This window comes from Phalangium opilio, unplaced genomic scaffold (assembly GCF_054372755.1).
Source record: "Phalangium opilio isolate 3A_F unplaced genomic scaffold, DU_Popi_V2 ptg000056l_1, whole genome shotgun sequence".
In the NCBI taxonomy this organism is placed as follows: Eukaryota; Metazoa; Arthropoda; class Arachnida; order Opiliones; family Phalangiidae; genus Phalangium; species Phalangium opilio.
In genome coordinates, this window is record NW_028324175.1 from 5,318,995 (window position 1) to 5,443,986 (window position 124,992).

Genomic DNA, 124,992 nt, shown 5'->3' on the forward strand with positions numbered 1-124,992 from the left:
ACAAAATTGGGAGCTTTCAGTTGGAGGAGGAGCCGAGTCTCGTGACAAAATTTACGCTGCCATATTGGTGGGTTTAAAGCGAGAACGAAGCTGAGATCACCCAATATGGCTACCAGAACAGCGGTAAGACTTGGGAGTGTGTGACGTACTACCAACGCCTACGTTATCAGGGTAAAAACGGCTAAATTTTAGCTCGCACATTCAAAATACAGTTTTATCAATAAATATCATTTATTCAAGGTTAATTATAGGATAATTTGTTAAAGTTATGATGCGTAAATTAATTAAAATTTAAAATATATATTTTCCATGTTTTTCTATATTTTACCCTTCATATTATAGGTTAGGTTAGGTTGGGTTATGTTATATTTTTAGATATATAGTGGCTAGGAAGAAGGAACTGGTGGGGTTTTTATGGCTATGAAAATATCGATTAAAATAGTTTCCGCGACTTAAATGTAATTAATTATCATATAATTAACATCAAGAAATTAATTGGAAAAACTGTATTTTGATTGTGCGAGCTAAAAGTAATGTTTTCCCGTGAAAACATACCCAATTTAGTAATATTTTGAAAAAGGGGGAATTTATTCAGTTGATAAAACCTCAGACCACTTATATATATATATATATATTTATATATATTATATATATATATATATATATATATATATATATATTTATATATTATATATATATATATATTTATATATTATATATATATATATATTTATATATTATATATATTATATATATATATATATATTTATATATTATATATATATATATATTTATATATTATATATATTATATATATATATATATATATATTAGTGGTCTGAGGTTTTATCAACTGAATATATATATATATATATATATATATATATATATATATATATATTATATATATATATATATATATTAGTGGTCTGAGGTTTTATCAACTGAATATATATATATATATATATATATATATATATTATATATATATATATATATATATTAGTGGTCTGAGGTTTTATCAACTGAATATATATATATATATATATATATATATATATATATAACAAAAACAGGCGCGCATTTAGCAGAACATCATAAAACCTTTCTGAATTTAGTGCGCGTTGTATTGAACACGAAGAACACTAACTTACCTTTCTATTACCAAGACAGGATTGCGGTCGTCCTTCTACCAAGGCTTCTACTCGCTATTAAATTCATGCAGAGCACCCACAATAGATCTTCGCTTTGACGACGCCATAATTAAACTTAACTTTATTACTTAAATTTCATATTCGGCAAAAATATTTTTGTAGTAAGTTTCACAAGTCAAATCGGTAACTAAACTGAATCACGACCGGTTAGGCGTTTTTATATTCAACCCCCTCCGAATGCGCGTGGCTTTCGCGAATCTTATTGGTCAAAAAATTTTCAAACTTCATAAATGCAGGGATGGAAATAACCAGCGAGGGAAATAAGGCCGTGGTGCAGGGCAAATGATCAGTGGATAATGTCCCGTGTATTGTGCTTATTTCCGGTCCGGAAAATAATTTTTTGCCGGGATCAGCGTGATCGAGTACACCGTGCCGGTGGAGTGTCTGCTTCTGTCAAACTGTCAGTGACAGTCACCAGCGCAACTTTATTTTTCAGCGAATTATCCTTTGGCATTACTTCTTTTTTGCGTGTGTATTTATTAATTTTCAGAAACAATTTTAGTAGCCATCGGTTTCTTTAAAAATTTAAATCAAGAATAAAATCTTGATCAGAATTTTCAAAACTTTTTACACTAAGCCTTGGATTTCTTGAAGTTCTTTAAACTTAGTTCTAGTTACAGTTTGTACGCCAGTGTTTCCGACTTTGAAAACATGGCAGTTAAAGGCGCTACCCTTCGTGGATTCTATGGAGATTTTGGATTTTGTTGGCTGCAAACGTCATAAAGTAAAAACCAGACCTTTTTTGCGAAACTGAACTCAATCTCATAGCGCTTTTAATATTTGCAGACGATACATGATTTTAGAACAGCTTATTCTATTAAATTTGCTCCTGGTTTGTTCAAAATTCGAGCTCAGCTATATTTAATATTTTTTTTTACTGAAATTAAACGTGTAATTTAGATTATTACGTTTATCGAGGGAAAGTTTTGGAGCCACTTTTATTTGAAAATCCTAACCCAAACCACCCCATGTATAAAGAATGGGTCAAGTCTGCGGCTATAAAGTAAGAAAATAATCCTTTTACTATTGAAAATAAACGTAATAACTCGTCTTATTTGTAAAATTCTTTGATTTAGCGACAGTTTAAATTTTGATGACCTAATTAGTTTTGTAAACTTCTTCAAACTAGTGGCAAAAGCGATTGGTCCAATTTTATTGGTAAGAAGGGAAAATTTTTATAATTTAATATTAATTGCAAATCTGGGGAAATTCTATTTAAGTTGTTTAAATGCGCGTCCACCGAGTGCGAGAAAGTAGAGACTCGGTGGGTCGAGCTTATTTCGAAATGCCAAAGCGTAAAGAAGTTTCATTTGGACAAAGCCTCGCAATTAATTAGAGATGACGCTTTATATGGGATCACAAGGTAAGGCGCAAAGTATAATAATTATAAATAATTGTGATTAAAGCTAAGGTTTTAAAGGAAATATTCAACAATATCCCGTGAAAAAGAGATTGAAACAGCCTATATCATCTGCACTCGCGTTTGTAAGTTCATTTCTCCCAATGTTTCGTTTAATTTTTTATATATCATGAACATTTTTCAGTTTTTGATGAAAATTAGGACTGGCCCATGACATTAACATCATTTGGTGTATCACGGGAAAGTACAGGGAAATGTCTGGGAAAAAGCAGATAGGAATTTGGAAGTGGAATTTTCAGGAAACCCTCTTATCTAATTTTTAACGCGTATTTTTAATTTCTCAGTTTTGACGTATCGCTTCTACCTCCAAAACATTGCCAGGAACTGATTAAAAACGTTTCAGTCTTAAAGCAATACGATTGGCCAGGAACGGAAAAAGTTATTGACGAAACTTCAATCAAGGAGAGACTCGAGGTTAGTTCTCATTTCTATAAATATATTTATACGCTTGCTTGGAATAGTTATAATGGTATTTGTCACGCTTTAGGAAAAAACTAATCAATAAATAAACCATTATAGTATTCTAGCGTAAAAATAAACACGGGGAAAAGTTAAATAGAAAGTCCAATAAACAAACATTTTATAGCTTCGTTTTCAAATATGGCCACAGGAATGAGTAAAGGCGTGTTTTCAATCAAGATTTTTTGAACAAAAATTAAGCTTTTGCTTCAAAAGTAGCAGCGGAAAGCCGAAGCAAAAAATCTTGGTGTTTTCAAACAAGCTTCAAATTCAGCTTTTCGTCTTTTCAGGCTTTAAACCTTAGAGAAGCAGATATCTAAATGAGTTTGATATTTGCTTCTCATTTTGTTTAAGAGCTAGAAGTGTCGTCAATCTTGATTCACCAATTAGATTAAAGCATACAGTCTCCATGGTTACAACTATCTGCATGTTTTTTACATTAAAGGCAGCTAGTGTTTCGGCGCATTCAGTTTTGCTACGGGTTTAGGACTTTTTTCGAAAAGAAAATGACGTCTACACACATGAAAATGTAATTTATAAATAAGTCACGCCCACTTGTAATTTTTTATTCATTTGAAGCTTGTTTGAAAACGATACGAGTTTCAGCTTTTCCATTTCAATTTTTTGGAAGATTTTTTATCTTCGAAAGCCCGTCAAAAGTTCCCAAAAAAGCCAAGTTGATTGAAAACGGGCCTTAAGACTTTAACATTAGCCAGGGTTAGTTTCAATTTAATTATTTATTATCATTTTAATTAGGGTTTTAGGTAGTGCACGTCGCATCTTAGGGGAAGGGGAAATTGCTGCACTTACCAAGTAAAAGGCGCAATTAGGTTATTCTAAATTTAGTTTCACAAATCATTGTACGTTGGGGGAGTTAATTAGTGCTTGAATTCTAGTTTATCAAAGTCACTTGAAATATCAATTTGAAGCACTGTTTTAATTAGAGTTGCTACGGGTCAGGGAATTTGAAAATTGACCCAAAGGTCGGGGAATATTAAGAATTTCAACAAAGTCAGGGAATTTGATTAAAGTTTGTTAAAATCTCCGCGTTTATGTGACGTTTTAAACGCCGTTTTAGCGAGATCACACGTGACCAGGCACTGAAATCGAGGAGTGTGAAATCTGCTGTGTTTTACGTCAAATTTTAATATTCGATTTAATCGAATTTGTTCTCTTTTTCTTATATTTAGAGCAATAACAATTTGGCCTAAAAATATCAGGGAAAATCTTATAAAAGGGTCAGGGAAAAGCTGGAAAGTCAGGGAATTTGAATCTGAAAATATCAATTCAAAGTGCTGTTTAATGGTAGGGTCGAGTGCGTTGGGGACGATGAATAGAGTCTGTATTTTTTCTGGTATATCAAGGTCTTTTGGAACATCAATTTGAAGTACTTTTTAAACTGGACTTTGTATCTGGTAATATTTAGATACGCAAAGGCCACAATCGAGATACGTTAGATTAGGTTTCATTTAATGTGTAATTTCATTGCGGTCATAATGCCTTAATTTTTATAAATTCGATTTGTGGTGAGCCCTAATTTGTGTAATTTAGCGGCTAATGTAACTTAATCTGAAACTGTCAATACTATCAAAAGTATATAGATATAAAAACGAAAAGTACACTTCGTTAATTGAAATTTGCTCGCGCCATGTAATATGAGAAGCCCTCCTTTTTCCCAGAATAGTGTTGACCCCCTCAGCTGCGTATGATTACCTTCCCGACCTACCATAGGGAAAAAGCAGTGAATAGGCTCATAAAATAGCATAGCTATAGTACCAAAAATTAACGTTCGGATCGCTAGCTTCATGTACTACTTTCTATAAATCTATGACATAAAGGTCTTCCCTAATTGGTTAATTCCTGTAGGCGGTTGAGCGGAGGGTAGCTTGCTTCTCAGGTTACATATCGTCTACAGCCAAAGGCAGGGAATTGTTAGTGAAGTGTACTTTTTGTTTTTATATCTATATACTTTTGATACTATTGGGCCAGGCAATCTGGTTTCCGTTTTAACCCAAAACATATCTTTTTGTCGCGTCGACTCGATTGCCATTCAATAATCCTAAATAATTTCTTTACAGGAAGAGCTTTCCGAGCTAATATATAAGTGTCGTTTCGCTCCGAAACCAGACGCAGTTTGTCGTTTAAATTCTTGTCCCTACACTAGAAACATCTATTACACTGACCCCAATATCAGAGGTTGCTACCAATTGTTTTGCACTGGAAATTGCCACGTGGAATATCATTTTCAATGTTGGAGGCGTGTTCGAACTTCGAGACGAAATGGGCAAAACTGAAAAAGTAAGGGAAACGTCTGACGAGGTCGACCAACATCAAACTTTTCTCTTTAAAAAAAAAAATATTATTTTTCGCATGATTTTTTGGATAATTCTTGCCCTACACCCGGCTGCGAAAACGTAGTTTATCTAATCCAAATTATTTCCAAAAATTGCGAAATTCAAAATACCGTAAGTAATCGTATCTAACCACAAACTTCACCAAGGCTTAACTGGCAAGGCCTAGTGACGTTTCATTTAAAATATGATCTCTAACGAGATATTTGTATATATAAAAGGTCTAACCACTAACTTCACCAAGGCTTAACTGGCAAGGCCTAGTGACGTTTAAGATAAAACGTTTCATTTAAAATATGATCTCTACCGAGCTAGTCTAACCTCAGACCACCAAACTCATGGACTGGAGACAGGGGCGTCGATCATGTGGGGGCAGTGGGGGCCTGAGCCCCCACGGGGAAAAATGAGAGGGGGCTTAGCCTCCTCTGGGAAGCTGCGTTTAATTTGGGTGCCACTGTGACTGTGAGTCGGCCGAGACTGGTCCCCCACGCTCACTCTTTTTACCCTATAAGGAAAATATAAATGGCCTTTTGTTGTTGAAATAATAGAGTTATTCTAGTCTATTTCACTATTTACGATTAGGTCTGTATTTATATCGATATAGAATATATATCCTAAATTCCTCATAAACATTTTCTACTATATATGGATGTAGCAAGATTATATTCAGAACGGAGGTGCGCAAATGTTTCCAAGCTGGATTTTTTAATACCAACCACTTGGCATCGCTTAGAAACGCCAATCAGTGACTGCAAAAAGGAGGTTGGAGCGACCGAATTCTCCAGGAGTCTTGTGCTGAACCAAACGGACTCTTTTTATATTGCAGGGAGCCCAGCGGTCCAATTTTCTGTATAAAATACTATATAATTGAACCTGTCCCATATTATGTTATAATTTTATGAAAGGTCCTATTATATCCTATACTCTTGACATAGTCAAAGTTTTCGTATAGTTAAATGCCAAATTTGTCAAAATCTAGCTCTTTCATCGAGATAAAATTTAAAGACAGCGAAATTGCGAAGCTCGCTTCGCTCGCTCTGGAATTTTTACACATAGTAACTTCATTAAGATTTTTTTCAAAGTAAAATCTGATTATTTTTCTGTTGAGACTTTTCTACACAGTTTAGAACTAAAATAGGTTTACATATGAGAATTTTTAGTACTATATTTCCCATAAAACGCCCTTTTTCTACTACAAAATCCTATATTTCATATTTTCCTATAAGGAATAAAACATTTTGGCTTAGCTCCCTGGTGTTGCCTTGGGCCCCAGCCCCCCCCCCCTGGGAAAAATTATGATCGACGCCCCTGACTGGAGACAGCTACTCCTCAAAAAAACAAAATCGCGAATTTTCCTTGGGTTTGGTGAAAACTTCCAACATCCGCCGCCACAGCGCTAGTGTCAGGCGTTGATCTAAGCAAATCTAGCTTCAGTTGCCTGTTCATGGGTCAGGTGGTCTGAGGACCGTCTAACCACTAACTTCACCAAGGCTTAACTGGCAAGGCCTAGTGACGTTTCATTTAAAATATGATCTCTAACGAGATATTTATATATATAAATGGTCTAACCACTAACTTCACCAAGGCTTAAGCGGCAAGGCCTAGTGACGTTTAAAATAAAACGGCTAAACTTTACTTTAGCTCGCGCATTTTAAATACAGTTTTTTCAATAAATATCTTTTCTGGGAGGTTAATTATATGATAATTTATTAAATTTAAGTTGCGGAAACTAACTTACATCAATATTTTCCAGGTTTTTTGTAATTTATTCCCTCTTATTCCCTTATCCATGAGCGGCGTGCGCCTGTTTTTGTGCTAAATGTGCGCCTGTTTTTGTTATTATCAAGTTTTATCAACTGAATAAATTTCCCCTTTTCCAAAATTTTACTAAATAGAATATGTTTTTACCCCTTTCCAATTAGCTTGTTTATTGCCACCTTTTCCAAAAAATTATTATTTTTAGTTTCTTTCTACCCTAAAAAGAGGAGCACTTTTAGCCATTCGTGTTTTTGTTACTGCATAAATATCCCCTTTTCCAAAATATTACTAAATTTTGTATGCTTTTTTACCTCAAAATATTGGTCTTTTTCCAAATCATTAGACCCAACCATAACGTTTTTTAAAATGGCTGGGGAACTTTATAATCCGCTTAACACTAACACAGAAATCCTTCCGATAAACTGTTGATATGGATGATGAAAGCCATGAAAACATTGATTAAAATAGTTTCCGCACCTCCAAGAAATGATATTTGTTGAAAAAACTGTATTTAAAATGCGCGAGCTAAAGTAAAGTTTTTCCAATAAAACGTTTCATTTAAAATATGATCTCTACCGAGCTAGTCTAACCTCAGACCACCAAACTCATGGACTGGAGACAGCTACTCCTCAAAAAAACAAAATGGCGCGAATTTTACTTGGGTTTGGTGAGAAACTTCCAACATCCGCCGCCACAGCGCTAGTGTCAGGCGTTGATCTAAGCAAATCTAGCTTCAGTTGCCTATTCATGGGTCAGGTGGTCTGAGGACCGTCTAACCACTAACTTCACCAAGGCTTAACTGGCAAGGCCTAGTGACGTTTAATTTAAAATATGATCTGTCTAACCACTATATTAACTATGGGTGTGCGAGCGCTGGATTTTCAGTTTCGAGCCTTGAAATTTTTTTCTTATCGAGCTTCGAGCCGCGCTTTGATTTTCTTATCGAGCTCTCGATCTTTCAGGTTTAGTCAAAAATCGGGTTTCGAGCCTTATCGAGCTTTCAAGTTGGTGAAAATCAGATTTCGAGCCTAAAGAAAGTTCTTCTTTTTAGATAAGACGGCTTTTGATTATTCTAGCAAGTTTCAGAAGGAACTAATTGCCTTTAACCTTATGCTAAGTTTGCTAAGACACAATCACGAAAATAAATAAAAACAAGTATCAAACAGCCTTTAGTTTTTTGTCGGCGGGAAAAATGGCGCCGATTTCCTCCAACAACGCTGCTAACGTAGGATGATTGAATAATTTCTTTGCCTTGCATCATGCGCATCATGCGTGCTTCGAATAACTCAAACTAAGAGCCAATCAAAAGTCGTCTTATATATCGGACCTGGTTCTGTGTCACACCATTTCAAGAGCTAATAAGAATTAAGCTTACTTAAACCCCTTGCAGATCGAAAAGGTAGGATTTCGCGCATCCAGGGTTTTTGAGAGATGGTTGGGAACTCAATTTAGGCTACTCGGCTCGATCGAGTACTCGAACCTTTTCGAGCACTCGCACATGCCTAATATTAACTAAGGCTAAGTGACATATTTGTTTTTTTTTTTTTAGTTTGAAAGCGCTATTCATGGAGAGGAAGACAGAGACTCGAAGTATTAAGAAGCGTAAAAAACTCGAGAAAGTAAAAAAGCCGTTGAAGGATGGTGAGAAAGAAGCTGAATATGATCCCGAAGATGAGGATGAAGATGATCAATATAACCCTAACGACACTGAGTGGAAAGATGTTCCAACGGAGACCACTGCTGAAAAGGAAAATATTCCCCTTAACATCGAACATTAACCAAATCAAATCATTTATGATTGTAAGTTTACTATTTTTTGTTCTGACCTTACTCCCACTGATGAAATATGTAAATTAAGTCCTGAAATTAGAGCCCAATTTAGATGCATTAGTATTACTATTAGTTTAAAAGTAGAGGCGTGCGGTTAACCGTTTCAATCGAATAATTCGATCGAATACCGAACCGAATTATTCGATAAGCCCATTTTCACTATTCGATACGAATGTCGAATGCCGACCTGACTTTTCGGTTAAAGTTCGACTACCATAAATTTAGGTCCTAGGCACAAGAGAGACCCACCTTATTTTAAAAATTATCATTCCAATTTAATTTGTCTCCAATCAAAAACTACCCTCATGTGCCTAGGAAAATTTTAAGAAACACTTGGCCACCAATGAGGAGAGGTATTTTGAAATTTAGGAGCTTCTAAATGTTTTTCTCCTTGCTTTGTATTGACTATTGGCGAATATTAGGGTTACTACCCGATTAACCGCGAATAGTTAAGCCTAGTATTCGCGAGATGAACTGATATATTTAAAAAGAGTGGTTATAAAGAATCTAGATTTCTATTAGAGAGCCCGATTTATCTGGGCCATAGCCGACTTGTATTAATAAAGGCCTATAGGTAGGAAGATAACCATGGGGCGGCATACCGATTTTTTAGCGACCGCTAGATGTCGTTCTTAGGGGGAAAATTTTGTGGCGGGAACTTCAAAACGAATGAAAATGCCAATAGGAGAAAGCTTACTTTTTGTCTTGAGGTTAGGTTTTTTTTTCTGAATAAAGTAGGGCAGTTTTTTTTAGAAGTAATACATTTACTTGATAACAATATATTTGTCTTTATCTCATTTTAAGTGCGTTAAGTAAAGTATGTTTTCTACTTTGCTATCACAGTACAATGTAATATTTTCAAAATTAGAGTTTTGATTAGCACCTAACATATGAAATTTTTTGAATCACATTACAAATTTGCATATTTTCGGGGTAAGGGTTTTTATTTGTACGTTTTGACTGTTTCTTCAAAGTCACTTATATCTTTGGCATAGTTGATCATTAGGGGTTTGACAAGCTTATCTAACATAATATCACATAAATTAATATATACCTATTCCTCCCCCATTTTCGGCGTACCTATTCCTCCCCCATTTTCAGCGTACCTATTCCTCCCCCATTTTCAGCGTACCTATTCCTCCCCCATTTTCGGCGTACCTATTCCTCCTCCATTTTCGGCGTACCTATTCCTCCCCCATTTTCGGCGTACCTATTCCTCCCCCATTTTCAGCGTACCTATTCCTCCCCCATTTTCGGCGTACCTATTCCTCCCCCATTTTCGGCGTACCTATTCCTCCCCCATTTTCAGCGTACCTATTCCTCCCCCATTTTCAGCGTACCTATTCCTCCCCCATTTTCAGCGTACCTATTCCTCCCCCATTTTCGGCGTACCTATTCCTCCCCCATTTTCGGCGTACCTATTCCTCCCCCATTTTCAGCGTACCTATTCCTCCCCCATTTTCGGCGTACCTATTCCTCCCCCATTTTCGGCGTACCTATTCCTCCCCCATTTTCGGCGTACCTATTCCTCCCCCATTTTCAGCGTACCTATTCCTCCCCCATTTTCAGCGTACCTATTCCTCCCCCATTTTCGGCGTACCTATTCCTCCCCCATTTTCGGCGTACCTATTCCTCCCCCATTTTCGGCGTACCTATTCCTCCCCCATTTTCGGCGTACCTATTCCTCCCCCATTTTCGGCGTACCTATTCCTCCCCCATTTTCGGCGTACCTATTCCTCCCCCATTTTCAGCGTACCTATTCCTCCCCCATTTTCGGCGTACCTATTCCTCCCCCATTTTCGGCGTACCTATTCCTCCCCCATTTTCAGCGTACCTATTCCTCACCCATTTTCAGCGTACCTATTCCTCCCCCATTTTCAGCGTACCTATTCCTCCCCCATTTTCAGCGTACCTATTCCTCCCCCATTTTCGGCGTACCTATTCCTCCCCCATTTTCGGCGTACCTATTCCTCCCCCATTTTCAGCGTACCTATTCCTCACCCATTTTCAGCGTACCTATTCCTCCCCCATTTTCAGCGTACCTATTCCTCCCCCATTTTCGGCGTACCTATTCCTCCCCCATTTTCGGCGTACCTATTCCTCCCCCATTTTCGGCGTACCTATTCCTCACCCATTTTCAGCGTACCTATTCCTCACCCATTTTCAGCGTACCTATTCCTCACCCATTTTCAGCGTACCTATTCCTCCCCCATTTTCAGCGTACCTATTCCTCCCCCATTTTCAGCGTACCTATTCCTCCCCCATTTTCAGCGTACAAATTCCTCCCCCATTTTCAGCGTACAAATTCCTCCCCCATTTTCAGCGTACCTATTCCTCCCCCATTTTCAGCGTACCTATTCCTCCCCCATTTTCAGCGTCCCACCAGACCCAATTGTTTCCGCAGTTAAGGCGCGTATTTCCCTCAGATTTCGTATCCACCCCCATAAAATACGCCAGTAATGTTTTGGTAAATGTAGACATATTCACAGGGTTGGCCAAATTACATGAACCTCAAATAAAAAATTATAATTACAAATCAAAACTATAATAAATTGCAAATTATAAATCATCGTAGGATTCGTATCTGACTTTGTTAAAGAACCCTTAATGTTTCTACCTCGCCAAAATACTTTAGGTATTTTAAAGTATGCAACAACGCATTAAGTTACTAAACTTTTTCAATCCTACTGTATATATTCATTTATGTGATATTATGTTAGATAAGCTTGTCAAACCCTAATGATCCCCCGAAAATACGCAAAGTTGTAATGTGATTCAAAAAATTTCATATGTTAGGTACTAATCAAAACACTTATTTTGAAAGTATTACATTGTACTGTGATAGAAAAGTAGAAAAAATACTTTACTAAACGCACTATAAATGAGATAAAGACAACTTTATTGTTATCAAGTAAATGTATTACTTCTAAAACAAACTGCCTTACTTTATTTAAAAAAAAACCCAACCTCAAGGCAAAAAGTAAGCTTTCTCCACTGCTTTCTCCTATTGGCATTTTCATTCATTTTGAAGTTCCCGCCACAATATTTTCCCCCTAAGAACGACATCTAGCGGCGGCAGATCACTACGGCCATTGCCAATATCAGAAAAAAAACCGAGGATCACCTATAGGCCTTTATTAATACAAGTCGGCTATGGTATGGATGAATAATTTTGACTAGTGAAAAGGCTAGAGACAATCAAGACTCGGCTAGACACTCCAAGCCGAAATTTTTTAAAAGCTCGGCTTACTCGGCTCGCACCCCCTATCATTCTACTCTTGGAAAAGTTCGCGTCGCCCAGTTGTTGAAATGTCTTAGGCCAGGAAAACAAATTAAATAGCGTAATTACCGAAAGATCCTTTAACTTCTCAATCTTCGGAGGTTCTGGCGTATAGTTAAACGTGTAAACATCTGACATTAGGTAAACGCAATCGCCCACCCTGTATTCAATGTTCTCCCATTTAATACTTTCGAAGTAGGAGACATCAGATTTCGGCCCAGACGTCCTAGCTCCCCATCGTGGAACAAAAAACTAAAAAATAAAAAAAAAAAGTCGTGAACCTCTTCTACAAAAGCAGGGATAGATTTAATTTTAGAAGTAGGAATGGATAACGGTTAGTATTTACTTCACTCCGACTCATAGCCCGGTAAAGAGCCCCTCCCTCCAACATGTAAAGAAAAGATTAAATTATCTTATTGGCTCACTTAAACAGGGTTCATACAACTTTCCCTGATATTTCCAGGTTTTTCCCCATATACTTCCCAGAGTTTTCCCGTATATGGAGTATCCTATGGAGCAAATGTTAACGAACGAGGTGGGGGGGGGACAAATAGGACTATTACATAATCAAAGGACATCCCCGTATCTCTAGTAGAACCAGAGTTATGAGCCTCCAAATATAGTGCAATGTTAATCCTATGGAGGGGATGTTTACGAACATTTTGCTTAATTACTCGGCCCCTGATTGACGCAACTTTCCCTGAATTTTACTTAAAAATTCGAAATTTCCCTGAGGTTTTTGTCAACTATTTATTTCCCTGATTTTTCCAGGTTTGAATGAAGCATGTTAAACCACGTTTAGATGACGTTGCTGACGGGTACGGCGAAAAATACGTAATTCCTTTTTACCTCTGTCGCTATGCGCTATGACCCGCCTCTTCTTTCATACCCCCCCCCCCTTTCCCGTGGACTTTGACGCCGCGTCCAGATTACTCTGTTCTCCATTCCTACTTCTAAAATTAAATCTATCCCTGGGAAAAGCTTTTGGTTCTTATACTGGTTTACGGGAGAAAAAAAAAATGGCCAAAGAACATTTTGTTAAATCAATATGGCTTAATAAAACAAGACGAAAATCATTTACAATTTTCAACAAAGGCGCTATCTGTTAAAGGGACTGCGAAGAAGCTATCGGCGGGCGGGTAAAAATTATTTGAAATACGTCACAGGCATCACGTGACAACAAGATACAAAGACTCCACATAGGGTGGGACTGGACACCTAGTCCTTGTTTTTCGCGAGATTACAGCGCAAATTCCCCGAAGTGCTTGTTTCCGAAATAAAACGAACTAAGCTTCTTTGAACCACGCCTCTCCTCGGTCACGTGACTCTGACGTATTTCAAATCATTTTTACCCAGCCGCCGATGCCTTCTTTACAGTCCCTTTAATTTATAAATTTTCACAGTTCCCATCTGGACACGTACTCAAGTGTTTTTCGCGAGATATCAGCGCCAAATCCCTGCAGCGCAAGTTTTAAAATGAAACAAACTAAGTTTCTTTGAACCACGTGTCTCATCTCGGACACTTTCACCCGCCTGATGATTCCTTCTGTACAGTCCATTTTAAAAAAAGTTCTTACTTGAACAAAATTATATAGATATAAAAACAAAAAGCACACTTTATTAATAATTCCCTGCCTTTGGTTGTTGACGGCATGTAAACTAAACTGAGACACAAAGTACCACCTACAGGAACTAATCAATCAGGGAAGAGCTTTTTGATGTCACAGAAGGTGTGAATGTTTACAGCACGTTTTAAGCGCTTATAATTAAATAAACTCGATCGGTACGCGACAATTTGGTCTCGCCGTTATGGTCTTGCCGATTTGGTCTCGCTGTTTTGGTCTCGCTGTTTTGGTCTCGCTGTTTTGGTCTCGCCGTTTTGGTCTCGGGACAATTGGGTCTCGGTACTATTGGGTCTCGGGACAAATGGGTCTCGGGACAAATGGGTCTCGGGACAAATGGGTCTCGGGACAAATGGGTCTCGGGACAATTGGGTCTCGGGACAATTGGGTCTCGGGACAATTGGGTCTCGGAACAATTGGGTCTCGGGACAATTGGGTCTCGGGACAAATGGGTCTCGGGACCTAACCCAACCCAACTTTGTTTGAAGGTAAGAAGATTATTTATATGAGTATTAAAAGCCCGCCTCTTACAACGAACAATTTATTAGCAATAATTGAAATATTTTGGAAGGTGTCAGACAATTAATAGGAGAATATTTGGAAAAGGTGGCAGCTAATTAATTGGAGAATATTTTGGAAAGGGTGGCAGCTAATTAATTGGAGAATATTTTGGAAAAGGTGGCAGCTAATTAATTGGAGAATGTTTTGGAAAAGGTGGCAGCTAACTATTAGGAGAACATTTTGGGAAAGGTGGCAGCTAATTAGTAGGAGAATGTTTTGGAAAAGGTGTCAGATAATTAATAGGAGAATGTTTTCGAAAAGGTGTCAGATAATTAATAGGAGAATATTTGGAAAAGGTGGCAGCTAATTAATTGGAGAATATTTTGGAAAAGGTGGCAGCTAATTAATTGGAGAATATTTTGGAAAAGGTGGCAGCTAATTAATTGGAGAATATTTTGGAAAAGGTGGCAGCTAATTAATTGGAGAATATTTTGGAAAAGGTGGCAGCTAATTAATTGGAGAATGTTTTGGAAAAGGTGGCAGCTAACTATTAGGAGAACATTTTGGAAAAGGTGGCAGCTAATTAGTAGGAGAATGTTTTGGAAAAGGTGTCAGATAATTAATAGGAGAATGTTTTCGAAAAGGTGTCAGATAATTAATAGGAGAATATTTTGGAAATGGTGGCAGCCAATTAATTATAGAATATTTTGGAAAAGGTGGCAGCTAACTATTAGGAGAATATTTTGGAAAAGGTGGCAACTAATTAGTAGGAGAATGTTTTGGAAAAGGTGTCAGATAATTAATAGGATAATATTTTGGAAAAGGTGGCAGCTAATTAATTGGAGAATATTTGGAAAAGGTGGCAGCTAATTAATTGGAGAATATTTTGGAAAGGGTGGCAGCTAATTAATTGGAGAATATTTTGGAAAGGGTGGCAGCTAATTAATTGGAGAATATTTTGGAAAAGGTGGCAGCTAATTAATTGGAGAATGTTTTGGAAAAGGTGGCAGCTAACTATTAGGAGAACATTTTGGGAAAGGTGGCAGCTAATTAGTAGGAGAATGTTTTGGAAAAGGTGTCAGATAATTAATAGGAGAATGTTTTCGAAAAGGTGTCAGATAATTAATAGGAGAATATTTGGAAAAGGTGGCAGCTAATTAATTGGAGAATATTTTGGAAAAGGTGGCAGCTAATTAATTGGAGAATATTTTGGAAAAGGTGGCAGCTAATTAATTGGAGAATATTTTGGAAAAGGTGGCAGCTAATTAATTGGAGAATGTTTTGGAAAAGTTGGCAGCTAACTATTAGGAGAATATTTTGGAAAAGGTGGCAACTAATTAGTAGGAGAATGTTTTGGAAAAGGTGTCAGATAATTAATAGGATAATATTTTGGAAAAGGTGGCAGCTAATTAATTGGAGAATATTTGGAAAAGGTGGCAGCTAATTAATTGGAGAATATTTTGGAAAGGGTGGCAGCTAATTAATTGGAGAATATTTTGGAAAGGGTGGCAGCTAATTAATTGGAGAATATTTTGGAAAAGGTGGCAGCTAATTAATTGGAGAATGTTTTGGAAAAGGTGGCAGCTAACTATTAGGAGAACATTTTGGGAAAGGTGGCAGCTAATTAGTAGGAGAATGTTTTGGAAAAGGTGTCAGATAATTAATAGGAGAATGTTTTCGAAAAGGTGTCAGATAATTAATAGGAGAATATTTGGAAAAGGTGGCAGCTAATTAATTGGAGAATATTTTGGAAAAGGTGGCAGCTAATTAATTGGAGAATATTTTGGAAAAGGTGGCAGCTAATTAATTGGAGAATATTTTGGAAAAGGTGGCAGCTAATTAATTGGAGAATATTTTGGAAAAGGTGGCAGCTAATTAATTGGAGAATGTTTTGGAAAAGGTGGCAGCTAACTATTAGGAGAACATTTTGGAAAAGGTGGCAGCTAATTAGTAGGAGAATGTTTTGGAAAAGGTGTCAGATAATTAATAGGAGAATGTTTTCGAAAAGGTGTCAGATAATTAATAGGAGAATATTTTGGAAATGGTGGCAGCCAATTAATTATAGAATATTTTGGAAAAGGTGGCAGCTAACTATTAGGAGAATATTTTGGAAAAGGTGGCAACTAATTAGTAGGAGAATGTTTTGGAAAAGGTGTCAGATAATTAATAGGATAATATTTTGGAAAAGGTGGCAGCTAATTAATTGGAGAATATTTTGGAAAAGGTGGCAGCTAATTAATAGGAGAATATTTTGGAAAAGGTGGTAGCTAATTAGTAGAAGAATGTTTTGGAAAAGGTGGCAGCTAATTAATTGGAGAATATTTTGGAAAAGGTGGTAGCTAATTAGTAGGAGAATGTTTTGGATAAGGTGGCAGCTAATTAATTGGAGAATATTTTGGAAAAGGTGGCAGCTAGTTAATAGGAGAATATTTTGGAAAAGGTGGCAGCTAATTGGTAGGAGAATGTTTTGGAAAAGGTGGCAACGAATTATTGGAACCATTGTTTTGGAAAAGGTAGCAACGAATTATTTGGACCATTGCTTTGGAAAAGGTAGCAACGAATTATTTGGACCATTGCTTTGGAAAAGGTAGCAACGAATTAATTGGACCATTGCTTTGGAAAAGGAGGTAACTAATTAGGTAACCAAATAATCATGAGACCAAATAATCACGATACCAAATAGTCCCGAGACCAAATAATCACGATACCAAATAGTCCCGAGACCAAATAATCACGATACCAAATAGTCCCGAGACCATATAATCACGATACCAAATAGTCCCGAGACCAAATAATCACGATACCAAATAGTCCCGAGACCAAATAATCACGATACCAAATAGTCCCGAGACCAAATAGTCCCGAGACCAAAGAGTCCCGAGACCAAATAGTACCGAGACCAAATCGGTGAGACCAATTAGTCTCGCGACCAAATCGGCAAGACCAAAATGGCGAGACCAATTCGGCGAGACCAAATTTTCCTGTTCCGAAACTCGATCTACCGGCCCTGTAGAATATTAAAATTGGAACTAACTGAAATTATAAGTGCCGAGAGGGGCTTGGGAGCAATCTGACGATCACGTAGCCACTCGCGTACCAAGTCGCCAAAGAAAGTACCGGCGATCTGACTGATTCTGGAGGATTACTCGGTTCTATGAAAATAATGGAATGTGGTTTTCCATTACACCAGTCAATTTGAAGCTGTTTATTGTTGGGACACCGATTTTACCCGAAACGTACCACTCCTCTACCCGTCTCCCATTGTTAGCCCGTCTTAATTTTTCCAAGGTTGGCAATTTCTCGCGAGACCCGCTCTCTATCGCGTATCCGATCCCTCGCTTTGAAAAAAAAAAAAGAAATGTTTTGAGAAGAGATTGCAATCTAGTTTAGTCAAAGGTCTTTGTGAAGGGTAAAACCCGAGGGGCTCGTCACTACGCCTCCGTGGTGGTCATCCCCAGACGGGCCCCTCCTCCCATCATACGCAAAATGGATAATTTAAACCTCCCCCGGGTTTTTCAGGGGCGAACTCCCAGCAGAATCAGCCAGCGCGTGGCGCCGAAAACAAGATAGAGAGAGACTGAATGTAATAAGTCAGTCAAGGTCCGGGATAAGATTAAAATAGGGGTGGCGGTATTCCCTTTACTGCATGGTTGTTTACCAGGTATATTTTTGAAAAGACGCTTTACAAGTGGAAAAGTACCCCGCTCCCTCTATACAGAATGTAGCCCGAAATCTTATGTCGCAATGAAATATAAACTGCGAAAGTTGAGGGGTTTGGGGGGGAACTACTTCTCATCGACTATTCATTTGTGATTTTCTCTCGTGTTAGGAAATTCTTCCACGAGACGTGACAGTCATTTCAAAAAGGCGGAAGATTCCTAATTGGAATGCAAATTATATCCTGGATACCTTGAATTAATTAAATAGTAATAATTAGGCTAGGGAATTTAAATATGGACTAAAACGTTAGGAAGTTTGATTTCTCGGGTTGACGAAAACTGCAATCATGCAACTGGTTAAAGCGCGGTGTTCCGCTTTACGAGAAATACCAGGAATACGTATTTCTTGAAGAATCGACTTTGTTCATGACAAATCATATCCTTAAAATCGTTGCCATTTATAACGTTCTTTTGTTATAGGCTTAAAATATTATGGGAAAATGTAAGGAAATCATCTGAAAATATATAGTTTTAAAAGTAAGCCGCGGGAACTTGAAGATCTGAAAATTGATTTAAGATTTAATTCATCATTGAGTCGCTTTCAATGTTCGCCTATTTATCAAAAAACACACTGTTTTTTTACAATCTTTCTGGAGCAAAGCCGACTTAACGTGACGCAATACTCTAATTCCGAGTACATCCCTTGATGGGAAACTTCCGTTTTCCACCTCCCGGATGTGTCATCCATATCACTCGTACACGAGACGCGAACATTTGTCAGGCTGACGCGATCTATCTAGTTTAAAAGCGGTTGTCTTTCTTAATTTCAACTCATTTTAGACAGTACAATGTTGCATTCCATCATTTGCGTCTTGTTCCTTAGCTCCTTTCAACTCTTAAACGCCTTGAATCAGACGGATAATTATTTCGTAGGTTTCGTTTAGTACACGTTGACGTTGGCGTTTAAATTTAAAGGTACATTTCAGGATGAATCGAAATACGTCGAAGAAGTTCGACGTCACATGCAAGAGGTCAGAGACCAAGTTGGTGACGAACTGAAGGACACCTACGAGCGGGACATTACCGATTATATTCGTCGACGCAAAAGATCGAGTAGTACGAGCACTTCGCTTTCCCACGCATTTAATCACGCATAGTTTATCGGTACCAATACCTCAAAGTAGCTATAGTTACCATTTTGAAAAGAATCTACTTCTATGGATTGGGACCGATCAACGAGTCGTTGTTGCGCGACATAATAATAATCTGGCTAAAGACGAATTTCTTTTGTCAGTTGGCAAAGGTTGCGATTTGCCTAAGCAAATCGGTATTAACGACGCTTGCATGTGTCAATCGGGACCTCACAAAACCATGGTCGAGTTGGAAATGATCAACGCAGATATATCCGGCAACACCGTAAATCAAACGAAAGATAAACTCGGGAAACATATTTTAAATCATTTCATTCATTGGTATATAGTTGCAAATACCGTGGTGCATTTCCATCGACAGATGCAGCAGTTCTTGCTCTTCACCCACGCACAAATGCGTCGCCGTCGACAAAGAGATGGTCAAAGTACCGGTAAGTACGCGTCTTCGAGTCGCGACCTTAAAAGGCCCGGAAGGTTTCCATTCTAAGTCCCACCCGAAACTTAGATGGAAGTCAATTAGAGACAAATATGTCCGAGGAAAGAAAATTATGCACGGACAGAAATTGAGCGGCAGTGGTTGTTCGAGCAGAGAGGTATGGGACCTCTACGAAAGCCTTCATTTCCTTAAAGATTCGATTAGCCACAGAAAGTACGTGAATACAAGAAAAATAAACAGCTAGATTTAACGATTCTTGTTTCCACGCAGAACAATTAACAATATGTCTCAAGCAAATAAAGACGAGGCGGCCGATAAGAATCCTGATAAGCCAGAAGATAGTCATGAGGAAATGGTTTTTGAACATGAAGATGAGGACTTCATTATCGAGGAGCCAATTAATGAGGCGGCAAATGCGCTGTCCGATGCTGACCAAGGAAATAACAGTTTGCCTATTAGCCAAGAAAAACTAGCTCTACGTCTAGCTTGAGTGCAAGTGACAGTCGGCCCAGTACGTCTTCAAGCAAACGTGAAAGTGAAGAAACATTTATGAAATCAGCCAAATATAAAAAGCCAAAACAAAAGGTTGATGCCTATGAACAAACGCTCCTAAATATTTGGAAAGAAAATACAGGTAAAATCAATGCTAGCTCCTGCAATGCCATCCCAGAGGATCCGGATCGTTTATTTCTGTTGAGCCTAGAAAAGGATTTTAAATCTTTAAATGATAAAAACAAAAGAAAAGCAAAACATGCACTCATGCAAGTGCTCGATGATTTGCTTGAAGAGGAAGAACGTGACAAATTGGCAGAGCAAATTAATTAATAATCTGTATTTTCATAATAAAATCATTTTTATTAAACGAGTAATCTTTAACGTCCTTGGTATTCCATTTTACCATTAATAGTAAAATATTCCTTATAAGAATCTCTTATCTGTATGGCTCCTCTTCTACATGCTCTACCTCCTTGCCGAGGAAGCCCGGTCATATTACTGTTATGGTTAAGTCTCCATTCCCCTTTGACCAAATTTCCATGTTCATCAATATGGTCACCGTACTTGATTGGACAATACAAACGCCTATCAGTTTGTTCTTCCTTCGTCATCAAGAAGTTGTGCAAACATACTGCAGCTTTTACAACAGCCTCAGCATTCACTGGGTCAAGAGGTATAGGGCTTTGCAAACATCTAAATCTAGAACTGAGAATCCCAAATGAATTCTCAATGGTCATCCTAGCACGAGACAATCTATAGTTGAAAGTGTCTTGATCAGCTGGGAGATTTCTGCCAGCATAAGGGCGCATTAAATTGGGTTTAAGAGGAAAGGCAGCATCACCAACAAAACAAAACGGAAGTTCAGGCCCATTTTCTTCAATTTTTCTTGGTTGCGGAAAGAAATTTTCATCTTCAATTGCTTTCCCCAACTCTGAACCACCAAAAACACCTCCATCACTTATTCCACCGAAATTTCCAATGTCTACAAATGTAAATTTATAATATGCGTCGCACACCGCCATCAACACAATACTGTAGGTTCCTTTGTAGTTGAACAAGATGGCCCAAGGGCTGGGCCTTAATAGTAATTTTACACGGCTCACGTGACCCCCCGTATAGTTGATCTCCAATAAATCGTACAACTAAAAACATTTCTGAAACGCAATCGTGTATCCCCTTAATTTCTAATAACGTCACATTTCAAATAATATTAATGAAACTAAATTGTGCACCCCACTAAAGTATAATTTTTAAAAACCATACGAATCAAATAATGTATCTAAAACAAAATCCTGGATCCCCTAAACCAGAAATCACTATGACCGTAAACCGTCCCCTCTATTTTACGAAACCTAACCTAACCATTCAGCATAATCTCTGATGTATCACGCGCACAAAGTGCAGCAGTGCACGAAAATTATCAACTTGTTTCTTTCACTCAAAAAAGCCCGCGAGATTTAAACTACCTTTCTTTCCTCTCTCTCCTCTCCGAGCGGGATGCCCCCTCTCCCTCTTTCCCCTCTCACTAATATACCAGGCAGGCAGCGGAGCTTCGTTTCCCTCCGATCTGGGTTCCATCTCTCTTCGTATCGCCATCGCGTACGCTAGCGATCTCTCTCTCCCCGCACCGTTTTCCCTCTCTCTCTCCCATCGTAAGCGTACGCGAAACCGGTTTCGCGGACGCGTCCGGCACAGGGGATTGGTGCCCTTTCTTAAATTTTAACGGAATAAAATTCCGTGTAAAATTAAAAACATAGAGCCAGAATTAGGAGGTGCGACCAATTCAATATGTTTTCCGTCCAAGGAGCCAACACAATTAGGGAAATTCCACTTTTGAAAATAATTTAACGCGGATGTCATCATTGCTTTTTTAGTCATTGGTGGAAGATATATTGGCTGAACTGCATTCCATATGACGTTACAAGTCTTTGGTACAATTTTAGCAACGGTTGATTTACCAATTCGATACGCTAATGACAAAGTTCGATAGCTATCTCTAGTTGTCAAATACCTATAGAAAAGCTAGTAAATTTACAACCAATTCAAATAATTAAACATAATACAAATATTACCTCAATGTGATGTAAAGTCTTTCTTTAGCAGATATGGCTTTTCGGTAATGGGTGTCTTGTTTAGTTAAATTATCTTTAACGAGACTCAATAAATAATCAAATTGGCTGGGTGTGACTCGAAACACTTCTCTGTACATATTGTCATTATGATATTCATAGCAAATTCTCATTTTCGGTATTAAATTGTGGAAGTCACCATCTACAGGTCGGTCCTGAAACACTTCTCGTACCCATATTCTTCTCTTTTTTTTATTCGATTACGGTGATTTAATATCAGAAGAGAAGCTATTACATTATTATTGAAACTTAAAATATTCTTCTGTTTGGAACACACAGATGCCATGTTTAATTCCTACAGGAAAGAAGCAACCTCGATGACGAAATCATTTATGACGTCAAAATATAAGCGTACGTTATTGGTTGATCCTTTGCGAACAACGCAAAACTTGCAAAAATCTTTGGCACGCCAAAGAATTTTGCTCTCTTCGCAAGCCTCGCTTAGTAGACGTTTTTTCTGGTGTGAACGAAACGCGACGGATGAAAGCGAACAATGCGAATGCGGCGAACGTGGCGAAAGACGCGAAAACGGTTGGTGTGGACGGGCTATTCCCACCCAAAACATGCAAGACGAATGCAGAGTCATCGAAGTTGAAAAACACAAGAAATGCGATTGCGTTTGCGCTCTCAGCGAAGCCAACTGTAAAGAGTTCGAAGTAATTGGTCTAGTCCTAACCTTTTCTCGCGAGTATTTTAGCTAATTAGTTCCCGGTGTCGTCTCTCTCAGATTTTTAACAAGAACACTTGTAAATGCGCCTGCAAGATTAATCCTAGCATGTGCGGACCGAAAATGAGACCGAATTACCGAGAATGCAGATGCGACTGCAAAAACAACAAAGAATGTTCCAGCGGTTCCCTATTCAACACCGATACTTGCGAGTAAGTTAATTTTAATATCGGGCACGCCCATAAATAGACCGAACAACTTAAGCGTGGATTTATATCATGGCAGATGCGAAGAAGAAACTTACGAAGACTATAACAGCGTTTAAATTGCAGCCTTCTTAATAAAAGGAGGCTTTCGTATTTGTTTGCCTCAAAATTCCTATGGGGGGGGGGAAGGGTCCTTTTCCGATAAAAATATTTTGGGACAAAACTTGCGCGAGAATCGCGTGTTGTAAATGCTGGAAAACATCTCGAAAAGAATAAAAAATTGATTGGAAAATTTAATAGAAATGTATTTTTCTGTTTACTACGCTGCATCCCACGGGAAAAAGGCAAGGTGCGCTCCTCTAGATCCGCCTACAAATACAAAGTTCGCCCTCCTTTAAACTAGAGTTTATATCTAGAAACGTTAATCCTCTGGCAAACGACTAAAAGCTTTTTGACGATTCAGGTTATTTTTAATCGCTTATTGTTTCTGTGAGTGCTTTAAGTGGCACGTCATGCTACTTAACGCGTGCCTACAGAGTAAACCTTATTCCGATAATAAAGCAGTAGCTCCGATTGTCGAATCAAACTTAGGTTTTAACAAATGAAGGGTCGATGTCACAATCTGACTCTGTCGGTAGCCGCTGTCGATGTAAGTCAATTAAGTAATCGAATCTGTCCAATTTCTCGCAAGGTAAGACTAATAATTAGGTACTGTAGCCGTGCGCGTAGTTAACTGTCGCGGACATGGGCGTTATAGGTACTAACTACAAAAATGAGTCCTCGTTTGTAAAATAAAACAAAACTTAAGTTTATTGGCAAAAGATTGAATTTAAAGTATCTCCATTGAGGAGTTAAAGAAGAAGCGAACTGCACTGCTTCTTTACTAAACAAGAACTGCCTTTCTCAAGCGAGAAAAACTAGCCCCTCTACTTTAAGGGGATTTCCCTTTTTACAAACAGGTTTTGGGGTCTCTTGGCCACCAACAGCGCCAGCCCGCCTTATATAGAGGCAAAGAGAAGGGAAATAGGGAGAGATAATCGCATAGGCAGCCGTGATCCATCTAGAGGGGAAAATTTGTGATACGCGGCGGCTCTTAACGCGCACCTTATTCGCGCACAGTTGACGTTATTGGTTCTCCTCTTTCTGGCTACTACGCCACCAAAATTGCTCGGAAAGGTTTAAACGTTAAACGTACGCTTTAAAAATAAAAAGCCGAGGCTTAAGTGAAATGATCAGCCAAGTGGGCTTTTTTAAGCAGAGTTATTTATTTATCAGAGGTAATTTAAAATGGTTTACCACAAAAAATGCTGCTACTTGAATTGTAGTAGCAATACGCGGTATTCAAGTAATCCAAAAATGAACGGTATAACTTTTAAACCATTTCGAAAACCTATAACCAAACATCAACAATGTGTAATTAAAAAACATCATTTCGTGGGTTCGTGTGCTCAAGCCATTTTTCTAATGGTGATAGTGATCCATTAGCAGGATTTGGTGTTATATGTTTACAAGTAAGATATTTTGAATATTTTCCTGAAACATTACACGGCTCTAATCTTATACTATCTATCTAAATTACCTCTGATAAATAAATAACTCTTTGCTTAAAAAAGCCCACTTGGCTGAACATTTCACTTAAGCCTCGGCTTTTTATTTTTAAAGCGTACGTTTTAACAACGTTTAAACCTTTCCGAGCAATTTTGGTGACGTAGTAGTAGCCCGAAAGAGGAGAACCAATAACGTCAACTGTGCGCGAATAAGTTGCGCGTTAAGAGCCGCCGCGTATCACACATTTTCCTCTCTTCTCAATACGGATGGATCACGGCTGCCTATGCGATTATCTCTCCCTATTTCCCTCCTCTTTGATAGAGGCTTGGTCGAAAAGTAAAAAGGGGTACAACAAGGATACATATGTGATAAATATGTTGACAGAGAATGGACAAAATCTGGCCGTTACAGTACTATCCCCGAATGAAGCACAACGCCTTCAAACTGCGCCACGTCCTTTCAACGGAAGGCAATTCGACGGTAGTCGGCCTGAAAGGGAGAGATTTTCAAATCCTCGAAGCTCTGTCGCGAAAATTGCGATTCCAGTGAGGATATAAGCTCCGTTATCCGAGGGACTAGTCATTCCGCGTAATAGGTGGACGGACGCAATTTCAGAGCATTTGACTAGTCGCTCACTCGCTAACTTTGAACACTTAACGAAAACTTATGTTTATAACGCAGGTACCGGCTTTCAACGTCGTCCAAAGGACAGTGTGGTTTCTGCGACCAAAACATGCCGGGAAACCAGTGCTCGGGACTGATAGGAATGGTGGCCCGAAACGTAAGATGACTTAGATAGATGTCCCCCCACCCCCCTTTATGACCACGCATATCGCTTTAAACGCTGAATAGGAGGTTGACGTGGGCATTTCAACGGTGACCCCGACTCCGGAACGCGGTCGCTTCGTGGACTTTTCCTTCCCGTACGCCTACGACGAAATTACCTTCGTCACCAAAGAACCGGAGTCGCGCGATTTGGTCGACGACCTCCTTTTCACCAAACCCTTTCAAGTTCAAGTACAGACTGTTAAAGAAGTCTTTGCGCGTTGCGTTTTTCGCACATATTTTACTATATTTCAAAAACTATTAGAGCTAGCGCTCTGGAATAAAGTGCGTTATAAAAGTTTTGCATTCCTCTTTCATATTTTACCCGTTCCACAGTTGTCCTTTGCGTACTTATACCGGAAACCGGAAATGTCAAAATTATCAATATTGGATTCTCGAGGATATAAATGCGATTTTCGGATTCCTTGGGGTCGATTCATATTTGAAAAGTTTTCACCAAATTCAATTCGGATCAATAGGTCACGAGTAATCAGCCTTTATTCAAAATCTGGCAACTTTGGTTAGAGTGGCGATAATTCATAATCGAGTATCGAATCTTTGTCGTAATAATGCTTGTTAGATGTTATGGCACCTTATGCGTATACAGGGTGTTTGTGAAAAGTCCATCAATAATAAAAAAACGTATTTATTGGGCCATTGTGAGTCGAAAATGTTCTATGACATTTTGCCGTCCGAGCCACGGTTTTCGAGTTATGATTAGAATATTTTAGGGATGACCCCTTAATTAAATTAACGCTGTCTTTCAATTTCTTAATTAAATTCAAGGGGGTCATCCGTAAATTACTCCAATCATAACTTGAAAACAGTGGCCCGGACGGAAAAATGTCATAGAACATTTTCGACTCAAAATGGCCCAATAAATACGCCCTTTCATTATTGATGGACCTTTCACAAACACCCTGTATATATGATTGGTCTTGTGGCGCAATACTTCCAAACAAATCAGACGTTGATTAAAGGGATGGTGAAGTGGAAAATAAAGTAATTTTTTATTGATTTTTCCATAAGACAGTGAAACATCCAAGAAATAACACCGAACGATTTTTAAACTACGATTAGTTTGAAATTTCATGAATAATTTTAAATAAGGACCTCCGACCAATCGCGTAGCGCCCTGCCTTTTTATGAACAATTTTCTCTTGGCACGCTGCGTGTTGAATAAATTTATCGCGAGACTTGAAAAAATTTGCGCGATGTGACAATTGTGGCGCGAGACATGGAGCGTGCCACGAGAATTTTGTTAACAAAAAGGCACGGCGTTACGCGATTGGTCGGTGTTCCTTTTTTGAAACTATTCTTAAAATCTTAGCCTAATTTGAATATTAAAATAAATGGGAGGTATTTCCTGAATTTTTCATTATGCATACTGGTCTCAGGATTAGTAGAAGAATCAATAAAAAATCACTTTAATTTCCTTTTCCCCTCCCTTTAAGAGAAAACCTGCGTCTTTTGAAGGAGAGAAGCGATTTGAAAATATTGTTATTTGGGCCATGATATCATAATATTAAGAACTCACATTAATTACGTTTGGGCCTTCAGCCCGACTCATTGCAGCCCAGTGAAAAACTCATTCATGATGGCATATGCGCTTCACGAGATCCCTTCAAATAGACATATTCGACTATTCCATATAAGAAACAACTTCAGAGGAGATGGCTTCTATGCTAGGAATTTTCGCTACGCGATTGAGCTTCTCTAAACGGAGCCTGAGGTTGGGCTATAGCCTCCCGCGTTTACTGCAAATGTGAGACCAGGGATAGATTTAGTTTTAGAAGTGGGAATAGAGAATAGAGTAATCTAGGGGCGCGTCAAATTCCACGGAAAGGAAGGGTACGAAAGGAGAGGCGTGTCAAAGCTACAAAGGTAAAAAGGAATAACGTATTTTTCGCCGATCCCGTCAACAACGTCAGCAAAACGTAGCTTAAGTGAGCAATCAGAAAATTTTAACTTTTCATCACTCGTTAGAGGGAGGGCTCTATACTGGGCTATGAGTCGGACTGAATTAAACACTAACCGTTCTCCAATCCTACTACTAAAATTAAATCTATCTCTGTTGAGGCTTAATAATAAAGCCGACCGCAACCAAAGCATGGGCAAAGGCGTATTTCACAACTGACGTTCAAAGTTACCGATGGAAAACCCTTACAAATAAATGAGGAAAAAAAATTAATGCCGGTAACAATGATCACAACTGAAAATAACAGCTAACAGCTAAAACGAACCCGAACGGTAAACACTTGAAGTTGGTCTCTCTGCGCTGCTGGTCTGCTACTCCTTTCGTTTATTTTCTATGGTAAAAATACTAACTTTGGGAGGTATTGGGATATTAGGCCATTTTGTGTTTTAAGACTTTTCATAAGTGAATCATATTACAGCTCCCCATAAGTACTGGACGTAGGTTATGCTTTTGTAAGCAGCGTTTTCTTCCAAGACATCCAAGCCCGCCATCTATAGCTCAGTTTTACAAGTATAGTTTTCCCATTAACCCGGATCTTGAGATAGGTTAACCTACGGAAGTTCCGGTTGATGATAAAGGCTGTCAGACCGCCGTCAGTGTCATGATTAGTGTGAAGCTTGTTATCGCGTTATAATTTTGATTTAGAATGGCTTATGTTTCTTTGCTAATTAGGAAAAACGCCTAGGATCAATGTAACTAATTGCAATGCCCAAATTAAAGAGACATCTGAACACGATCTATGTGATATTAAAAGCACTTAACCGTAAGCGACCAAAACGTTTTGTAAAACCAGCATCTTTCGCAAACGGAAAACGTTAAAGCATTGAAAAAATTTGTCACACTTTAAAAAGGAAAACAAATTTCTATGTCGACGCATATAACCTTTAATTAGTAATAAATCGGTCCAACTATCCCCGCTAAAAACCTTTAGATCGGTGGAAACTCAGTACTGTACTAAGGATGCATTAAAAATAGTCTAGCATGATGAAGGCTATTTTGATGATTTCCTTTTCAACACAAGCCTTTAAAAAATACCTATAGACCGGCAATTATTTTTTAAAATCGGAAAAATAAAGTGGAGCTCTACTATTATATTCACAACCCAACACTTTGTATGGAACAACTTGTTTCCTTCCGCGCTCTTCTCTCTCAAACCTTTCCTCATTTGCTACCACTTACTTCCGTTAGCTTGCCCCGCTTTTTAAAAATTTCTTTCGCGCCAAAATCATTCCCCTGGTTTAGTTCACAAATTCGCCACTGCGTTTCGCATATACCCTTTTCTCTTCAGTGCTAGGAGACAATGCTGATGCACGGCGATGTTATATCGTCCAGTACTTCTAGGGAGCTGTAATATGATCCACTTCTGGACTTTTATTGTGTAGGAAAGAAAATTATCCTTTTTAAAGAAATTTTGGATAACCATTAATATCATTATTGATAACTAGTTAAAAGTTGAAAAATATTTATAAAATTTGGAGGAAAATTTTCAAATAACAAGACTTCCTTCGAGTTTCAAACTGAAAAATGGTCGTGTGCTTTATTGAACTATTTTATACAAACAAGACTGTCACTTTCAGTTTGAATTGTATTTTACTTAACCTCGCTTAGCCCTTAAACACATTTTTAATCTTTTATTAAATGACAGACAAAGCTTTGGTCCCATTGAACCGAATTCCCATTCGACAGAAGGGGTTTTTTTGGGGTCCCATTCGATCGAACGTAGCCAAAGGTGCGATTTTATTATAGTCCCATTGGACGAAATTCTATTGAACTGGAAGAAGACATACTGTGTGGTTTTGCATTAAATATATTTTTAATTTCAAAACTTATTATTGTTAAAATAAATGTGAGTTGAAAATGTATTACTGCACTCCTCACCTCACCTACCCTAGCCGAACCTAACCTAACCAAACGTAACCTAACCTAACCCAACCCAACCTTGTTTGGAGGTAAAAATTATTTATATGAGTATTAAAACAATTTATTAGCAATAATAGAAATATTTTGGAAAAGATGTCAGATAATTAATTGGAGAATATTTTGGAAAAGGTGGCAGCTAATTAATAGGAGAATATTTTGGAAAAGGTGGCAGCTAATTAATAGGAAAATCATTTGGAAAAGGTGGCAGCTAATTAATAGGAGAATATTTTAGAAAAGGTGGTAGCTAATTAAAAGGAGAATATTTTGGAAAATGTGGCAGCTAATTAGTAGGAGAATGTTTTGGAAAAGGTTGCAGCTAATTAATAGGAGAATGTTTTGGAAAAGGTGGTAGCTAATTAATAGGAGAATATTTTGAAAAAGGTGGGAGCTATTTAATAGGAAAATCTTTTGGAAAAGGTGGCAGCTAATTAATAAGAGAACGTTTTGGAAAAGGTGGTAGCTATTTAATGGGAGAATATTTTGGAAAAGGTGGTAGCTAATTAAAAGGAGCATATTTTGGAAAAGGTGTCAACGTTTTATTGGAACCAAACCTAACCTAACCTAAGCTAACCTAAGCTAACCTAACCTAACCTAACCTAAGCTAAGCTAACCTAACCTAAGCTAACCTAAGCTAACCTAACCTAAGCTAAGCTAAGCTAAGCTAACCTAAGCTAAGCTAACCTAACCTAAGCTAACCTAAGCTAAGCTAACCTAACCTAACCCACCCGAAACCAAAATATTAAAATTTTAATTTAAAATTTAAAGACATTTATGGAACTACCATTAAGACTGCACTTCATTTTAAGCACAATTTGTTTATTAATTCTATATATCTCTTGCCTTGAAAGGAATGAAAGTGAGTGTTTTAATTAGTATCACGAAACATTTACTTTTAATATTATTAACATACCTTTCGGAGATTCGAACCAACAACCTATCGCTTCGCAGTCCAACTTCGTATCCACTACACCACCGAATCGCTGACGGCTACAGTGTTTCAAGTTATATTCATGTATTTTTTAGGGGCATATTCGGACGATTGGGATTTCGGTCCATCGGGAATATAGCCATTGGGCTGGAAATCTAAAATCATTGCGGGATATTCGGTCGAATGGGATTTCGGTCCATTGGGAATTCGGTTGAAAGGAACGATACCCAGACAAAAACGCTAAATCGGGTTCAAGTCGCCCATCAAAAGAAACACATCATGTGGCGGCTGGGTCTCATGGAGGTGTCCAAAAAGGTCGCAAAGCGTAACCAGGTAAGCCAGGGAAGAACTTGGTGGACGATAGACACAACCGACCACAGCCGAACGAAAGCCGCAAGTAAAGGTCACAAATACCGCTTCCCATCGTCAGAGGTTTGGAATGCGCATGGGAGCTCGACAGGAACAGGATGTAATGATTCATGTAACGATAATAAAACACCGCCACCTCTGGTAGGACGATCCTTCCGGAAAGTTATGTATTCCTGGGGTAGTAACTCCGAATCCATAACCGAAGAGTCTAGCCAAGTTTCCTTGTGGCCAATGATATCATAGCGCGAGGAGTTCAAAAGTGCTAGATCGTTCAGCTTGTTACGCAGGCTTCGAACATTGGCATGGAAGAAAGTGATGCAATTCGAACGTCGAGGGGGCTGTGTCGATAAGGCGGAATGATCCGGAGATGTAGGTTCTTGAATAGCAAAAAACGAGTCACTTAAGGCTGGTAGAGAGCAGGTCGGGCACATATAGGGCTCGTCTGAAGATATGATATTTGCACCCGACTTGATTTTTCATTTCACCCTCCCTTTAATAGTATGAAAAGTACAAATAAATATAAAACTCAATATTTACCCGCGACTAAATTTAAACATTCTACTTGAACATTTAAGACACCAGTCGCTGAACTGTTAATTTTATTGTTGAGAAAAATCTCGTTGATTACTTCAAGAAGACCCACTTTCTTAATAGTGGTAAGGATCTCATTGGTGACGCCATTATTCTATTAATTGCAATAAAATAATTAACATCGCATTTAAAGGAAAAGTTCAGGTAACATAACATTATACCTTTAAAAGTACGGCCTTTTTTAAATATAAAATGAAAACTAAATATCTCTCATTGCAAAATAATTAGCATTTAATTAGTCTTAAAAAAATCAAGCATTAAATGCTAATTATTTTGTAATAAGAGATCATATATTTCCTGTTTTTAACTTATTATACTTAATTCCATTTATATTCAGAAAAAGGCCGTTCATTTAAGGTATATTGTTTTGTTACCTGAAATTTTCAATTTAAAGCAAAGCGCGGGCCACCCGTAACTCGATTTTCGCTCACTAGATGGCTCTACCCAAAAATCTTGAAAGGCGGGATTTATATGGGTATCAGCCTGTTATTGGTTAATGCCATAACCAATAGCAACTTCAAATTTAAATTCGTCTGCACAGACTGCATTTCAAACTTCAAAAATATCGCGGTAGCTCTTGTTTTATGTATACCCAATCTAGAATTTGGGTATTAATACGAGGCGGTTTTGTTGTGTTTATACTGATTTAATTAGTAGTATTTTAAGAGATATTGGTATCCTTACGAAGGCAAGTTTGGGCTGTTAGAAAAATTTACAACTGTTTTCAAAGATGTGTGAGTAAACTATACGTATTTAATAATTATCTCGTATCCAAAGTTACTGACAACCACAGAGGCCTATAAAAGGTGGTTAACCAAACAAAGCAATGCATACACATATATAAATAAATATATATATAAATATAAAAAAAAAAATCATTTTATTTCACTACGCCACTTTGTTTTGAAGTTTATTTTGAAAAGAAATAATTATAAATAAATTACTAAGTAGTTTTGATGAATTTATGGTTTTTATTTTTTAATATTCTGAAAATCACATACAAATTATTCTGCCTAAAAAACCCATAGTAATACAAGTTATGCTAGGGAAATGCAAAATCCCTTTCCTCGTTAGTGTTCTCCAATGCGTGAATTCTCTAAAAAAAGAAGCAATATCAACTTGCGAACATTTAAATTAGGGTATCATAAAACTTACGAAATGTAAGCTGATAGATTTTTACAAATAGTATTTTAAAAAAAAACTTATATTGAAAGATGGCCTTATAAGTTGTTCAAATAATGAATTGAATTCTAAACTTATTTCTAAGTGTTTAAAAGTGAAAAATATATCTAAAGTTAATGAGTAATTTGACACATTTCGGGAAATTTTAAAAGCGAAATAAATTCAAATAATCCAAAAAATGAAGAAAATCCAATTTCGCGTTTACTATATTAGTTTCAAGTTAATCTGGGTAAAAACCCCTCCTGAAACCCTTATAAATGCCATTTGGGCTATTTATTTATTTATTTTTAATTTGAGAATGCTATTCTGTATGTTATAAATACCTTAATAACTTCATTAGTAACTTGAATAGCGAGGAGTGGCAACTTGTCATCAAAGGCTTCCGTTAAACCTTTTAGCAGCCACGTTTTTAAGACTTTGAAGTTGGCGTCTCGATAAGTAACATTTAAAAATTGTTCCAAAAACGTACGAGTGCATTTTTTTAAGATGCAAAGAAGGAACTCGCGTGTCTGCAAAATAATTAGAAATACAACAGTATTTCCTAAATTGCTCCTTCTAGGGTACCAATTATTAACAACATAAGTTCATAAGTTACGTTCATTCCATAAGTTTGTAACTGGCTACAAACTGGAGCTTGTCATGAAATGACGTAGGTGATAGATTCAGGGTAAAGCGACGCCTAGTGACGGGCTGTCAAATGCTTAGCACAGACAAAATAATAAGATGGAAGTCTGCAAAATTAACCACCGAGTGTAGTTAATCAATTCTCTCGAATTAGCTCCAGCTGTGACTGTCTCTGTAGCATTACGAACTTGTTTTGTATAGGAAGTGTAATACTTATGGAACATATCTTATAAACTTAGTGTTGAACACCCTCCCTTTAGCATTCTGTAATTAAACTTACAGCAGTTGCATTGCAATCTGATTCATCGAGCTTCGCTGTTAAACTGAATATTTTATCCAATGAGAAACTATAAAATTCAAATTTGTAATTAGCATTAACCAGGCTTTTAAGGGGAATTTGACGAAATGGCCAGACAACCATTTTCGTAATTGATTTAAACTATTAAAATCACACAAGAAAACTTGAAAAATGCATCCGTTAATTATGTATAAAATTTATTAAGTTTAAGACGTGTTAAAGCAAATTTTGGCTGTGGTTTAGTTTAAACAAATGCGACTAGATGCTACCATAGTCAAGGGGTGGAGTTAACTGGCTCGCTATGGTTAGGATAGTTTTAGCTCCGCCCTCGACATTAACGAGTTTTGATTGGTTCCTGCCTTTGGCATGTAGAAGATTAGTTAACGTGTTACGGTTAAGACTATTTAACAATAAACAGAGATGGACTACAATGGAGAACACTCTTATTAAGCTTATATGATACTTCTTTGAGCTTGTTAGCTATAAAACATTCGAAAACCTATGCAATAGACAAAATTTACCTTAAACCCCCCCCCAAAAAGTCAAAAAACCCCCTATGTGTTTAAATAAAAAAATTGAAACCTTCCCCTTGTTTGTTTCATATTGAAACTTTTTCGACTCAAAGCATAGCCATAACATAAGGCTTATGAGTGGAATAGTTTCGGGGCTCTGCCGCTAGGGGCGACGACAGGCGATGCCATTAGAAGAACCTGGGTTTTACCTTATAATTTTTTTTTAATGGTCCTGGGTTACGGGCGCCAAAGGAGGGGACATTTGCTTAAAGCCTAACGCGCATTAAAAGTAGTCGAGGGTTCTGTAGAATTCTCTTTCAGGGTTCGTACGAAATTTTGACATTGAAAATCCCTGATTTTTCCAGCTTCTCCCTGACCATTTTAAGTATGTGTTTACCAGAGCCCACTTCATCACACCTGCCTCATATTGCTCGAAGCATGGATTGATATAGCGAATGAAATCCCTGACTTTTTAGGAAAACATTTTAAACTTTCCCAGGCTCCGTACGAACCCTGTCTTTATAAAGAATAAATTTATCTTATGTTTTGGGTCATTTACAATAAAGGCTAAAGGGAAACTAGATTTGCCACATTGGTGGTGAGAAAGAATTCTATATAGCCATATGAGAGCATCCTGACGTCAGCATGATGTGATTGGGACTAAGGAACTTTTAATAAGTTAACAATCTTGCAAATGAATTAAATATTTTGTATTACTAATCTACTAGCTGTTCCATTTAAAGAGTAATAGCAAAAATGGCCAGCACATTTCATAGTTAATCATAATACTTTAAGTTATACTCACACTTTTTCATCAATTCCATTCCTTAACTCGTTATTTTCAAGGAAATATTTACAGAAAAACAAACGAGCTTCCTTAATCTCAGCATTCCTGACGCCAATTGTTTTTTTCCAGCAATGTTAAACTTGTTTGAAAGTGAACAATATAAACTGTCACGTGGTAATAGTAATACCATAAGATATGTTCCATAAGTATGACCAGAAGTAAGATAAGGGACTAGAAGTATCGAGTTTACTAAAATTCTTCACTTGGCGAAAGTGAATATTCTTGATAACACACCAAGGGTTGTCCCTCTGGTAGCGGTTTCGGAATTTTCCCTCTCCAAAACGTGAGACGCTCGCGCGGCGGAAGACGGCCGAACTAGATTCAAGCACCCGCGTCCGTGTCCGTGTTCGTGTTCCGCGGCTTAAGGTTGAGGGGAAGGGGGTAGGAAATTTTGTTGAAACTCGACCCAATTTCTTTTCTCTCTAATGTAGGCGCTATGAAAGCGGCATAAAATCCTCAAATTTGTTCATTAGTGCTATTACCAATGCTACTTTAGCAATTTACTTCTAGTCCCTTATCTTACTTCTGGTATGACACTACCTATACTTCGTAATGCTACTGAGAGACTTACAGCTCGAGCTAGTTCGAGAATTGATTAACTACAGTGGCTTAATTTTGCAGCCTATCTTATTATTATTGAGTCTGTACTAAGCCTTTGACAGCGCCTCGCCCGGCGGCGCTCTACCCTGAATCTATGACCTACGTCACTCACTTCATGACAAGCTCCAATTAGCCTTATTCCTGATCAGCGCCACTAGGCTAGTGGCGACTTTGAGAACTACTGTAATCGACGAGCCAACCAGATGTCGCTAAAATCTGGTAACGTCACTGACGAGCACTCTCGGGAAACTGACCAAAAATTAGCCCGGTTTGAAGCTCGTTGAAGTTAATTTCAGCATTATTATTTGAATTAAATAATAAAATAGGACTAAATCGGGCTCCAAACTTCTTTATCGACGATATTCAACACTCACCTAAAGGTAAGAACTTATTTTATGGCGTTTTTGGAGCTTTTAATGTAGTGCAACTCGCTAAGCCTTGGCGTGCTGCTTTGGTTAAAATTGAAAATAATCTTTCAGTAAATGATTTTAATTATAAAATTAAAGTATATAAGTATTCTGATTATGAAAATTTTACAACAACGTATTTGTTTACATTTTTAGACATGGGAAAAGGATCTTGCATTATAGAAAATTGTCGAAACCACAATCCGTCGCTTACTTATCATACTTTGCCGAAAGATAAGGAGCTGAAACGAAAATGGTTTCATGCCATAATAACGGCAATGGGAAATAAGCCACCTGATCTGAAAATCTCACTTATATGCTCCAAACACTTTTTAAAAAGCGACTATTTACCCACTGGAGCATTACGCCGCAAGCATCTTAAACCATTTGCAATACCTTCCATATTTCAAAACACGAAAGTGACTGATGAAATGACTGATGAAATAATTGAATCTAACACCAGCCAAACGCTTCCGAAAGGTGCTTTTTCTCAAATGAGCCCAAAAGAGAGAATCGAACTAATGGAAGAAATGGGAGCATTGCATGTTAATCCAGAGGAGCTTAACATTCATCCAGCAGACCTGAATCCCGAAGATCCATTAGTAGCTTTTGTAGAGGAACAGAGCCAATCTGATTTACCCTCGTCATCATCGTCTCACTCTCAAGCAAGCAGTGGGATATCATTGAAATCCTCAAATACTCAAAATACACCACGTAAAGTTGAACTTATAAGAAAAGAAATTGAACTACTTACACTTCGGAGTAAAGAAAAGTTTACATTAACGAAGTTCGTAAATGACGATAAAGCTATCAAATATTTCACTGGATTTCCTTCGTACGAAGTTTTTTGGGCGTTCTATCAACTCCTGCTACCCGAATGTACTAAACTTAATTATGTGGGACAAGAATCATCCCAAATGACTGAAACTTCAGATAAAGAGTTCCTTCAAGTTGTGAAACCTGGACCACCAAGGATACTAAATCCAATGGAGGAATTATTCATGACACTTAACCGTCTGAGACAAGGAACCCCAGAGCAATATTTAGCCTATTTGTATAATCTATCGCAAGGTTATGTTTCTAAAATCGTAAATACGTGGATTTTGTTCCTTTTCGAGTGTGCTCCTCATTTACCCATATGGCCATCGCTGGAAAGAACAAATGAGCTGGCAACTAAGAAAATGACAGAAAAATATCCTGGATTGAGACTTATCGTCGATTGTACAGAATTCGAACTAGAAAAGCCTTCAGCATCTGAAGCTCAAAGAGAATCATTTAGCGCTTATAAACATGCTAATACAGCGAAGGCGCTCATTGGAATGGCCCCCTCTGGTCACATAACTTTCTGTTCCAATCTCTACGCAGGAAGAACTTCTGACAAGAAGCTATTTATGCATTGTGGTATTTTAGACATGCTGGATGAAGGCGACGCTGTAATGGCAGACCGCGGTTTTGATGTGGCTAAAGAACTAGCTTCTAAAAATGTTACACTAATCATTCCCGAGTTTCTGAAACAACAGGATCAGTTTACTTCATCTCAACTTTCTGAGAGCCGTAGTGTTGCCGTGGCACGAATTCACGTTGAAAGGGCTATTGGGAGAGTCAAGGAATTCAAGATTTTAAAGGGACGTATTCCCTTGACCTTGTCACCAATGCTAGAGAAAATCTATATAGTTTGTTGTTATTTATCAAACTTTACCGGAACTTTAGTAACGAAGCTAGACTGATGGGGTGTACTTATGAAAAATAAATGGCTTTTTAATTGATATCTTTGCTTCTAATTTTATTTGAAATATCTATGTTTAAAATTTTACAAACTGTCTACTGGGTGTCTTTTTTATGGAATATATTTAATTTGGGAATAGTACGGGGGTCTTAGGCGGGGGTACCAAGCACCCCTGGAAAAAAGAGAGGTTTAGAGGTCCAAAACCACTTCATTAATTATAGTTGGACTAGTTTTTAAATTCACAAAGTGGGAGGCTCGTAGGCCATAGCCGACCATCCGTTGGAGGTTGAGCTGCCGAAGGTTTCCCAGGAAGTCAGAGCGTGGGGCCGCCCTGACTGGGCAGAAAGTGTCCAAGTCCAGACAGAGGGGACACTGGGGCAAAGGAAACTGGTTAAAGCGATGTAACAAAGCCCGCGTTGCGAGGCGTCAGCATGCGAGCTGGGCCAGCCAGGAGTGCACCTGGCGAGGTAGGTCCAGGGCTCCCAAGTTATCCATGTGTGGAAGGTATTTCGCGGTAAGGAGGGGGGCTTTCGACCCCCTACGTTCTCCACTGGGTGTCTCTTGAAGTAGCATTATTTGTATGAGGCAATATATTTTTAGCTACCTTAGTCCCTAGTAGAGACTCCGTACCGAAAGCGCCGCCGTAAAATTTTGAAAAATATATGCCGAACTCGTGTAATAGAGGGCGCGGTATTTCGAAACTAAAAACAAAGTTTTAAACTTCATAGAAATCAGACTCGTTCGTTTTCTCTGACGTTCTTGATGAAAGAGTCCAGTTACTAATATTTTGACAACTCTGAAAAGTGGTTTTCAAGTGAAAAATGTCGAAAAGAAAAACGGAGGAATCAGTGAGACCCAAAAAAAAACCTGGTCCGTCAGCGAGTTTTTCTGAAGAATCATCAAGAAGGCTCTTTTGCTTATGTAAACAGCCAAAAGGAACAACAGACAGTATGATACAATGCGGTTCTTGTATGGAATGGTACCATCCAAAGTGTGTCGATTTAGAAGAAGACGCGCTAAGCTTCCTAGAGGATGAATGGCTTTGTCAAGCTTGTATTGAAGTAATGACGCTCAATCCAAATATGTCTAAAGAAGGTAAGATTGTAACCACGTTGAAATTGTACACCCAGAAGTATTTAATAATAAATAAAATTTGCTGTGAAGGCCTACTTAGACTTCAAGGACGCGTAACTCCGAAAGAAGGTTGGGGCAATGATGTTGGACTGTCAGATTTGCCGGATAATATAGCTGAAAACCATGCGATGACAAAGCGTGAACGAAACCAAGGTTTTATGCTTTATAGAGAGGAAAAGATTTTGGGTATCGAATCTAATATTCAAGGTAAAAACCAAACTGAAATTTTTGGTTGCGAAATTATTGTCTATCAAATAATCAACATATTTCATTTAGGGAACCTGGTTTTTGTTAGAGCTATTTGTGAGGCAGATAGGAGACCAACATCATACCAAATATTTGCTTGTTTCAATGTTGCTAATGAGCCAAATAAGCTAAAATGGATAACGTGTACCTGCCCAGCGGGAACGAACGGAGACTGTAAACATTCAGTCGCATTATTGTACCAATTATGGAACTGTGTTAGGGCTGGTGAGGAAAAGTTACCCCTACGAGGTTCTTGCACCACCAGGCTACAAATGTGGCATGTAAAGAAACCGCAAACAGATGAGCCCCTTTTATTTAGCGACTTAGAATTCGTTAAACATGACCCAGCCAAACCTACGAAATCACTCTTGGGTACGTCTGTTAGAACGTTCAGCGTGGTGCCTGCTGGTTCGCAGATAATCACCAAAGAAAAATTGTCCAATTTTGTCAAACTATTTGAAAAAATGAACTTGGATCTTCCCGTGATTGGTACCATAAAATCTAACAATTGCACACCAGTTTCACTGCGCATAAAACAAAACACCGATTTAATTGACAAGCTCTGGGAAAAGGTTGCAGAAACTAAAGAAAGGGAACGAAACGATAGTTTTTTAAATCTAACAACAAATGAAATGAATGTTTTAAAAAGTGTGGAGGTGGATTTGGCAGGTTCAAAACATATTGAAATCAAAACCCGTTTGCAGAGTAAGTCCAGTTATTGGCACAAACAAAGAAGCCACAGATTAACAGCCTCAACGTTTGGTACATTTACAAAAATGAGAGATAGCACAGACCCAGTAAAAACATTCATTCAAAAAAGATCATTCGTAACTGCAAAATCAATGGATCATGGACTGAAGCATGAATCGGCAGCTTTTGCTTTGTTTCAGAAAAAAATCACAACGCAGCAACACACATCAGTTGGGTTAATTATAAATCCCAGGTTCTGCTTCCTTGGTGCCAGCCCTGATCGTTTAGTAATGATAGAAGATGAACTTTACATAGTAGAGATCAAATGTCCATATGCCATATTTAAAAACAAACAAAGCATAAGAGAAAAGGCAGCTTCGGGAGATTTTTACCTTTATGTTGATAAAAATAATAATGAACTGGAACTGCACAAAAAATCCGATGTCTATCACCAAATTCAAGGCCAACTATTGGTGTGTAATCTTCCAGTGTGCTTCCTTGCCGTTTATGTACCACCAGATGACATGGAAATTTTACTTGTAATGAAAAACAATGACTTCATCAATACAGTGATGTTTCCGAAACTATCAACCAAATATTATATATGTCTTCTGCCTTATTTTGCCAAGGAAATGTTTGAGCCAAAACCTGGTTCCAGTTCCAGAGCTTTAAAATAACTCCATCTACCAAACTTAACTCTTTTAAATAATATATTTCGAAAGGTCAAGTGTTATAAATCGTTTTTCTTTATTAAGTTAAGAAAGTTAACTTCTAACAACAAAAGCAACAGTGGGTACACTGACATTATTTTCCATTTATAATAGTAATAATTTAATTAACGTTATTAACCAAAAAAACCTAATTATTATTGTTTAATACGATTATTATAAAACCAGGAAGAGTAATGAAGTTTTTGGTCTGGTACTATGGTATGGTCCCAACTTAGTTAAAATTATAAAATCTGAAAACAAGAGCCAAGGCTTAGCGAGTTCCACTACATTAAAAGCTCCAAAAACGCCATAAAATAAGTTCTTACCTTTAGGTGAGTGTTGAATATCGTCGATAAAGAAGTTTGGAGCCCGATTTAGTCTTATTTTATTATTTAATTCAAATAATAATGCTGAAATTAACTTCAACGAGCTTCAAACCGGGCTAATTTTTGGTCAGTTTCCCGAGAGTGCTCGTCAGTGACGTTACCAGATTTTAGCGACATCTGGTTGGCTCGTCGATTACAGTAGTTCTCAAAGTCGCCACTAGCCTAGTGGCGCTGATCAGGAATAAGGCTAATTTCATCAAACGTATTATTTTTCCTACAAAATTTTTTATCTAAATTTAAATTCCTTATAGGATTTTAAAATTTTACTATAATTAAGTAAAAATTATAGGACCTTTCATAAAATTACAGAATAATAGACGACAGGTTCAAAAATATAGAATTTTATGGGAATTATAGGACCGCTACGCTACCCGCGCGATCTAACTGACCTCCAATCCTCGACTATAAAAGAGTGAGAGCCACCTAGTGGCATTTCTTTAAACTAAACCTCAACCGCGACTTGCTTTAATTATATATTTAGCGGCTGATGCCAAAATTAAATTTTTTAATGATTATTTATTTTTCACATTTTCAACTTTTAGGCATATTTAGTATCAGCAAGAAGTGATATCTATTTTATTAGCGCGACGCGATGACGAATATTACGTATTTTCCGACTGAGGAGAGGTTGGCGAAATAGCCCGGCCTCCTTTTACGTATAGCCCCCCCCCCTTGGTATTTTGAAAGTGGGACTGGGACTATGACGCGCGAATACTTAGGCATCTTATACCTTCTCCCTAATAAACTAGATATCACTTCTTGGTATCAGAACCCCCAAGAATCCCTAAGACCAAATCTTCTCATATATATTTACAATAGGGGTAGTAAATTCATAATAGTTGTTTTAACTGTCACGGAGTCCCCCTTCGATTTGCTTAACAGAAATAGAAGTTCTAGGACCTGTAAGAAATGAATAGGATTATATCATAAGTTTATAAGATATGTTCATTCCATAAGTTTGTCACTGGTTTCAAACTGGAGCTTGTCATAAAGTGAGCGAGGTAGGTTATAGATTCAGGGTTAAGCGACGCCTGGTGAGGCGCTGTCAAAGGCTTAGTAATACAGACTAAATAATAGTAAGATCACTACCAACGAGATACACAAGGCCCATCAAGGACAAATCAAGAATGATGAGAAACGCGAGAGAAATAGGTAACTGTGGAACGGCTTAGGTCCGGTGGGACGCGACAAAATGGGGGAGAAATACTCGGAATAAGATTTCAATTTGTCCTTGAAAGGGGAACACGTTTTAGACTCCCGTTAAATGATAAGCCTCTGCCACAGAAGCCTCGGAATATACTACGTGAAAAGGCTTGAGATTCTGATCAATCTTAAAACACCTAACCTAACCAAACCTAACCAAACCAAAGGTAACCTAAGCTAACCTAACCAAACCAAAGGTAACCTAAGCTAACCTAACCAAACCAAAGGTAACCTAAGCTAACCTAACCAAACCAAAGGTAACCTAACCAAACCAAAGGTAACCTAAGCTAACCTAACCAAACCAAAGGTAACCTAAGCTAACCTAACCAAACCAAAGGTAACCTAAGCTAACCTAACCAAACCAAAGGTAACCTAAGCTAACCTAACCAAACCTAAGCTAACCTAACCAAACCTTAGACAACCTAACCAAACCTAAGCCAACCTAACCAAACCTAAGCCAACCAAACTGGTTCTAATAACTTATAGGTAAGAGTTAAAAACTGGGTCCGGAGTCGTTTTGAAACCTTGTGATTGTAAAAATGTGCGCAACATAACATATTTGGTGAACGCATTCGAATGGGAGAAATTGGAATCCGATACTTTGTGTCAAAAATATCCGATCGAGAAATCTAAGATTGGGAGACATGCTTGGGAACACACAACACCACAAGCAGTTTGTCAAAAAAATAAATATATCTGCTTAGAGAAGTTGAACTTATTTGTAGTGGCTTATTATTGACTTAGGTCATAGCTTAAAGTAAAGTCTAGAAAAATTACGTGAACCTCACATGACCATCTGTCTGCTCTAAGATTCGAACCTCGAGCGAAGGAGCGTGCGGCGGGATTTCATGTGAATTGAGCCTAATTAGTAAGTGTATTAAAGAGATTAAGAAGCGCCATCTATCAACCACACGAGTCAAATATACATGGTTGAGTGACTCCCCCTTCGAAGTGAGCGTGCATGGGCCTTGTATATCTCGTTGGTAGTGGTAAGATGGACTGCAAAATTAACCGAGTGTAGTCTGCAATTCTCGCTTGTCGTTCTCGAACTAGCTCGAGCCGAAAGTCTCTAGCATTAAGAGCTTGTATAGGAAATGTCACGCTTATGGATGGAACATATCTTATAAACTTATGTTACATACAATATTCTCGATTACAGAGAAAACAGTAAACATTGACTTAGGAAGTTAGGAACTATATATAGAAAGAAGTTAAAACTAACAGGCACTTCACCAAGGAATCCTCCTTTTTAACATTGGCATTGAAGTAGGCGCAGATTGGTAGAAGAATTTGATACGTTTCAGTCAAATCTTCCAGTAAAAACGGGTTTTGCGCTGAAATGAAACATTCGATCATATCACAAATTGTCTTAAGAGATAGTTTGCAAACAATTTGAAAATAATCGGATTTTAAGAGTCTGTCTAAAATACCAGAAGGAAAATTGCAGCCTGAAAGCCTCATACTAAGAGATAGTCAAATCTGGGACTCTTAAAGGGTCCGTAAACTAGTCGGCGGACCATGGAATTTTTTTTAAGTCGTTATTGACGTCACAACCCCAGGGGCTAAGAAAAACGAAAGCCCTTAAGGCATTTTCCAATTTTGGTGTTATTCAACCTTATCCGGCAGGTGATACAATAAGGGTTCATACAACTTTTGGAAAACAAATTTCCCTGAGATTTCCAGGTTTTTCCCCATATACTTCCCTGAAACTTCCAGGTTTTTCCCGTATATGGAGTATCCTATGGAGCAAATGTTAACGAAGGAGGGGAGGGGGCAAATAGGACTATTACACAGTCAAAGGACATCCCCGTATCTCTAGTAGAACCGGAGTTATGAGCCTACAAAGTATAGTGTAATGTTAATCCTATGGAGGGGATGTTTATGAACATTTTGCTTAATTACTCCAGGGTTCATACAACTTTTGGAAAACAAATTTCCCTGAATTTTCCAGGTTTTTCCAGTATATGGAGTATCCCATGGAGCAAATGTTAACGAAGGAGGGGAGGGGGCAAATAGGACTATTACATAATCAAAGGACATCCCCGTATCTCTTATATAACCAGAGTTATGAGCCTCCAAAAATTAGTGTAATGTTAATCCTATGGAACATTTATTATTCGGCCCCTGTTTGACGCAAATTTCCCTGATTTCCCTGAATTTTTCCAAAAATTGGAAATTTCCCTGAGGTTTTTGTCAACTATTTATTTCCCTGATTTCTCCAGGTTTGTATGAACCCTGACAATTGGGCCTATGATATTGCTACCAACGCCGGTTATAGAGTAATTTCTTTCCCATATACGGCAACGTCATAACCCTCTATCTCTTACCTTAGTGATATCCCCCCCCCTCCCCTTCCCTTCCGGGGGCAAATAGTATTCTCTAGTACAAAGTTGCCCCTAACGTAGGGGATACACAGTTCACTCCCCCTCTCAACCGAAATTACTCTATAGGAACCGCAGCGGGGGTCTCGGACTCTCAGGAGTGGGGAGGGACTGGGAAAACGCCGGGGCTCACAACCAATCGCAAGAGAGATTAGCCGGATGTGAGGAACCCCTTTACAATCAGAAAATCATTCCTGTTTGACATGTTTTACATCAATGATTGTTGAGATTGGGGAAATCATTTGCCTTTTTCCAGTACCAAACATTTCCTATATTAAAATATCCTGACAGGTCTTGGGCTGAATATTATTTATTCAGCATATTAAGAATTAAAATCCTTTATACCCATTTTGTAAAGTACGGAAATAGATTTCTGGGCCGCAAAAGCACCGCCATCCTCTTCGCTTAATGAGAGCAAACCCACTAATGATAACACCAAGTCCTCAGTCAAATTATTTTCGTTTGCAAATTTCGGTTGCGCGAGTAAGACCTGAAAATAAAAAATAAATAAATAAAAAAGTGTTTGTCTAAGTCTAGCCATTTCAATTTCTCTTGGCTCCTGTGGCATCCCAAACAATCTGGATACTCTTCTACCTACAAATAGGGACTTGGCAATTCGGGCTTAACTCCGCCCCCAACGCCATTTTTTTTACCTCCAACGTGCATTGGTGCTTAGCCGTGAGGCCTTGAGCACCAGTAAGAGTGTGCTGGGAGGCAGCGGAATCTCCTCAGCGGGCACAACCTATGCCCAGCGAGGCGAGCGCCGCGCAAGTGACGCGTACCGCGGTGACGTGGCCTGCGGCGGTGAGCGAGATTAGTCCGTCTAGGGGGACCGGGCGGGCCGACGAACGGAGCGGACCGGCGCGGTCGTCGAGAGCGTGTGCGGGCAGTCCAGCAGGAGGCCCCCTCCCGCTCCCTTGGGTGCCCCCCCTTGGGAGTAGAGCTAAAGGCCTTGTCGTGGCGGAGGGGGCCCGAGTTCGGTGTGCCGGTTAGGATGGTTCCTTGGGTTCGCCCTTGGTTCGGACCTTTCCCTGCCTCGTTCCGCGAACGTTTTGCTCGGCCGCTTCGCCCCCGCCCAGGTGTTGCTTTGGCTCATCCCCAGCTCTTGGCAACCCTCTGGGGGTCGCGGATACATTTTTGGACTGTATGGCACTGCTGTGCTCGGAGGGCGATCCCCCGGCCCCTCGAGCCTTCTGCTGCCTTGGTCCGAGCCCTGTCACCGACCACCTCCTGGCTGGGCTCGCCGCCGACGGTGTCCCGCCTCTGTCACCTGCTTAAGGGGCGTTGCCGGGCCCGCTGGCCGATCCCGTGTGCCTTGACGGCGGTTCCGCAGGTACCATTTTGGGCACAGGGATGAATGGCAGGAGGGGGGCGCTGTAGATGCCCTCGCGCGCAGGAGCAGCGCCTAATCAAATGCATTCTGAGAGTCCAGCAGGAGGTGGGCAGCGTCTGCCAGAGTCCGGCAAGTGGGGCAGAGAGCGTCAGCCACGAGCCCAAAACGGTGGAGCACCGCCGGAGTGGGGACGCGGTCACAGTGGAGGCGAGCGAGCAGGGTTTCCCCGTGCCGTCCGAGGCGCAGGGAGTGGACCGCGTGGCTTCCTAGGGACGGGCGATGGCGGAAGAGGAGGCGGCCGCCGGGATCGGCGGACCAGGCCACAGCCCAGGTGCGGAGGGCAGCAGCCCGAAGGACGATGTTGACCTCGGACGCAGTGTATGGGAATGAGGCCGTTATTGCCGGGGGGCGGGCCGCGAGAGTCTGTAGGGCGATACAAAATCTGGAAAATCAATTTCCCTGATATTTCCCGGTTTTCCAGGTTTGTATGAACCCTGCTCTCTGGTATGTTTTAAGCCCTAGTGGAAGGTAGCGTGACGTAGTAGTGCCAAGTCCCTATTTTACCTTGCAAAAAGCGGGAACCAATCAGAACCCTCATCAGGGCGGAGCTAAATAAGCGTTTGCAAAGTTTCGCGGGTAAATCAACTCCACCCCCCCCCCCCCCGATTATGGGACCATCTAGTGGCCTTTGTTCAAACTATACCATAGCCAAGACTCGCTTTAATCTTCATTGCAGTTGAAATGAGGTTCCTCTGGAATTAATTTATTTTTGTTATTATGCAAGGTCAGAAACAACACTTATGGAACCATCGAGACACAATAAAAATATAAAATTAACTTTCTAGAATTCAGGGTTCGGACGATATTTTCATATTGACCTGGGCATGTTCAATGAAGGTTGATCTTCTTGAATTTCGCATAAAATGGTGCGAGGTTTAGCAATCACACATTGATTTTGCGCAATACGTTTCTAAAGTTATCATTTCGAAGGAAAGTAAAAGGAAATTAAGTGAATCTTAACCAACTACCAGAGATAAAAGAAAAATAAAATAATTTACCGGCGAATTGGCGTATTTTCGTGGAGAGGATTTAAGTAGAAGTTTCCGTGGCGAACTTTGAACGGCCGTAGCACTTACACCGGGAAACAAAACAATGGCGGGAGAAGGCGGAGCATTACAGGGTTCGTACGAAATTTTTACATTGAAAATCCCTGACTTTTCCAGGTTATCCCTGACCAAATTTTGGCAATATCCCTGACCATTTTAAGGTGTTTACCAGAGTCCACTTCCCCACACCGGGAACAAATTTATCATTGCTCGAAGCATGGTTTGATATACTAAACGAAATCCCTGACATATCCCTGACTTTTTAGAAAATATTTTTAAATCCCTGACTTATCCCTGACTTTTTCCCCTAATTTTCATATCCCTGACTTATCCAGGTTTTCCAGGTTATCCAGGTTCCGTACGAACCCTGCATTAGAATTAATCGTTTGGTTGTAAACGCGGTGTTTTGACGCTGGCTGGCTGGTGTATTTTTATTAGAAGTCGGTGGTGCTTTGCGTTTCATTGGGGTTACCAGTTTTTTCCCTCCATCTTCAGTTTTCTGTTGCGCCTAGCAAAGAATTAACCTTAGAGAGTTAGTATCACCATAAGTTAATTCGTAAGATATGTTCCATAAGTTTGTAAAGTCTGGTAACTTAGGAACTGGAGCTTGTCATGAAGTGATTGAGGTAGGTCATAGATTAAGGCACTACCGACGCTATATACAAGGCCCATACAGGCTCCCAAAACTAGTAAAAAAACTGGCAGTTTTAATTCGCCACGAATTGCCACTAGAGGCTCTTATTTGCTTAGGCTCCTGAGAGGCCGATTGAGAAAGGATGTTTTTTGGGTTTTTGATTGTTGTATGTGTTATGTGTTGTTTAATTATTGACAAATGCATATAATGTATATAATTTTACAAGGGATTTATTTATGAACTTAGAAATGTGTTTTCGTAGAATTAAAGTTATAGTCAGTCAAATAAATTTCAAATTAGTAGGATAAGTGAAAGTGCTATCCAAGGCTTAGGATTCAATTTCAAATGTTTATACTTTTAAATAATCGACTATTAGCATTATTATCTAAATAATTAATCATTAAACCCTGTCTTTATGGTTTCATTTCCTAGTCAATATGCCGTTCTGTATTGTTCCACAATGTGGGCTCAGGGATAAACAGAAAAATTTGTTAGACCTCTGCTGTAAAACCAGGGAGCACAAATCCAAAGGAGAGTCAAAGATAGAAGGGGGAAGGTACTTTATAACGGCCGGGTACCATGGCTCTCACGCCCACTACCTCAAAATAGAAAAGTTAGCAAAATTTAGAAGATGTTATATTTGTTTAGTGGATTTAGCTACAAAATAGTTAAATTTTTAGGTCTTCAGGTACTTTAAAACTAAACGTGATATTAGCTAAACCTCGATTAAGTGATACCAAACAAACAAAATGTTATTATTTTCTTTTAAAATAAACTGAGTCATTTAAACAATGTGATAATCATTCAAAAATCCTTGATAATTAAAATGAATATTTCTAAAAAATTCCTTGGAAAATATCTTTGGTTGACTAAATAACTTTATTAAATAAAAACCATACCCTAACAACCTTTCTTTAGAAACGACCCCCTTTTTAAAGAGACGAAGAAGCGCCATCTAAGAACCACACAAGTCAAATATATATCAGTGAGGGACCCCCCCCCCCTTCGAAGTGCGCGTGCATGGGCCTTGTATATAGCGTCGGTAGTGATTAAGGATAAAGCGACGCCTGGTAAGGCGCTGCTATCAAAGGCTTAGTAATGCAGACTAAATAATAATAAGATGGAAGTCTGCAAAATTAACCGAGTTAATCAATTCTCGCTAGCTCGAGCTGTAAGTCTCTCTCAGTAGCATTACAAAGTATAGGTAGTGTCATACTTATGGAAAATATCTTATAAACTTATGTTTGGAATTTTATTTTATAATGAAGTAAACATTGCCAGAAATAAAAGTATCTTTAAACTAAAAATATCACTTGTTAAATAATTATTTAGTAACTATTAAAATAATTTAAAAATAAAATGAATATATAAATAAATAAATGAACAAATAAATAAATAAAACAAATAAATAAAAACGTACACTTAAAAGCCCCTATAAGTATTTTTTTTATTAATGTTATTTTCTATTTAGTAAAAAATACTTATTTAAGGCTTAAGTGTAATATTTGGGGTTTATATTTTTTAATTTCTTTTTCAGCGCTTTTTTGGATTACGGCGTCTATTTACCCGCATTCTCTTGATATTTTCCAATTCGTTTTTCAAATTTTGACTTTCAGCCGCGATGTAATCTTGATATTTTTTGCCATTGATTAGAAGGGTTTCCGCATTCTCTTGATTTCTTTCCCATTCAGCAATCATGAATTCGATTTCTAAATCCAACTAGAAACATATTTCACATTAGATTGATTGCGAGTGACTAGTATTTAACATAGTTACGAATTTTTGGAACAATTAACAGTAATTAGGGCCAAGTGTAGAGTGGAAATAAATAGAGCCTTAAAAGGAAAAGTTCAGGTAACGTTGCTTTATACTTTAAAAGAATGGCCTTTTTCTAAATATGAAAGGAATTAAATATTAAACAAAATGAATAAATGATCTCTTATTGCAAAGTAATTTGTATTTAATTAGTCTTAAAAATTATCAAGGACTACTGCGCCATCTGCCTTTGGTTTAGTGGCGTCTGCTAAATCGAACCTTTTACCCCTTATCTCTCTCAGCCTGTGAGAATTCTACCAATGCCCTGGGGGTGAGTGGTTCGATTTAACAGACGCTACTAAACCAAAGGCGGATGGCGCAGAAGTCCTTGATAATTTTTAAGACTAATTAAATGCTAGTTATCATATTGTAATAAGAGATCGCTTATTTTATTTTTAACTTTTTTTTTTTAAAAAATGCCGTTCTTTAAAGTATAATGTACCGTTACCTGAAATTTTCCCTTGAAGGAAAGCGCGGCTCTGTTGGTGCCCCTAAAAGATTGTCTTTCTACTACACAGTGGCTAAGATTGCTAAAGGCTAGTCAAGTCAAAGGCAGGAACCAATGGGAACTAGTGCATTAGGTCTGATTGGTTCCTGCCTTTGGCAAGGTAAAATTCGTGTCCAGAAGATTAGCCAGAATGCTAGGGGTGATCATGGAGCCGCGCTTTCCTTTAAAGTGTTAGACAAACTGAAAGGAAACTTGATAAGTAGGGGTGTGCGAATACCACTTTTTGGGTATCGAACCGGTTATCGAATACTAAAAAATTTTACTTATCAAATACCGAATCGAATAGTTTATTCCAAATCGAATACCGAATAGTTAGGCCTTGGTAAATTATTTTACTAACCGATTAATCGCGAATAGTTAACCCTAATGCTCGCGAATACTAGGCTTAACTATTCGCGATTAATCGGGTGGTAACCCTAATATTCGCGAATATTTAATACAAAGTAATGAGAAAAGCATTTAGAAGCTCCTAAATTTCAAAATACCTCTCCTCATTGGTGGCCAAGAATTTTTTATATTTTTCCTAGGCACTTGATCGTAGTTTTTGATGGAGGACAAATAAAATCGGGATGATATTTTTTAAAATAAGGTGGGTCTCTCTAGTGCCAAGGACCTAAATTTATGGTAGTCGAACTTTAACCGAATAGTCAGTTCGGTATTCGATATTCGTATCGAAAAGTGAAAATGGGCTTATTGAATATCGTATCGAAAAGTGAAAATGGGCTTATTGAATACCGAATCGAATAATTCGGTTCGGTATTTGATCGAATTATTCGATTGAAACGGTTAACCGCACACCTCTATTAATAAGGTATAAATCTACCTTTGGAATTTCATGGTCCAGACGCTTTCGAGCTTTCTCTTCCTGCAATAGATTTCCACCACGGTTTTGAAAACGGCTTGGATCAGTTCCCTTAATCTATAATGATATAGTTATGGAAATTAAAATCGCAATAGCCGCCAACCAAAGTGAAATTATAAAATGGATATTACCTCGTAGGTTTTCTTTTGCTCCCACAGAGAATTTCTTTCAACAATCTTTTCATAAATGCCTTTATTATCTTCATACATTTGAGTCCATTTCGAAATTTCGCGTTCATGGAGCTCTAACAGATCTTCGGAGAAAGTTTCTGAAAATAAAAGAAATTGTTTTAAGTTCCTATATTCCCTCGTACTTAGTTTGATCTAAGACCACTAAGCATAGATGGACTTGAAAAATTATAAGCTAAAACCCCCGTTCTTCTAATGGCATCGCCCCTAGCGGGAGAGGCCCGAAACTTAATAGACTCATAAGCCTTTGCTATGCTTTGAGTCGAAGAAGTTTCAATATTGGTCGCGGTGTGGCGCTAGAGAGCCGCAGCCCTAAAAGAACAACGCCCCTTATCTCCATTCCATCTGCGTTTAATGGTCTTAGGTTTGATACTATACTATAAGATCAATTTCCATAATTTAGGAGAATATCTCCAAATGAAATTTAAAATCATAATAAGCACAGATTTCTTAATCATTCAGAGATATTGTCTTAATTTTTCATTACTAAAATTGGTCTCAAGATTTGAAGAAGAATCCCTTTAAAATAGAGGCGTGCGGTTAACCGTTTCAATAGAGTAATTCAATCCGGTGTTCGATAAGCTCATTTCCACTGTTCGATACGAATATCGATCTAACTATTCGGTTAAAGTTTCACTACCATAAATATTTAGCCTGGCCGCCCTGACACTGCAACTCTCGCTACATAGACCCACCTTACATCAAAAGATATCGTCCCAATTTTATATATCTCCCATCAAAAACTACCAGCAAGTGCCTAGGAAACTTTTAAGAAATATTCGGCGACCAATGAAGAAACGTATTTTAAATGACTCTTAATTGGTCACCTAGTATTAACTATTCGTGAATATTATGGTTTAACTATTCGCAAATACTAGGCTTAACTATTCGCAATTAATCGGGTAGTAAAAACTTACTAAGGCCTAACTATTCGGTATTCGATTTGGAAAAAACTATTAAATTCTGTATTTGATAAGGTAAATTTTTGGTATTCAATTCGGTATTCGAGAATGGTATGGTTAACTATACGCGAATACTAGGCTTAACTATTCGCGATTCACCGATTAGTAAAAATTTACCAAGGCCTAACTATTCGATTCGGTATTTGATAAGGAAAATTTTTTGGTATTTGCTACTATTTGGTAACTGGACTGTGATACCAAAAAAGTGGTATTCGCACACCTCTATGCCCAAGTATTTGTCAAAAGCAAATTATTTGTCAGTTTTTACCATCTTTGAAGGAAACAAAATTTTCCCTTTCTTCAGTGCAGATAAAACACTTATCCCATAATGCAACGAGTTCGACTCTTAACCGAAGAATGAATTTCCCCACATTTTGTTTTCTAATTTCTTGGTATTTAACGATTTCTCGTTGAACCATTTCAATCGTGGGTTGGCCGTGATTAATGCAAGTTAACCAAAACTCCTCCCGGTCCAACACGCTGATTTCTAATCCATCCCATAATTGTCCTAGTTGTCCGTGCAAGGCTTTTAAGACGGCATCATTGGCGCTTTTAAGTTTTTGAAGCTAAAATTTGCAGAAATCAAAGTTACTCAAGTTATGAATAAATTAAGAAGTATTTTTAAGCAAAGGGTTAGCAACTACGAGTAAATAATATTGTAAGTCTATAAGAATAAGATATGTTCCGTAAGTTTGTCACTGTTTACAAACTGGAGCCTGTCATGAAGTGAGCGAGGTAGGTCATAGATTCGAGGTAAACTTCACTGCAAAGGAATTTTTTCCCGTATGTTTTTATATGAAAATATAGGAATAAAAATAATCGTGTATTATAATATTTGGTTTAAATTGTGTAGATAAATCTAAAAAAAAACAAATTGTATTTTACTTAAATTCAGAGGAACTTAATAGGTAAATATATAAAATAGGTAAATATATAAAATAGGAGGAGCTAATTGAAAAATATAACAAATCGTCACGAGTGACGTTTCTAGTGTGGAAAAATGACGCTCGCGCTCAAATTCGTAAGATCATGGAAAGAATAAACGTGAGGAAATTTAAATTAGTTTGAAAAAAAAAATCCTCACGAGCATTCTACATCTAGACTTACGTCACGTGCAAAATCGCGCGCAACTGTGATGACGTTTTCTTACTTTTTGACAAGTTGAGCAAGACCAAATACTTTATATATTCACCTATTAAAATATAATACATGAAAATCCTGAGCTTCACAATTTCATTGTCTAAAGTGATCTCAATAGAAAAAGCTAAATTTAGAAAAAATTTGATGCTTAACTATACGAAAACTTCGACGAAGTCAAAAATATAGGATAATATAGGACAGGTTCAAAATATAGGATATCTTACTTCAAGCAACCAATTTTTTGCATCAGTCATGTACTTTTCTGACAATATATTCGGGATATTATCATCGAAAGAGATGATGGCTTTATGAAAGCGAGTTTCGGGAGTAAGCTCCAAATCCTCAACGAGCCTTACAATTTCTGTACGAGTTCGATCAAATTTTGCCATCCGTCGTTCCTATTGTCAGAATATTATCAAATTATTAACAAGTTTCATGTAATTTTCGATAGATAGATTTCCTTACAAACTCTAGTTTTGCCTTGGTGAAGGCTAGTGGGCGGGATTTAAAAGTAAACTTATAAATCCCGCCCTCAAATGCCTTCGCCAAGGCAAAACTGGAGTTCGTACTGAAATTTAACTTGTAGGGGAACCACGTGACCCGCGCTATTCTTTAAGTGGCAAAATAAAGAATGCAATTTCACTAATTATTACTTTTTGTATTACGAAAATTAATATCTCCCAATATCATATCGAGTTCATTAGCACACAGCTTTCACTAAGGTTTCCTTTTCATTCCCCCCATTGTTGCAGGTTATATTATAGAAAGAAAGGCTAGCACTGTTCAGCTTGAGCGAATGTCTGCTCCACCAAAGACCATTAAACACAGATGGACTGCAAAAATTATAAGCTGAAAAACCCGTTCTTCTAATGGCATCGCCTGTCGGCAGCGCCCCTAGCGGGAGAGTTTCGAAACTTAATTCGACTCATAAGCCTTATATTATGGCTATGGTTGAGTCGAAAAAGTTGTCAATATTGGTCGCGGGGTGGCGCTGGAGACTCTCTAACCTTAAAGAACCACGCGCCATATCTCCATTCCAGTCCACATGCAGTCGCGCCGCCAGCAGTAGGCACGTGCCTACGTTGGAAAATTTTGGCCTACTTGAGAGGCCTCCAAATTTTTAAAAACGTGCCTATAGAGGCCTTCAAATTAAATTGTATTTCTTACTTTAACAGCGTTTAATTACTTTATGTACTATCATAGTTTATATTTCTATCTGTAAAAATCTAACACAACATCTCACACCTGTTTGACATATTCGCTACACTTTGCTTTTGTAATGTACACGAGAGCATTTTCAAAACCCGTTTTCTTTATATTCTGAAGAACAAGATCCCCCGCTAAAGGGTTGACCGTTGACCCCCAGATTACATCTCTCCTGTATAGAAACTAGAAAGGACACGAGTTGGAAACTCCCCTCCCAACCTAAAAACGATAGGCGGCATGCGTCGCGGAGAGGAATAAAATTTTCCAACTGTAAACACACCAAGATTACACTAGAGTAACTTTTTAGGTGCTTCACGGAAACGAAAGATAATCCCTGATAAGAGACTTCAAGACAGTGTAATTATTGACTAAATTTATAAGAAGGGTCGCAAGGACACGGTTGCCAAAAACTTCAAACTTTTAATAATCTCACAAAAAAGGAAATACTGAAATCTAATCGTTAAATCTATTATATTCCTCAAAATCCTGAAATACATTAAAAATTAAGCATGATAAATTTTCAAAAAAAAAGGGAGGGGGCCTGTAGATCATGCTGTGCCTACACGAGAAATAATCCTGGCGGCGCTACTGTCCACATGTGTTTATGGGTCTGGCGCCCCTAAAATACTGGCTAATGCTGCTCCATGCACCAATTTTGGGAAAGGCAGGGAGCAATCAGAACTCGTCAAAAAGGGCGGAGCTAAAACTAGCCATTCCTAAGCTTGGCATGCCATTCCTAAGCTTGGCATGCCATTCCTAAGCTTGGCATGCCATTCCTAAGCTTGGCATGCCATTCCTAAGCTTGGCATGCCATTCCTAAGCTTGGCATGCCATTCCTAAGCTTGGCATGCCATTCCTAAGCTTGGCATGCCATTCCTAAGCTTGGCATGCCATTCCTAAGCTTGGCATGCCATTCCTAAGCTTGGCATGCCATTCCTAAGCTTGGCATGCCATTCCTAAGCTTGGCATGCCATTCCTAAGCTTGGCATGCCATTCCTAAGCTTGGCATGCCATTCCTAAGCTTGGCATGCCATTCCTAAGCTTGGCATGCCATTCCTAAGCTTGGCATGCCATTCCTAAGCTTGGCATGCCATTCCTAAGCTTGGCATGCCATTCCTAAGCTTGGCATGCCATTCCTAAGCTTGGCATGCCATTCCTAAGCTTGGCATGCCATTCCTAAGCTTGGCATGCCATTCCTAAGCTTGGCATGCCATTCCTAAGCTTGGCATGCCATTCCTAAGCTTGGCATGCCATTCCTAAGCTTGGCATGCCATTCCTAAGCTTGGCATGCCATTCCTAAGCTTGGCATGCCATTCCTAAGCTTGGCATGCCATTCCTAAGCTTGGCATGCCATTCCTAAGCTTGGCATGCCATTCCTAAGCTTGGCATGCCATTCCTAAGCTTGGCATGCCATTCCTAAGCTTGGCATGCCATTCCTAAGCTTGGCATGCCATTCCTAAGCTTGGCATGCCATTCCTAAGCTTGGCATGCCATTCCTAAGCTTGGCATGCCATTCCTAAGCTTGGCATGCCATTCCTAAGCTTGGCATGCCATTCCTAAGCTTGGCATGCCATTCCTAAGCTTGGCATGCCATTCCTAAGCTTGGCATGCCATTCCTAAGCTTGGCATGCCATTCCTAAGCTTGGCATGCCATTCCTAAGCTTGGCATGCCATTCCTAAGCTTGGCATGCCATTCCTAAGCTTGGCATGCCATTCCTAAGCTTGGCATGCCATTCCTAAGCTTGGCATGCCATTCCTAAGCTTGGCATGCCATTCCTAAGCTTGGCATGCCATTCCTAAGCTTGGCATGCCATTCCTAAGCTTGGCATGCCATTCCTAAGCTTGGCATGCCATTCCTAAGCTTGGCATGCCATTCCTAAGCTTGGCATGCCATTCCTAAGCTTGGCATGCCATTCCTAAGCTTGGCATGCCATTCCTAAGCTTGGCATGCCATTCCTAAGCTTGGCATGCCATTCCTAAGCTTGGCATGCCATTCCTAAGCTTGGCATGCCATTCCTAAGCTTGGCATGCCATTCCTAAGCTTGGCATGCCATTCCTAAGCTTGGCATGCCATTCCTAAGCTTGGCATGCCATTCCTAAGCTTGGCATGCCATTCCTAAGCTTGGCATGCCATTCCTAAGCTTGGCATGCCATTCCTAAGCTTGGCATGCCATTCCTAAGCTTGGCATGCCATTCCTAAGCTTGGCATGCCATTCCTAAGCTTGGCATGCCATTCCTAAGCTTGGCATGCCATTCCTAAGCTTGGCATGCCATTCCTAAGCTTGGCATGCCATTCCTAAGCTTGGCATGCCATTCCTAAGCTTGGCATGCCATTCCTAAGCTTGGCATGCCATTCCTAAGCTTGGCATGCCATTCCTAAGCTTGGCATGCCATTCCTAAGCTTGGCATGCCATTCCTAAGCTTGGCATGCCATTCCTAAGCTTGGCATGCCATTCCTAAGCTTGGCATGCCATTCCTAAGCTTGGCATGCCATTCCTAAGCTTGGCATGCCATTCCTAAGCTTGGCATGCCATTCCTAAGCTTGGCATGCCATTCCTAAGCTTGGCATGCCATTCCTAAGCTTGGCATGCCATTCCTAAGCTTGGCATGCCATTCCTAAGCTTGGCATGCCATTCCTAAGCTTGGCATGCCATTCCTAAGCTTGGCATGCCATTCCTAAGCTTGGCATGCCATTCCTAAGCTTGGCATGCCATTCCTAAGCTTGGCATGCCATTCCTAAGCTTGGCATGCCATTCCTAAGCTTGGCATGCCATTCCTAAGCTTGGCATGCCATTCCTAAGCTTGGCATGCCATTCCTAAGCTTGGCATGCCATTCCTAAGCTTGGCATGCCATTCCTAAGCTTGGCATGCCATTCCTAAGCTTGGCATGCCATTCCTAAGCTTGGCATGCCATTCCTAAGCTTGGCATGCCATTCCTAAGCTTGGCATGCCATTCCTAAGCTTGGCATGCCATTCCTAAGCTTGGCATGCCATTCCTAAGCTTGGCATGCCATTCCTAAGCTTGGCATGCCATTCCTAAGCTTGGCATGCCATTCCTAAGCTTGGCATGCCATTCCTAAGCTTGGCATGCCATTCCCGAGCTTGGCATGCCATTCCCGAGCTTGGCATGCCATTCCCGAGCTTGGCATGCCATTCCCGAGCTTGGCATGCCATTCCCGAGCTTGGCATGCCATTCCCGAGCTTGGCATGCCATTCCCGAGCTTGGCATGCCATTCCCGAGCTTGGCATGCCATTCCCGAGCTTGGCATGCCATTCCCGAGCTTGGCATGCCATTCCCGAGCTTGGCATGCCATTCCCGAGCTTGGCATGCCATTCCCGAGCTTGGCATGCCATTCCCGAGCTTGGCATGCCATTCCCGAGCTTGGCATGCCATTCCCGAGCTTGGCATGCCATTCCCGAGCTTGGCATGCCATTCCCGAGCTTGGCATGCCATTCCCGAGCTTGGCATGCCATTCCCGAGCTTGGCATGCCATTCCCGAGCTTGGCATGCCATTCCCGAGCTTGGCATGCCATTCCCGAGCTTGGCATGCCATTCCCGAGCTTGGCATGCCATTCCCGAGCTTGGCATGCCATTCCCGAGCTTGGCATGCCATTCCCGAGCTTGGCATGCCATTCCCGAGCTTGGCATGCCATTCCCGAGCTTGGCATGCCATTCCCGAGCTTGGCATGCCATTCCCGAGCTTGGCATGCCATTCCCGAGCTTGGCATGCCATTCCCGAGCTTGGCATGCCATTCCCGAGCTTGGCATGCCATTCCCGAGCTTGGCATGCCATTCGCGAGCTTGGCATGCCATTCCCGAGCTTGGCATGCCATTCCCGAGCTTGGCATGCCATTCCCGAGCTTGGCATGCCATTCCCGAGCTTGGCATGCCATTCCCGAGCTTGGCATGCCATTCCCGAGCTTGGCATGCCATTCCCGAGCTTGGCATGCCATTCCCGAGCTTGGCATGCCATTCCCGAGCTTGGCATGCCATTCCCGAGCTTGGCATGCCATTCCCGAGCTTGGCATGCCATTCCCGAGCTTGGCATGCCATTCCCGAGCTTGGCATGCCATTCCCGAGCTTGGCATGCCATTCCCGAGCTTGGCATGCCATTCCCGAGCTTGGCATGCCATTCCCGAGCTTGGCATGCCATTCCCGAGCTTGGCATGCCATTCCCGAGCTTGGCATGCCATTCCCGAGCTTGGCATGCCATTCCCGAGCTTGGCATGCCATTCCCGAGCTTGGCATGCCATTCCCGAGCTTGGCATGCCATTCCCGAGCTTGGCATGCCATTCCCGAGCTTGGCATGCCATTCCCGAGCTTGGCATGCCATTCCCGAGCTTGGCATGCCATTCCCGAGCTTGGCATGCCATTCCCGAGCTTGGCATGCCATTCCCGAGCTTGGCATGCCATTCCCGAGCTTGGCATGCCATTCCCGAGCTTGGCATGCCATTCCCGAGCTTGGCATGCCATTCCCGAGCTTGGCATGCCATTCCCGAGCTTGGCATGCCATTCCCGAGCTTGGCATGCCATTCCTAAGCTTGGCATGCCATTCCCGAGCTTGGCATGCCATTCCTAAGCTTGGCATGCCATTCCTAAGCTTGGCATGCCATTCCCGAGCTTGGCATGCCATTCCCGAGCTTGGCATGCCATTCCCGAGCTTGGCATGCCATTCCCGAGCTTGGCATGCCATTCCCGAGCTTGGCATGCCATTCCCGAGCTTGGCATGCCATTCCCGAGCTTGGCATGCCATTCCCGAGCTTGGCATGCCATTCCCGAGCTTGGCATGCCATTCCTAAGCTTGGCATGCCATTCCCGAGCTTGGCATGCCATTCCCGAGCTTGGCATGCCATTCCTAAGCTTGGCATGCCATTCCCGAGCTTGGCATGCCATTCCCGAGCTTGGCATGCCATTCCCGAGCTTGGCATGCCATTCCTAAGCTTGGCATGCCATTCCCGAGCTTGGCATGCCATTCCCGAGCTTGGCATGCCATTCCCGAGCTTGGCATGCCATTCCCGAGCTTGGCATGCCATTCCTAAGCTTGGCATGCCATTCCTAAGCTTGGCATGCCATTCCTAAGCTTGGCATGCCATTCCTAAGCTTGGCATGCCATTCCTAAGCTTGGCATGCCATTCCTAAGCTTGGCATGCCATTCCTAAGCTTGGCATGCCATTCCTAACCTTGGCATGCCATTCCTAACCTTGGCATGCCATTCCTAACCTTGGCATGCCATTCCTAACCTTGGCATGCCATTCCTAACCTTGGCATGCCATTCCTAACCTTGGCATGCCATTCCTAACCTTGGCATGCCATTCCTAACCTTGGCATGCCATTCCTAACCTTGGCATGCCATTCCTAAGCTTGGCATGCCATTCCTAAGCTTGGCATGCCATTCCTAAGCTTGGCATGCCATTCCTAAGCTTGGCATGCCATTCCTAACCTTGGCATGCCATTCCTAACCTTGGCATGCCATTCCTAACCTTGGCATGCCATTCCTAACCTTGGCATGCCATTCCTAAGCTTGGCATGCCATTCCTAAGCTTGGCATGCCATTCCTAAGCTTGGCATGCCATTCATTTCCTCCCCTCGACTATGAGAGCCATCTAGTTGCATTTTTTGAACTAAACCACAGGCGAGACACGCTTAAACTATTTATTAGGGTACATGAGAACAAATGGCAGATATTTGAAACCTTAAAACTATTTTTTTTTTAAATACCATGGGAATGCATCGAGTATCAATACGAGTACTATAATTGATTGAACTAGATTTACCAATCGAGATGACCACAGTTTTTATAAAACTCAATAAAATACCCGATAAAATTAAATATATATAAAAAAGATAAATATTTGTTAAATACTAGATGGCGACATTATCTTTTGGATTTTGTCATTTAATCATAGAAGATATTCTGTTAGAGTTTAATCAACGAATACAATGATAGAAAGTATGGAACTAGTCAACGAATACGTCGAGTTCATAAAAATGTTTTTACCTTTTCATCTTGTAACATCAGGATATGTTGGTTTATTTCATTCAACTGTTCTTCGGATGGAACATTCGCGTCATCAACATCCTCGTCTCCACTTCTGGCTGTTCCATTGTCAATTGAAGGCATGCTGAGAAGCTGGCATAGTTCCTGTTCCTCCTTCAGCAAACTGGTCAGTCGCTCCAAACGTTCGTACTTTCTCTTCAAAAGAGTTTCAAATCTTTCTTTCAAATGGGACTCCTGTTGTACCAGTCCCATGGTCCCCATGCCGTTAACATCATAGTCATGGTCCACTTTTAATTGTAGGCAGAGATTGATGTACTCCGTTTTTAACTTGTTAACGAAGGTTTCCATTCGAAGATGCAGATCTTCCTCATGGTTTACAATTTGATGTTGCAGGTCTTGGTGATAATTGAAGATGTTTTGAAGTCTATCCAATTGGTCCTGTTCAGAAAAGCCAATCTTGGCCCATGTGTCGCTCAAGGTTTTCTGGGATTCAGCTATCATTTTGGTTACCATCTCGACAAGATTGAAACTACGAAAAAGAAAAACGGATACTTCAGAAACGTTTGGGAGATAATTTGTAGCTACGTCAGAGACTAAACAATTTTTATGTCTTAAACATAATTAACTCAATAACTAAAACGTTCATTGTTAAGTATTATCAGTCGGAATTAAGGGCATTACGTTACTGACTCTCTTAGAAATGATTTCACTGCACATTCGAGTAATCAAAAACCCATCCCCAAATTAAAGAAACACCTAGCTTTGCAAGTTAAAACTACAGAGGTTGGTACGCTGTTATAATAAATTCCAACCTAGCAGATCCGATAATGTTAAAAGGGGTTAAGTTTAATATGATTTATAAGAACAATTTTCGCTACTGGCTAAGACGAGAGTAGAAGAAAGAAACTAAAATAGCAATATTGTATAACAGGTGGCAATAAACAAGCAATCATTTGGATTAAAACCTATCAAATTTAGTAATTTTTAATGAAGGGGGTATTTTATTCGGTTGATAATAACAAAAACGGGCTCACTTACCTTTCTAATACCAAGACAGGATTGCGGTCGTCCTTGTCCTCGCTATCAAATTCATGCAGAGCACCCAAAATAGATCTTCGCTTTGATGACGCCATAATTAAACTTAACTTTATTAGTTAAATATTCGTCAACAATATTTTTGTAGTAAATATCACAAAATCACAAGTCAAATCGCTAACTAAACTGAATCACGACCGGTTAGGCGTTTTTATATTCAACCGCCTCCGAATGCGCGTGGCTTTCGCGAATCTTATTGGTCAACAAATTTTCAAACCAAAGAGAGTATAGGGGAGGAGTGGAAGCTCCCCCGCTCCACAAGGCTAAATTACAATGTTGCCCCGGCCCCCTAAATTATACTAGTGGTACAAGGAGAGAGGAATGGAGTGGAAACCCCCATACCTATAGTTTTGCCTGTGTACCCCCACCTACGGCACCGTAGTCCTCCCAGCTACCTCAGCGGTTAGGTAGGGTCGTACTGGACGAAATTGTAAAGGGCGCTCCCTCTATCTTAAAAATAGAAGCTAGTTCTCATACAAATAAAATGGCGCTACGCGGCAGCGCTTACCAATCGCCTACCGAAGGGTAGGGGCGTGCGCCAGGTACATTGGGAGAGATAATTGAGTCCAGAACATATATCTTTCTAGAGTTCTATTTGGATATCGGGTTTTCGCGATCGCGCGACCATCGTTTTTGAAATTATGGGACGGACGGATAACTTTATCATTAGGTGGTGGCGCCATCTATTTCACTTAAAAACACACATTTGTTACTATGGCGTCTGCTATAATTTCTTAATATAGATAGGAAATGTTTAGAAACCGCTATGATAATGGAAGTAAATTGCTAGATTCGAGTAAAAACAGAGAAGGAACTGCATTAACCGATAGTATATGTATTTTTGAGCTTTCGTGATAGTCAACTTGACAAAAATGACCACCGCAAATGTCTTTTTTGGAGTCCATTCAATTCCATTAATAGCCTGAAACCATTGTTTTGGTAATTCCGAATTTTTTGTAGGGAATCTCAATGGTACAGTTCACAAAGGGTTGAACCATCTAAATATTTATTAATTTTCTATGCGTATATACTTATGTCACAAACATTTTTATTTCTATCAATGTTGACACACTTGTCTACTGAGCATTATCGACCCATTTTAAAATTTAATACATTTTCACATTATGCGTTACTTTAATAACTAATAACATATAAATCCCAAGTAAAAACACGCATTTAATAAGAAATTGACCAATATTCCATTTATTATATATCAAATTTTATTTATTAGGCTCCACTTACTGTTTTTCAATTATCCTACCTAACTTTCATATTTCGCGCTTTACTTCTTCCTAAGCCTAATTTTCAAACTCCAGCTCCGGCGATTTTGCGGGGCGCTTTCCCGCAAAATCGTGGGAAATTCTTTCAAGCTTCTCACGTAAGGCGACAGATGGCGCTAACGACTAATGATAAAGCAACTAAATTCGACGAATCCGAGTACAAAAATTCTAGAAATACATATATTAGAACTCAATGGGAGAGATACGGTGCCGCGGGTCGCCCATCATCATTTCCAATCCATCTCAACTCCCTTATCCCTGGTGTATCTACCCTTTTAACATATCTATGAGACTATGAGTGGTACGAGGGAGTTTTCGGCTCAGTCGCGCCACCTACGATACCGTTTAATGCCTCAAAGCAATCATCGTAGGCATTGCTCAAACGGAAACGCCTCAGTACTGCGCATTGAAGATGCGCGGTAGAAAAGAGGAACAAGATTTTCCGCTCTTTCCACTCCTCCCCTATACTCTCTTTGTTCAAACTTCATAAATGCAGGGATGGAAATAACCAGCGAGGGAAATAAGGCCGTGGTGCAGGGCAAACGATCAGTTTAAAAATGAAATCGAAAGGGGTCAGTGCCAGTGGTCCACAGGACTGACGAGGATTTTTAAAAATTTTCTTGATTCTTGAATATTAGGAACTCGGCGTTTTCAACTACAAATTAGTAAAGTAGTCCAGGCATTACCTGAAATATTTTAATTAATTAGACTATTTTCACCCGGGAGGGGGGGTGAGAATAGCGCGTAGGCTATTTCCACCCGGAGGGGTGAAACTAGACACTCTCAAATATGTACTGTAGCAGACGACAGACGACTTTCTTCCCGTTACTCCCCTCCACGAATCCCGAGGTAAGCCTAACTTCCGGCGATAGGGAATAAGGTGGACCCGCACACCTCTAAATAATTACCATTTGTTGCGGTGTTAGATCGCTACATTTTAAATTTTCATCAAAAACTGAAAAATGTTCATGATACATAAAAAATGAAACGAAACATTGGGAGAAATGAACTTACAAACGCAAGTGCAGATGATATAGGCTGTTTCAATCTCTTTTTCACAGGATATTGTTGAATATTTCCTTTAAAACCTCAGGTTTAATCACGATTATTTATAATTATTATACTTTGCGCCTTACCTTGTGATCTCATATGAAGCGTCATCTCTTATTAATTTCGAGGCTTTGTCCAAATGAAACTTCTTTACGCTTTGGCATTTCGAAATAAGCTCGACCCACCGAGTCTCTACTTTCTCGCACTCGGTGGACGCGCATTTAAACAACTTAAATAGAATTTCCCCAGATTTGCAATTAATATTAAATTATAAAAATGTACACTTCTTACCAATAAAATTGGACCAATCGCTTTTGCCACTAGTTTGAAGAAGTTTACAAAACTAATTAGGTCATCAAAATTTAAACTGTCGCTAAATCAAAGAATTTTACAAATAAGACGAGTTATTACGTTTATTTTCAACAGAAAAAGGATTATTTTCTTACTTTAAAGTTACTCGCAGACTTGACCCATTCTTTATACATGGGGTGGTTTGGGTTAGGATTTTCAAATAAAAGTGCCTCCAAAACTTTCGCTCGATAAACGTAATAATCTAAATTACACGATTAATGTTAGTAAAAAAATATTAAATATAGCTGAGCTCGAATTTTGAACAAACCAGGAGCAAATTTAATAGAATAAGCTGTTCTAAAATCATGTATCGTCTGCAAATATTAAAAGCGCTATGAGATTGAGTTCAGTTTCACAAAAAAAGGTCTGGTTTTTACTTTATGACGTTTGCAGCCAACAAAATCCAAAATCTCCATAGAATCCACGAAGGGTAGCGCCTTTAACTGCCATTTTTTCAAAGTCGAAACAATGGCATACAAACTGTAACTAGAACTAAGTTTAAAGATCTTCAAGAAATCCAAGGCTTAGTGTAAAAAGTTTTGAAAATTCTGATCAAGATTTTATTCTTGATTTAAATTTTTAAAGAAACCGATGGCTACTAAAATTGTTTCTGAAAATTAATAAATACACACGCAAAAAAGGAGTAATGCCAAAGGATAATTCGTTTATAACGAGTTGCGCAAAGACGTGGTCAACTCTGTGTTCAACGGAATGCACGGAACGATTTTAAATTAGATTTTAAATTTAGATTTTAAATTTAGATTTTAAATTTAGATTTTAAATTTAGATTTTAAATTTAGATTTTAAATTTAGATTTTAGATTAGATTTTAAATTAGATTTTAAATTGAATTTTAAATTAAAACTCTTAAAGCCAAAATTTTAAATTAGATTTTAAATTAAAATTCCTAAAGCCAAAATTTTTGAGTTATTTCAAACATTGGCCCACGCTTTCCTCCAAGAACCTAGTTATAGGCCAGTTCAGGAAGGCCTTAAATTTACAGTTCCATTTTTAATTAAATTTTAAACTTTTGTAAAAATTAATATTGGTTTTATTTTTCCAAACAATAAATGATCTAACTTGTTTCCATAACTTCTCGCTTGATTGATTTTATGAAAACGCTCCAAAACCATAGACATTATAACATACTATTTAAGCCTAAACTATTGGGGAAGGCGGCGCTTGAACGTTTTTGTGAGGGATTTTTCGCTTCTTCTCCTTGGCGTATGTGATGGGGTGGCGCCTTCTGTTGACGAGCGAAGGAGTTATTAAATAAAGCGCGGGAAATCCAAGTTGCAATTTCTGGATTTTTGATAACGTATTTTTAGATTACCTTCGCCGCGTGTAGGGGCGCCACTAGTCTTTTCTCTGAAACCATGGAACTAACTAACGCAAGCCTGAATATCTGAGAAATGTTTGGTGACAACGCACCCTAGCGAGAATTTGATGCGAACCGGAAAAGTGATTAAATTTTTAAAAGGGGAAGGGGGGGGGTTAGCAAAAAGCCTTAAAAGCAGTCATATATATATATATATATATTTCCAATTGAGACTGGGTATTCTTTCCAACCTATCAATTCTGTCCAAATTTCATAATTACACTTAGGTTGTGAAAAGGCGATAAACTCTACATCTTTCATGTACTGTTTCTGCGCTTGGCGATTGTCACTTCTACAACCACTACACACACAGATCTTCTTAGGTCTCACCTTATTTATGATTATTTTAAAAACAACGGTACAACCTTTAAAGTGTTAAATACTTAGTTCTTAAATAAATTATGTATCCAGGTTAGGGATAAAATGAATTTCTAAGCGTTAGTTAGTCCCATAGTATCACCATGATTTTGTTATTATCAACGGAAAACATTAACCGCTTTTACAAAATATTACTAAATTCAACTAAATTGGATAGGTTTGAACTGTAAAGTTTTGCTACCTTTTCCAAATAGGCTTGTTTATTGCCACCTTTAAACAATTTGGCTAATTTACTTTCATGGGGCTCTTTTGGCCACTACAACTTGAGATAAACGGAGAACTAACGCTTTGAAAGAAAGAAAACTTCTTTGTAGGTCTTAGTTTTTAAATAAATTGTATGGTGAAATTTCGGATTGTTTATTATGATTGAAGATCAATTATATCAGTCACCGACTCACCGGGAAAGTAAGTTATGCCACCGTGTCCTTTGTCTTTATCAAAATGAGTACCATGGATGAAGGATGCGCGTGCAAAACTTTCGACGCTCAAAGCAGGAATAGAGAACAGGGTGTATTGGGCGCACGTCAAAGTCCACGACCCCCTTCCCTAGGGGGGGGGGGGCATGAAAGAAGAGACGGGTCATAGCGACAGAGGTAAAAAGGATTAACGTATTTTTCGCCGTCTCCGTCAGCAACGTCATCAAAAGGGAGATTTTGTGGGAATAGCTAGACTCATCATTATGTATGACGAAATTTATGATGCGAATAATCCATCTCGCTGCCTAGCTGTTGCATCGACCATTGAAATGACAGTTAGTTAATCGTGACGGGAAGTGTTCAAGCCCAGCCCACAAATCACTCATAGAAATTAATGACGGATATGAGGCTGTATGCATTCCTTAGAGATGTGAAATTACCTGGAAAATGACCTTGACGGAGTTTAGAGAGGCTGAAGACTCATGGTTGTTTCATGGTGCGCGTATTAGACTGCCGCGTATCATTGAATCCCTGGAATATGCATTGAGTTTTGTTATTGAACTCCAAAAAATACCTCGAAATTTGAAAAATTTTAGCGAGGCAATTTGATTTTAGTGGGAAACAACAGTTCTTGGGTTTACGAAAAATGCAAAATTGCGCGATAAATTTGTGTTTAAAAGATAATGGTTCAAATGAAGAGTTGACTTGTTTATAGCTCAATAATATCCTGAAAAAATATCCCTTTTGACATTCCCAGACTTCTTGTAGATGTGATGTTGAAAGTTTGGGTGTTTCCTTTTAAGTCATGATGTAAAATAGATACACGTTTCAGTAAAGGGTGAATGAAAAGGTCTGACACATTTTGATAATAAGAGAGATTTTATATTTAAAAACAATTTATAATATTTGCAAAAAAAAAAAGAAATTTATTATTGAAAAAAAAAAAAATTGGATATAAATTAAATAAATATTTAAGATAAAGAACAATTAAAATGATCAAATCTAAATGGTGCTCCTGTAAGGAAATGATTTAAAATTAGAATCATGACCTGCGGGAAATTCTGTAACTTTTTAGCTAGTTATTGCAGATGATAACACACGATGTTATGGCAGCGAGAGATATACAGGGCGTTTTAGAAAAGTCTGGCCAAATTTAGGAAGCGTGTTCTTGGAGTCACTCCGAGTGAAAAATTCCAAAGAACCATGTACCTAAATTACGCCATTTCAGAGTTATGAGCTTTCAAAGTAACCCCAAAATTAAAAGTACCTGTGTTAATGACCATTAAAAGTACCTGTGTTAATGACCATTAAAACAACCTGTGTTAATGAAATGTAAACATGTTTCTTAGCGACAGCACACTTCTACACACAATCGCCCCCTTCTGTTTCCAAACCTTTAGTCTCTCATTTCTTTCGGTTGGCTTATGCAATTGAGCGTTTAATCGAAAACAAGATGAGCAAGCCATATGACAAGTTTCACAATTTTGTTGATTTTTGGGCTACTTTTGAAAGCTCATAACTCTGAAATGGCGTAATTGAGGTACATGGTTCTTTGGAATTTTTCACTCGGAGTGACTCCAAGAACACGCTACCTAAATTTGGCCAGACTTTTCAAAAACACCCTGTACATAGATGAATATAAAGTTATTTAACACACGAGATGGGCACAAACCCTTAAGCCCATAGTTATCAATGACGATAACTCGCTAAGAAACTTACAGTATTTCTTCCCCCTCCCATCCAAAGGGTGGTAGAACCAAAGTACAGTGGGCTATGTGCGTGAGTGGAAAATGTTCTATGAAAGTTTTGCCACTGTATTTATTTACGCCTATTTATTCATTTATTTAAGGGGTCATCCGTCAACGACTTTTATTCTGACCTGGATGGCAAAATGTCAAAGAACATTTATGACTGAAAAATTCCCCATAAACACAACCATTGTACTTCAGTCTTACCACTCTATTTGGAAATATTACTTTAATTTGGAGCTCGTTCTCCTTCAATTTCATCGCCTTGAGATTGCGCAGCCTCCAACGATCCCCCTTTAATCGGAATTGTATAATATAATTGTAAATTTTAACCTTTAAGCAATAAATGAATTTTTATACCACGGACTCGTCTTCCGTTCCATTGTACAGATTGGCCGTACCGACATCCTCTAGCACGGCCGATACCACGGCCTCGGGGTGGTATGATACCACGCCCGATACCACGGCCTCGGGGCCTTCCAATACCACGGCCTCTGGGCCTACCAGGTCGCCTTCCAGGTGGAGGGATCGGCCCAGGGCCTTTCAGGTGGAGCTATCGGCCCAGGGCCTTTCAGGTGGAGCTATCGGCCCAGGGCCTTTCAGGTGGTGCTATCGGCCCAGGGCCTTCCAGGTCGTCGACCGATCGCCGCCCCACGGCCTCGGGCGGGTCGCCCTATGGCCCTATTAGCACCTCGGCGGCCTCTTGCGCGATTAGCTTCATCCCCATAAAAGAGTTGAACTCTTACCGTTGTATTTTAGGTAAACGTAAATTGGCGATGCATATTGGAAACTAGATTTTGAAATAAAGACATTTATTATTATGGTACTAACCTATGTTTTACTCAAGGACTATTTTCACATTAATGGAAGCTTATTTTAATAGTAAAAAATATCCAAGGGACTGAAAAACAGACTGAAGAAAAGAGGTGCATTGGAATAATCTTTAAACATTACCCTATATTTCTTGAATTAATCGAACTTAGTTTCTTGAAACCCTGGTTATCTTAATTACGGGTCTGTACCGTACTTTTAATAATTTTTTCCCCCCAGCGAAGTAGCGAACCCGCCCTATTTTTACTTCCCTTAAGCCTTAGCTGCAGCCTTGAAACTTGAAAGATTCAAAGAAAGCAGCTCTCATTAACCGAGGCTTAAGTTCTATATTTTGAAAAAGACGTTATAAAAATATTTCAAAGTGAAAATATAAGCTGTTAGTGCTTTAATGCTACTAAAAAGTATTTAAGCGCAAAATAAAATCCTATTCGTTAATAAATTTTCCATTTAAAATCATATTCCATGACAATAAGTACAAAACTGAATTCGCTTACTTGTTTTCTTGACAAAGTTTGAAAAGTGTAAGTGCGTTCAGCAACCACTACCGAGTTCTCGGTTCAGTGTCGGATTTTAATTTTTATACGGAACCGGTAACCTAAGGCGCCTTTATGGTACACCAAGCTGAACGCTGCTAATGAAACCTGGCAATACGGTAAATTTAGTTTCTACATTTTTAGACCTTTCTCCGTGGCTTCAAAGCAAAAAAATAAGAAAATTAAAAGAACAACAGTTATAGTGTGCTACCACGAAGCTAGGGGGGAAAAACTGTGACGTCAATATTGGGTCCCGAATTTGTATTACCCAAGCTGACGACGTCTCGCGACTGCCAATATGGTCGCCTGAAAATAAGGTAAGAGCAAAAATAAATAGGGGAAAGTGTCGGACTGCCATATTTTCCTGTCTTTGCCCAAAGAGGGTAGAAAGAGGGGGAGTAGAAGGCTTGGCTGGAGTGTTCTCGCTTTGAAAGTTTACCTCTAAGCTTCCGGTGTGCCCGCGCATCTTTCTCTACCCTCTTATTGGTTGAAATACGGTGAACCGGATATTAGGAGGAAAATATAACAAATAAATAAAAAGGAAAAGCGAGAACACCCAAAATGCCTTGCCAAAGCCGCTAGCTTCTACTCCCCTCTTTCTACCCTCTTTGCTTTGCCTTAGCTTGACATGCATTTCGAGACGCTCAAGCGCGCGAGAGGTGTTTAACCATTCAAATTTGAACGCCACCAAACGGGACAATTTGGCATAGGCGTATCTCAAGGAAGAGTCACAACCTCGGACCTCAGCGCTCTGTTCTATTTTCTTTAGTGTTATTTTCGCGTTTGAACGAGGTTAAAATTTGTTTAAAACGTTAGCACGCCGAAAATAAATTGAAAATGCCGCAAATCATCATTTATTTCAAAAACTCATGGGTAAAATCCTTCAGAATTTCGTTCGAACTTAGGCCCTGGGTTGTCATTATAAGCTAAATGGTTTTAATATTAGTAAATAACATCAATATTAGCAAACTAAATTAATACAATCATGTACATCATCAAATTAAATTGTGGTCACGGTTAGCCTCAGTCAAAAGCAACTAATGTAAAATAAAACCGCACTATTTCTTCACGCGCAATATCACAAATTATCTTAGGTACGTGGTGAATAGGCGAGGGGGATGAAACAGATTTCGCGAGTATGCATTCACCCCTCCAAATGCATGTCACAGACGAAGGAGAGAGTCCGACACTTTCCCCTATTTATTTTTGGTAAGAGATAAGAGCATGTGACGTCACAACAAAGTTCGTGGTAACACACCATATTAGCAATATTTCTTTATTTTTTTTCTCCAATAACGACATATTGCAGGAAACAAGCATAGGTAACGAAAGAAATGCTCAGCGAACAATGAGGAGGGGTATTTTGAAATATAGGAGCTTCTAAATGTTTTTCTCCTTAGTTAATATTAAGTGTTCGCGAATACTAGCCCGAACTATTCGCGAATACTAGGCCGAACTATTCGCGAATACTAGGCCGAACTATTCGCGAATACTAGGCCGAACTATTCGCGAATACTAGGCCGAACTATTCGCGAATACTAGGCCGAACTATTCGCGAATACTAGGCCGAACTATTCGCGAATACTAAGCCGAACTATTCGCGAATACTAGGCCGAACTATTCGCGAACACTAGGCCGAACTATTCGCGAATACTAGGCCGAACTATTCGCGAATACTAGGCCGAACTATTCGCGAATACTAGGCCGAACTATTCGCGAATACTAGGCCGAACTATTCGCGAATACTAGGCCGAACTATTCGCGAATACTAGGCCGAACTATTCGCGAATACTAGGCCGAACTATTCGCGAATACTAGGCCGAACTATTCGCGAATACTAGGCCGAACTATTCGCGAATACTAGGCCGAACTATAAGCGAATACTAGGCCGAACTGTAAGCGAATACTAGGCCGAACTATTCGCGAATACTAGGCCGAACTATTCGCGAATACTAGGCCGAACTATTCGCGAATACTAGGCCGAACTATAAGCGAATACTAGGCCGAACTGTATGCGAATACTAGGCCGAACTATTCGCGAATACTAGGCCGAACTATTCGCGAATACTAGGCCGAACTATTCGCGAATACTAGGCCGAACTATTCGCGAATACTAGGCCGAACTATTCGCGAATACTAAGCCGAACTATTCGCGAATACTAGGCCGAACTATTCGCGAATACTAGGCCGAACTATTCGCGAATACTAGGCCGAACTATTCGCGAATACTAGTCCGAAATATTCGCGAACACTAGGCCGAAATATTCGCGAACACTAGGCCGAACTATTCGCGAACACTAGGCCGAACTATTCGCGAACACTAGGCCGAACTATTCGCGAACACTAGGCCGAACTATTCGCGAACACTAGGCCGAACTATTCGCGAACACTAGGCCGAACTATTCGCGAACACTAGGCCGAACTATTCGCGAATACTAGGCCGAACTATTCGCGAACACTAGGCCGAACTATTCGCGAACACTAGGCCGAACTATAAGCGAACACTAGGCCGAACTATAAGCGAATACTAGGCCGAACTATTCGCGAATACTAGGCCGAACTATTCGCGAATACTAAGCCGAACTATTCGCGAATACTAGGCCGAACTATTCGCGAATACTAGGCCGAACTATTCGCGAATACTAGGCCGAACTATAAGCGAATACTAGGCCGAACTGTAAGCGAATACTAGGCCGAACTATTCGCGAATACTAGGCCGAACTATTCGCGAATACTAGGCCGAACTATTCGCGAATACTAGGCCGAACTATTCGCGAATACTAGGCCGAACTATTCGCGAATACTAGGCCGAACTATTCGCGAATACTAGGCCGAACTGTAAGCGAATACTAGGCCGAACTGTAAGCGAATACTAGGCCGAACTATTCGCGAATACTAGGCCGAACTATTCGCGAATACTAGGCCGAACTGTAAGCGAATACTAGGCCGAACTATTCGCGAATACTAGGCCGAACTATTCGCGAATACTAGGCCGAACTATTCGCGAACACTAGGCCGAACTATTCGCGAATACTAGGCCGAACTATTCGCGAATACTAGGCCGAACTATTCGCGAATACTAGGCCGAACTATTCGCGAATACTAGGCCGAACTATTCGCGAATACTAGGCCGAACTATTCGCGAATACTAGGCCGAACTATTCGCGAATACTAGGCCGAACTATTCGCGAATACTAGGCCGAACTATTCGCGAATACTAAGCCGAACTATTCGCGAATACTAGGCCGAACTATTCGCGAATACTAGGCCGAACTATAAGCGAATACTAGGCCGAACTGTAAGCGAATACTAGGCCGAACTATTCGCGAATACTAGGCCGAACTATTCGCGAATACTAGGCCGAACTATTCGCGAATACTAGGCCGAACTATTCGCGAATACTAGGCCGAACTATTCGCGAATACTAGGCCAAACTATTCGCGAATACTAAGCCGAACTATTCGCGAATACTAAGCCGAACTATTCGCGAATACTAGGCCGAACTATTCGCGAACGCTAGGCCGAACTATTCGCGAATACTAGGCCGAACTATTCGCGAATACTAGGCCGAACTATTCGCGAATACTAGGCCGAACTATTCGCGAATACTAGGCCGAACTATAAGCGAATACTAGGCCGAACTATTCGCGAATACTAGGCCGAACTATTCGCGAACACTAGGCCGAACTATTCGCGAATACTAGGCCGAACTATTCGCGAACACTAGGCCGAACTATTCGCGAATACTACGCCGAACTATTCGCGAATACTAGGCCGCACTATTCGCGAATACTAGGCCGAACTATTCGCGAATACTAGGCCGAACTATTCGCGAATACTAGACCGAACTATAAGCGAATACTAGGCCGAACTATTCGCGAATACTAGGCCGAACTATTCGCGAATACTAGGCCGAACTATTCGCGAATACTAGGCCGAACTATTCGCGAATACTAGGCCGAACTATTCGCGAATACTAGGCCGAACTATTCGCGAATACTAGGCCGAACTATTCGCGAATACTAGTCCGAAATATTCGCGAACACTAGGCCGAAATATTCGCGAACACTAGGCCGAAATATTCGCGAACACTAGGCCGAACTATTCGCGAACACTAGGCCGAACTATTCGCGAACACTAGGCCGAACTATTCGCGAACACTAGGCCGAACTATTCGCGAACACTAGGCCGAACTATTCGCGAACACTAGGCCGAACTATAAGCGAACACTAGGCCGAACTATAAGCGAATACTAGGCCGAACTATTCGCGAATACTACGCCGAACTATTCGCGAATACTAGGCCGAACTATTCGCGAACACTAGGCCGAACTATTCGCGAACACTAGGCCGAACTATTCGCGAACACTAGGCCGAACTATAAGCGAACACTAGGCCGAACTATAAGCGAATACTAGGCTTAACTATAGCTAATGTTTTTAATTATGTTTAATTAATTAATTTATTAATGTTCAATTTTTAATGCTAAATGTAAAAATAGCAGTAAATACCTGAAAGTCCATATACGTTATAGAAGACCTGGGCATGTTCAATGAAGGTTGATCTTCTTGAATTTCGCATAAAATGGTGCGAGGTTTAGCAATCACACATTGATTTTGGGCAATACGTTTCTAAAGTTGTCATTTCGAAGGAAACCAAAAAGAAGTTAAGTGAATCTTAACCAACTACCAGAGATAAAAGAAAAATAAAATAATTTACCGGCGAATTGGCGTATTTTCGTGGAGAGGATTTAAGTAGAAGTTTCCGTGGCGAACTTTGAACGGCTGTAGCACTTACACCGGGAAACAAAACAATGGCGGGAGAAGGCGGAGCACTAGAATTAACCGATGGCATAACACCTTTTGGTTGTAAACGCGGTGTTTTGACAGCGCTGGCTGGTGTATTTTTATCAGAAGTCGGTGGTGCTTTGCGTTTCATTGGGGTTACCAGTTTTTTCCCTCCATCTTCAGTTTCCTGTTGCAAAGAATTAACCTTAGAGAGTTAGTATCACCATAAGTTAATTCATAAGATATGTTCCATAAGTTTGTAAAGTCTGGTAACTTAGGAACTGGAGCTTGTCATGAAGCCGGGATTAACTAACACTAGGGATAGTTCGTTCCCCCCAAAAGATAAAGCATGCATATTCCAAACGCCCCCTAGCAGCAGCTACTATCATTAACAGGAAGCTATAAGAAAATTGGACCAAATATCACGTGTTCCATGACGTCAAAATTGAAATCCTGCCTAAATTGGGCAAAAACTACTTATTTTGCCTAGAGTTGGCGCTATATCAACATCCGCTTTGGTCCAATAAATTGGGGGAATGAAGAAGGGAATCAAGGAATAATTCGGAACATTTAGTTGACGATAGAATTACATGGGAAACACGGTTAGTGAACAATCCCTAGCGTTAGTTAATCCATGCATGAAGTGATTGAGGTAGGTCATAGATTAAGGATAAAGCGACGCCTGGTAAGGCGCTGCTATCAAAGGCTTAGTAATGCAGACTAAATAATAATAAGATTGAAGTCTGCAAAATTAACCGAGTTAATCAATTCTCGCTTGTCGGTCATTAACTAGCTCGAGCTGTAAGTCTCTCTCAGTAGCATTACAAAGTTTAGGTGGTGTCATACTTATGGAAAATATCTTATAAACTTATGTTACGAATTTTATTTTATAATAAAGTAAACATTGCCAGAAATAAAAGTATCTTTAAACTAAAAATATCACTTGTTAAATAATTATTTAGTAACTATTAAAATAATTTAAAAATAAAATGAATATATAAATAAATAAATGAACAAATAAATAAATAAATAAATAAACAAATAAATAAAAACGTACACTTAAAAGCCCCAATAAGTATTTTTTTTTATTAATGTTATTTTCTATTTAGTAAAAAATACTTATTTGAGGCTTAAGTGTAATATGTGGGGTTTATATTTTTTAATTCTTTTTCAGCGCTTTTTTGGATTACGGCTTCTATTTACCCGCATTCTCTTGATATTTTCCAATTCGTTTTTCAAATTTTGACTTTCAGCCGCGATGTAATCTTGATATTTTTTGCCATTGATCCGAAGGGTTTCCGCATTATCTTGACTTTTTTCCCATTCAGCAATCATGAATTCGATTTTTAAATCCAACTAGAAACATATTTCACATTAGATTGATTGCGAGTGACTAGTATTTAACATAGTTACGAATTTTTGGAACAATTAACAGTAATTAGGGCCAAGTGTAGAGTGGAAATAAATAGAGCCTTAAAAGGAAAACTTCAGGTAACGTTACTTTATACCTTAAAAGAATGGCATTTTTCTAAATATGAAAGGAATTAAATATTAAAAAAATGAATAAATGATCTCTTATTGCAAAGTAATTTGTATTAAATTAGTCTTAAAAATAATCAAGGACTACTGCGCCATCTGCCTTTGGTTTAGTGGCGTCTGCTAAATCGAAGCTTTTACCCCTTATCTCTCTCAGCCTGTGAGAATTCTACCAATGCCCTAGGGGTGAGTGGTTCGATTTACCAGACGCTACTAAACCAAAGGCGGATGGCGCAGTAGTCCTTGATAATTTTTAAGACTAATTAAATGCTAGTTATCATATTGTAATAAGAGATCGCTAATTTTATTTTTAACATTTTTTTTTTTTAAAATGCCGTTCTTTGAAAGTATAATGTACCGTTACCTGAAATTTTCCCTTGAAGGAAAGCGCGGCTCTGTTGGTGTCCCTAAAAGATTGTCTTTCTACTACACAGTGGCTAAGATTGCTAAAGGCTAGTTAAGTCAAAGGCAGGAACCAATGGGAACTAGTGCATTAGGTCTGATTGGTTCCTGCCTTTGGCAAGGTAAAATTCGTGTCCAGAAGATTAGCCAGAATGCTAGGGGTGATCATGGAGAAGCGCTTTCCTTTAAAGTGTTAGACAAACTGAAAGGGAACTTAATAAGGTATAAATCTACCTTTGGAATTTCATGCTCCAGACGCTTTCGAGCTTTCTCTTCCTGCAATAGATTTCCGCCACGGTTTTGAAAACGGCTTGGATCAGTTCCCTTAATCTATAATGATATAGTTATGAAAATTAAAATCGCAATAGCCGCCAACCAAAGTGAAGTTATAAAATGGATATTACCTCGCAGGTTTTCTTTTGCTCCCACAGAGAATTTCTTTCAACAATCTTTTCATAAATGCCTTTATTATCTTCATACATTTGAGTCCATTTTGAAACTTCGCGTTCATGGAGCTCTAACAGATCTTCGGAGAAAGTTTCTGAAAATAAAAGAAATTGTTTTAAGTATATTCCATCGTACTTAATTCGATCTAAGACCATTAAACATAGATGGACTGGAAAAATTATAACCTAAAACCCCCGTTCTTCTAATGGCATCGCCCCTTGCGGGAAAGGCCCGAACTTAATTCGACTCACAAGCCTTTGCTATGCTTTGAGTCGAAGAAGTTTCAATATTGGTCGCGGTGTGGCGCTAGAGAGCCGCAGCCCTAAAAGAACAACGCCCCTTATCTCCATTCCATCTGCGTTTAATGGTCTTAGGTTTGATACTATACTATAAGATCAATTTTCACAATTTAGGAGAATATCTCCAAATGAAATTAAAATCATAATAAGCACAGATTTCTTAATTATTCAGAGATATCGTCTTAATATTTTTCATTACTAAAATGGGTCTTAAAATTTGAAGAAGAATCCCTTTAAAATAGAGGCGTGCGGTTAACCGTTTCAGTAGAGTAATTCAATCCGGTGTTCGATAAGCTCATTTCCACTGTTCGATACGAATATCGAACTAACTATTCGGTTAAAGTTTGACTACCATAAATATTTAGCCTTGCCGCCCTGACACTGCAACTCTCGCTACATAGACCCACCTTACATCAAAAGATATCGTCCCAATTTTATTTAACTCCCATCAAAAACTACCAGCAAGTGCCTAGGAAAATTTTAAGAAATATTCGGCGACCAATGAAGAAACGTATTTTAAATTACTCTTAATTGGTCACCTAATAATAACTATTCGTGAATATTATGGTTTAACTATACGCAATTAATCGAGTAGTAAAATTTTACAAAGGCCTAACTATTCGGTATTCGATTTGGAAAAAACTATTAAATTCTGTAATTGATAAGGTAAATTTTTGGTATTCAATTCGGTATTCGAGAATAGTATGGTTAACTAAACGCGAATACTAGGCTTAACTATTCGCGATTCACCGATTAGTAAAAATTTACCAAGGCCTAACTATTCGATTCGGTATTTGATAAGGAAAATTTTTGCCTATTTTACTATTTGGTAACTGGTCTGTGATACCCAAAAAGTGGTATTCGCACACCTCTATATTTGTCAAAAGCAAATTATTTGTCAGTTTTTACCTTCTTTGAAGGAAACAAAATTTTCCCTTTCTTCAGTGCCGATAAAACACTTATCCCATAATGCAACGAGTTCGACTCTTAGACGATCAATGAATTTCCCCACATTTTGTTTTCTAATTTCTTGGTATTTAACAATTACTCGTTGAACCATTTCAATCGTGGGTTGGCCGTGATTAATGCAAGTTAACCAAAACTCCTCCCGGTCCAACACGCTGATTTCTAATCCATCCCATAATTGTCCTAGTTGTCCGTGCAAGGCTTTTAAGACGGCATCATTGGCGCTTTTAAGTTTTTGAAGCTAAAATTTGCAGAAATCAAAGTTACTCAAGTTACGAATAAATTAAGAAGTATTTTTAAGCAAAAGGGTTAGCAACTAAGAGTAAATAATATTGTAAGTCTATAAGAATAAGATATGTTCCGTAAGTTTGTCACTGTTTACAAAGTGGAGCCTGTCACGAAGTGAGCAAGGTAGGTCATAGATTCGAGGTAAAGCGACGCCTGGTCAGGCGCTGTCAAAGGCTTAGTAGAGACTAAATAGGAACTAGATGGACTGCAAAGGAATTTTTTCCAGTGATTATAGGATTTTATAGGAGAAAAAGTTTTTATATGAAAATATAGGATTAAAAATATTCGTGTATTATAATATTTGGTTTAAATTATGCAGATAAATCTAAAAAAAAAAACAAATTGCATTTTACTTAAATTCAGGGGAACTTAGTCAAAAGTGATCTCAATAAAAAGAGCTAAATTTTGAAAAATTTGATGCTTAACTATACGAAAACTTCGACGAAGTCAAAAATATAGGATAATATGGGACAGGTTCAAAATATAGGATATCTTACTTCGAGCAACCAATTTTTAGCATCAGTCATGCATTTTTCCGACAATATATTCGGGATGTTGTCATCGAGCGAGATGATGGCTTTATGAAAGCTGGTTTCGGGAGTAAGCTCCAGGTCTTCAACGAGCCTTACGATTTCAGTACGAGTTTGGTCGAATTTTGCCATCCGTCTTTCCTATGGTCAGAATATTATCAAATTATTAATTAACATAACTTTCATGTAATTTCGACCAATAGTAATGAAGAACATCAATTGGTTGGGCTTAAAGCAAAGCCCAAGATGACTTTTCTTCCGAGCTTCGGGTTTAGCTAGGCGAAGGCTAGTGAGCGGGATTTATAAACCCGCCCACAAATGCTTCCTGCCTTCGCCAAGCCTAAACTGGAGTTCGTAAGGAAAGTCAACTTCTTGGGGCACCACGTGACCCGCGCTTTGCTTTAAAACGAGAAAATGAAGACTAATTTTACTAATTATTACTTTTCGTATTAGGAATATTAAAATATCTCCCAATATAAATCAGAACTCGTTAATGTCGAGGGCGGAGCTAAAACTAGCCATTGCTAAGCTTGACAAGCAGTCATTTCCTCTCCTCGACTATGGGAGCCATCTAGTTACAATTGTTTAAACTAAACCACAGACGCGACATGCTTAGACTAACTTAACTCAATAGAGCTATCTCAGTTGTGACGTTAGTGCCTAGGTAAAACATCACGGGTTTAGCTTTGGCAGTGGGCGGCCTTGTTTGGTACTTCTGTGGTTTTATGGGCAAATAGCATGGGTGACGTCATGTCACACTAAGCCTTCTGAGATAGTTCTATAGAGTGCTGTCAGAAGCGCCGGTGTGACGTCACCCATGCTGTTTTCCCATAAAGAAAAAACAGTAACTGTCATGGCCGCCCATTGCTAAAGGCAGACTCGTGACGTTTAACCTTGGATCTGACGTCACAACTGACAGCACTCTATACACCTAAAACACTGGACTGGGAAGACTTTCCTTTGGCCTCTAACGAAAAATAAGACAAGATGTTATTGTTAAATTTATTAGGGTGCATGCATGAGGACAAATAGCAGATATTTGGAACCTTACGACAAGTTATTATTTTTTTTAATTATCATGGGTGAGTACTCATATGAATCGAGTATCAATAAGAGTACTATAATTGATTTAACTAGAATTACTAATCGAGATGACTACAGTTTTAATAAACAACTGATTAAATCTACATCTATATATAAATAAAAGTCCTGACTGACTGACTGACTGATAATCAACGCCCATTCCAAACCGCTTGCCCTAGAAGGCTGGAAATTTGCAGGAACGTTACTCATAAGTAGTAGGCGAGTACTAAGAAAGGTTTCCCCCCAATCCGCCGCCATCTTAAAAAATGGTGCCCAGAAATGTAAAAAATCTTCTCTATGCAACAAAGTCCGCGCGTTTCAACCGATTTCGCAAATATTTAGTTCACTGCTTTCCTTTAACCTATAGACGGGCTGAATGCTCTTTTGGGCTCGATTTGTTGCCATCTTTTAAAATGGCGGCCAGAAATTTAAAAACCCTTATTTATGGAATAATGTCCACGTGAAAAGTAATAAAAAATGTTCCGACGGGCTGACGGGCAACGCCGAGTGCCTTCGCTCCTAGGGTGCTACAAAAGTATTAGTCGAATCAGTAAAATCTGCCCATTCTTAGTATCATTTTGATGGAAGTTCTTATTATACGCGAGCGACGCCGCGGGTAACAGCTAGTATATTATAAAAATGTTAATGTATAATTAAATACTAGATGGCGTGCTGCTTCAGACATTCTTGTAGAAAGTATGGAACTAATCAACGGAGTTCATAAAAATGTTTTTACCTTTTCGTCTTGCAACATCAGGATATGTTGCTTTATTTCATTCAGCTGTTCTTCGGATGGAACATTGGCTTCATCAACGTCCTCGTCCCCAGTCCTGGCTGTTCCATTGTCAATTGGAGGCATGCTGAGTAACTGGCAGAGTTCTCGTTCCTCCTCCAGCAAAGTGGCAAGCCGCTCCAAGCGTTCGTCCTTGCTCTTGATAAGAGTTTCGACTCTTCCTTTCAGATGGAACTCCTGTTGTAGGAGTCCCATGTGTCCCATGCCATTAACATCGAGCTCCTGGTCCACTTTTAGTTGTTGGCAGAGATCGACGTACTCTGTTTTTAAGTCGTTAACGATGGTTTCTATTCGATGGTACAGATCTTCCTCCTCTTTCACCATTTGTTGTTGCAGGTCCTCGTGATAATTGTAGAGGTTTTGAAGTCTGTCCAATTGGTCTTTTTCGGATAGGCCAATCTTGGTCCATGTGTCGCTTAATGTTTTTTGGGATTTGGCTAGCATTACGGCGACCTTTTCGACCAGATTGAAACTACGAAAAAGAAAACGGGATACTTCAGAAATGTTTGCGAGATCAATCATCAGAGACTAAACAATAGGGACTTGGCAGTACTACGTCATGCAACGTCACGCTACCTTCCACTAGTGCTAAAAAACATACCAGGAGGAGGGGCTTATGTAGCTTTCATTCTGTTAAAAAAACATACCAGGAGGAGGGGCTTATGTAGCTTTCATTCTGTTAAAAAAACATACCAGGAGGAGGGGCTTATGTAGCTTTCATTCTGTTAAAAAAACATACCAGGAGGAGGGGCTTATGTAGCTTTCATTCTGTTAAAAAAACATACCATAATGGCGCTGGGGGCGGAGTTAAGTCCGAATTGCCAAGTCCCTATTGTCTTAAACATAATTAACTCAATAACTAACGTCCATTATTAAGTACTATCAGTTAGAATTACGGGAATTACGTTGCTGACTCTCTTAGAAATGATTTCACTGCATGCACATTCAAGTGATCACAAACCCATTCCCAAATTAAAGAAACACCTAGCTTTACAAGCTAAAACTATAGCTGTTATAATAAATTTCCACCTCGCATATCCGACAATGGTCAAAGGGGTTACGTTAAATATGATAAATAAGAACGATTTACGCTACTGGCTAAAACGAGGGTCGAGGGTTGTAGAAAGAAACTAAAATAGCAATATTGTATAGCAGGTGGCAATAAACAAGCAATCATTTGGTAAAGGCAGCAGTATTTTGGATTAAAACCTATCAAATTTAGTAATTTTTAATGAAGGGGTATTTTATTCGGTTAATAATAACAAAAACGGGCTCATTTACCTTTCTATTACCAAGACAATATTGCTGTCGTCCTTCTCCTCGCTATTAAGTTCATGCGGAGAACCCAAAACAGATCTTCGATTTGATGACGCCATAATTAAACTTTATTAGTTAAATATTCGGCAAAAATATTTTTGTAGTATACTTCAAAAGTCAAATCGATAACTAAACTGAATCACGACCGGTTAGGCGTTTTTATATTCAACCGCCTCCGAATGCGCGTGGCTTTCGCAAATCTTATTGGTCAACAAATTTTCTAACTTCATAAATGCAGGGATGGAAATAACCAGCATGGGAAATAAGGCCGTGGTGCAGGGCAAATGATCAGTTTGAAAATTAAATCGAAAGGGGTCCACAGGACTGCTGAGGATTTTTAATTCTTGAATATTAGGAACTCGGCGTTTTCAACTACAAATTAGTAAAGTAGTCCAGGCATTATCTGAAATATTTTAATTATTCACTTTTTTAGCTTAGCAGACGACGTGCCCTGGTCAATGGTCATAGACCACTATAATTAATTAGTCAGACTATTTTCACCCGGGAGGGGGGTGAGAATAGCGTATAAGCTATTTTCACCCGGGGGGTTGAGAATAGCGCGTAGGCTCATAGACATTAGAATTCTATAATATTTCTCTATGCGTAGGCTATTTCCACCCGGGGGTGAGAATAGACACTCTCTTCTTGGATACTCGTTTTAACTTGACTCTGGTGAAATCGTCTGCTAAAACTTCTGCCTTTCTTTTCTCAGTTTTTCTTTTATTTGGAAAGTCGCAACGTGTTTTGTTCAGTTTCTCGGTAAAGTAAAACGTTGTTTCGAATACAACAGTCATGGACGGAGAGCTGAACGAGGTAAATATGCCATTTAATTTAATTATATAGTTAAATATCAAATTAAAACCATGTAGGAGAGTGTTTCTCGTAGTTTAAATAACCAAAGTGAAACTTAGGTAAACCTTACATTCTGTGGCGCTAGACAGGGGTGTAGACTGTATATCCCTCCCTCCCTCTGGGCGCGCTCTTGTAAGAGGGGATACTGTACGCTCATAGTAGGGGGGATGACACGGAGCTAAGAGTTGGAAGGGTATGACGTTTGCATACGTAGTACTGCCATTACTTTATTGACTAGGGTCGTTAGAAAGGGGGTGTCCAGTAGGGGGATGGCAATGGCATTGAGCTAAGAGAGAGAAGGGTATGACGTTTGCGTACGTAGTACCGAGACTACTCTATTAATTTTGGGTTAAAGAGGAGAAGCCACCTACGAAGCCTCGAGCCACACCAATATGGCGTGTGGTAGTCCCAAATTTTACGCCTAATTTAGATCCATTTTCAATTTATTCCAATAATGTCAGACGCATCCTCGTAGACTGATACCGGAACTCTGTAGAAGTTTCTATAATCTTGGTTGGCTAACGGGGACAGGTGGCGCGGTTAGTATTAAACTTGGTGACGAAATATACCTGGCGCCATCTGGAATCCAGAAAGAACGAATTCAAGCTGACGATCTCTTTGTTCAAAACATAAATGGAGACGATATCGCTGGACCCTCCCCTTCTAAAAAACTTAAGAAGAGTGACTGTACGCCATTGTTTATGAATGCTTACATTATCAGAGGTAGGCCTAGAATTTTTAAAATTTGCGTTGCGCTTTATATTGTAGAAATAGCGGTCCGTGTTAAATATACATAGAACGTAATGCAGTCAAACTCAGGAAGGTGCCATTACATTAGTCCCCCATCCCGCGAGAAAAATGAAGTAATGGTGGTCCGTGTTAAAAACCCGGGGGTGGGGGTAATATCGCTTATATTTGCTTCAAGTTGTCTAAACAAGGATGAAGGGGGGGAGGAGGAGAAATAGGCGCGTTAACTGTGGAACGGCTTAGGTCCGGGGGGGGGGACGCGACCAAATGGGGGAGGAATGCTCGGACGCATTGGCTAAAAGGGCTACAGACGAACCAACTACAATTGAGTCCGACTATTAATCCCCCTTTTTGGCGTCCCGCCCAACCTGAGCCGTTCCACAGTTGGCGCACCGCGCACCTATAGCTCGGTGTTTTATTACGTAATCTAAAGGAGCCGGTGCCGCGATTCACACGCACTCAAAGGCAGCCGTTATGGCCACGTTACTCTTTGAAGGAAATGAGTTTAAGATAACTCATCAGGAAATGATTAAGGTGACCCTAAACAAACCCCGAATAACTTTAACATTTGTTTAATTGCCAAACAATTTCGCTCGCTCATAATTAGGGAATTAAAAATGCAAAAACGGGGCTCAACTATCGTTACGATGAAGAACTAATCGTTCCCATTATTGAGAACTTAAACTACGAAAGTGACCTGAAGGTAGGCCTAAATCTCGAACTAGGAGGCAATACTAGGTTTAATTTCATCTTGATACAACTAGGACCCACTAGCTGAAATTATAGTTAAGTATCCCGAAACTTGCGCAGTTCTTGTGTCTACGTTTGGGGTGACACATGGGAAAAAACCAAAATAATGTGAGTACCAAGTTGATTCGTACCACAGCCGACCCGATCACGCTTTTCCCGCTGAACCCGCTGTAGAAGCCCGTCCAGTTGGCCTCAAAACGCGTGTCACCCAAAAAATCTACGCAGTTTTTTGGCCCTAATTCTGATATTGAAGGCTTTTAAAATGATCGTGAAAAGTTGGGGTCTATTAAAAGGACGATTAAATTAAGGACGATTATGACTCGAGTAAATCAGTAGCGTCGCTAGGGTTTGAAATTTGGGGGGGCTAAATCTGGGCAAACTATTTTAAAGTTATTATAAGAACTTAATATAAACAAGATGGCCCAATGGCTTGGACTTAATAGTAGCCACTTAGATACTGCTTTTAAAGCCACAAATCTGAATGAGGGATCTCATTTTAGGAGTAGTAAAGCGACATTTTACTTGAAATAAGTGTTCTTCCTTTCTGTTCCACCCTAAATAATCTATTTGATTTGCACATAAACAAAAAGAAAAAAATTCAAAGACCCTAAACAAAAAACAAGTTGGGAAAACCAAAATATTACCTCTCCGTGTCAAGAAGATTATATAAACTTAAGTATCCAATGAAAACGTTATTATGTTTCTGAGTTGGGGTTTCCCATTTTTGTTGTTGTTTTGAAAAATATATCGCAATGCACGGGCCTTGATAGATATAGGAGGCAATGAATGAAATATATCACAATGCACGGGCCTTGATAGATATAGGAGGCAATGGATGAAATATATCACAATGCACGGGCGTTGATAGATATAGGAGGCAATGATAATCTCTCTCTTTGCACGAGAGGTTTATCTTTAATATTTAAATAAATATAATTATTTTTAATTATTTTAATCTTCAATAATTAACATTAATAATGGTTAAATCGTTTAAAATAAAGTTATACCTATTATCTTCTCAAACTTGCCTTGGTAGATATAGGAGGCAATGATAATCTCTCTCTTTGCACGAGAGGTGTATCTTTAATATTTAAATAAATATAATTATTTTTAATTTTTTTAAACTTCAATAATTAACATTAATAATGGTTAAATCGTTTAAAATAAAGTTATACCTATTATCTTCTATAGCCCCCCCCAAAAAAGGCCTAGCGACGCCACTGCTCGAGTTGAAATTGAAGTTTAAAACTCACAAAACAACACACACATAAGAGCACCATTAATGATTGTCAGAAACACGATACTGCTTTTAAAGCCACAAATCTGAATGAGGGATCTCATTTTAGGAGTAGTAAAGCGACATTTTACTTGAAATAAGTGTTCTTCCTTTCTGTTCCGCCCTAAATAATTATAATGCTAAAAGCTCATTTTGTATCTCCACAAGAATAGATTCTATAAGATTTCATATGTGAAAATCTGCGCTCCCTTTATCTCGAAACCATTTTCTGTTTTTATTCAAGATGAAAGAAGACGGTCCACGGTTTGGAGATTCCCTCCCAATGGACCGAATAGGTAAATATATAAACTAGGAGGAGCTAATTGAAAAATCTAACAAATCGTTACGAGTGACGTTTCTAGTCTGGAGAAATGACGCTCGCGAAGAATGCGCGTTAGGATTTGTTTTCATGCTTTAAGATAGTGTGAAAAAAATTTCCTTACGCTCATTCCATATCCATGGCTTAACAATAAATCACCAGACTCACGTCACGTGCAAAATCGCGCGCAACTGTGATGACGATTTCTTATTTTTCAACAAGTTCAAAAAGACCAAATTCTTTATAAATTCACCTATTACAATCCGACTGGAACCAAAATTGGGAGGTTCCATTCGACGGAACTCGAACTCCAGCACTTTGGGCGGTTTTCGCAAAGTGGAAAATAGCCTCAATATAGTGCACTTAACGAAAGGGTTCATTGCTAAGTTCTCTCCGATAATAAGGAGTACCCTAGTGAAAAGTTATATTTTCAAACGATTTGAAGGCTTATCAATATCCGTACAATTTCTTTCTATATTATTGTAAATAATGCTTCACAAGGTAAATTTATATTTTAATCAGGGTAAATAGACATGTAACAGTAAATTGTTGGATTTAAAAAGAAAACTGTTTTTAGTTGAATTTTTAGCAGCAGAATCAAGCAATTTTAGAGCAGAATGTTCTTTCCGTTCTGATTGTTGTTTTTATTCTCATGAGGAAATTTGTAAAACACTTTTCGTGGGTATGAATAAATTAGTTTTACCAGGGTTAGATGTAATTTTAGAAGCAGTAATGGAGAACAGTGTAATGTTGGCGCGCGCCAAAGTCCCGGAACCCTTTCCACGGGACGGGGGGGGGGTATGAAAGGTTAGGCGGGGTCATAGCGACAGAGGTAAAAAGGAATTGCTTATTTTTCGCCGTCCCCGTCAGCAACGTCATCAAAACGTAGTTTAAGTGAGCCAGAAAGATAATTTAAAATTTTCTTTACGTGTTGAAGGGAGGTGCTCCATACCGGGCTATGAGTCGGACTGTAGTAAATACTAACCATTCTCCATTCCTGCTTCTAAAATTACATCTATCCCTGGGTTTACTTAGCGGGATGTTGAAATAACTAGTTGATAAATGTTTAACAGTTTAAATTTTGCAGATAACTCATGGATAATACTAAATTCTAGTGGAATTTTTGTAGAAATGAGTGTTATGACCTTATTGGTGACGAATTTATACGTGCCCTTGAAACGTCCAAATAGCCAACCACTGCTTCTTCTAACTCATAAAAATCTTAAACTGTATAATTTTTTACCATTTTGCTGTATTTCATTACAATTCTATTAAAAAGCTATTTAAAATCTGTTGAGGTGAAATGAGGTAAATATCATGAGATCCATATGAATCTGAGTTGATCTTATAAAAATAGTAATTTCAAAGTATGTTTAAAATTGATGTGCCAATTATGTATAGAATTTCTATTGAAATTTGATACGGAAAAATAATTTATGATCCCCCGTAAGTAAGTATCATTAACGACAGAATCACTTCAAAGACGAAAATGAATGCTGCCATAATGTTTCCTACAATCCAGACTCGGAAAACGGAAGTGAGAAAGATCAAGTTCATTGGCTCTCCCAATATCAAAGCGCCAGACTCCACTAGGTATTTTTGAGCGTAAAAATTTGCAGAAAATCTGTGGGTAGACAGTAGACTAGTTTCAAATATTCGTTGGCAACTGTGTAAATAAAAAAATAAACAAAATTAATTGTAGAATAACACATCGACTGTAATTTAACGTAAAGCCTTGAGAATTATCCAGGAACTGAGTTATACCGCTGCCTACGTTAATCAAGGCCTGTGCGCGGTAGTTTCGAAGGGGGCGACTTTTAAGAAACGCCACTTCTTATTTTCCCTCTATATTACCGCGAGATGGCATTGCGAGCTGGAACGAAACGCGCGCAAAATCTAATATTTTAAAATTCCAAGCGCTCGAAAATGAACATTTCAAATTCCTTGAAGGGAGGGTGAAGTGGAAAATCAAGTGATTTTTATCGATTCTCCTAGTTATTATAAGACCAGTCTGCATAGTGAAACATCCAGGAAATACAGTCTCCGAATGACTTTAAAATTAGGCACGAATACTCAGGGTTTCCCGATAGTATCGGATCGGTTGGTTTAATATGATACTAAACCAATACTCGTTTAATATGCTACTAAACCGATACTCGTTTAAAATACTTTAAATGGCGCTACGTGACATTTTTAGGTCTTTCAGTAATGTATTGATAATATCAGAAGGGAATAAGAGAGAAGGGAGACATTAGAGCCTGCTTTGGTAACGAGAGTCCGACCAACCTCAAGAAAACCGCGAAAACTTTGCGCAAGTACACAGCTTTTAACCAATTTACTGCAAAAATAGTTCTTTAAGTTCTCCGCGGTATCAGGCGGCCTATTTGTCTGCTAGATTTTCATTCTCCAAAGGCTTAGGGCTGTCGATGTTTATGTCTTGTGTAATAACCTCAAGTATGTATTTTATTGAAAATCATTTTTATTTTTTAATATTAATTCAGAATAATAAGTTTTCATCTATTTATTACCTTCAAAATATCTGATTTTGGTATGTTTTCAATTTCCGTGTATCTAAATTAATTGCACAGCTTGATTTCGTTTATGAACATGAAATTCGGCCATTTTTATCTCCTTCAATGTAAAGTTGTAAACAAAACTACTTTTTATTCGTCAACCGAGACGTCACCTTCTTATGTGACGTCACTGCTAAGACAGAAGTTAGATAGCCAATCAGTGAAGGGTAGTTGATTTGAGGTTAGTAAGACTGTTGTTACGAGTGTAAAGCATTATGGAGATATAAAGTGTGTCCCTTCTCTCTTATTCCCTTCTGATAATATTTCATTTCTATGAATGTCAATCGTGATGATTTCTCATCTATATAAAAAGTACATGAATTTAGTATATCTAATAAAAAAATAAAATTATTTTGGAAATAATAACTCTAAACAGTGTACTTAGAAATATAATTCATGAAATTACACTTTAAATTAAATTATTTCCTTGATCTGTAAATGGCACTGTCCTACTAAAAATATCGGCATCGGTCGAAGAATCAAGTTTTTGGATCATAGTGAGTAAATATCGGTATCGGTTCCTGTTTGCACCGGCACCGATCGGTATCGGGTTAAGCCGGGTATCGGTCATCTCTAATTTTCGTCCAAAATACTTACAGATAGTTGACATTCTCAAGGATTTCTCGATGAATTCTTTTGTTGAAAAACATATGAGCGAATATGGGCTCGTAAGTTTTCTTTCCGACATAAATCCGTCTTTTCTTCTCATCCAATTGATACCACAGGTTAAACAAATGTCCGCGACCAGGATCCCAAAACATTTGCGTTTGATCAATGATAACCGATTTGCCATTCGCCAATTGGTCCGTTACATTTGGATCATTGAGGAAATGAAATAGTCTCCCTCCTTTTTTCCTCAAACCGGGATACGCAATTTCGTTTTGCTGAAAAATTAACGCGTGCAACTGTATCACGAATTAGCCCCGAGACAAGTGTTTTTGTCGACTTAGATTTATTTACTGTTACCAGGGATTCATGTAATTTTAGAAGCAGGAATAGAGAACAGGGTGTATTGGGCGCGCATCAAAGTACACGACCCCCTTCCCGGGGGGGCATGAAAGAAGAGACGGGTCATAGCAACAGAGGTAAAAAGAATTAACGTATTTTTCGCCGTCTCCGTCAGGAACGTCATCAAAAGGGAGATTTTGTGGGAATAGCTAGACTCATCATTATGTATGACGAAATTTATGATGCGAATAATCCATCTCGCTGCCTAGCTGTTGCATCGACCATTGAAATGACAGTTAGTTAATCGTGACGGGAAGTGTTCAAGCTCAGCCCACAAATCCCTCATAGAAATTAATGACGGATATGGGGCTGTATGCATTCCTTAGAGATGTGAAATTACCGCAATTTAATTTTTAAAAATGGTAATTTATCGGGTAAAGTACCGATTAAAATTTAGTTAATTTACCGATAAAATTACCACTCTAAAATGAAGGTAAGATATTAAGGTTTCCCACAGTTCGGTTCAAATCGGTTTGGGACTAAAACTGAAACTGAACTGAAACTTTTCAGTTAGGAGTTTCAAGAACTGAAACTGAACTGAAATTATCAGTTCGGTTCAGCCAAGAAACCGAACTGATCAGTTCAGTTTTCAGTTATAACTGAACTGAACCGAAAACCCCAGATTGTAACTATTAACCACTAACTTTTTCTACTACTACTAAATATTTGGAATCGTTAAGTGTCATACCTTAAGAGTCATGTTTATTTCACAAACTACTAATTATTAACATTTAACAATTTAACTTTGACTAATTAACTAATTATGATACCCTTTTTCTAATGTTGTTAATTTAAATAAGAACTGCTACTTCATGGAGTAGCATTTCTTATTGAAATTAACAACATTAGAAATATTAAAATACCATGGATCAGAAATTCAATATCTACGATATGATACCCTTTTTAGTTACTAATTATTGGTATTCTTTTAGCCTGTGTGTCTCTGCAGAGGGTCCCAGCTAATCACGGGACTTAAATTAAAAGCTTATTTCTATACATAATTAAATATACGCGACATAAATGATGAAATATACGCGACTCTAATAAGGTAACTTAGGGCTGTGCGAATAGTGGTTTTTCAAACCGAATCGAATACGAATCGAGTACTCGTTCAAACGAATATTACTCGTTTTTCAAAAATTCTGGTTCGAGTACTCGTTTTTTTTCGATTAATCGGTTTTACCAGGCGAATATTCGTTTCAAAGCGATTAATCGTTTCCTAAATACACGTAGCAGTCTAAAAATATTGTAGTTCCACATAGAATGGAATTTTTCCTAAAACTGAGTAATTGGTGAGAAAAAAAACTAAATATCGCGAATTGCGCAATCGCAATGAAATTCCATAAACAAAACAGCTTCATATATGTCATGTGACCACAGTCCCTCCCATTTCCAATCGATTTCTCGTTTACTATTCGAATTTAGCCCATTGGAAGCGAATAATCGGTTTAGGGAGCTGTATTCGTATGTAAATCGGTTATTCGAATTTCTTTTCGAATAATCGTTTCTTAATTCGAATACTCGTTTTTCTCCAAATGGCAAATTCGATTCGTCGAATCGAATAATCGATTCGAATTAAACGAATACTATTCGAAAATTCGAGTATTCGCACAGCCCTAAGGTAACTTTACGCGACACATCCCCCAAAATATCATACAGCTTGCAATACTAAACGATGCCAGTTTTCTATTTTTCTACTTATGTTTGCGGGAACGTATTGATATCGTTTCTCGCGATAGAGTACTTAACTAACTCTTCAGTTCAGTTTTTATCAGTTCAGTTTAAGAATTAAACCGAACCGAACTGAAAACTGATCAGTTTGGATATGTGCAAACTGAAACTGAACTGAAGCAATCAAATCAGTTTAGTCCCTAAACTGAAACCGAAAATAACTGAACTGAACCGAAAACTGAACTGTTTGAACTGAACTGTGGGAAACCTTATAAGATATAATTCGGTAATTTTCGCGGCATTTGGTAAATTACCGGTAATTTTTAAAGCATTACTGGTTCCTGCACAGACCGATTTTTTAAATGACATTTAATAAAAAGATGGCCTTGGGAAATATTACAGTTTTGGGCGGCCAAATTGGTCACAAAATAATTGGGAAAATAGGGGGGGGGGGACTATAAAAAGACTATCAAAAAAGCACGCACCACATATTGCTTTAATCAAGAACGAATGTTTTAATCTAATTCTTATTATAAAAGTTTCTGGAACATCTTATGGGTTTCGAGCAGCTTTGTGATCACTAGTCGATAAAAAACTTCAAACTGAGAGATTAACATACTCCAGAAGAAACTAAATAGGTTTTAACATAAGTTTATAATATATGGAACATACCGTTATTAAATTGTATATTTTACAATTCTTGGACATGAGAGTCAAAACTTTTGGATTTGCAATCAAATCTTCGATTGTGTCAAATTTTTGGGACTTGCCAGTCATTAGTGTGCCAGTTAAATTTCCCGACCACGCATACGCCAGCACCAAAGTTCCGAAAATCCAAATAGCGCGCAACCATTTCTTCACTCCACGTTCCTCCAATGATGCTACAGCTAAAAGCATTAAATATACATCATTATATGGTTTCTGAAAAACAAATTACTGATATTTCAAACGAAAATTCTAGACGCGCAATTGTGTAGCTACACATTTTGTAACTTCGCCCCTCAAATTATTTCCTAAACGTAATTTTAGCAACATCAAGAATTCCTAAGTTTCAACTATTTTTTCTTTAGTTGAACCAAGAAGTGATATCTAGTTTATTAGGGAGAAGGTGTAAATTCGTCGCATTTCCAGCTTTATCTCCAGTTCAAACGTAGGTCCGGAGTTAATCTCCGCCTCTAAATTACAACCAGCATCTCATTGGTTCTAGAAAACTGACGTTAGCGCGACGCGAAAAACGAAAATTACGTATTCTCCGACTATGGAGAGGCGAAATACTTCGGCCTCCTTTTACGTCCCCCCCCCTTGTATTTTTGAAGAGGGACTGGGACTATGGCGCGCGAATACTTAGGCATCTTATACCTTCTTCCTAATAAACTATATATCGCGTCTTGGTTAAACCAGGAAGTGATTTATATTTGAAGGCATAAAAAGGCGTCCGGTGCTCGCGTGAAAGTCGACATTTCCCCTCAATGGTGGGGGGGGGGGAGGATTGTAAACGGAGGTGGGGGCTTAATATTTTATCTTACTTTATGTTTTTCACTATCTCTCTTTTACCTTTGCGTTAAGCCTTGGTTTGGTTTTTGGAACTCACGAAATCATTAGTACACTTGATTCGATTTAGAAATAATTGTAGAACAATTTTCACGTAGAGTTACATATTCAACTCCACCAATTTACGTTCAAAACCTTTAACTAGATAGTTAATGGCAATTGAAAACAACTGGCGTACCTATTCAGCACCGCGGGCAGCCACCATTTTCTGTTTAATTTGCTCTAGTTATGTTTTTTCTAGTCGGAATACGTCATTCTGGAGTGGGGTGGCGAAGCGGTTAGCGCTTTCGCCTCGCAGCAAGAGGATCCAGGGATCGATCCCGGACTGTGGCACCGGGTGAAAATCCGGGAACTAATCCTTCCGCGTAGAGTTTGCAAGTTCTCTCCCCGCTTGATAAAAGGAGTTTTCCTCCGCGGTCTAACCCGGTTTCTCCTTTCCATCAAAACTTGCAGAGGTTAACGGTAATAGTTAGTATAGGGCGCTGTAGGTTAGCTGTGGCATAGGGGCTAGCCACCACCCCTCTATGCATTGTAAACGGACCCAACTGTAAACAACCCACAGGTTTAGTGTGGAAATCCTTTCATAGACAAAGCCTAGATTATTATTATTATATTATTATTCGCGTCTGTATGACCTATCCCCACGGGATCCAATAGGAAAACGCAGAGCAATGACGGACATGAAAGGGGTGGGGCTTACTTGTCAACTGATACCGGCGCAAAATCTAGCGAATTATTCTTATTGTATATTCCTTCTTGCTATTATTATTATTATTATTATTATTATTATTATTATTATTATTATTATTGTTGAGGAGGGTACGCGCCCTAGCACCGATGCCAAAGGCATATTGTGCATCCTCGTATTCAGGCCTTGAAAAGGCCCGTAGCAGCAGCGTAGCGAAGAATTCGCTCCACCGTAATAGAGGAGACCCGCGAGGGTTCCAAAGTGTGTGAATCAAAATATTCTAGTCTAAGCGAGGCGAAGCAGTCGCACTCGCAAAGTACGTGAGCGGATGTTTCTTCCTTCTCCTGACACGACCTGCAGAGAGGGTCGTCGGCAAAACCCATCAGATGGAGGTGCCTATTAAGCCGACAGTGCCTGGTCAGAAGACCAGTGGCCAGCCTAATATCCCATCTGCTGAGCGAAATTAGGTCTCTGGCACGAGACCTGCAGGGACCATTGACTAACAGTTTTGTCTTTCTCTGGCCCTCCATGTTATGCCAGAGCTGGTTTTGTATGACAGTCAACCTGTCATGCAGACACCGTTTCACGTGCCTGTAGGCCCCCCATGACAGCCTCCTCCTCAATGAAGAGATGAAGAGGAAGCATGTCAAGGAGCACCTCCAGGGAAGCAGTTGGGGTCGATCTCATGGCCCCCGTAACACCAATGCAGGCAAGCCTTTGAAGCTTGCGCAGGGCAGCCTGCACCGTCTTAAGCCGGACCCTTGTCCACCAGACAAGTGCCCCGTAAGATAGTATGGGTCTGATGATCCCAGTATAGAGCCAGTGTACAGCCTTGGGGTTGAGGCCTCAAGTCTTGCCGACAGAGCTCCTGGTCCTCCAGAAGAGCATCTTGGCCTTCTTAATACACCGATCAAGATGCGGCTTCCATCTGAGTCTGCAATCAAAGGTCACCCCCAGGTATTTCACCTCGGAGGACTTTGTCAGAACCTGGCCAAAGAAAGAGATATCATTGAACAGATCCTTAGTATTTTTCCTCGTAAACGGAACAAGGACAGTTTTATCAGGATTAACGGTGAGGTTAACCGCCTGACATCATTGCTCCACGCTAGAGAGAGCAGATCTCATAAGCGCGGTAACAGTATCCGGGAACTTCCCGGTAAAGACTATCGCTACATCGTCCGCATACCCGAAGCAGCTACAGCCCCCAGCACCCCCGAGCCTCCCCAAGAGTTCGTCCACCACCAGGCACCACAACAGGGGGGAGAGCACTCCACCCTGAGGGCAGCCCCTGCTGGTAGTCACCCCTAGAGAGTCCCCAAGGAGGGACGCCGACACCTCGCGGTCGGTAAGCATGGACTTGATCCAGCGGCCAAGAGTGTCGCTGATGCCAAATCTCTTAACAGCTTCAGTAATAACCGAGCTAGAGACCTTGTCAAAGGCCCCCTCAATATCGAGGAAGACGGCCAGTGAAATTTCCTGAAACTCGAATGCCCTATCCAGGCAATTCGTAAGGCCGTGAAGGGCCGTCTCAGTGGATTTGCCTTTTTGGTAAGCAAATTGTGAAGAAGAGAGAGGAGTTACCGAAAGTACCTCGTCTCTAATGTACCTGTCCACCAGCTTCTCCAGAATTTTGAGGAAGAAGGAGGTCAGGCATATGGGCCTAAATGCCTGCGCCTCGAGATAGGAAGCCTTGGGAATAAAGATGACCCTAGAGCGTTTCCAGTCACGAGGTATGTGACCGAGAGCAATGCAGAGTCTGTAGATCTTGCATAGCGCAGAAGCGATGTGGTCTAAGACCTCCTGCAAAAGCAGAGGGAAGACCCCATCGGGTCCCGGAGACTTGTAGGGCTCAAAACAGTTGACAGCCCACCGAAGCTTGGGAATCGTGACAACCTGTCTGGCTGCAAGCCTGTCTTCCCTCTTAGCCCTGTGCTAGACAGGGTAGAGAGAGTCAGGGTTTGTTGGATTGATGAAAGTAGAGTCAGGAAAATGGACCTCCAGCATGTGCTTGAGAGTCTCAGCCCCAGACTTAGTGTACACAACCTCCCGCAGCTTAATAGCATTAAGTCGATGTGTGCTGTCGTGCGCTAGAATCTTCATGACCGTAGCCGTAGCAGGGACATTGGAGACTTGCTCACAGAAGGTCCGCCAGGAGTCCTTCTTAGCAGCTCTAATGGCCCTGTTGTAGGTGTTAAGGGACTGCCTGTATCCAGCCCAGTCACCCGTGCGCTTGGCTTTGTTAAAGAGCCAAGTGGGCAGTTCCGGTGGAACGACTCCATGATGGAGCACTGTAAATCACCAGCAGCCGGGCTAGAGGGCTGCAAACTGAAAAAAGTCATTCCCAAAGCCTGCCAACTCCAATGGTAAAATTTTCACAAACGCCACTGCCACCCTAACGCCATTGTTATATTTTCAACTTCTCCCTAACGCCACACTAAAGTTCATTTCATTTTTGAATCCCTGCCAAAGCCAATTGTGAAGTTTCACACGAATTCCAATCCCTGCCAAAGCCGATTGACAGATTTAAAAATCTTTCCAATCCCTTCCAAAGCCAATTGATAAATTCAATAATATTTCCAATCCCTGCCGAAGCCAATGTGAAATTTGACAATTTTTCCAATCCCTGCCAAAGCCAATGAGAAATCCGACAAGTTTTCTAATAATCCCTGCCAAAGCAAATGAGATATGCGACAAGTTTTCTAATCCTTGACCAAACTAATGAGATATCCGACAAGTTTTCCCGTCTCTGCCAAAGCCAATGAGAGCTTCAACAAACTTTCTTTCTTACTCCAAACACAAAAGCATTTAACCTAACCAATTTTCATTTATATTTACCCCAACGTTTCCCAGCCGGCCGTGTGGTATATTATGAACTGATATATTATGAAGGTTTTCCAACGTTATCCCACTGCATTTTTTAAATTATTTTTATTATAAACTGGAACATTGTTTATAATTGTAGTTTTCCTTTTTACATTTAATCTAAGGCGACGGAAAAATTTATGACTCTCTAACTTAAAAAGAACAAATAGTTTTAGTTTCGTTTTCTCTCGCACAGCAATGAATTTGTTTTTTTTTGCGGAGGGACGGCTGTACCAGCCGCGACCGTCATGTGCCGTCTGTGTGGGGTTGAACTTCATGCATCCCGCTTGCGCCAAAACAACCGCGTGGGAAATTCAAAGAGGAAAAACTGACTAATATCACTAATGCCACCCAACTCCGGTTGAATAAAATAAGGCTGGCTCTCAATGCCACCAACTCCATTTGGATACTATAAATGCCAACGCCAGCCAAAGCCACCTGAATCCAACAATAATCCAGTCCCGACCGACTCCCGTATAAGTTTTCGAAATATTTCCACTCCCTTCCGACTCCGTTCCATTTCAGAGATAATATTCCCAAAGCCACCCAAAGCCAAATTATTTATTTTACCCAACTCCAACTCCGACCAAAAATGAGGGAGTCCCTTGGCTTTCTATGGAGTTGGAGTTTTCCCAAAGCCTTTGCAGTCCTCTAAGCAGCCCTATCAAGATCCTTAGGTGAAGTAAGTTTTGGAGTGTGACCCCCTCCGTAGCGTAGGATTAGGTCTTCCCTATAGCCAGCCCAATTAGTCCGTTTTGGATTGCGTATCTCCGTCCTCGCCGGGACAGAGGTAGTCGCGACAGTAAAGCAGATGTGCCTATGATCCAACAGAGACGGCTCATTAGACACATGCCAGTTAGACACGGAAGACACGAGGTTTTCCGTGGCTAGCGTGAGGTCAATGACCTCCCTTCTATTAGAAGTAACAAAAGTAGGTTCATTGTTTTGATTAAGAATATAGAGTTTACAACCAACTAAATATTCTAGTAAATCATCACCTCTCCTGTTGCAGTCAGAACTGCCCCACGTGATGTGATGAGCATTGGCGTCGCAGCCAATGATTAGTTTGTCCCCTCTCTTTTCACATTGATTGACCAAATTGATCACCTCAATTGTCGGGAGAGAGTCCGCGTCGTGGGCAAAGTATGCAGAGGCAGCCGTGATAGTCAACTTGGCATGCCCAGTGGCCAGGACTAGCTTCACGGCCACCGTGTCCTGGGACGTGTACAGTGGTAGAGAGATACAACAAAGATCCCTCCGAACCAGAATACACGCCCTAGGTCTAGCAGCAGTATGGTCATAAAATAGTGACCCCGCCGCGTCAAACCGAGGATTTTGCCATGGCAAATCCACGGTTCTTGTATGAGGGCCAGATCCAGACCCTCTATAGCAAACCTCCTGCAGAGTACCGCAGAGGCCGCCTTACTATGGTGCAGATTGATTTGAATTGCACGTAGCGTCCCCATGGTCCTTAAGAGAGGGGTTCAGAAGGGACCTAGCTACACCTCATCGGTCCCGAGGGGGCTAGTGGCACCTCCCCCCCCGACAGGCAAGCTCCCAGTCCCAAGATCCTCCCCCTCATCAGGACCACTAGAACGCACATCGGCTGGATCCCGAAGGGTCCCATCCGATTCTTCCAGTAGGGTGGACTCATCCATGGAAGAACAAGCTTCCGAATGAGCCACCCCCTCCCCCTCTGTGCCTAGAGCGACACCAGCGAGCTCCACAGCGAGATCCCCCATCTCGCTAGACCCACCCCCTGCCGTAGACTCGGCTGCAGTGGTTTTGGTGGTTTCCGTGTGCTGTAGGAGTTTGAAGGAACCCTTGTCCACTCCAGTGAAGCCCACGAAGCCAGCATTATTAATGGCGTCCAGCGAGGAGCCATCAATGGACAGTACCCAGTACCGCACGGCCCTGTCCACGTATGTCCGGATACATTTCCAATATTCGGTTGCAAAGCCATCGTTAAGAGCCTTTAGGCGCCGGAACAGCACCGGCGGCTCTTTGGTGATCTGGTCCCTGGTGCGGAACATTACCTTAAACGGCTTAGGGATTTCGCTAGCTCTCATTACTGAGAGCACCGTATCCCCCACCACCGAGTAGGCTAAATTATCCTTCAACCATTGACCGGTGAACGTATCCTCACAGGAGTATACTAGGGCCCGGCCGTCAGGCTAAAATTCCCAAGGCGCGGTAGACGGCTCCCCGAGGGTATCCCGCCCAGCACCCCTCGTCTTCTGGATTGGGCCCACGTCTTCCTCCGTGTTGACCGCCTTCGGATAGCCTTTTTTAACAATGGCCATCTTTTCTGAGCTGGCGGCGTCTCTATAGGACTTGGCCTTTTTCGACGCCGCCTGCGAGATACTGGGTGAGGGAGTCGAATTCTCCGCTCTAGGCCTCTTCAGTGGGTTGTCACGAGCCGCCGCACCCCCAGCGGGGGTGGAGACCGTTTCAGACCCCGATTTGGCCTTTTCCCGAGCAATCTGTCGTTTAAGACGACGTCGCACGGTACGTTTCGAAGCCTTACCAGTCACACGCACCGATAAATCGGCACGAGTATCGCTGGATGCAGGCCCTAGCGCAGTGGTATCAGTGTGGGTTCCGCCCTGAGCAGACCCCTGCACTGTAGGTTTGGTAGTTTTGGAGTTGTTTTTGTTTGAGGTTTCCATGAGAATCCCACGAGTAAGGGGGCAAGTAAAAGGTCACCACCCGGTAGTCCCCCACCCGGGTGGAAGGCTAGATACAACGGGGTGTCGCCTGGTGCCCCGAGGGGATCGTTAGCGATACCGTAGTTTTACTTCCCCAGTACCACGCAGCCCTCGGCACGATGCCTCAACACCTTGGCTTGCTATGGTTTAACTATTTATTTAAATCGGTCTAATTTACTTACGATTTTGCAATAAATCAGCAAAGTATATCCAGATGCACTTTGAAAAAGTCCAACAATTCTTTTTCCATAATTTCATTTGTTTACAGGTAGCTAGAAGTGTCACTAGCGACACTAATATCAGGGAGAAAGCGTTCAACGTCCAAACTGTGTTATCGTGCCCTTTGATGGTGAGATTCTTTTGTGAACGCTCGTTCTTAATGGGCATGCTTGAAAATATGGAGAATGAATCGAAGTAACTGATCGGAGATACATGATGTAACATCGTGTCCATTTCACCGGCGAAATATTGCAGTACAACAGTGTCTAGAATCTTTAAAAATATATATATTGTGAACTAAAATTTAAGAAGCCTAAATATGAAATTTTGGATTTAAGGTTTGCGCTATTGTTTTGTTGAATGCATCAGTTTCAAAGATTATAAATATATTATACAAAAACAAGTATTATAAAAAAATTGCATTTATACACAATCCTTGGCGAAACAAGAACGCTTTTTCAACCCAGAAAAGGCCAAAAATTTCAAGTTAATATATGTATTGCAATTTGAAATTAAAAATAAACGATATGAGAAATTTGGATTTTACACAAAACGGGTATAAATGTGGGTTTTGGAAAAAAGGGGAGCTCAAATGTTCATGTATGAAAATAAACTTCTGGTGGTACTCTACTAGATATCGCTTCTTGGTTTAGATGAACCGGTACCGATACCATATCGGTATCGGTTCATCACTAAATCAGAATGTGCTCAAAAAGATGAAAACTTCGACGCTGAAAACGATTACTATCAGACCTTCAACAATCGCGTCATCGCATAGTGTAATTTAAATACACCTAAATATATTTATTTTTATGTGTATTTAAACTTAGGCTCACTTTGAACCGTTAAATTCGCTCCATAATGGACACTTAAAACAAGACAATTTTATTAATCAACAAAATTCCAGTTGCACGCTGTACATCTCACGCCAGGATTGTCACATCGCGCGCAAATTTAATTCAAATCTCGCGATAAATATCATTTGGTATGGAGCGTGCCACGAGGATTTTGTTAACAAGAAGATAGGGCGTTACGCGATTGGTCAGAAGTCCTTATTTCAAATTATCCTTAAAACCTGAACCTAATTTGAATTTTAAAATCATTCGGAGACTGTATTTTCTGTATGTGTCACTATGCAGACTGGTCTTATAATTAGTGGAAGAATCGATAAAAAATCACTTGATTTTCCACTTCACCCTCCCTTTAAGGGGATTCTACTTAAGGGTATAACTCCTTTCTAAAATTCGTAATCTAATCTAGATTTCGTAAAATTATCAGAACCTTCATTAAAATTTCGAAAAAAAGAAAGGTTAATATCCTGTTAATATGTTGGCGGTGCATTATGGTAATGAGAATATATAGATCGAGGGGTCGGATGTTTTGGAAAAAGTGTACGGGATTTCGAATTCAATTTGATTTCTTCGGATTTTGTTTGATTTTTCCCGTGATTTCGAAGAATTTTGCGATATTTCAATTAATTTCGTTGGAATTTGAGGTATTTCTCGTGATTTCCTAGGATTTTGAGATTTTTCCCGTGATTTCAAAGGATTTTGTTGTTTTTTTTTATTTTGGATTTCGTAAATTTTGTAATGGATTTCGCGATTTCTTTACTGACTTCGCATCTGATTTTGTGATTTCGTTTCTAATTTTGTGATTTCGCTTCTGATTTTGTGATTTCTTTACTGAATTTGTGCTTTCTTTACTGATTTTGTTATTTCTTAACTGATTTTGTGATTTCTTCACTGAATTTGTGATTTCGTTACTGATTTCCGATTTTTTATGGGATTTCGAAATCAGCAAAAATACGTTTGATTTCTTTCCGGATTTATGATTTTGTTATTGATTTCGGATTTCTTAATTTGGATTTCGCGGGTAACGTACGGAATTTCGTGAATGACCGAACCCTCGGCGAATACGCTGCATACTTACACCGTTTGAGATGGCTAAGCTATGTTTTAAGTGACTTGATGTCCACTGCGTGACATTGATCTCCTTCAAACGAAATTCGATGTATTTATTGCTCATAAATACAAGTCTGCAATGTAAATTTAAAATGTTACACATTTTGCAATTATCTTTTCTGGAGAAAAATAAGAAAAGGTCAGTCCTACTTCACATTTTTAAGACTGAAAAGCACATAACGAGCGAACGAAAACCCCATTTCGTGAAACGGATTATACGGCGTCGTCATGAACAAATTCACTTTAGGATCCAGCCACTGAAAAATACATTCACTAACATTAAGCTCTCGTGCCTTATCAGTTCAAATTAAAACAAGGCCAAAAATCATTTTAAATTACTCCGTGTGGTTTACAATGTGCATATGTGCTAAAGTTTTACAGCACCCAACATCAATCTAAGCATAAGAAAATAATATATAGGGAGCTTTATATTATTTTCTTATGATCTAAGGCTATACAGTGGCTCGCATACACTATAAAGTTACGAAGAGTGCCGCATAAACTTGAGAAATGCCTGCCCACTTCGATATACGCGAAATACAGTAACCACGACACTATAAGCAAAAGTGGATGAGAGGAAAAGTATGAAAATGGCCAAAAGTGGCGAGTCATCAGAGTTTCGCCGTAGTTCACCGTTTTATTGGCGTAGCTATACTGGGCCTGTTCACTCCCTTAAAATAGGTCTTGTGTTAATTCGCGGTTACGCGGTTACCGTCGTCTGCTATTGTGTATGCTAGAACTTCCTCGATTTGTGTTTTTAGTCAGGACAGAGTATCTGGTAATGTTTTAAAAGGTATTTGAAGGTATAATATGGATTAAAGTAAGGTTATCGAAGCAATAGAAGAGCACATAAAACTATATACGTTTAAAACAAATCTCGGTAATTTAGCTATAGCGCGAGCAGCTTGCGTCGTGATGCGCGTGATCGAGTGGGCTATGGTTAAACCAAGGAGCATAAATGTCGGAACTACTTTCAGTCGCGAGTTTGCAAGTCCATCAGGCACTAGTAAACTAAATAGTTATTGGCGAAACTTTGATGTCCGCGTTTTTTAACACAGGCTCTATGGCCATTGCCATACTTTCCCTCTCATCCACATTTGCTATAAGATGCCATTTCATATACATTTTTTTCTCTTTCCGTAAATCGTAGAAAATCAACACAATCAGAAACAAACCCTAACCCTTACAGTAAGAAATTGCACAATTTAGTTTGCCAAAACACTAAATCCGTCAACATACTGGTCAATCTTAGAAAGTTCGAAGCCAACCCAACCATTTCTAATCTTCTCGCAGTGAGGCGAGGCTGTCTATATATGTATACAAAATCTGGTTCTGAAGTCGAAAACCTGGGTGGCCTGGGACAATATAAACTCATACGGGACTAGCAAACAATGCGAAAGTCTTCGTTTCTAGGACGAGGTTAAAGGGACTGCAAAGAAGGCATCGGCGGGTGGGTTAAAATTATTTGAAATACGTCACAGATACCACGTGATGCCAAGATACAAAGGCTCCTCATGGAGTGAAACTGGGCATCTAGTCCTTGTTTTTCGCGAGATTGCAGCGCCGATTCCATGAAGTGGTAGTTTTCGAAATAAAACGAACTAAGCTTCTTTTAACCACGCCTCTCCTTGGTCACGTGCCTCTGACGTATTTCAAATTATTTTTACCCACCCGCCGATGCCTTCTTTACAGTCTCTTTAACAATGATTCCAGACTTCTACAAGAAACATTTCACAACTCCTTTTAGAACCCGAGCTTTATTCTGAACTTCAAAACCGTAATCGTGCCACGATTTTTGAACTTTCTGTAGGCCCGCCTCACCTTATTCTTACTAAGAAAAGGTAGGCAAGGTTGTCATTGGTCATGAAAAACCTGGGAAATTCTGAGAATATTAAAGCACGATTGAAAACCGGAAAAGCTAAATTTCATACTAGATGCTACCAGATGCTACACAACTACATTTCAATCAATGTGAATAATTATTTCCTCTCCGAGTGACTATGACACCACGGAAGGGCGTTACTGTGAACGTGTCTGTGTGTGAGTATGTGTCTGTCATCGCGTTCGCAGTTTGCAAATCGGAGCAAACGTGTTCTCAGAAAGCAATTTTTAATCCCATAGTTAGGATTAAGAAGCACGTGGCGATCGGCTAGTGTTACCAAAGAGGAGAGAAAGAGGGAGAGAGAATCAGTATTGGCAGCCGTGATCCATGCGTGGTGAAAACGGGGGTAAATCTACGGTACACCGCGGCGCTGCTTTCTCACGCACAGTTGACGTAGGGGATGACAGAGATAAGGCGAGGAGGTCAATCCCCCCAATACGCTAAGGATGTGCGTCCTAAAACTAAACGTACCGAAAATTATTTTCACATTTTTCGGCGAACTTAATAAAGCGCATTTCTATCTCCCTCTCATTTTTGATGTTACGAGAAACGTTTAGCCGATCCAATGGCAGGACTAACACAAAAGGTTCACGCAATTGGGGCTTTTCTTATCATTTATTGTGAATCAATCGCATTATATAACCTTAATTTTCAAAAATTCTTAAAAGAGGCATATGCCGGTTGAATTCAAACGTCAACAATAGCTATGTATAAAATGATTTTAGGAATAAAGTTTCTTAAAACGATTTAACCAGAATTAAGCTAAATAAGTGACGATTAAAATAATTAATATCAATCATATTTATTTAATTATTTAAGAAAAATCCCTCAATTGCGTCTCGACTCGGACAGGTTGAAATTGGTTTCCCAACTTGTTTTTACCTCATGTGGAAATGCAAAAGTCAAGTTGTAGGGATTTCTCGGATTATATAATTCTTCCATTATCTTTTGTAGGAAAATTTTAATTGACTGTTCAAGGAACCTTTTCCTGAAAACAAAAACAAAAATATATATTGATAACATTAGGGGAAACCTAAAACATGGGCTAAAGCGTCTAAGGAACGAAATCAATTGCATTTTGCTGTATTTGAGTTAGTAAACGTGCTATGCCATTTTAAAGGGAGGGTGAAGTAGAAAATCAAGTTATTTTTTATCGATTCTTCTACTAATTATAAGACCAGCCTGCATAGTCAAACATTCAGGAAATACTTCCGAATGATTTTAAAATTCAAATTAGGTTCAGATTTAAAGGATAATTTTAAACAAGGACTGCAGACCAATCGCGTAACGCCCTGCCTTTTTGTTAACAAAATTCTCGTGGCACGTTCCGTGTTGAATGAAATTTATCACGAGATTTGATAAAATTTGCGCGCGACGTGATAATCGTGGCGTGAGACATGGAGCGAGCCACGAGAATTTTGTTAATAAAAAGGCAGGGTGTTACGCGATTGGTTGGAAGTCCTTGTTTAAAATTATCCTTAAAATCTGAACCTGATTTGAATTTTAAAATCATTCGGAAGTATTTCCTGAATGTTTGACTATGCAGGCTGGTTTTAAAATTGGTAGAAGAATCGATAAAAAATCACTTGATTTTCTACTTCACCCTCTCTTTAGTAGGTTTATAGACCATGCTGCCTTATCGAGTGCTAAGCGGTACTTATCCGGTAATAGCTGTTAGCCGCGGCGTCGCTCGCGTGTAATAAGAACTTCCATCAAAAGAATATAAAGAATGGGTGGATTTTACTGTTGACTAATATTTTTGCAGCACCCTAGGAGCGAAGGCACTCGGCGTTGCCCGTCAGCCCGTGGAAACATTTTCTATTACTTTTCACGCGGACATTATTCCATAAAGAAGGGTTTTTAAGTTTTTGGCCGCCATTGAAAAAGATGAAAACAAATTGAAGCCAAAAAAACCATTCCGCCCGTCTATAGGTTAAAGGAAACCAGTGTACTAAATATTTTTGAAATCGGTTTGAAACGCGCGGACTTTGTTGCATAGAGAAGATTTTTTCATTTCTGGGCGCCATTTTTTAAGATGGCGGCGGATCGGGAAAAATCTTTTTAGTCCGCGCCTACTACTTATTAGTAACGTTTCTGCAAATTTTCAGCCTTCTAGGGCAAGCGGTTTGGGCTAGATTATCAGTCAGTCTGTCAGTCAATCAGTCAGTCAGGACTTTGATTTATATAGATATAGATGTGGATTCAAAGACGTTAAATGGGGCTTTAAACAATAAGGACTGGTAACTTTTTCCTCTCCGAGTGACGTTGACGACAAGGAGAGGTATTTTACTGGAGGTGTCTGTGTGCGTGTGTCTGTCACCGCGTTCGCATTTGCTAAATTCTCATAATAGACCTTTTCGCAAATTTATGCGCGCATGCGCTTGTCGTGCGTCGTGGATAAAATAGCAGACGACGCCATCGGCCTACGGAGAAATAGCTGGGATTGTAGATAACGGAGTAAATTTGAATCTAAACTATGATAAACTAAAAATATTGGAACTTAAAGAAGTTTGTAAAAATATGGGAATTGTATTTAAATCCTACTGGCGAATACACATGCACATTTTAGCTTTAAAAAATGATAATATCGAAAATATTTCCCTTAATAACCAAGGCTTAGTGTCGGCTTCATAAATAATGTCGGTAACCAAGCAGGGCCGGGCAAACTGCTACTATCATGGTTTGCATCATACCTCCAGGGACGGTACCAATCAGTATACTATGCAAACAACAACTCCCAAAAACTCCAAGTAAAACATGGCGTTCCTCAGGGTAGCGTACTGGGGCCTATGTTATTTAATCTATACACATCAGTATTACATAACTGTCTACTACATACAACGGCCAATGAGTATGCTGATGACAACGCCTTAATCGGATCCGGATCAAATCTAGATCAGCTGATAAAGAACATGGAACAGGATGTCAAGGTGCTAAGGAATGGTCTCAATTTAAAAGGTCTCTTTTTAAACATTGACAAGACCAAATTTATGGTATTCTCCCCAAATAAAAAACTGCGAGTACACGCCGACCATTTAAATTCTTTGTGCAACGGCGAAATAACTCGTGTAACCTCTTTCAAGTACCTAGGGGTATGGATCGACGACCAATTAACCTGGACAGAGCAGATTAAATACGTCTCAAACAAAGTGAAAACTAGAATATGGCTCCTCAGACCTCTACAAAACTATCTGGATATATCTACATTGCGCCTAATCTACAATGCCTGTATAAAACCAGTTTTCGACTACGGAGATATCTTTTACCATAACTCCACCTCAAGCAATATTGCTAGACTAGAATCTCTTTATAAACTCTGTACAAAACTCATAACCAATACCCCAAAATATTCTTCCGCAACCAAGGCTAAAGAATTAGCCCAAATCACCTCCCCAACATTTAACTACAGATCAAATCTTTTAACTCTGATGTATAACATCAAAAATAAAAACGTCCCACAATACATGCAAGAGTGGTTCCCAGACCCTAAGAAATCTCGCTACAGTAGTGCTCACAGAAATAATTTTTATGTGGAGGTATTTGACTCTAAATTCCGCGCCAAAAGTGTTAAACATAGAGGCATCAAAGCCTGGAATGACCAAGCCACCTCAATAAAAACTCTAAAATCAAAGACTAAATTTAAATCTACCATAAAAGAACTTTTAAGTGCTTGACTTTTTTAATTTTCTTCCTAAATTAATTTTATCTTGACGGACACCTTTGTAAATAAGATTTTTTTTTTCTTAATGGTTGTTCCAATAAAAGCCTTTATTATTATTATTATTATTAAAACCACGAGAGCAACCCCGCAAAAAAGAGCGCTTTCCCCGCGAGGGCCGCCGATTCCCGACCAGGCTCCGGTACCTACTAACGGAATTCATGTTACATATCCCCGTCTTTGGAGTTCCAACATTTTCGATTTATAACTCGTTCTCCTTTTCACAACAATTCTGTGAAATTAAATTTCCACTGTTTTACCATCTTTCTTTACTTTATACGACTGATTCTTGAATCCCACCCACTATCACAACACAGCATCCAGGCATAGTGCAAAGGCTTAAGAATCATATGAGAAAAATAATTGAACAATCCTACAAAATTGAACTAACTAAAAAAACCACTGGCTTAAATGAATTTTATTACACTTATTTTCCAAATTTATAAGAAAAAAAATCAAGAAAATGTATCAAAAATGATCAGATTTAATGGCAAAGTTGATGCCTCTAAAATAATGAGGAAATCGGCGGAGGCTAAGACCGTAGTCTGCTATTTTATCCACGTTGTTACTAACACGCATGCGCCTCGCATTTTCCCCCACTTTTACCCTCCGACATGCGAAAAGGGCTATTTATTGAGAATCAATCGCTTTATATACCCCAAATTTCCAATAATTTTTAAAAATGATTTTTGGAATAAAGGTTCATAAAGCGATTTAACTATAACTAGGCTAAATTAATGACAATTAAAATAATTAATATAAATTATATTTATTTAAGAAAAACCTCAAATTATGTCTCGACTTGGAGAGGTTTATTTTGGTTTCCCAACTTGTAAATCCGTTGCATCCACATTGTCTTAAGACAACAAGATGACTAAACACAAAACACTACACACTGAGAAACTAATGTCAAAAAAACAATAGTTTTCACCATGTTTTTGATTGTTTAATGCTGTTATCCAGAAAAACCTCTAACAAGCCTTAATATATACAGGGAGTCGCTGTTTTTTGAAATTACATTACCTTAATTTTAAATATACAGCAAAACATTGTTTTTTTTACGTTAACGACTGTGGAAAAAGCAGCAATTTTTTTTTCTCAAACGGAAGTGCAGGATATGTTATTATTAATAGAACGTTGCTGTTTTCCGGGAAAAAAAGGATTCAGCCGTGAAGAATACAGTAGTGTATAATTAAAAACACAGATAGTTACACTATTAAGTATAAATTTAACGTATATTTTACTGTATAATCCACCGTAAATTAAAGTTTTGCATACTATAATTTGAACATTAAGAACTTTACTTTAAACCTTGAAGCACTTTATTTTAAACCTTGAAGCACTTTATTTTAAACCTTGAAGCGCTTTAATTTAAACCTTGAAGCAATATAACCTAATCTTACCTAATCATGCTAAGCCTTTTGGAAAAGGTCCGCGTTTATTATGAAAGGACCCATATGAAAATAAAAATATTTTGGAAAGTCAGTGAATTGCTAATTTTAAAATCAATTTTTTAACTTTGCAATTTCTCTTCTTCATTATAATTTCAACCTACTTATTTCTAAAATTGACCGAAAATGTACAAAACGTGTTAGGCGACACTCTGAAACGTGTTAGGCGACATTCTTAAAAGCGTTATGCGACACTCTTAAAAGCGTTATGCGACACTCTTGGAGTGGTGTCGCTAGGCCTTTTATGGGGGCTATAGCGCCCCCAAATTTCAAAGTTAGCCCCCTCAAAATAATCCGAACACTAACTTCTAAATCGTCGACTTTAGTTACAGTTAGAGAAATTTCCGCTTCAAAAACGTCGTTAGTGTCAAACTGTTCCAAGTTCTCGCACTTCCATGGATTTTCTTTTTATAAATATAGAAGAGTAGATTAGGTCAAACGCGTTTCTGGTGCTCGAAAAACTCTTCGTAAAAAGAGATTATTAAATTTGACGAATACGTCTGTATCTACTGCTGGGATATTAGGGCCTCCAAAACCAATTTAATACCCGATGCATTTATACTAATTTATAACTTTCTGCCTTTTTCAGAAGTTATTAAGTCGGTGAAAATGACCAACTTACCATGCAGTTTCACGCTGGATTTTAAGTCGATCAAGTGGCCAACTATTTATGTAGTTTCACATTAATGCGAGAACTACCCTTGCTTGTTAGAACTGTCCTCTTAAGTTCTCTCAAGGTTGAACCTTGCTAAGCACATAGCGCTATTTGCTGATAAATCAACCGCTCGGGAAGGTGTCATACGATACTCAGAAAGCGTTATTTAAACTCGGAAAGGTGTTGTGCTGCACCCTTTAAGGAATTGCGCAACACTCATATGGGAGTAAAAATTAACTTTTAGTTCGATATAAGAGTTAAAAAAGTGTTAAACTGAACCTCTGTTGCACCATTTTATTCTTATCTTTGACACTAATTGCTCAAATAAGTTTTATTAAACCCTTTCTGGGGTGTAAATGAACACCTGTAATGGTGTCAAATTTGGACACCAGATTTTCTAAGAGTGTATAACAGCAACCAGTATAAATTTACCCAAATGGACAGTCTGTAAAAAACAGCTAGTCGTCTTATATAAATGACAAGTTGCATCTTAACCAACAGAGCTTAATGTTTTTAAAAAAGGTTTGAGTGCTTTTAGTTTAACAGCAAAGAGCGTCTTTATCAAAATAAGCTCCGGGATTTATAACTGTTCTAAGAGCTGTTATTTTTACAGCAACCCTATTTTTTAGTGTACCATAAGCGGTTTGAAACAGCATGATGTGTTTTGATTTTCACAGCAAACCACGTTTTATTCCACAGTGCTTAGTGAGTTTAAAACCACATATTTTGCTGTTAGTTTTACAGCAGCAGACATTTTATGTAACTGTGATTTATTGGTAGTAAGACAGCATATAGTGCTGGTTTTTTCATTGACCCCTACAATATATTCAACAGTTAAGACTGTCTTTGAAACAACCTCTGAAGCGGTTATTTTAAAAGCTACAAACGCCCCTGAATACACGAACAATTAATACTTAAAACTGTTAGTTCCACTGTTTGGAAAAACAGTATTGTTGACGGTATTAAAAACAGGGAGGATGCGCAATTAAATTAACATCATCTTGATGGCATACGCTATTGCCATTACCATAGTGTTTATTTTCAGCATTTTTATCCTGTGTGTATTTTACCCCGACTATTTCATATGGTGTAATGATTTCCAAAATAATTTATGTTCGTCAAACAACATTTTAAAAACAGGGATTTCGGTTCATGATCATGATGTAAATATGTCAATTCATACAAATATTAGATATTCAACAGAAACTGAGTCATTCTTTCTGTCTGTCACGTTTTCAAGATTAACGTGCGGAACAGATTTGGATGAAATTTGTCTTATATGTAGCTTTAACACTGAAGAAGAGCATGGGGTACTTTTTAAAAAAAATATCAACCTGCTAAAGTGAAGATATCTGAAAATCATGGTTTTTCCTTTCAGTTGAAATTAAAATATATTGCTAAAGAAAAACTTTTAAATTTCAAGTTTTGCCGAAGTACTTGTGCCTAAGTATAATCCGATGAATGTTGCTTTTTTCAAATGTCGGCTCAGACCTTCCATTCTCCAAATGTTTTGAGGACAAATCAGATTTTTCTCACCTACTTAGTTGCATCTAAAGGAATATACTATAAGAAGGCATAAAATTAGCGTCCGGTGCTCGCGTGATAGTCGACAATACCCCCTTCATTTTGGAAACGGATGCGGGACTTAATATTTTATCTTACTTTATTTAATTGTTTTCTTCCATCTATCTCTTTGGTATCGTTCCTTTCAACCGAATTCCCAATGGACCGAAATCCCATTCGACCGAATATCCCGCAATGATTTTAGATTTCCAGCCCAATGGCTATATTCCCGATGGACCGAAATCCCAATCGTCCGAATATGCCCCTAAAAAATACATGAATATAACTTGAAACACTGTAGCCGTCAGCGATTCGGTGGTGTAGTGGATACGATGTTGGACTGCGAAGCGATAGGTTGTTGGTTCGAATCTCCGAAAGGTATGTTAATGATATTAAAAGTAAATGTTTCGTGATACTAATTAAAACGCTCACTTTCATTCCTTTCAAGGCAAGAGATATATAGAATTAATAAACAAATTGTGCTTAAAATGAAGTACAGTCTTAATGGTAGTTTTAAATTAAAATTTTAATATTTTGGTTTCGGGTGGGTTAGGTTAGGCTAGGTTAGCATAGGTTAGCATAGGTTAGGTTAGGTTAGGTTAGGTTAGCAAAGGTTAGGTTAGGTTTGGTTAGCTTAGGTTAGCTTAGGTTAGTTTAGGTTTGGTTTGGTTTGGTTCCCATAATTCGTTGACACCTTTTCCAAAATATGCTCCTTTTAATTAGCTACCACCTTTTCCAAAATATTCTCCCTTTAAATAGCTACCACCTTTTCCAAAACATTCTCCTACTAATTAGCTACCACCTTTTCCAAAACATTCTCCTATTAATTAGCTGCCACCTTTTCCAAAATATTCTCCTACTAATTAGCTGCCACATTTTCCAAAATATTCTCCTTTTAATTAGCTACCACCTTTTCTAAAATATTCTCCTTTTAATTAGCTACCACCTTTTCTAAAATATTCTCCTATTAATTAGCTGCCACCTTTTCCAAAAGATTTTCCTATTAATTAGCTGCCACCTTTTCCAAAATATTCTCCAATTAATTATCTGACATCTTTTCCAAAATATTTCTATTATTGCTAATAAATTGTTCGTGGTAAGAGGCGGGCTTTTAATACTCATATAAATAATCTTTTTAGCTCCAAACAAGGTTGGGTTGGGTTTGGTTAGGTTAGGTTAGGTTACGTTTGGTTAGGTTAGGTTAGGTTAGGTTAGGTTAGGTTAGGGTAGGTGAGGTTCGCCGTAATTAAAACGTAGTTAAAATAAGTGCAGTAATACATTTTCAACTCACATTTATTTTAACAATAATAAGTTGTGAAATTAAAATATATTTAATGCAAAACCACACAGTATGTCTTCTTCCAGTTCAATAGAATTTCGGTCCAATGGGACTATAATAAAATCGCACCTTTGGCTATGTTCGGTCGAATGGGACCCCAAAAAAACCCCCCTTCTGTCGAATGGGAATTCGGTTCAATGGGACCAAAGCATCTCTTTTACCTTTTCGTTAAGCCTCGGTTTGGTTTTTAGAACTCACGAAATCATTAGTACACTTGATTCGATTTAGAAGTAATTATAAAACGGAATACGTCATTCATGTCTGTATGACCTATCTCCACGGGATCCAATGGGAAAGCGCAGGGCAATGACGGACATGAAAGGGGTCCACTGACACCTGCGTAAGACTAAAATCGTAAAATCTCGCGGCTTATGCCTTCTTTTAGTAAATCCCTTCTTGATTATATTTAACGAGGGAAAATTGTTGCCTTGGAATAATCGGGTACTGTTTTAAACAAAAGTCAACATTCACATTTATAGATAAGTAAAATTATAGATGTGTCTTCATTCTAAAGATTCGCAAAAGTTTTGAGCACCGAAATTACAAAAATCTGCGACATGAACGATTGGAAAACGATGGTAAACATTGGTAATACAGGACTATATAAATATTGTAGAAATTGCGGTGTTACGTAATTTACTTACCTCTGATGACTTTTATAATGGATTTTTACTCAGTGTGGTTATTTAAAAACGAACGAGTAACACGCTGATACCCAGTTATTTAATTAGTTAAAAAATATTTAGTTTTTATGTTGTGCTTTGAACCCGGTTTAAACGTACTTTCACAATGATTTTAGCTTCACCATAATCTCAATTTAGTAGCAATATTTCTTTCAATTAATTTAAGGGTATCGTTCCTTTCAATCGAATTCCCAATGGACCGCAATCCCATTCGACCGAATATCCCGCAATGATTTTAGATTTCCAGCCCAATGGCTATATTCCCGATGGACCGAAATCCCAATCGTCCGAATATGCCCCTAAAAAATACATGAATATAACTTGAAACACTGTAGCCGTCAGCGATTCGGTGGTGTAGTGGATACGATGTTGGACTGCGAAGCGATAGGTTGTTGGTTCGAATCTCCGAAAGGTATGTTAATGATATTAAAAGTAAATGTTTCGTGATACTAATTAAAACGCTCACTTTCATTCCTTTCAAGGCAAGAGATATATAGAATTAATAAACAAATTGTGCTTAAAATGAAGTACAGTCTTAATGGTAGTTTTAAATTAAAATTTTAATATTTTGGTTTCGGGTGGGTTAGGTTAGGCTAGGTTAGCATAGGTTAGCATAGGTTAGGTTAGGTTAGGTTAGGTTAGCAAAGGTTAGGTTAGGTTTGGTTAGCTTAGGTTAGCTTAGGTTAGTTTAGGTTTGGTTTGGTTTGGTTCCCATAATTCGTTGACACCTTTTCCAAAATATGCTCCTTTTAATTAGCTACCACCTTTTCCAAAATATTCTCCCTTTAAATAGCTACCACCTTTTCCAAAACATTCTCCTACTAATTAGCTACCACCTTTTCCAAAACATTCTCCTATTAATTAGCTGCCACCTTTTCCAAAATATTCTCCTACTAATTAGCTGCCACATTTTCCAAAATATTCTCCTTTTAATTAGCTACCACCTTTTCTAAAATATTCTCCTTTTAATTAGCTACCACCTTTTCTAAAATATTCTCCTATTAATTAGCTGCCACCTTTTCCAAAAGATTTTCCTATTAATTAGCTGCCACCTTTTCCAAAATATTCTCCAATTAATTATCTGACATCTTTTCCAAAATATTTCTATTATTGCTAATAAATTGTTCGTGGTAAGAGGCGGGCTTTTAATACTCATATAAATAATCTTTTTAGCTCCAAACAAGGTTGGGTTGGGTTTGGTTAGGTTAGGTTAGGTTACGTTTGGTTAGGTTAGGTTAGGTTAGGTTAGGTTAGGTTAGGGTAGGTGAGGTTCGCCGTAATTAAAACGTAGTTAAAATAAGTGCAGTAATACATTTTCAACTCACATTTATTTTAACAATAATAAGTTGTGAAATTAAAATATATTTAATGCAAAACCACACAGTATGTCTTCTTCCAGTTCAATAGAATTTCGGTCCAATGGGACTATAATAAAATCGCACCTTTGGCTATGTTCGGTCGAATGGGACCCCAAAAAAACCCCCCTTCTGTCGAATGGGAATTCGGTTCAATGGGACCAAAGCATCTCTTTTACCTTTTCGTTAAGCCTCGGTTTGGTTTTTAGAACTCACGAAATCATTAGTACACTTGATTCGATTTAGAAGTAATTATAAAACGGAATACGTCATTCATGTCTGTATGACCTATCTCCACGGGATCCAATGGGAAAGCGCAGGGCAATGACGGACATGAAAGGGGTCCACTGACACCTGCGTAAGACTAAAATCGTAAAATCTCGCGGCTTATGCCTTCTTTTAGTAAATCCCTTCTTGATTATATTTAACGAGGGAAAATTGTTGCCTTGGAATAATCGGGTACTGTTTTAAACAAAAGTCAACATTCACATTTATAGATAAGTAAAATTATAGATGTGTCTTCATTCTAAAGATTCGCAAAAGTTTTGAGCACCGAAATTACAAAAATCTGCGACATGAACGATTGGAAAACGATGGTAAACATTGGTAATACAGGACTATATAAATATTGTAGAAATTGCGGTGTTACGTAATTTACTTACCTCTGATGACTTTTATAATGGATTTTTACTCAGTGTGGTTATTTAAAAACGAACGAGTAACACGCTGATACCCAGTTATTTAATTAGTTAAAAAATATTTAGTTTTTATGTTGTGCTTTGAACCCGGTTTAAACGTACTTTCACAATGATTTTAGCTTCACCATAATCTCAATTTAGTAGCAATATTTCTTTCAATTAATTTAAGGGTATCGTTCCTTTCAATCGAATTCCCAATGGACCGCAATCCCATTCGACCGAATATCCCGCAATGATTTTAGATTTCCAGCCCAATGGCTATATTCCCGATGGACCGAAATCCCAATCGTCCGAATATGCCCCTAAAAAATACATGAATATAACTTGAAACACTGTAGCCGTCAGCGATTCGGTGGTGTAGTGGATACGATGTTGGACTGCGAAGCGATAGGTTGTTGGTTCGAATCTCCGAAAGGTATGTTAATGATATTAAAAGTAAATGTTTCGTGATACTAATTAAAACGCTCACTTTCATTCCTTTCAAGGCAAGAGATATATAGAATTAATAAACAAATTGTGCTTAAAATGAAGTACAGTCTTAATGGTAGTTCCATCAATGTCTTTAAATTAAAATTTTAATATTTTGGTTTCGGGTGGGTTAGGTTAGGTTAGGTTAGGTTAGCTTAAGTTAGCTTAGCTTAGCTTAGCGTAGGTTAGGTTAGGTTAGGTTAGCTTAGGTTAGGTTAGGTTAGGTTAGGTTAGGTTTGTTTTGCTTCCAATAAAACGTTGACACCTTTTCCAAAATATGCTCCTTTTAATTAGCTACCACCTTCTCCAAAATATTCTCCCTTTAAATAGCTACCACCTTTTCCAAAACATTCTCCTATTAATTAGCTGCCACCTTTTCCAAAAGATTTTCCTATTAATTAGCTCCCACCTTTTTCAAAATATTCTCCTATTAATTAGCTACCACCTTTTCCAAAACATTCTCCTATTAATTAGCTGCAACCTTTTCCAAAACATTCTCCTACTAATTAGCTGCCACATTTTCCAAAATATTCTCCTTTTAATTAGCTACCACCTTTTCTAAAATATTCTCCTATTAATTATCTGACATCTTTTCCAAAATATTTCTATTATTGCTAATAAATTGTTTTAATACTCATATAAATAATCTTTTTACCTCCAAACAAGGTTGGGTTGGGTTAGGTTAGGTTAGGTTAGGTTACGTTTGGTAAGGTTAGGTTAGGTTAGGTTAGGCTAGGGTAGGTGAGGTTCGCCGTAATTCTAACGTAGTTAAAATAAGTGCAGTAATACATTTTCAACTCACATTTATTTTAACAATAATAAGTTGTGAAATTAAAAATATATTTAATGCAAAACCACACAGTATGTCTTCTTCCAGTTCAATAGAATTTCGGTCCAATGGGACTATAATAAAATCGCACCTTTGGCTACGTTCGGTCGAATGGGACCCCAAAAAAACCCCCTTCTGTCGGATGGGAATTCGGTTCAATGGGACCAAAGCAATTTAAGCACCAAAAAAAGGACCGAGTAAAAATTTGTTATTAAAGTTTCTTCCAGATTTTAATTCTCATTCCGTACTGCTTTCAAATGGTGAATTTCTTCCAACATAGCGGCTAAAGGCAGCGAGCATTCATCATACAATGAATAAGAACAGTTCAAAGTCCTCGGTTCCCAAACTGACTAAATACTGATTACTTTTAGTATTCATGATATAGCCTGATTAGCTGAGTATAATTACTATTGGGTTGATTGCGTTTTTTACAGAAAAACGCGAAGGCAAATTAAAGTAGTAAAACTTGTATTGGTTTCGTGACTCGTTTTCCGTATGAACGATTCTATAGAATATCACGCACGAAATAGAAACTTAACATTGCATTTCATAAGGTAGGTTCATTAAAAATATTGATTAAAGACATAAATCTTATTTTTTCAGAGTTAAGTAGGTCAAACTTGGCTCGGCCATTTTAAATGCACACAATTCTGAACTAAAAATGTTGTTTCAACTGAATCAATATACCTGTCTTTAACCATAGTTGTTTTAAAGCGATTCTAAAAACCAATTTTTTCCATGGGTGCTGCACGAAGTCGAGGCAAGAATCCCGTACAGTTCATTTTAGCCACATCGTTTGATGTACATCTAACTATGGGGGTATTAGTTAGACGTGGTCTGAAGAAGAAGAAGTATCGTTCGTCTTTTTAAAGGGAGAGTGAAAAAGGATTTTTGATTTTCAAAGGGCGGGGATTATGATTTGTCTATAACGGTGCAATGCGAATGTACAACGCGCATGTTAATGAACGCACTTAGACTGAAAAGGGATAAATTGTGTTAAGGTGATGTTTTTCATTAATTGGTGATTTTGAAGGGAAAAGGCTCATGATCTATCCCTAAGAGTACAATGCGGATGCACTGTGAAAATATTAATGAACAAACAGTAATATCTGTAGTCAGTTATGAACACACAAATTTATCATATTGCCTTACCTAAAACGAGAAATTTCAATCTAAAAAAGTCCATGTTAGAAATTTATAAGATGCGATAAGTGTGCATCGGCATAAGTCTATGTTGTAAACTCATCGAGAGGATAATCACTAAAACTATCTGTTCATCGATTCGCCGGAATATGACAATTACAGCATAAGTTATAGAGGGGCTATTCACTCGTACGATGTGGCTACTATTACGAGCCCTTGGTTCGTCATGTTTCTTCTTCCCTTGAGGAGAAAAAAATTGCTTTACACTATTGTCTTTTATTAATTTAAAAAAAATAATAAAAATATCGGTGGTTCATTCACGTTAATTATTTTGATCTGGGAGCGCTGCTAGAATATTAAAGTTCAATTTTAATAAGCACATTGTAGTTCAGAAGGTCCAAATTCAAGAATTCGCAAGTTTCAATTTTAATCTTAAAAGCACAGAAATTATGAACGTAACTTTTTTGCCTAAATCTGATTTCACAAAGCGTGGGAAAACATCTTCCCAAATTTTTGACTTAAAGGGTCTCTAAAGTGCCCAGCGGATTGTTGGATTTTTTTGTTGAAAAAGTCGTTATTGACGTCTGTATCCCCCGGGGGTAAACAAAACCAGTCTTTCCTTCTAGCAAACGCAGCGGGGGTCTCGAACTTCTCAGTCCCTTTAAAGGGAGGATGAAGTGGAAAATCAAGTGATTTTTTATCGATTCTTCTTCCAATTATAAGACCAGTCTGCATAGTCAAACATTCAGGAAATACCTCCGAATGATATTAAAATTCAAATTAGGTTCCAATTTTAAGAATAATTTGAAGTATCCCCCTCCGACCAATCGTGTAACGCCCTGCCTTTTTATTAATAAAATTCTCGTGGCACGTTCCGTGTCGAATGAGATTTATCGCGAGATTTGATAAAATTTGCGCGCGATGTGACAATCGTTGCGCGAGACATGGAACGTGCCACGAGAATTTTGTTAACAAAAGGCAGGGCGTTACGCGATTGGTCGGAGGGGGATACTTCAAATTATTCTTAAAATCTGAACCTAATTTGAATTTTAAAATCATTCGGAAGTATTTTCTGAATGTTTCACTATGCAGACTGGTCTTATAATTAGAAGAAGAATCGATAAAAATTCACTTGATTTTCCACTTCACCCTCCCTTTAAAGGCCTGCCAAGAGGATACATAGCTAGATACTCGACGAGGAGAGAGATGCTTGCTTGTTGAAGTCGTCGCAATCCGAAATATCGATGATATCTTTGGTTTTTAAGTGGATACATAGAGTAGCAGAAGGTGCTATAAACCACTTGATTTTTTTTAGTTTCCAAATGATGTGTTGATACTTTAAATCTAAACAGGGATAGATTTAATTTTAGAAGTAGGAATGGAGAACAGAGTATTCTGGGCGCGCATCAAAGTCCCGGACCCCCTTCCACGGGACGGAGGGGTATGAAAGAAGAGGCGGGACATAGCGACAGAGGTAAAAAGGAATTATGTATTTTTCGACTTCCCGTCAGCAAAGTCATTAAAACGTAGTTTAAGTGAGCCAATAAGATATAAACATGGGTGTACCTTGGGTACGTTCAGTAACCCTCTTTGATGACAGCGCGTACTAAACGATGCCAGATTTTCCCTACTGTACGCTTTGTCGCGTTTCCGGTTTTGACCTCATGATGCTCAGCGCTTGCTCATCAAAAAACCATCTAATCGATATGGTGTTTTTGATAGCATGACGTAGCGCTTGATTGTTGAACACTTGACAGACAAAAAGTTGGCGCGGGATTTAAAATTTAAATTCCAATAATGCTATTCCCACAGTAATTGTATTAGTTTTCTTTACAAAACTACTTCTACCATTCAAATAGACATAATTTTCTTAAAAAATTTCATTATTTGCGAGCCTGTAAATAATTGAAAAGAGCCATTTGCACTTTGAGGGTAAGACGTTTCCCCAACTCCATTTTCGAAAACAGCACTAACTTCAAAATGTCACTTTACCGTTCAACAACCTTTTACGTCACTGTGACGTCTCGAGCCCATCAACCCAATAAAACAACGATTTCCTTGAGATTTTCGTTACTGAACGTACCCCTTGTATCTCCAATTAGAACCTGGAGTTTGTCTTTAATCTCCTAGAAAGTGAGCGTTTCGATTCAATCTGTTGCATTTGCCTTCGGCTTTGAACCAACTCGTTTTATCACCTTCGAGCCAGTAACATTTGCCTTTCTCTTTTAGCAAATTTCTTCCGGCGGTGTGTGCTGTTGAACGTAATTACCTTTGGATACTTGTACCTGATACGCGAACGAATGTTCCTTGTGACAGCCGAAATCCGCTATTCCGTAACCCAATTGGTAATTTTGAGAAATGGTCCCGCAGTTTTCTGTACCACCTGCATTAGGTTCATTTGAGGCCCAAAGGCTTTCGTGGAATCCATTCCTGTCGATGTTCTTCCATCCGTCCCGCGAATTATCTGACTTCGAGAATCATATTAATCTGACGAACATTGTTTCAGCGTCACTTTCCTTGGCAAGCTCGATCAGATGATTTCGTGTTTCCCGGTTATGGACTACGGCTAATTGCGCGTGGGGGTTTTGTCGTACACATTCTTGATCCGCCATTAGCCAAGTTGCAACGTCGCATTCAACCCAGTAGCATTTGACACCGAGAATCTTACCTTTGTGGCATACAGATTTCGGCAGAAGAGTGGCGGGATCTGTTTTGCAATAACCTTTAAAAGCATAAAAAATATTCGTGGCTATATGCCAATTTAAAAAGTAAAATGAAAAAGTCGGACTATATTCTTCTTTTCTTTTCGAAATAATGTTAATTTCAAATTGGAACCATGTATCCGTCTATAATAATATTAAAGAAGCTAGTAGTTGTTAAGCGTTAGGCCTCTTCGTACATGTGAAGAGGACCCAGAACTGCAGATATTCTATTACTGGGTGAGTCCTACAACTGGTACTAGTCGCCCACTTGGCAGGGAAGTGCACGTTAAGAAAATTCAGCCGCTGCTATCTTCTTTAATATTACAAATGGATTCGTAGTTTCAATTTGAAATTATCTTCATTAAACTGTTGGCATTCAAGTATAACCCGTAGCCGTTCAATCAAGTACCTATTCTTACCTTTTTCAAATGGAACTTGGCATATTACTAGCGCCGGCCTAAAGCATAGTCCTTCTCCTGGTCGGTAATGAAACTCGTCTCCAAAAATGACGCCGCAGTTTTTGGCGCGTCCTCCGTTTTGATAATTTGTACCACGGTTTTTACCCCAAAATACTGCAAATTCCTGTTCAGTGATACTTGTACCGTCAATGTACATCCAAAAGTCTTCGACCGCCGTATCGTTCATCCCTAAGGAGGGACATTCCTGGTCAAGCTCACCACACGAGTTTAATTTCTTGTTTCTCAGTAATAGCCGTTTCATCGCTTCCCAGATTTGTTTAGTATTGACCTTAGCGAGACGAGCATGTGGGTTAATTCGCTGAAATTTTCGCCACGCTTCACCCCAAGAAACTTTATCGTGTTCAATGCAGTAACACGTGTCATCTACTATCTCCGCTTTTACGTCGCAAACGGAAGATGTGGCCGCTTGGCTAGTTCCACTATCCACGGAAAGTTTACGTTCTTCGGATTGAACTGCATGCTCCTTCGAACCGAAAAGTTCTCTAGGCGGTGTGTGTTCTTGGACATAATTAGCTTCGGACACTGGTACCTCACACGCGTACGCGTGTTTCTTTCGTTTGACACCCGAAATCAGCCAATACGTAATCACGCTTGTAACAATAAATCGTCCGGTAGTTTTCTGTACCATTTCCATTGCGTTCGTCTTTTGGCCAAAGGCTGGAACGTATTTTTGTTTCTTAATCAACTTAGACGGGTCTAACCTTAAATAACTGCCCATCAGCCTAAACAATCCTACGCTACAAACATACCATACACTAACCCGAGTCCTTCGCGTAGCTTTCACTATTGGGGCTAGCGAGAAACGTCGTCTAGGGGAGTGTATTAAAAGACTATCAGCAAAATGCGCTTTGAAATAACGGGACGGTTTGAGGTTCACTTCAAATTTAATATCAAAAACAAGTTGGGAAAACCAAAATATTACCTCTCCGTGTCAAGAAGATTATATAAACTTAAGTATCCAATAAAAACGTTATTATGTTTCTGAGTTGGGGTTTCCCATTTTTGTTGTTGTTTTGAAAAATATATCGCAATGCACGGGCCTTGATAGATATAGGAGGCAATGAATGAAATATATCACAATGCTCGGGCCTTGATAGATATAGGAGGCAATGAATGAAATATATCACAATGCACGGGCCTTGATAGATATAGGAGGCAATGAAGGAAATATATCGCATGCACGGGCCTTGGTAGATATAGGAGGCAATGATAATCTCTTTCTTTGCACGAGAGGTTTATCTTTAATATTTAAATAAATATAATTATTTTTAATTATTTTAATCTTCAATAATTAACATTAATAATAGTTAAATCGTTTAAAATAAAGTTATACCTATTATCTTCTCAAACTTTTCTAATATTGACGTTTAAAGTGAAGGGTACCCCTCTTGCCCGCTTTTTTCAAATTTGGGGTATATATACGATTCGTTTCCATTATAATAGTAAGGAAAAAGCGCAATTGCGAAAACCTTTGGTGGCGATCCCACCTTAGGGAGGCTAGACGTTTCTCGTAACCCTAGCTGATCGCCGCGTATATCCTAAAACCAAACGATGATAATAGAGTAGAAGCCAATGATACAGATTGGTGTCTATGTGGAATAGACGGAAGACCAGTGGATGGTGGTGTTAGAAGCCAGTGTAAGTGCAGACGGGTGTCAATGTTGGGATTGACAAAGAACAGAAGATGGTGGTGATTAGAAGCCAGTAAGAACAGACTGGTGTCCGTGTGGGATGGACAAAGACCAGAAGATGGTGGTGTGAGAACTCGAGTAGAGGAGCCATTTCCGTGACTGTGAAAGCAGTTCGGAAATGGCGAACACGTTTGCTCCGATACGCAAACTGCGAACGCGGTCACGTGGGTGTAACAACAGACAGACAGACACACAGACACACACACACACACACAGACACGGCCGTTACAGAACCTCTCCTGGACTACGTCACACGGAGAGGTAATAAACGATGAAGAAAACTGTAAAAATAATGGAAACACTTTAAACCTTAACGTAATTGATTTATGGTATTTTAACTGAGCAAAACTATCATTACTTTATTTAATTTTAAACCATGTAACCCAATCGATTGTTTTTAAACCATATCTTTATCAACCTAAGCGCTTTAACTTGTAGCGACTTAATCATTTTAACTTTAATCAATTCGATAGGTTTAACTTCTAATCAATTTGATAGTATTAACTTTTAATCCTTTTGATAGTTTTAACTTTTAATCAATTTAATATTGAATCTGTCATTAACTTATCACATTATTATTAAACTAAGTCACTCTTTGGACGATTGGAGGTCATTTTATAGTTAGTCTTTTAATGACCTTATGTATCTTAACCATAACGTAAACATAAACGGTAGAGGGTACTTATCGGTGTAGAGTGTTGGTCATTGTCTTCCTTCGGTTCGGTTCCATGGTTGGTGAAGCTTTCTCTTGTAGAAATTCATTGTTTTAGTTTTGGTGCCGTTTGAGTTCATACCGAAATATGGTTCACTGTCACGGTTACATGTCCGTGGCACAACTCCTAAAATCTATAACTTTGAGACATTTTTTTCTCAAGTCCGAACCTATTAGTCTTTACCACCGATCAACTTTATCATTTTTACCGCACTCGTACCGCTTAACCGACCAGCATCGTTTTTCCACCATCTCTCTCTCTGTCCAGAAGACCATCTCCTTTTCTTTTTCCACTATCGTCAACCTCGGTGTCTTTTTAAACGTCACGATCCACACCTGGTACTTATTGTACCCTCTCTTTATTTTGATCTTTTCATCCCAAAGAGTGATTTTAAGCTTTCGGAGCTTTCCTAATGGCCATTTGTAAAGAGTGACCTTTAACCTTAAAGGCCTACTTCCAGCGAAAAGGGTTCTAGCGAACTGACAACCGAGCATCGAGGCTAACAATGGAGCGACCGTGCCGATTTTCGAATCCCCGCTGGGGCAAAAGTTGGAAGGCTTCTAGCTAACTGAAAACCATGCAATGTGGTTCTAGCGAACTGAAGATACACAATAGAAAATGTCTTTCCGAGAAAGCAAAATTCGGAAGGAAAAAAGATTAAAAGGATTTGTGTTGTTCATCTTCAGTTCTCTATAACCACATTGCACGACTTTTAGTTAGAGAGAACCCTTCTATCTTTTAGCCCAGCGGGGATTCGAAAATCGGCACGGTCACTCCATTGTTAGTCTCGATGCTCGGTTTTCAGTTCGCTAGAACACTTTTCGTTGGAAGTTGGCCTTTAAGTTTCATCCTAACATAAGACCGTTAAGACGGGAGAGGAGAATAATTCCCCGCGACCCATCTATTGAATCCTACGCAATTACAAAAATGTTTGTACCTATGTTGTCGTCTATTTCTTCACGAATTTTTTCCTGAATTTCAGGAAAGGCAGCTAAAGCTCCGAATACCCACGTGATGGCAGTTGTAGTTGCGTCGGTACCAGCTGAAAACATAAGTGTAGCGTTTTAGAGAGAGCTATTTTTAATGGTCTATCGCGTTAAAAACAATGCCTTAACAATACCCAAAATGAGGTCGCCTAATATTCCTTGCAAATGGCGATCAGTTAAGTAAATTTTGTTTTCAGATTCCTCGGATTCAGCTTCGATACCAGAAGCGATCACGGAATCCGTGAAGTGACGTAATTCATCTAGAGTATATATATATATTAAAGCTAGATTCCCACTCGACCGAAAAAACCCGGCGGAAATCACACAGCCAACGGTTGAAATTTTAACTTACGCCGGCGTCCGGCGGTAGACCGTTCACACTACGACAGAATTTTCAGTTTGGCGGTAGATATTTTTGGGTCACGTGAAAGATTTGAGTTGTTTCCACAACATCTATTTCACACTCTGAATTGCTATCTTTGTCCCCTTGTCGCTTAGATCGTAAGGGATATTTTCTAACCTCCCCAGTATAGTCTTCCTTATTAACATCTTATCTCTTTTTACTTTCGTAAGTTTAATTTTTCTTTCTTGGTGGTATGTTTCCAATAAGCCTTGGCATAAGTTTATAAGATATGTTCCATAAGTGTGTCACTCGTTAATGAAAGCTTGTCATGAAGTGACGTAGGTGAAACGTCATAGATTCTCGTAAAGCGACGCCTGGTGAGGCGCTGTCAAAGGCTTAGTACAGACTAAATAGGAGGATGGACTGCAAAACCGATTGTAGTCAATTCTCGCGTCGTTCTTGAACTAGCTCTTGTTGTGGTGGATACAATAAATAGACTTAGTTTAATTTAAAAGAGTTTTATTACATAATTAAAATCTAACCTCTCAGTGAGGTAGTCACAAACTAAGTGCCCGTTCCGTCCTTTCTTGCTTAGGAAGCCCCTAGCCACCTAGCGGTATAAGTTATAACTAATATCCAGTTACGCCATCTAGACAATCTCATATGATCTATTTCTATATATACAACATCTTTCTTTTCCTTAAGAATTTTAAGTTATACTAAGAGTTTTAAGTTATACAACATCCAACATCTTTCTTTTTCCCAAAAAGTGTTAAGTTATACAACATCTTATCTACAAGTTAATCCGATATCATTCCTAGTTGCTTGTATACATACAATACTAATAAATCATTGTTATTATCATTAAATGTACGCCGGAGATTAGTTAATCTTGGAAACGGATCGGTATTTTGGGTATGCGGCCGGACCGTGTAGGGGGGAACGGATGAGAATGAGATGGTGGTCCTGTCACTGTGATAGGATGTTCTGATGTTGTCCTTTGTGGTGTCATTTGTGCTGCTAAGTGTTGCGGTCGATGATGCATTTGCAAAGTAGACTGTTGAGATGGAGTCTTAGTCAGTTCAGGAGGTTGGTATAATGGTAAGGTACTCAGTGTTGTTTCACTAGGTTGAGTTTGTACTGGAGCTATTGTAGTTGGTGTTTGATTTAGAGTCGTCGCAGGGGGAGGTATCGAAGTTGTTGAGTAGGTTGTTGTTGTTGAAAGCGGTGGAGTAGCGTTTGAGTGGGTTATAGTCGTAGCAGGAATCGATGTCGAAGCTGGTGAGTTGATTGTGTTTATTGCAGGAAGCGATGGCGTTGTGGTGGGTAGTGATGCTATTGTTCGCATTAACGTTGCCGACAATGTGGACGAAGGAGTATGGCCTGATGAAGTTAGTGTAGTAAGAGGAGAAGATAAGGGTTCCGTTTTTAATTTTAATTGGGTTCTGGTACGACGAAAGATTTGGTGACGGTCTGTACGAATATTATAAGAATGTGGTTCAGACGCTCTAGAGATAATTGTTGCTGGCAACCAATTACGATGGCTGTCGTAATATCTCACTCTTGT

At 39.1% G+C, this 124,992-nt stretch overlaps 8 protein-coding genes, 2 long non-coding RNA genes and 1 pseudogene across 22 annotated transcripts; 5 read left to right on the forward strand and 6 right to left on the reverse strand.

Moving 5' to 3' along the window:
• The first annotated feature begins 1,606 nt into the window (after positions 1–1,606).
• LOC149668158 (uncharacterized) lies at positions 1,607–68,229 on the forward strand. 6 transcript variants are annotated; one of them, XM_089841044.1, is made up of 11 exons: positions 1,607–1,938; positions 2,001–2,046; positions 2,115–2,217; positions 2,291–2,372; positions 2,435–2,577; positions 2,635–2,699; positions 2,759–3,048; positions 5,172–5,391; positions 8,752–9,002; positions 12,213–12,646; positions 13,084–13,733. In XM_089841044.1, the coding sequence occupies exons 1-7, from the start codon at positions 1,900–1,902 to the stop codon at positions 2,773–2,775; spliced, it is 495 nt and encodes a 164-aa protein (XP_089697170.1). In that variant the 5' UTR covers positions 1,607–1,899; the 3' UTR covers positions 2,776–3,048; positions 5,172–5,391; positions 8,752–9,002; positions 12,213–12,646; positions 13,084–13,733. The 6 variants fall into 6 exon arrangements, with proteins under 6 accessions (XP_089697170.1, XP_089697169.1, XP_089697171.1 ...); XM_089841043.1 differs by having other exon boundaries at positions 12,213–13,735; XM_089841045.1 differs by lacking the exon at positions 12,213–12,646 and having other exon boundaries at positions 5,258–5,391; positions 13,084–13,726.
• LOC149668159 (uncharacterized) lies at positions 21,861–22,515 on the reverse strand. 2 transcript variants are annotated; one of them, XM_089841301.1, is made up of 3 exons: positions 22,384–22,515; positions 22,249–22,321; positions 21,861–22,187 (listed from the first exon to the last, which is right to left on the reverse strand). In XM_089841301.1, exons 1-3 carry the CDS (start codon positions 22,403–22,405, stop codon positions 21,896–21,898), a joined length of 387 nt encoding a protein of 128 aa, XP_089697427.1. In that variant the 5' UTR covers positions 22,406–22,515; the 3' UTR covers positions 21,861–21,895. The 2 variants fall into 2 exon arrangements, with proteins under 2 accessions (XP_089697427.1, XP_089697426.1); XM_089841300.1 differs by having other exon boundaries at positions 22,249–22,515.
• LOC149668160 (uncharacterized) lies at positions 22,863–25,225 on the forward strand. Of its 2 annotated transcripts, none has more exons than XR_016368140.1 (3): positions 22,863–22,961; positions 23,033–23,184; positions 25,111–25,225. It is a non-coding gene; the product is annotated as an uncharacterized LOC149668160 (long non-coding RNA). The 2 variants fall into 2 exon arrangements; XR_016368141.1 differs by lacking the exon at positions 25,111–25,225 and adding an exon at positions 23,258–23,390.
• On the reverse strand, positions 30,782–81,678 carry LOC149668161 (protein regulator of cytokinesis 1-like). The gene is made up of 11 exons (XM_089841243.1): positions 81,507–81,678; positions 80,169–80,697; positions 78,317–78,490; positions 77,475–77,772; positions 76,224–76,360; positions 76,054–76,149; positions 75,085–75,237; positions 73,814–74,068; positions 73,606–73,725; positions 31,284–31,431; positions 30,782–31,122 (listed from the first exon to the last, which is right to left on the reverse strand). Exons 1-11 carry the CDS (start codon positions 81,599–81,601, stop codon positions 30,782–30,784), a joined length of 2,346 nt encoding a protein of 781 aa, XP_089697369.1. The 5' UTR covers positions 81,602–81,678.
• On the reverse strand, positions 31,619–41,775 carry LOC149668162 (uncharacterized). Of its 5 annotated transcripts, XM_089841051.1 has the most exons (4): positions 41,514–41,775; positions 33,424–33,490; positions 32,843–33,028; positions 31,619–31,711 (listed from the first exon to the last, which is right to left on the reverse strand). In XM_089841051.1, exons 1-4 carry the CDS (start codon positions 41,531–41,533, stop codon positions 31,655–31,657), a joined length of 330 nt encoding a protein of 109 aa, XP_089697177.1. In that variant the 5' UTR covers positions 41,534–41,775; the 3' UTR covers positions 31,619–31,654. The 5 variants fall into 5 exon arrangements, 4 of the variants coding, with proteins under 4 accessions (XP_089697177.1, XP_089697174.1, XP_089697175.1 ...); XM_089841048.1 differs by lacking the exon at positions 41,514–41,775 and having other exon boundaries at positions 33,424–34,145; XM_089841049.1 differs by lacking the exons at positions 31,619–31,711; positions 41,514–41,775 and adding an exon at positions 32,289–32,433 and having other exon boundaries at positions 33,424–34,145.
• Positions 38,289–40,460, forward strand: LOC149668163 (uncharacterized). The gene is made up of 3 exons (XM_089841026.1): positions 38,289–38,628; positions 38,698–38,874; positions 38,944–40,460. The coding sequence occupies exons 1-3, from the start codon at positions 38,355–38,357 to the stop codon at positions 40,278–40,280; spliced, it is 1,788 nt and encodes a 595-aa protein (XP_089697152.1). The 5' UTR covers positions 38,289–38,354; the 3' UTR covers positions 40,281–40,460.
• Positions 42,723–61,225, reverse strand: LOC149668164 (protein regulator of cytokinesis 1-like). The gene is made up of 11 exons (XM_089840892.1): positions 61,075–61,225; positions 60,037–60,565; positions 53,056–53,229; positions 51,960–52,257; positions 50,673–50,809; positions 50,503–50,598; positions 48,923–49,075; positions 47,085–47,230; positions 46,675–46,846; positions 44,629–44,773; positions 42,723–43,236 (listed from the first exon to the last, which is right to left on the reverse strand). The coding sequence occupies exons 1-11, from the start codon at positions 61,167–61,169 to the stop codon at positions 43,097–43,099; spliced, it is 2,085 nt and encodes a 694-aa protein (XP_089697018.1). The 5' UTR covers positions 61,170–61,225; the 3' UTR covers positions 42,723–43,096.
• On the reverse strand, positions 61,246–64,439 carry LOC149668165 (uncharacterized). Its single transcript, XM_089841041.1, has 8 exons — positions 64,190–64,439; positions 64,081–64,126; positions 63,908–64,014; positions 63,753–63,834; positions 63,548–63,690; positions 63,426–63,490; positions 63,320–63,366; positions 61,246–63,097 (listed from the first exon to the last, which is right to left on the reverse strand). Exons 2-8 carry the CDS (start codon positions 64,117–64,119, stop codon positions 63,074–63,076), a joined length of 507 nt encoding a protein of 168 aa, XP_089697167.1. The 5' UTR covers positions 64,120–64,126; positions 64,190–64,439; the 3' UTR covers positions 61,246–63,073.
• A 656-nt stretch (positions 81,679–82,334) lies between the features above and the next one.
• Positions 82,335–84,485, forward strand: LOC149668166 (methylthioribulose-1-phosphate dehydratase-like; annotated as a pseudogene). The gene is made up of 5 exons (XR_016367972.1): positions 82,335–82,355; positions 82,856–83,117; positions 83,575–83,675; positions 83,749–83,844; positions 83,906–84,485. The product of XR_016367972.1 is annotated as a methylthioribulose-1-phosphate dehydratase-like (transcript).
• Positions 84,486–85,081: 596 nt separating this feature from the next.
• Positions 85,082–86,926, forward strand: LOC149668167 (uncharacterized). Its single transcript, XR_016367973.1, has 3 exons — positions 85,082–85,463; positions 85,773–86,168; positions 86,574–86,926. It is a non-coding gene; the product is annotated as an uncharacterized LOC149668167 (long non-coding RNA).
• A 4,135-nt stretch (positions 86,927–91,061) lies between these two features.
• Positions 91,062–99,046, reverse strand: LOC149668168 (uncharacterized). Its single transcript, XM_089841244.1, has 4 exons — positions 98,730–99,046; positions 91,411–91,625; positions 91,224–91,232; positions 91,062–91,079 (listed from the first exon to the last, which is right to left on the reverse strand). Exons 1-4 carry the CDS (start codon positions 98,998–99,000, stop codon positions 91,062–91,064), a joined length of 513 nt encoding a protein of 170 aa, XP_089697370.1. The 5' UTR covers positions 99,001–99,046.
• Positions 99,047–124,992: the final 25,946 nt, after the last annotated feature.

What these genes read in the sequence shown, in the direction of transcription:
- LOC149668168 (XM_089841244.1), bottom strand. Translation starts at nt 99,000, where the DNA reads ATGGACACGATGTTACATCATGTATCTCCGATCAGTTACTTCGATTCA. An exon ending in TGCTGATTTATTGCAAAATC is followed by an intron (nt 91,626 to 98,729) that starts GTAAGTAAATTA and finishes TAATGCTTTTAG; the next exon opens with CTGTAGCATCATTGGAGGAA.
- LOC149668163 (XM_089841026.1), top strand. Translation starts at nt 38,355, where the DNA reads ATGTCGAAAAGAAAAACGGAGGAATCAGTGAGACCCAAAAAAAAACCT. An exon ending in TCCAAATATGTCTAAAGAAG is followed by an intron (nt 38,629 to 38,697) that starts GTAAGATTGTAA and finishes TTTGCTGTGAAG; the next exon opens with GCCTACTTAGACTTCAAGGA. An exon ending in TATCGAATCTAATATTCAAG is followed by an intron (nt 38,875 to 38,943) that starts GTAAAAACCAAA and finishes TATTTCATTTAG; the next exon opens with GGAACCTGGTTTTTGTTAGA.
- LOC149668158 (XM_089841047.1), top strand. Translation starts at nt 1,900, where the DNA reads ATGGAGATTTTGGATTTTGTTGGCTGCAAACGTCATAAA. An exon ending in TTCTATTAAATTTGCTCCTG is followed by an intron (nt 2,047 to 2,114) that starts GTTTGTTCAAAA and finishes CGTGTAATTTAG; the next exon opens with ATTATTACGTTTATCGAGGG. An exon ending in GCTTTATATGGGATCACAAG is followed by an intron (nt 2,578 to 2,634) that starts GTAAGGCGCAAA and finishes AAGGTTTTAAAG; the next exon opens with GAAATATTCAACAATATCCC.
- LOC149668159 (XM_089841300.1), bottom strand. Translation starts at nt 22,418, where the DNA reads ATGAGAATTTGCTATGAATATCATAATGACAATATGTACAGAGAAGTG. An exon ending in AGACTTTACATCACATTGAG is followed by an intron (nt 22,188 to 22,248) that starts GTAATATTTGTA and finishes GCTTTTCTATAG; the next exon opens with GTATTTGACAACTAGAGATA.
- LOC149668162 (XM_089841048.1), bottom strand. Translation starts at nt 33,564, where the DNA reads ATGGTTGTCTGGCCATTTCGTCAAATTCCCCTTAAAAGCCTGGTTAAT. An exon ending in CAGATTGCAATGCAACTGCT is followed by an intron (nt 33,029 to 33,423) that starts GTAAGTTTAATT and finishes ATTATTTTGCAG; the next exon opens with ACACGCGAGTTCCTTCTTTG. An exon ending in TTACTAATGAAGTTATTAAG is followed by an intron (nt 31,712 to 32,842) that starts GTATTTATAACA and finishes TGAAAATTTCAG; the next exon opens with GTAACAAAACAATATACCTT.
- LOC149668164 (XM_089840892.1), bottom strand. Translation starts at nt 61,169, where the DNA reads ATGGCGTCATCAAAGCGAAGATCTATTTTGGGTGCTCTGCATGAATTT. An exon ending in TTTTGTTTCCTTCAAAGATG is followed by an intron (nt 50,810 to 51,959) that starts GTAAAAACTGAC and finishes TTTTATTTTCAG; the next exon opens with AAACTTTCTCCGAAGATCTG. An exon ending in TTAATTCTAATGCAGGGTTC is followed by an intron (nt 46,847 to 47,084) that starts GTACGGAACCTG and finishes AAATTTGGTCAG; the next exon opens with GGATAACCTGGAAAAGTCAG.
- LOC149668161 (XM_089841243.1), bottom strand. Translation starts at nt 81,601, where the DNA reads ATGGCGTCATCAAATCGAAGATCTGTTTTGGGTTCTCCGCATGAACTT. An exon ending in AAAATATCAAGAGAATGCGG is followed by an intron (nt 74,069 to 75,084) that starts GTAAATAGAAGC and finishes TCTTTGCAACAG; the next exon opens with GAAACTGAAGATGGAGGGAA. An exon ending in TAACGTATATGGACTTTCAG is followed by an intron (nt 31,432 to 73,605) that starts GTATTTACTGCT and finishes TGCAATTAATAG; the next exon opens with AATAATGGCGTCACCAATGA.
- LOC149668165 (XM_089841041.1), bottom strand. Translation starts at nt 64,119, where the DNA reads ATGATTTTAGAACAGCTTATTCTATTAAATTTGCTCCTG. An exon ending in CGATTGGTCCAATTTTATTG is followed by an intron (nt 63,691 to 63,752) that starts GTAAGAAGTGTA and finishes ATTCTATTTAAG; the next exon opens with TTGTTTAAATGCGCGTCCAC. An exon ending in TATCATCTGCACTTGCGTTT is followed by an intron (nt 63,367 to 63,425) that starts GTAAGTTCATTT and finishes AACATTTTTCAG; the next exon opens with TTTTTGATGAAAATTTAAAA.